Raw genomic sequence first — 144,179 nt, forward strand, 5'->3', positions numbered from 1 at the left:
TCACAAATGTCCATGTCTTCACGTGTAAAATCTCTCTGCACAAACTTAAACTTCCAACTCCGCAATATTTCGCGTATACGTAGGTTCCTGGACTATGACACCTGCCATCTCGTCACACGTGCTATTATTCTCTCCAGACTGGATTATTGTAATGGACTCCTTCTTGGATCAACCATAAAAGACATCCAGAAATTACAGAGGATCCAGAACTGGGCCGCGAAAGTCATTTGCCAAGCACTGAAACGAGTTCATGCCATCCCTTATTTAAACCAACTACATTGGCTGACCGTTGAAGATAGAATTACCTTCAAGATCTTGGTGCTAGTGTTCAAATGCCTCAATGGGATGGCACCGGACTACTTATCGCAATGTCTTTCTCTTCACATTCCAACCCGTCAAGGTCTCCATTCAGCAACAGACACAACTCGCCTCTCTGAGCATAACTCAACCAGGACATTAATATCATTTTGAAAAAAGGACATTCTCTTACACAGCTCCTGGCATCTGGAACAGTCTACCTATCATCATCAGAGAGTCTACCACATTACCTGCTTTTAAGAAATCATTGAAAACACATTTGTTTCCTGCTTAAGTGACTTTGTTTGTCTTATATATGCCTATTGTTTCTCATATTTGTAGTTTTTATTAAGGTTCATTTAAGCGCTGCGTTCTTTATGTAGCAACGCTATATAAGCATTTTGTATGTATGTATGTATGTATGTATGTATGTATGCCGCGGACTCTCACTTATGGTGCAAGAGCTTTTGCCGCGTACGCTTCTGCACTGTGGAATGAACTTCCTACGAGTACGAAGCATCAAAACACCATTGGACAATTTATATCAGTTCTAAAAACACAATTTTGTTTAAGCAATATTTTATGTAATTGTTTCTTACTCTGCATGAAGATCACGTGTTTTGTACCTTTCGGGTTGTTTCTCAATATTATTATTATTGTGACCGATCATTAACTGATTTGCTCATGGATATAATAAAACAAAATATCAACGGCTCAAATCAAAGTATTAATACTAGAATGTTTTTGCTTTATATGTCATATTTCTCATTCAAATCATATTGATTAAAGTGAGGTATCAAAATGTGCAGAATAAAATCTTCAGTTGTAAGGTAGCAGAAGTGAGTAGTATTTATAAGATTAACAATACTCTTTGTATTTAAGCTCATTTAATTTTCACATTTAGTCTTGGGGAATATAATAACCGGTATAGAAAATCATCTGAATTGACACTTTGTTTTATGATACTAAATCTACTTATGATTTGTTTTGCAAAATAGTGAATAATCAAAGTTATCCAGTTGTTTAAAATGTCACAGTTTTGAATCTTTTACTGGAACTTACTTTTAAAACTTCCAACGTTGCGCCGGATACAATCAGACTTCATCAGCCACTGGGCTAGTCGTCTTCAAGTATCACATGACCAGTCCAGCGGGTCAGTTGCCAAATGAATTCTGATGTTATTGGCAAGTTGTAAAAGTAAAGTCCAGTAAAAGATTTAATTCAAAATTTTGCGATTTTTGCATTTCTTTCTTATTAAGTTTGACTATGATTGCTTATTTATTTATTATAGTTATTCAAGTTCCTTCATTGATTTATTCATTTTTTAATTAATTAGTTTTAATGTATTAATCATCGGAATATAAACTCTTGTAAATTCGCAGACGATGGTGGACTACATTATTCATTGTGGCAACAGCCAATATCGTAAACAAAACAGACAATATGACGGCAACACTGCCTGGACATTGGACGCCCCGTGCTGAGTTGTGTTTTTAGCTCTATTGGCCCCGTTACAGAAAAAAAAATGCACAAAATATATTTCTCAGTGAATGTATAAATTTTCACATAAAAATAAATATTTTTGCATTCAAAATAAATGTGAAAAAAAAAAAAATTATAGCCGGGAGTGAGCGGGACTCGATCTCGGGACCCTATGCACCGCAGGCGAGACCCGTTACCATTAGACCAAGCGAACCGTGATACACAATACAAAACATTCAAAAAACAGTACTTACAATGAGGTTCACTGGCGAACCTCAACGGATTTAGACTGATAAAATAGTGCTTAATAACATACGTACAGTTTTGGAATAATTTGAGACATTTTTGTGTTTACGTGTAAAACCAATGACAACGTCAAAATTCAGCCAATCTTGGCCGGCCCCCCCTGTAAATTCGAACAAAATACAATAAATAGCGCCCTCAATTTCTCATTTAATTAATAATGTTACACATTAATAATGTTACACATTAATAATGTTACATATTATTTATGGACCACACAGCGATATTAGCTTTAAAGAAATGGTTTTCAAGTTGAATTTTCTTTTCTGTTCTTTTTTAGAAAGCATGATTCATGTTAGAGCAAATTACACATGTGAAGTTGGTCAGGAGAGAAATGAGAATAATGATTTTCGATGGGTTCTGCCGTACAAGGATCCATGTCGATGCACAAAGGTCAGATATGGAGGGTTAAATGCATTCACGCCTAAACGACCGTTTAAACCAGTCTACGTTGAGAAACCATTGGTTGGTGACAACGTTGGGGAGATCAGGGATCATTATGATCTGAATTGCATCGGTAAGGCATTTGCAACTGTAGTATAGAAAGATGCTCGATATTTTTTATTTTTTATCCTTAATCTACAATGCCAATATTACTCTCTTTAAGTAAGGATATTTTTTCTACAGTTAATGTCTTCAGGTTTGGTAACATTGCTTAGTATGGTAATGATTTGATATGAATTTATATTGTAAAAATTAATGCAATTTGGCTTATTATCGAAATGGGCGTCAACATATTGACATGTGCAAGTGAAAGATTAACGGGTCACTTGTAATTTTAAAAAAAATATAAAAGCATTTTTGTCACATTTTGTCGCAATTACTCACAAAAAATTTGTTTTCATCCAATTAAGTAGATCAGTCAGTGAAATAACCCAGGGTATACTGCAGAGTCAGCACCCGGTATTTAATCTTAAAACTAACCTTTTATGATAATCCTATAATAGATTACACAAGCAACAACCCAATTTAGAACAAAGACACACTTACATCTTTATAATCTTGTTGTAATTTCATGATACGAAGATATGACTTGTCCAATTAACGGATCAGTGGAAGGAGAAACAGACCCAGGAAAAGCTACAGGTATGATAACGTGGAAGACTAAAGCAATCGGTAACAACGGAGAACCCCTGAGCGTGGTTTGTGATCCACCGTTAGGTTTCAGTTTTCCGATTGGACACACAGATATCACTTGTTTAGCTGAAGATCAAAGAGGAAATAACAAAGGCTGTACCTTCGACGTTTCTGTTATTGGTAAGTTATGGTTAACTTATACTATTTTTTTTCTGAAAACTGAAGTTATTAAATAAGACAACGAAATCATCATCATCATCATCATCATCATTATCATCATCATCATCATCATCATCATCATCATCATCATCATCATCCAACCCATTCTCATTCTTATTTTGTACATATGATACAAATGGTCAAAGCAGTTAAAATGTATATATGATACAAATTAGACCATGCGCAAGAATGGATGCGCAGTAGTCAAGGATCATCATCATCATCATCATCAAATTATACGGCAGTAAATAGCGCCCTCTGTTGATCAAAATTCACTTTAGTAAGTACTTTTTAAGAGAGTTAATTAATATTTGAGTTAATAAGTAACACTATAAAATGTAAAAAGCAGAATTTTGTTAATTTAAAAACTGAAATGAGGTATGGGGCTGGCTGGGGTGTGGCTACAGGGCGTTAGCTCAAGGACAATATTGTTCAAGGTTGCGCCGCAGGCCTATAAAGAAACAATGTTGCTCCCAATACAAGAGCAAACAAGCTTAAACTGTAAATTAGCCACCGATAGAGGGCAGGGCCTGAAGAATGAGGGAAATTACGGGGTAAAAATGTAAAATAAGTAGAAAGTGTGAAATGGGTGACGGGCTGTCTCTAAGTATGGATACGGGCTGTCGATAACAGCATCTCATTTTCGCTATCGACAGCCCGTCACCTAGTAGAGACAGCCCGTCACCCTTAAGGTTACCCTAACCCTAATCCTAATCCCCTAACCCTAACCCTAACCCTAACCCTAACCCTAACCTCCTAACCCTAACCCTAACCTAACCCTAACCCTAACCCTAACCCTAACCCTAACCCCTAACCCTAACCCTAACCCTAACCCTAACCCTAACCCTAACACTAACACTAACCCTAACCCTAACCCTAACCCTAACCCTAACCCTAACCCTCTAACCCTAACCCTAACCCACTAATCCTAACCCTAATCCACTATCCCTAACCCTAACCTTAATGTAACATTGACCAACAGTAACCTTAATGTATAAAATTGGCCAACAGCACCATTAATGTAACACAGAGGGCGCTAATTACTGCGGTGCTAAATATACAAAATAAGCATCATCATCACTTCAGTGAAATGCGCAGAAGTCGGATTTTTCTTAAAATGTAATATATTTACATTTTAATCTTTCTATTGCGCATGCCTTAAAATGTATCATATAAACAAAATTAGGTGTTCACGATTTGTAACATATATACAATTTAGCTAGAGAATGTCTTGCATCATCATCATCATCATCATCATCATCATCATCATCATTATCATCATCATCATCATCATGCATCGTCGACCCAATGTAGGGTAAAGGCCTTTCCAAGGTGACATCACACTGACCTATCTTGTGCTTTCCACGTCCAGATTACATCTAGAAACTGGTTGATTTTATCTCGCCATCTTACTTTCTACCTTGTCTAGAACCATATCTCGTTATCCATTTGGTAAACAACTTTGTCCAATGACCATCTGTTTGTCTAGCAAGTTGACCAGCCCATGACCACTTCGTCTGTTTCAAATTTTTCTATGATGTTTACAAGCTTGTCATGCTCCTACTCCAAATATTTTGTTTTTGTATCTCGCTTGATAATACTTACAATACATCTTTCCATGTAGTGTTGTGTTACTTTCAGTTGTGCTCCAAATTCTATGTCATGGACCAGGTCTATGCACCATATTGTCATAGATGGCATGACACATGGGTTAAAAATTTTCATTTTGTGACATAATTACATATTGCTTTACATCACCAGATTCAGTTACCCAAGAACACAACATCCTGCTCTCGCTCTCCTTTCGAGGTTAATAGGTGCTAAACGCACACGATTTTTATGTATAGTCACATTTGTTTTCAAAATTCTCATACATTTTTCATAATTCTTCTGCCCTTTTTTTCGTTAATAGTTCTTTTGGCCGCCCCTCTTCTTCCGCCGCCCTTTCTTTTTATAGGCGCGCCCTGCTCACGCCCCCAAAGCCCCCACAAAATACGCGCATGTAACCATTTGACCAAACAAGGGAAGAGGCCTATGCATCATACACTGGAACATAGAAATGTTTAAACTTTACAACCTAGCGCACGAAATCAAATTAATTGTTTTTCTGTGTGTTTTCGGTCCGTAAGGACATACGCTTACCTTGGGTCCAGGGGAAATTCAAAACATTATGCCAAACGCATAAACTAGGCCGAGAACAGAAAGCTTATCGACAGGCAATAGAGGAAAGAAAAGGCCAGTCCCAAAAACTAAGTAACACTTTTGCTCTTAGCTCCTGGGACGAGAGATAAGAAATTGAAAGTACTTTTCCCATGCCTTGCCTTGCCTTGCTGGCTACGTCAGCCCATGTCGTCTGTAGCCCTCCTCATGAAGCTTCCATTGTTCTCTGTCTTGTGCTATCCTAGCCCAGGTTGTGCCAATGTAGGATGTGATGTCGTCCCGCCATCTGCGTTTTTGTCTTCCCCTTCTCCTTCTTGCTAGATGTCCTGCCCATCTCCATTTTGCCTCCAGAATGTCCTTAACTTTGGTTTTATTTCTTATATGCGAGTTCCTAATTTTGTCCCGTATTGTGTCTATTAAATGATAATAGAATGCGATGATTACTTTAAATGTTCTCTATTGACAGACAACGAAGCACTCGAATGTGACTTCAATCTTCAAAACCCAATGGGAATAAGTACAGATACTGGAAGACCCAACGCTACCATTGACTGGCTCATGAACTCCATTGTCCATGATAATTCGGGAATAGTCCCAAACATCACGTGTAATTATATATCAGGAACACAGTTTACTATCGGAGAGACAAACGTCAATTGTACAGCAGTTGATGACAGGGGTAACAGAAGGGAGTGTCAGTTCAAAGTTAACGTGTCTGGTAAGTAATTGTTTAATATGAACCATGGAAAGCACACACCGATAAATGGTAACAAGCTCTGGACAGTCATAGTTATGCTATTGACAACTCTGGTGATGAGCATGTAGTGTGCTCTCCGGCATCGCAATCTGAGTATCCTATAGGACACGGTCATGAGATGGCAGTGAGAACAATAAGACATGCGACTCTAAAATCGAAATCAAAGGCAAGTAAACAATTAATTTTAAATTGGTTAATACGTCGTGCAAACTACACATAATAAAACCCATTAACATAAACTCGCTAAAAATACATGCTCATAGTTAAGAACATACACACAATCATAACTTCATGATCATCTATACACAAAAGCATAAAGATAACAACACTTATTCTATTTGTCAACCGTACTCCCCTTTAAATATGCACATGCATTTCTAACAGAACAAAAAAAATTAAAAAAAAAATTAATAATCGTCGATATAATTCTCATTTATTTTGTACCAGTTTTTGTTTTTCTTTTGTGTTGTCGGTCCGTTTTAAATGACATACGGTTGGCCTTGGGTCCAAGGAAATTCAAAACATTATGGCAAATACATAAGCAAGGCATAGAAAAGAACAGAATTTCGACAAGTAATAGAGGAAAGAAAAGGCCAATCCCAAAAACTAAGTAACAGTTTTGATCTTAGCTCATGGGACGAGAGATTAGAAATTAGAAGTATTTTCCCATGCCCAGACACAAAGGTTGTAAATGTTTGTTTCTATTAATGATAGGCATAATCTTCAGTATAATACGATGATTTCTTAATGTTTTCTCTTTACAGACAATGAAGCACCTGAATGTGACTTCAATCTTCAAAAACCAATGGAAATAAGTGCAGATGCTGGAAAACCCAACGTCACTATTGACTGGCTTATGTACCCCATTGCCCATGATAATTCGGGAATAATTCCCAACATCACGTGTAATTACACGTCAGGAACACAGTTTACTATCGGAGAGACAACGGTTAATTGTACCGCAGCTGATGACAGCGGGAACAAGAAGAAGTGTCAATTCAAAGTGAATGTCTTTGGTGAGTTAGATGAAGTCAAGGTATTTTTTTTAGGATAAGTGATATTGAAAAAAATTGCATAATGATTGTGATTTATAAAGTAATGCAATATTATAAAATTGTAAATTCATACGTAGTGGTATAATTTAAATTAGAAGAATTTTTTGACTTCAACACTACTTAAAATTTGATCGCTTACCGGGAGCGCTTTCACAGTACCAACTGCGTCCTCAGCCGGATGTTATGGCTCTGATGGTTTATGGCTTGTTGACAACCTTCTATGACGTCACACTAGAAGAAGATGACGTCAAAGGTGTTGTCCTCGTCCCCTGGTGGTCTTGGGTATGAGTAGGTTGTCCCAAACTGGATCTAAATCCAGTCCAGTGTCTCTGTTCAAGTTGGGTCCTTTTTTCCTGATGTGAATGGCTTCTAGGACCCTTCTGGAAAATTCTTTGGGTTCTTTTTCCAGCACATTTACGTTTTCCCAGTCTATTTGATGGGTGTTTTTGCTCCTGGAAATATGCTCATGTACAGCAGATTTGGAACCGGCAGCCTTTGATTTATGTTCAGATAGCCGTTTTTCCAACTTTCTACCTGTTTCACCAATGTACATAGCATCACAGTCTGAACAGGAGATTTCGTAGACGGTCCCTGACTGTTTTAATTTGTCTACTTTATCTTTCGGTGACACAAGTGTTTGCCGGAGTGTGCGGTATGGTTTAAAGGCTGTGGGAACACCTGCTGTTTTGAATGCTCGGCGAAGCTGCTCCGAAGTTCCTTCCAAATAAGGTAAAGTTATTGTGAACCCCCTGGAAGTTTCACTATCCGGTTCGTCCTGTGAAGCTGATTTTTCACGCTTCTCCTGGGCTCTGAAAAAGGTCCAGTCGCGATAACCGCAGTTTCGGAGCGCTCCTTTTACGTGTTCAATTTCCTCAGCTCTATCCTCCGGATCCGTAACAATTTCACTCCTATAAAGCAATGTCTTGATCACACTTAGTTTGTGCTCTAGTGGGTGGTGGGAAGCGAAACTTAAATACTGGTCAGTGTGAGTTGGTTTTCTAAAGATCTTGACCTTCACACTACCATCGCTAGCCCGCACAATCAGAGTGTCTAGGAAAGGAAGTTGCCCGTCTTCCTCTTCCTCTCTGGTGAACTTAATGTTATTATCTTGCGAATTTATGTGATCTGTAAATTCATCCACGTGCGAAGTTTTTATAACGCAGAATGTGTCGTCGACATAGCGAACCCACATGCGTGGTGGATGAGGAGCGGATGACAAAGCTCGCTTTTCAAAATACTCCATATACGCGTTGGCCACCAGCGGACTGCAAGGACTGCCCATTGCACATCCATCCTTCTGTTGGTAGTATTTATCTCTAAACACAAAATATGTCGTGCTCAAGCAAAAGTTCAAGAGATTGATGATGTCGTCCACCTCTAGATCTTCCGCTGTCCCTACTTTCCAGGTTTCGTCATTTTCCAACAAACTGCGAACGACGACGAGAGCTTCTTTCACCGGGATAGAAGTGAACAATGCCGACACGTCAAAGGACACTATGGACTCATCAGGCTCTACTTTTAAGTCTTTGATCTGGTTGACAAAGGCCTGAGAATTAACGATGTGATGTTCCGTTTTTCCTATCAAGGGTGATATAATGTCCGCAACAAATCTCGCAAGATTATAGGTCACAGCACCGATGCTTGACACGATGGGTCTTAACGGTGCCTCGGCTTTATGTATCTTTATGAGACCATAAAATCTGGGAACATCAGCTACGGTAGGATATAAGTCCCAATATGTCTTGCTAGTTATCGCACCTGTTTCTTTGAGTTCTTTCAACAACTTGATAAGTCTGCTTTGAAATTTCTGAGTGGGGTCTTTTTTCAGAGTCTCATAGACACTTTCATCTTGCAGTAGAGCTAAAGCTTTCTCTTCATACAGTGAATTGTCTATCACAACAGTTGCTCTTCCCTTATCAGCTGGCAAGATTTGGATGCTTGTGTCTTTCTTTAAAGATTCAACCGCCGATCGCTCTGCCTTATTGATATTGCTTACCGGGGGTTTAGCATTTTTGCAATGTTCACAACACGAGCACGTAATTCAGCCGCTTTATCGTTTGCAATTTGTTTACATGCACTTTCAGTGGCAACTACAATGTCATTGATGGGCAAACTTTCTGGACTTACCGCGAAGTTAAGACCGCGTTCTAACACATTAACTTCCGGCTGCGTAAGCTTCCTAGATGACAAATTCACCACCCACTTGTCTTTACTCCTCTTATCTGCTGTAAAACCGTCTTTACCCAAATTATCGGCGTTCTCTTTCTCTGTTTTTAAACGTCCAAACTTCCGAATTTGGCGATCCTTTACCAAGTCATGTTCTCGCTTCTGCGCATGGGCGATGAACTCCGAGACTCTCAACCATGCTGTTTCCGGTAATAAACCGCGTAATTTGGTTTCTAATTCTTGATGTTTTTGCTTTAAAATATCCAAAGTAAAATTATTTTGCCGTATCCGCTCGTTGAGTAAAGATCTTTGTGCTTTTTGGATGATATTTCTCGCACGAAATCCTTTTACTTCCGGGGTCGGCAGACGAAGATATTTTGGTGTCACACGATTATTAAAGCACGTCAGGTTAAATCGTAAATGATTCTTGAACCGAGCGAGTTTGAGTGATGTTTTTTTTTTCTGTTTAACAAGCCGAAGGCAATCACTGCCGAATTCAGTCTTGATATAAAATTGTAAATTCATACGTAGTGGTATAATTTAAATTAGAAGAATTTTTGACTTCAACACTACTTAAAATTTGATCGCTTACCGGGAGCGCTTTCACAGTACCAACTGCGTCCTCAGCCGGATGTTATGGCTCTGATGGTTTATGGCTTGTTGACAACCTTCTATGACGTCACACTAGAAGAAGATGACGTCAAAGGCGTCAAAATCAAAGGCTGCCGGTTCCAAATCTGCTGTACATGAGCATATTTCCAGGAGCAAAAACACCCATCAAATAGACTGGGAAAACGTAAATGTGCTGGAAAAAGAACCCAAAGAATTTTCCAGAAGGGTCCTAGAAGCCATTCACATCAGGAAAAAAGGACCCAACTTGAACAGAGACACTGGACTGGATTTAGATCCAGTTTGGGACAACCTACTCATACCCAAGACCACCAGGGGGACGAGGACAACACCTTTGACGTCATCTTCTTCTAGTGTGACGTCATAGAAGGTTGTCAACAAGCCATAAACCATCAGAGCCATAACATCCGGCTGAGGACGCAGTTGGTACTGTGAAAGCGCTCCCGGTAAGCGATCAAATTTTAAGTAGTGTTGAAGTCAAAAAATTCTTCTAATTTAATGCAATATTGTCTTTATATTTTCTCACTCGCCAGACAATGAAGCACCTCAATGTAAGTTCAGTCTTCAAAAACCGCTGGAAAGATATACTGATGCTGGTCAACCTACCGCCACAGTTGACTGGCCTATTGCTCATGATAATTCTGGAAGAAATCCCAATATAACGTGTAGTTATACATCAGAAACACAGTTTACTATCGGAGAGACAACGGTAAATTGTACAGCAGTTGATGACAGTGGGAACAGGAAGGCGTGTCAATTCAAAGTTAACGTCATTGGTAAGTTTGTTTCAAGTTTGAAAGATTTAACATTAAAGCGACCAGTAGATATCATGACATCTTTTTTACCAGTAAGGGTTTATTTTTCACTGTTAAAACACTGAATAATAATGTTTACTCAACGTTGGGCCACCATTGGGACAACGTACTATGAACGACCAAACTGGTTGAATCAAATCTTTTTTATTATTTCAATAGGATGTTTTACCTGACATGAATTAGTTGTTCCTAGCTTGCCCAACTTTGTGTACAATTCACTCAGGGTTTTAACATTGTAATTCCCTGTCAGTAATTGTTATATTACTTATACATACTTTATCTCTGCAAAAAATCGCAACTTTTACATAATTTGCACGATGGTTAAGGCCATCTATTGGACTATTTCTCCCTTCGCATACGCACATACACATATAATAGCCACATACAAACACCGCACAATGATAATTACCGATACTTCTTATTTATTTTGTACTAGAAGGTTTTTATTTTATTTTTGTTTGTTTGTCCAGTTGGTCAGTAAGGACATACACTTGGCCTTGGGTCCATGGAAATTACAAACATCAGTCCATTTCATAAGCAAGGCCTAGAAAAGGAATAAAATCTACCAGCAATAGAGGAATGAAAAGGAGGCCAATCCCAAACACCAAGTAAAAATTTTGCTCTTAGCCCCTGGGACGAGAGATAAGAAATTAGAAGTACTTATCCCATGCCCAGATACAGGCTATAAACATTTGTTTATGCAAAATGATTGGCCTAATCTTCAGTATAATACGATGATTTCTTAATGTTTTCTCTTTACAGACAATGAAGCACCTGAATGTGACTTCAATCTTCAAAACCCAATGGGAATAAATACAGATGCTGGAAAACCCAACGTCACTATTGACTGGCTTATGAACCCAATCGCCCATGATAATTCGGGAATAATTCCCAACATCACGTGTAATTACACGTCAGGAACACAGTTTACTATCGGAGAGACAACGATTAATTGTACAACAGTTGATGACAGCGGTAACAAGAAGAAGTGTCGATTCAAAGTGCATGTCGTTGGTGAGTTAGTTGAAGTCAAGGTTTTTATAAGGATAAGTGATAGTGAAAAAATTGCATAGGCCTAAGGATTGTGATTTATAAACTGCAATATTGTCTTTATATTTTCTCACTCGCCAGACAATGAAGCACCTCAATGTAAGTTCAGCCTTCAAATCCCGCTGGAAAGATATACTGATGCTGGTCAACCTACCGCCACAGTTGACTGGCCTATTGCTCATGATAATTCTGGAAGAAATCCCAATATAAGGTGTAGTTACACGTCAGAAACACAGTTTGCTATCGGAGAGACAACGGTTAATTGTACAGCAGTTGATGACAGTGGGAACAAGAAAGCGTGTCAATTCAAAGTTAACGTCATTGGTAAGTTGTTTGAAGTTTGAAAGATTTAACATTAAAGCGACCAGTAGATATCATGACATCTTTTTTACCAGTAAGGGTTTATTTTCCACTGTTAAAACACTGGTTAATAATGTTTACTCAACGTTGGGCCACCATTGGACAACGTACTATGAACGACCAAACTGGTTGAATCAAATCTTTTTTTATTATTTCAATAGGATGTTTTACCTGACATGAATTGGTTGTTCCTAGTTTGCCCAACTTTGTGTAAAATTCACTCAGAGTTTTAACATTGTAATTCCCTGTCAATAGATGGCCTTAACCATCGTGCAAATTATGTAAAAGTTGCGATATTTTGCAGAGATAAAGTATGTATGAGTAATTTACTCATACATACTTTATCTCTGCAAAATATCGCAACTTTTACATAATTTGCACGATGGTTGGTTAAGGCCATCTATTGGACTATTTCTCCCTTCGCTTACGCACATACACATATAATAGCCACATACAAACACCGCACAATGATAATTGCCGATACTTCTTGTTTATTTTGTACTAGAAGATTTTTATTTTATGTTTGTTAGTTTGTCCAGTTGGTCAGTAAGGACATACGCTTGGCCTTGGGTCCATGGAAATTACAAACATCAGTCCAATTCATAAGCAAGGCCTAGAAAAGGAATAAAATCTACCAGCAATAGAGGAATGAAAAGGAGGCCAATCCTAAACACCAAGTAACAATTTTGCTCTTAGCCCCTGGGACGAGAGATAAGAAATTAGAAGTATTTATCCCATGCCCAGATACGAAGGCTATAAACGTTTGTTTATGCAAAATGATTGGCCTAATCTTCAGTATAATACGATGATTTCTTAATGTTTTCTCTTTACAGACAATGAAGCACCTGAATGTGACTTCAATCTTCAAAACCCAATGGGAATAAATACAGATGCTGGAAAACCCAACGTCACTATTGACTGGCTTATGAACCCAATCGCCCATGATAATTCGGGAATAATTCCCAACATCACGTGTAATTACACGTCAGGAACACAGTTTACTATCGGAGAGACAACGATTAATTGTACAACAGTTGATGACAGCGGTAACAAGAAGAAGTGTCGATTCAAAGTGCATGTCGTTGGTGAGTTAGTTGAAGTCAAGGTTTTTATAAGGATAAGTGATAGTGAAAAAATTGCATAGGCCTAAGGATTGTGATTTATAAACTGCAATATTGTCTTTATATTTTCTCACTCGCCAGACAATGAAGCACCTCAATGTAAGTTCAGCCTTCAAAACCCGCTGGAAAGATATACTGATGCTGGTCAACCTACCGCCACAGTTGACTGGCCTATTGCTCATGATAATTCTGGAAGAAATCCCAATATAAGGTGTAGTTACACGTCAGAAACACGGTTTACTATCGGAGAGACAGCGGTAAATTGTACAGCAGTTGATGACAGTGGGAACAAGAAGGCGTGTGAATTCAACGTTAACGTCATTGGTAAGTTTGTTTGAAGTTTGAAAGATTTAACATTAAAGCGACCAGTAGATATCATGACATCTTTTTTACCAGTAAGGGTTTATTTTCCACTGTTAAAACACTGGTTAATAATGTTTACTCAACGTTGGGCCACCATTGGGACAACGTACTATGAACGACCAAACTGGTTGAATCAAATCTTTTTTATTATTTCAATAGGATGTTTTACCTGACATGAATTGGTTGTTCCTAGTTTGCCCAACTTTGTGTAAAATTCACTCAGAGTTTTAACATTGTAATTCCCTGTCAATAGATGGCCTTAACCATCGTGCAAATTATGTAAAAGTTGCGATATTTTGCAGAGATAAAGTATGTATGAGTAATTTACTCATACATACCTTATCTCTGCAAAATATCGCAACTTTTATAATTGCACGATGGTTAAACCATCTATTGACTATTCTCCTTCGCTTACGCACATACACATATAATAGCCACATACAAACACCGCACAATGATAATTGCCGATACTTCTTGTTTATTTTGTACTAGAAGATTTTTTATTTTATGTTTGTTAGTTTGTCCAGTTGGTCAGTAAGGACATACGCTTGGCCTTGGGTCCATGGAAATTACAAACATCAGTCCAATTCATAAGCAAGGCCTAGAAAAGGAATAAAATCTACCAGCAATAGAGGAATGAAAAGGAGGCCAATCCTAAACACCAAGTAACAATTTTGCTCTTAGCCCCTGGGACGAGAGATAAGAAATTAGAAGTATTTATCCCATGCCCAGATACGAAGGCTATAAACGTTTGTTTATGCAAAATGATTGGCCTAATCTTCAGTATAATACGATGATTTCTTAATGTTTTCTCTTTACAGACAATGAAGCACCTGAATGTGACTTCAATCTTCAAAACCCAATGGGAATAAATACAGATGCTGGAAAACCCAACGTCACTATTGACTGGCTTATGAACCCAATCGCCCATGATAATTCGAGAATAATTCCCAACATCACGTGTAATTACACGTCAGGAACACAGTTTACTATCGGAGAGACAACGATTAATTGTACAACAGTTGATGACAGCGGTAACAAGAAGAAGTGTCGATTCAAAGTGCATGTCGTTGGTGAGTTAGTTGAAGTCAAGGTTTTTATAAGGATAAGTGATAGTGAAAAAATTGCATAGGCCTAAGGATTGTGATTTATAAACTGCAATATTGTCTTTATATTTTCTCACTCGCCAGACAATGAAGCACCTCAATGTAAGTTCAGCCTTCAAAACCCGCTGGAAAGATATACTGATGCTGGTCAACCTACCGCCACAGTTGACTGGCCTATTGCTCATGATAATTCTGGAAGAAATCCCAATATAAGGTGTAGTTACACGTCAGAAACACGGTTTACTATCGGAGAGACAGCGGTAAATTGTACAGCAGTTGATGACAGTGGGAATAAGAAGGCGTGTGAATTCAACGTTAACGTCATTGGTAAGTTTGTTTGAAGTTTGAAAGATTTAACATTAAAGCGACCAGTAGATATCATGACATCTTTTTTACCAGTAAGGGTTTATTTTCCACTGTTAAAACACTGGTTAATAATGTTTACTCAACGTTGGGCCACCATTGGGACAACGTACTATGAACGACCAAACTGGTTGAATCAAATCTTTTTTATTATTTCAATAGGATGTTTTACCTGACATGAATTGGTTGTTCCTAGTTTGCCCAACTTTGTGTAAAATTCACTCAGACTTTTAACATTGTAATTCCCTGTCAATAGATGGCCTTAACCATCGTGCAAATTATGTAAAAGTTGCGATATTTTGCAGAGATAAAGTATGTATGAGTAATTTACTCATACATACCTTATCTCTGCAAAATATCGCAACTTTTACATAATTTGCACGATGGTTAAGGCCATCTATTGGACTATTTCTCCCTTCGCTTACGCACATACACATATAATAGCCACATACAAACACCGCACAATGATAATTGCCGATACTTCTTGTTTATTTTGTACTAGAAGATTTTTATTTTATGTTTGTTAGTTTGTCCAGTTGGTCAGTAAGGACATACGCTTGGCCTTGGGTCCATGGAAATTACAAACATCAGTCCAATTCATAAGCAAGGCCTAGAAAAGAAATAAAATCTACCAGCAATAGAGGAATGAAAAGGAGGCCAATCCTAAACACCAAGTAACAATTTTGCTCTTAGCCCCTGGGACGAGAGATAAGAAATTAGAAGTATTTATCCCATGCCCAGATACGAAGGCTATAAACGTTTGTTTATGCAAAATGATTGGCCTAATCTTCAGTATAATACGATGATTTCTTAATGTTTTCTCTTTACAGACAATGAAGCACCTGAATGTGACTTCAATCTTCAAAACCCAATGGGAATAAATACAGATGCTGGAAAACCCAACGTCACTATTGACTGGCTTATGAACCCAATCGCCCATGATAATTCGAGAATAATTCCCAACATCACGTGTAATTACACGTCAGGAACACAGTTTACTATCGGAGAGACAACGGTTAATTGTACAACAGTTGATGACAGCGGTAACAAGAAGAAGTGTCGATTCAAAGTGCATGTCGTTGGTGAGTTAGTTGAAGGCAAGGTTTTTATAAGGATACATGATAGTGAAAAAATTGCATAGGCCTAAGGATTGTGATTTATAAACTGCAATATTGTCTTTATATTTTCTCACTCGCCAGACAATGAAGCACCTCAATGTAAGTTCAGCCTTCAAAACCCGGTGGAAAGATATACTGATGCTGGTCAACCTACCGCCACAGTTGACTGGCCTATTGCTCATGATAATTCTGGAAGAAATCCCAATATAAAGTGTAGTTACACGTCAGAAACACGGTTTGCTATCGGAGAGACAACGGTAAATTGTACAGCAGTTGATGACAGTGGGAATAAGAAGGCGTGTGAATTCAACGTTAACGTCATTGGTAAGTTTGTTTGAAGTTTGAAAGATTTAACATTAAAGCGACCAGTAGATATCATAACATCTTTTTTTACCAGTAAGGGTTTATTTTCCACTGTTAAAACACTGGTTAATAATGTTTACTCAACGTTGGGCCACCATTGGGACAACGTACTATGAACGACCAAACTGGTTGAATCAAATATTTTTTATTATTTCAATAGGATGTTTTACCTGACATGAATTGGTTGTTCCTAGTTTGCCCAACTTTGTGTAAAATTCACTCAGAGTTTTAACATTGTAATTCCCTGTCAATAGATGGCCTTAACCATCGTGCAAATTATGTAAAAGTTGCGATATTTTGCAGAGATAAAGTATGTATGAGTAATTTACTCATACATACTTTATCTCTGCAAAATATCGCAACTTTTACATAATTTGCACGATGGTTAAGGCCATCTATTGGACTATTTCTCCTTCGCTTACGCACATACACATATAATAGCCACATACAAACACCGCACAATGATAATTGCCGATACTTCTTGTTTATTTTGTACTAGAAGATTTTTTATTTTATGTTTGTTAGTTTGTCCAGTTGGTCAGTAAGGACATACGCTTGGCCTTGGGTCCATGGAAATTACAAACATCAGTCCAATTCATAAGCAAGGCCTAGAAAAGGAATAAAATCTACCAGCAATAGAGGAATGAAAAGGAGGCCAATCCTAAACACCAAGTAACAATTTTGCTCTTAGCCCCTGGGACGAGAGATAAGAAATTAGAAGTATTTATCCCATGCCCAGATACGAAGGCTATAAACGTTTGTTTATGCAAAATGATTGGCCTAATCTTCAGTATAATACGATGATTTCTTAATGTTTTCTCTTTACAGACAATGAAGCACCTGGATGTGACTTCAATCTTCAAAACCCAATGGGAATAAATACAGATGCTGGAAAACCCAACGTCACTATTGACTGGCTTATGAACCCAATCGCCCATGATAATTCGAGAATAATTCCCAACATCACGTGTAGTTACACGTCAGGAACACAGTTTACTATCGGAGAGACAACGGTTAATTGTACCGCAGCTGATGACAGCGGGAACAAGAAGAAGTGTCGATTCAAAGTGCATGTCGTTGGTGAGTTAGTTGAAGTCAAGGTTTTTATAAGGATAAGTGATAGTGAAAAAATTGCATAGGCCTAAGGATTGTGATTTATAAAGTAATGCAATATTGTCTTTATATTTTCTCACTCGCCAGACAATGAAGCACCTCAATGTAAGTTCAGCCTTCAAAACCCGGTGGAAAGATATACTGATGCTGGTCAACCTACCGCCACAGTTGACTGGCCTATTGCTCATGATAATTCTGGAAGAAATCCCAATATAAGGTGTAGTTACACGTCAGAAACACGGTTTGCTATCGGAGAGACAACGGTAAATTGTACAGCAGTTGATGACAGTGGGAATAAGAAGGCGTGTGAATTCAACGTTAACGTCATTGGTAAGTTTGTTTGAAGTTTGAAAGATTTAACATTAAAGCGACCAGTAGATATCATGACATCTTTTTTACCAGTAAGGGTTTATTTTCCACTGTTAAAACACTGGTTAATAATGTTTACTCAACGTTGGGCTACCATTGGGCTAACGTACTATGAACGACCAAACTGGTTGAAACAAATATTTTGTATTATTTCAATAGGATGTTTTACCTGACATGAATAAGTTGTTCAGCTTGCCCAACTTTGTGTAAAATTCACTCAGAGTTTTAACATTGTAACGTTCTGTCATTAATTATTATATTACTCATACATATGTTTTAGACAGATCATTGGTTGATCACCACTTATATTTTTACACTCAACCACCAAGAATGAAAATTCAAAAGAAAACTATATGTACCAATGTATAATTGCTCTTGATGAGTCGTCATAAAGATTGATGGTTTTGACCTGTCTGTGATGTAGAGTTCCTGAGTTATAAGCAAAAGATCGAAGGTTAAATTGTGGGCACCATATAGGTCAACAATTATAAAAAGCACCGAATTTAACAAGAACAAAATTGGCTTAAATTGTTTCTTTGGCTAAATTGATCAAAATAAGAATAGTTTGAATTGTTTTTAGGTGTTTTGTTACACAGGTAACATCACAGGGTCCAAATGGTTTAATTGGCTCTGACTGGTTTTTGCCCTCATTATACCAGGTAACAAATCACCTGTTATTTTGAGATATCGCAATCCTATTATAGATTTTCTATTGAATATTTATACAGATGAAGAAGCACCCGTGATTACGTATTGCCCTGAAGACCAAGAAATTACGTTAGAGGCAGGAAAGGTTACAGCAAACGTTAGCTATCAGATTCCTAATGCTACGGACAACTCTGTCTTGTCTGGTGGGGTGAACGTTATGTGCCACCCGACACCTTACTCCGAGTTTGCTATTGGACGAACACACGTCACCTGTGATGCACATGACAACAGTGAAAACAAAGAGACATGCCACTTTCAAGTCAACATCAAAGGAAAGTATACAAAATTGACTGTTGGTTTACATCAGGAGAACACACGAACGCCTATAACCACATGGGTCTGGGTGGAGGAGTAATAGGAAATCGCTTTGAAGTCCACGAAAGCAATGTAAAAATAAAAAAATTGTCCATCCCCTCGCCTTCATTGAACAGTTTTATACTTTTTAAATTGCAGATTATTGTTCAACAGGATGGGATATATCTAATGGATATCCATATAGTAGTGGCGGCATATTTATATCAATATCTCCCGAAACATCTATTTCTTGCCATGGGGTAATTTCTGAGTGGACTTTCTACCCACACGCGACTGGAACTCTTAAAGGTATTTCCTCGTTTTATTGATTCATTTGTAAAGCTCTTTTTATCTGTAGTGAAATGGATATTATACTTGATCGATTTTACAATAAACGTACGTGTATGATATTATATGAGATAACGATATGGGCTATGTGGCAGAAATAAATAAATAAATAAATAAATAAATAAATAAATAAATAAATAAATAAATAAATAAATAAATAAATAAATAAATAAATAAATAAATAAATAAATAATTAAATAATTAAATAATTAAATAATTAATTAAATAAATAAATAAATAAATAAATAAATAAATAAATAAATAAATAAATAAATAAATAAATAAATAACAAGTTTACTTTACAAGTGACTAACTTTGGAATTTAGAGTGCTCAAACCCATTACAGGTGAGCTATAGAAACAAATTTAAAGTAACGGTTGCCTTGCCAGAGGTCTATACTTTGAAATTGTTTCTATAGCTCACCTGTAGTGGGTTTGAGCACTCTAAATTCCAAAGTTAGTCACTTGTAAAGTAAACTTGTTATAATACGCCCCCACTATTTTTTTTAGTGGTTGAGCACTCTCGACTACTTTTGGAGTAGAGACTGTTCTGGTTGGCTTGGTTTGTCATGTTTTCGACACCACAGAATGTATATACTTGTATAAACATTTCTGTAAATTTGAAATCATGACAAATTATCACTCACTCGACTCATCAATCACCGACTCGTCGTGAGTGGCGGTCGGGAAGTGACGGTACGAGCACGCGAAGGTACAATAGAGGCAAGACCTATTGCGCTAAGAAGGTTAAGGATAGTGACGAGGGCGGCGACAGCTAGACGTTTGAATGTGCACACCGCCGTGTCACTGCACATGAGCCTACCTGTTGTGTCGAAGCACCCAAGCTATCCCGAGCTTTCCAGCAGCATAAGGTCGAACCAAAGTTATACCACATAGTAACATTATCCCATTATGGTTCGTTGTACTGGCTTGACCGGTTAACGGACTGGGGGAATAATTCGTCGGCTGTATTCCATAGTGGCGTATAGTGATTTTTGGTCATTTTTTTGAAAATTGGCACATATGTTTTTAATGATGTTCTCTTTCATTTTTTATAAGTCTCATCAGTCATAATTAGCTAATTAATTAGTAATTGATTAATTAAATGTGGCGTATAGTTCCAAAGTGACATTTTTTCGTATTCCATAGTGGCGTATCGACCATACGCCACTTTTTATACACATTTTATAATTATGAAATATCGGCAAAAATGAAAAACATCGTATGTCATAGTGGCGTACGCGTATCGGACCTATACGCCACTATGGAATACGATGTTTTTCATTTTTGCCGATATTTCATAATTATAAAATATGTATAAAAAGTGGCGTATGGTCGATACGCCCTATGGAATACTAAAAAAAGGTTAGGTATTGCGTTTTGTTCGTTTTCCATAGTGACGTATAGTTTTATTGTCAGTTTGCCAGCAAAAGTATGTATTTATTTCTTTTGAAAATATATAACAATAAAATCTATTTAGTTTACTACAGAAATTTCACATCATTTACAAAATATAATGAATGTCTGATTTACACAACTCGATTTTAAATTGGCATTTCTTCAAACCCGATTTTCTCGAAAAGTTGTTTATTCGCGGCGCCCCACTATACGCCACTATGGAATACGGACGACGAATTTACTATATACAAGGCTTGGCAGTTTGCTATAAGGGTCCCGACGACTCGGACTAGTGCAAGCTAGTATAAAACCGATACGCGCCTTACATGGCTGCCACAGGCGACTACGTTGAAACACAAGTCTTCAGAGAAGTCACTTCAGATTGACCAACCAAAGTGGGTCGGCTTACACAGCGACCAAAAGTTACCCAGTTCCTGTTCTTTTGAACAGACTTTTTGCAACCAGAGGGACAAGCTTTTAGCAATGACCCTGCTCCTACGAGAGCGAACCAAACACACACACACACACATGACAAAGTATCCGTCTGATGATCGCTTTACCCAATGATCGTAAGTGAGGGTATTCCGTGAAACTTTAAGTAACGGTTGCCTTGCCAGAGGTCTATACTTTGAATTTGTAAATAAATAAATAAATAAATAAATAAATAATTAAATAAATAAATAAATAAATAAATAAATAAATAAATAAATAAATAAACATTCATTTTAAGAGCAGCAAGGATGCTAACCTTTTTTACCGGATTCACTGTATACTGCGGAAACAAAATAGCTAGTGTTGCATACAACACGAACAAGCCGGCCGGCCAAAATACCACATGTACACTGGGTAACAGCAATTCATGGGTGAACATACCGGCTCTCTGCTATGTTTTCCTGGCTAATAAAAAATGATAACGACATTTGGTTTTAGACAGGAAGTGACCCCTTAATGACCTCTGACCCCAAATAAAACTAGATCTAGCTATAGATCTAAACCTAGCCGGTTTACATATAACTTATTAGCTAATTTGCATATAACTTTAAACAGAAAGGTCCAATTACAAAAGTAACACCACCTTTACTTTACCTTTTCTTGTGATATTTGCCACATTTTGGTACCAAGGTCGATATACTTTGGACAATGTTTGACATTTTTAATGATTTTGACCGGAAAGAAAGAAAGAAAGAAAGAAAGAAAGAAACAAATCAGGCGAAAACAATACAAGCCGGCCTTCAAAAGGCCGGCTTATAAAAACACCATTTGTATATTTTGTGACCTATTATAGATTGTGGGAGTGTATTAAGGTTATACGAGGTATTGTTGGTCAAAGCAGCCACAAAAATTTTCATTATCTGAATCAATAAATTATTGAAAAATAACACTTTGGTGTTTTGCAAAGGATCATTCTACAAATCATATACTTTGAAAACCTGCTTTGTATATCTCATTTCCCTATAGATGATACCAATTAGATTAAGAGGTAATTGAACACGTTTTCATACAGCTCATTTATCCTGTTTCCTTTCCTATACAGCCATAATATGGAGACATGTTGATTACAACACGGAGGATTTTCGAATCGTTGGTATTAATACTATCAGCATTTCTGCAAATCAGAAAAACCAGCTCACAACCTACAGTGTCCCTGAAAATTCACGTATTGAAGTACAACCTGGAGATGTAATTGGATGGGCCGCTCAATATGGTGTTGTGACATTTGATAGATATGAAAGTGGACTAAGAGATACATATAAGCGATTCAATGATGTGGCAATCTCTTCTTTAGAGGTTAACGGAACGTACAGTACTTATAATTATACTTATTGGAGTCGCAGATACGCTCTTCTGGCTAAAGTGCAAACAGTTGAAGGTAAGAAGTATGATGGTTCCGCGTTGCAAATCAAATTGTCAAAAAAGCTATTTGTAATCGGAACCACGATCAATATCATAACAACACAAAGTCTATTAGTTTAGTTGGAAGGAGGACCTGGCCTGATTTTAATGTAAATGGTATGAAATTGCTAGTCCTGCAAAATAAACTAAATTAACTAATATAGGTGTTCCCAGAGTATTTGGTTATTGATTATTGTACAAAATACATTTCAATCTAGTCCCGAAAAATCTTCGAGCCAGAAACTCCAGTTCAATTTCACTATTGTGCCATTAAACATTATTGTAGCATTCAATTTCGTGTTTGCGTCATTGATTTTCGCCAAATTGCAGTTCAAATTCGTCTGAAAATACCTAACGATCCCTTTTGCAAAAGCAAATTCGTCATTTGTCATTGAAATTCATTATCGTTTCATTTAATTTCGTCTCATAGGCCTATATACAATATACAGTAAGCCAAAAAATTAAGGTACCAGTTATGTTCACCAGTGTATATCCTAATCAAAGACATATATGTCATAATAGGAACCAGCAGCCAATAGCCCAAAACCCAAGAAGATTTTAAAAGTTGCAGTTTGCGCCATTGCATGCCCTATTGATTTGTACAAAAAGCGTTCGCGAACAAAAGAACTAGCGTCGTGCTTCCATTGATTAGCACGTTAAAACGTGCGTCATGCTTTTTGATTAGAACATAAAAGTGGAACTTTTGATTTCGTTTCTTCATTAGGTTTTAGATCACCGTTTCTTTAATTCGAATTTCAACAAATAAAGTCTTAAATCAGAGCTAAAGAGTACAGGTATTAGCTGTTAGTTTTAATTTGGACATATTTGTCTCATTTTAGGATATACATGGGTGAACACAACTGGTACCTTAATTCTTTGGCTTATATTAATCGTGCGTTCATTCTTGCGGGTTCTTTTTGGTCTGTTTTTGTTTTAAACATTTTTATATTTATTGTATCTTTTACTTATGCTGATGAGCTCATATAATTTACTTTTTTAATCCAATAAATTGTTACAAAGATTAGACATAATATGTCTAATCTTGTTAAAGATTATACTTGAAATTGGTATAAGTCTAAGTCTTTTTGTTGGGGAATTATTCTGGATTGCTTTTCTGGCAATTCTGTGTTGTCGTTCTTCTTTTTTTGATATCATACAAGGGATGGGCAATTCCATGAAAACTCGTGTTACACTTTTGTGCATCCTTTTACATACTTTACATACTTTATGCTCCAGCTTCAAAACTCATTTTTTTGTACCTATGGGACAGCTGTGAAAAACGGTATCTCGTGCAACGAGCAGAAATAATCACTCATTTTTATTAATAATAATAATAATAATAAAGACAGATTTAATATAGCGCCTAATGCAAATGCCTCTAGGCGCTTTACACAACCAGAAACATATTAAAATATCTTAAGCTACAAACAAAGAAAATTTAAGGGCCTAACAAATACAATTTTTTTTTCATTTTAAATAATAAACAAAATTTTAAACACAACAATATAAACAAAAAGTCATAATCCACGCCGCTTCCCATGAGCCAAAAAAAAAAAGCAAGGAGGCACGACAAAAGGCACATATGAAGCGACGAGGAGAATGACTTTAGAACATATTTCATAATATCAATAAGCACATAATAAGCAAATAAAATGTAAATATACACAGAGTTTAAAATAGAATTGCACTACAACCCAAAAACAGCATTTCGAGCACACCACCGCATAAAAACAATCAAAAAGCTGTGACTGGCACAGACGAAAAAAAAAAAAAAAAAAATGGTAAAAGCCCTGGAGAGGAGAGGTTGCCAGCACATCACTCTCAGCAATATTTCAAATGTCTTGCTCCCTAAATAGAAATGACAAATGGGCAGGGTTTGACTAAATATACACAGAGCAATTATTATCACCAAATACAACATAGCAATATAAATTAAATATACAGATAATTATAACAATCAGAATAATACAATCAATCAAACAGCGTATCGAGCATATCACACCTTTCCGCGAAAACCCGCTCAGGAGAGAAAATGCGACAAAATTGAGAAAGCCCAGGAGAGGAGAGGTTGCCAGCACATCACTCTCGACGAGATAAATATCACGCCCCATAAACATAAAAATTGGCTGGCTAAAAATTGGTATTGCACGGAACATAGTACAATAGAACTAACATGATAATATACGAAGCAACATATTTAAAACAGTGGATGGAACATCAAACCGTGGCATGGCAGGCACAGCAATGGCATAAATAAACCCTGGAGAGGAGAGGTTACCAGCACATCACTCTCAGCAAGAATAATATCTTGCTCCCTAGATGTCATTTTTAATAGGCATATTATACATACATTTGTCACCTGAAAATATAACTGACATGTCTTTAAATAAATGACAAAAGACGAAATTGCTTTTACGATTCAGTAACCATCGCCACGTGTACACGTGACGAAATTTAACATAGATTTGACAAACATCAATGATACAAATCTGAACTATACTGATACAAATATGAAATCCAATGGCCGAATAATGAAATTGGTTTTGAGTTTGTGCGACTTCGATTTTTAGGACGAATTTAAACTGTACTTTTTATGAATATGAATGATATAAGTCGAAATACTCTGGGAAAACTTTTTATAGTTAGTACAAAGGGGGGCAAAAAAGTGTCAGTAATCAAGATTCGAACCAGTGCCCTTTGTCATTCAAGGCTCTGCCGATTGAGCTGACTGGTCAGACAGAAGATTAATGTAGTTTTTGAACAGAAGAATATGCACAAAAAATGATACTTATATAATAATATATAATATAATATTGCTTTATACTTGGCCGAGAAAATTTATTTCATAGCAAAAAGGTGTATCTCAGAATTGTGCTGATTTTAACATGTATCGATCGACTTTTAGCGCGACTAAGCATTTCTAAAGAATCGGTTGTGCAGGTGGCTGACTGTATATAGGTTCTATTTATTTGCCAGGAGATGATTTTAATAGTGCACTTCTCTGTAAACATATCGCCCAGACAACAACATCATTGAAATGATGGCAGCTGGTAGATTACTGAATTTATACAGACAAATTTATAATTGCAGATAAATATTGTTTAGCTGGCTGGGATATTACTCACTATTCAAATATTGTTGTACATGTGTCACCCGACAAATACATTCGCTGTAACGGGATCATCGCACAATGGAATCTCTACCCAAAAGCGGCTCATATGTTGAGAGGTATTCATTTTGACCATGTCATTTAGCACCCTGATGTGGCCGTGACGTCAACGCGTTGAGGCAGCTGTTTCCCGCACGCATCTATGCGGAGTCTCTAACTGCGTACGTGTGTACACGTAGCGATTTGAAGTTGTGCCCAATGAAATACGCACTGACGTCACTGCCACATCATGGTAAAAATAGTTGGCCTATTAGATGAATAATATTTAACCAATTGCTATCAATGTAAGATACATTCAAAATTTAAAACTTTTTCATTTTTTAATGGTTTAATTGACTTTTTTTCTAATATAAAAACGAACACACGTTTTTAAACATTCATATCTGCATATCTATACTGAACAAAGCAAGTAAGGGGCGTCCTACTAGTGATGAAAATATGCCGCAATTGTTTTTTCCCTAAATCGTGCGATAGCTTTTTCTGTATTGGTCTCAACTTAGCTACGTGCACCGTACAATACTAAACATATTATCAAACTTGATAACATTTACGATCATGGACAACAGTTAATACTATCTCCCTATGTGTTTCATATTATAGCCATAATATGGAGGCATGTTTCCGAAGATTGGTTTCAAGTTGTCGGTATCAATACTCTTGACATCTCAGAAGATCAGATTGACAAGCCTCTAAACTATAGTGTCCCTGAAAGTCATCATATTGAAGTTCAAGCTGGAGATATGATTGGATGGGCTTCACAGTACGGTGTTTTGGCATGTAATTACGCTTGGAACAGTCCAGTGCAATGGAGTTCTCTGGAAGGAAATTCTTTCATGGCAGTTAACGGCAGCTACCGAATAAATGATGGTATTAGTGAAAATCGCAAATGCTCTATCCATGCTACAGTGAAACCGTTTGAAGGTACAAAAGAGCTTAAATATAATATTTTTAATACATTACTATAATTAATATATAGCCAAAAAAAGGTTAAGAAAGAACTGTCTAATATTTTGAGGTCATGCATCATATCTCCATTCAAAATTTTGTACAACGCATGTTTTCTACATATTCTCGGGTTTCCTCCTGCTTCTAAAACAGGACTTTCTTCCCTTATTATAATAATGATATCCCCTGTCTCCCGTATTTAATACGATATAAAGGTATTGGAACGTGGCGCAAATTGTCTGAGTAACCCAGTAGCTTAGCGTGAGTTATCCGATTTGGGGACACCGACCATGATATTGGGGAGGGGGCGCACCGGGCCTGAAGGAGGGGGGGGGGGTGGACTTGTGACACAAGTCATTTTTCGGAAATTTTTCTATGGGATTTTCTAAATTTTCAAACCATGCCCCTATGAGGCAACATAACTATAGTAACCGATAAGTGCCAATCTTACAATTGTAGGTATTTCGAATCACGTTTACGGTTGCCATGGTTGTGAGTTCGAACCCGGCGATGGTGTTATCATGTTGTGATGTGCCACTAGAGTAACAAGGCCCTTAAACCTCGATTATCTCTCTCCGCCCACGTGTATAAATAGGTACCGGCAAAACAATAATATAGTGCAGAGAAAAACACAGAATCGTTATTCGAGACGAGTGCCGAACCATACATAAGCAATTCACTCAGGGGAGTCTAGTCCAAACATGGTCCAAACGCCAAGTAAAGCGAGATGTGCACTTACCTTCACGTTACTATGTGTTTTCGCCACCTTAAAGTACCTAGAATGAAATTATTTTTGTTTGTTAATGTTTTCAATGACAAGCGACCTGTGACGGTGGTTGGAAACTATTTGGTAATCATTGTTACCGAGCTATCGAAAACCCAATAAGCTTCGATGAGGCAGAAGGTACATGTGAAGGTCGTAATGGTCATTTGGCGAGCATCCACAGCGAAGGCGAGAGGAAATTTATCAATGGTAATATTAATGTGATGATGGTAATGATTATGACGGTGAAGATGATGATGACGATGATAATGGTGATGATGAAAGTTTTGGTCTTGGTAATGATGATTATGGCGATGACGATGATGACGAAAATTAATTTTGGACAATTGCATATAAAAATGATACGCAAAGCAACATGATGGAAAGCTCTATAATTATTTGTCGATAGCATAGTGTTAGTAGCGATTCGTCAAACCAAAACTGTACGTTGCCCATCTGACACTGCATAATTAAAGGTAAAGGTCATGAACATTGAAGCAGTTGTCCAACGATGTGTTCTTTATTAAAACCTGACGTTTCTTTTGTACCAGAAACAGTACTTGATCACAGTGTTAATTTAGTGTCAAATGGGTCGAATGATAATTTTTCTGGCACCACATTTTTTGGAGAGGGGGGGGGGGGCGGCATGTTGTATTATAATTTCGAAATATAAATTTTTGAAGACCGAGGCAAGGAGCCATCTTAGCATGTTAGGTATGATTTTAAAGGATATAAAATAAGAATTTTAAATCAACTTTATGCTCATTTTATGAGAGCAGGTCATTGTGGGTTAAGGCTTTCTGTTTCTCAACCATCGATTTATACATGGGTTCATTGTGTCATTGTTTTCAGATATTATGTCTGGAAATGGGTACTGGATAGGATTCACAGATAGTACAACGGAGGGTGCGTTTGAATGGACTGACAACAGCCAGGTAAGCATAAGCCTATACTTTTATTAACAAATACTATACTTTTATTGGACCACAATAATTAGATGCAGGTACAACGGAAACAAATCATTTCTGAAAAAAAAAAGACATTATTAGGAATTGCATTTTACAAAGGACGCGTTGTTATGACTAATGCTTGACCTGCATAATGACGTTTTATTATACCAAATTAATCCTAAACGTATCAGCTACTTAAGCACAGTTATCACATGAATTGCGATTCTTATTAAAATGTGAACAAGTTGGGTTATTTACGGTGGTCCAATGGTTCTGGCGCGAGCTTCATTATCGAAAGGTTGAGGGTTCGAGCCTCACCACGGCCAGTGTGTTGCGTCCTTGAGTTAATTCCCAATTGCTTCACTCCACCCAGGTGTAAAATAGGGAGCTGCTGGGGATATATCCTAATGGCAGGGGAATAATTGTTGAAGTGTGCTGATAATTAGGTCAGGCCTAGCTGAAGTGCACGTTAAACCAAACACCAAACAGCAATATATTCTACCGTGCAATGACAAAGTCGCGCAAATACGTCACTATGTGAAACGGCGAATTCTTCAAATTGCACATAGACATACCGGGTGATTGGCAAATACGTCGTTACGTGATATAGATATTTTAAGGTTGTACAAATACGACATAATTAAATTAATTAATATCTTACTAATTAAGCCACTTTGATGCATGGTTTTTAGTGAATATATAGTCAATGAAGAACATAACAAACTAATGTACCAATTTTCTCAAAAATGTTAAAAATGTCGTATGTGATACGAATACGACATAATTAAATTAATTAATATCTTATTAATTAAGCCACTTTGATGCATGGTTTTTAGTGAATATATAGTCAATGAAGAACATAACAAACTAATGTACCAATTTTCTCAAAAATGTTAAAAATGTCGTATGTGATACGGCCGACAATATCTCGTCGGCGATAGTGCTATGATGTTAGCTGACTATGGGACCTGGTTTAATTCCCGCCTCTTTCTAAACTCTTCCCGCCAATCTAATTTATAATAGAGCGACTTTACAGAACTTTATATATTTTACGATTTTTGGTGAATAACAGCGTAATTCAAAGGGGTCGAATGCTACGATTTGTAGGCCAGATTTGGACGTGAGGGTCTGGAATTGGATACTATTACATCGTCTATTGTTTTATTAATGGCATTCCTGGCCAGCGCCTATCCAGTCATCATTGATACATTTTTGATAACATTGCTAACACTATACCCTGTGGATGATTGATAATGGCCATGAAGACTGCGAATAGTCTGTCCATTTCTATGCTAAGCTTTCACTTCTGCGATGAGCTTTGCCATGTTTGTTGAGACATTGACGTCATTATATTTAGTATCGTTTCAAACTTGCTCAGATTTGGTTAAAAACCAAAAGTATTTCTCTTGTCTCAAGGATTACAAAAAAAAAGCATAGTTTGACCTACCATACCGTGTTTGAGTTATATGCAAAAAAAGTATGGTAAAATAATAATGGTGGTCTGGTCACTATTTTGGCCATACACATGACACAGGATCCGATTTCATCGAAAATTCCTCGTCATGTAAAAACAATAGTCAAATAAGGAATAGTCATTGTGTGATGATCCCGTTCCAGCGAATGTATCTGTCGTGTGACACATGCATATCAATATTGGAATAAGAAGTAATATCCCAACCAGCTGAATATTATGTATCTGTAATGATAAGCACTGTCTGGAATGCTTTGTTACTGAAAAAAGCTGCCAATAAAGGTCAACCCCATTGCAACCATTGACCATGACCTATTTTGTAATGCTGGTATGTGCAAAATGTATTTTTGATAAATTTTCTTGATTTGACTTGTTTTTACATAAAGAGCAATTTGAGATAAATTTCGAAAGGAGCCTTTTAGTGTTAGTTTCTGACCCATGTACATTTGGCCAAATATACTGACCTTTGGAGCAAGTTTGAAATGTTACGCTGTGTTGCCATTTGTTTGAACCTTACAAGCTTCGAGCCACTTTTAAATTTGGGGAGCATGTCTTGTACCTATGCTATTAATAAATAGTTGAAAACAGAATTAGTTTCTTTTAATTATTATTTGCTTTAAGTCTCAACATGTAATTTAATGGGATTTGGCAGCCATTATGAAAGGCGCCCTCTACATATACATTTCCATTACAGTCTTTATTCAGTCATAGTGCCGTTTTGTACCTATGTCATTAATAAACAGTTGAAAAGAGACTCAGTTCGCATTCAATAGTACATGTTTTTAAGGTTGAACACATAATTCAATGTAATTTAGCGGCCATTTTGAAAACGCCCTCTAGCGGAGTTTTTGCCTCAGACAATGAACTACAGGGCCACCGAGTGAGATGGAACAAAATCAAAATTGTCCCGCTGACCCACTACAGTACTAAAATGACACATAACAAAGGTTTGTTCCCCCAAACCCGCGCGCATGGGTATGCTATGCACGGCTCCTTTACAGGCTTTTCAGGCGAGTGGGATGGCAGGAGCAAGTAGGCTTTACGCAGCTATTTACAGTTTCGTATATTTAACTATAAAACTGCAGTGTACTTCTTTATATTAATACAAATAAAGTCAAATAACCCAATAAAATAATCGTTGTTATATTTCTAGATCATCCGGTTCTTCATTTCAGTTAAGGCCAATAATTATGAAAACGAAAGTTTTGTGCATTTTCACCCTCGTCCAAAATCATTCATAAGAGGCAGAAATTACACCCCTTATATTAAAGCCTTGGGATTAGCTTAATAGAATCCATACCAGTCCTCTCGTGTGTCATTTTTATTTGTCTCAATATTTGCAAACACACAAAAACACAAGTGGGAGCAATGAGTCTAGAAAAAAAAAAGAGCTTCGGTCGCCACCAGGCCGATGAAGAGCTGCGTATAGCTACTTGATACATTCAAGGTTTGTTATCAATACATGTACTCATTGATGTTGTTGGTTGTTGTTTTAAGGTAAACTTTAAGCCTACAAACTGGGGCGCAAACGAGCCAGAGCCCAATGGTGGTCAGCAGGAAAATTGTGTCGCAGTACAGCAGCATACCGGAAATTGGATTGACGCACCATGTTCTTGGCCCCTCAACTACATCTGCAAGAAAGAAGCCATAATACACTAAATTTCTGTTGGGATGTTAAAGTGCGCAAACAACGACTAATAGCGTTAAGGAAGTACACCATTATATTCTCAGGTGGTCATGGTAGTTTTTAAGGGAAACATGTAAAAGCACCAAGAGTCAACTCGAACAGGAAAAAAATGTTGGCAATAAACGGCATGAATTAATGTGCACTGTTCAATTAAACCCCTTTATGGGGCGAAAACTCGTAATCAAATAATCATATAATTATTATGTTATCTCATAATGTATCAATAAATTAAATGACTCATTGAAAGAGTCAAATCTAATGGTATGTCCGTAGACTAACTATATTAAGAATATAATATTGTTGGGAGATAAAAGTACTCTTCAATATGAAGATAAAAATACATGTTTGCAATTAGATTATTATAGTGTGACATTATGTTTATGTAAGTTCTAATTTTCAATGTATCCATATGCCATTTTCGGAGAGAGCCTAGATAAGCGTTACTGTTTGGAGTACACACGCCTATAATTCCATTGTCGTTAATGTATTAATGTTTCCCTCTCTGCTTTATACTCATCGCTGAAATAAGTGAGGCACAAGAAGAAGTATTACCTATCCTAGCACAAAAGACTTAAAATAAGGACCGAATTACATAGAAAAACGATTCCTTCATTCACAGGTTTTTAATTTTTTAAGAAATGTTTTGTACTTTTAGAGGGAGGGGTCATATTTGTAACCCTTTAGTAACGATTACCTAGGGTCTGACCTGTAAATGTAAATCACTGGTTTACAATGTGTTTTTTTTTTCAATGTCAAATCTTAATGTTTATAGCTGTAATAACTTGTAAATGCTGTAATATATTAAGCTCACTGAATGTGGAAAATTCATAGCATAAATCAAACCATAAAGAGGGGAGTTGTTAAAGCACCAACTAAGAACGAATTAAGAGTTATTCCGAACGACGCTACCCCGTAACAAGTGATGGAATCAAACGTTCTCACCGTACCAGTCATGCCACCAAGTGCTAGCAACACTTTCTCACTAAGCGAAAACGCAGAAATTTAATTTGTTAACAGTTAGGGGTAGCTAGCTCGGGGTCTAATCTTCGGGGTCTAATCTTTATGAAGATTTCTTTGACGAACCCTCGCCTTTAAAATATAGCCTACCCCCAAGGGTCTGGCTCAAAGTTTCATTAATTGAGATCTAATTGCATACCTGAATACAAAACCCACCCAAGTCCATCGAAACTGATTTCGAGAAAACTAATAAAGAAATGTGTATCCTACATGCTGGGTATCTATTCCACATGCTTAATAGACGTACGTAGAGGGCGGATTTGGTCTCAACTTTTATACACATGATATACCTATGTACATGTATAAGCAACAATTTCTGATGTCAAAGTATGTACTTGGGTGGATTTTGTATTCATATATTCAATTTATTCCTTTATTGTGATCATTTAAATTTAAACCAAAAAGTGCTGTATGTGTTTGTCGTTCACCTTAAGTGTGTCAGTTCAGTCCTCTCTATTGTATTAGAAAGTTTGATATTGGAGGTAGAAATTGTTGTTTTCTTTGTACGTAAGAAATGCGGTAGTATAGCACATTACTGATATTTGCTGTAACTGCTTTAGATTTACCAATTATATCATATTTTGTTTTCATAACTTTGGGTCTAATGTTTCATGGGATCAATGGGCAAAATATTGAGGTGTCCATTGATACCAAATCTTCAAATGTGCAGGGAGAAAAAGTGGGGACGGGTCATCCTCCATTACATAAATTAAAGTGAACAGAAAAAATAAAAGTGAGAAAAGTAATGCCCATGTATGTAATCATTAATATAAAATATTACGATGAGTAACAACGAAGCTACACACTAATAGAAATGATCTTATTCATACAGTTGGGTCAAAACCATATAAATCGGCAGTACTTGGAATTGAATCGGCAAAAAGAAAGTATCTCTAAACTAGCTACTCCTTTTTATTCATAAATCAAAGGCATTCTGGAAATTATGACGATCAAATCTTGTGAACTTTTTTTTTTACATCAATTTCAATAATCTCCGTGTGTTTTCTATGGGAAACTTACGTTACTAAAACAATGCAATGTCGCCTTTTAGTTCAAAAAGAAACCTTTGTTAAAGGGAAATTGATTACCTCAAAAAAGAGTTGAAAATTTTGATGAAACTTACAATTAGGATACTTTTCATTGAGCCTATTATATTTTCTGTAATTTTCTTTCCTAAGTACAAATCAAATCAAATTCAAATCAAATTTATTTATTTCTATATACATATATAAAGATTGTACATCCAAATAAACAGCAAGCAAAAAAGAACATATGGAGGAGTTGACCGGAAGACCAATGAGGCCTGATTAAACCAACCCCTAAACAAAATTCGTTGTAAAAAAAAGAACAAAATCACAAGAGACCTAACATGCAATTAAAGCCAATAAGACAAGACGGACTCTCCCCCATAAAAAAAAAAAAGAAAAAAAAAGGTTATTCATAAACTGAAATCATGTTTCGTTTAAGCTGATTACGAAAAAGTTTAATGGATTTGCAAGTCTTCGTTTTTTTAAATTTATACTGTTCCAAAAAGTGGATCCAGTAGCACAGATGGAATGACCAGAAAATACACGCTGACTATCCCTCGTAACAGTTAGGACGCTGGACAACCGATTGTTATTGTTCTGCAAGGCTCACTCAGTCATTTAATAAGGCAATACAAACGATCGAATTTGGTATTCAAATGAACAAAATTTTGAGTTTTTTCACCTTTTCAGTGTAAATTTTTTGTTCTCGGCCAAATGAAAAGCAATAATTTTCATTTTTTCAGTAAATGTCAGGAAAAACTGTAATGCTTGATACTGTATTTTTTTTCAAATCTTAGTGTTAAACTTAGTCGTGAAATTCAGTCATTTAGTGTAAGATTTTCGATTTTGATAGGCTTCAACTCTGCCCGCGAGCCTTTTTTTGGATCAACCTTTTAGCTTTTCAAAGTAATATAGTTCGCTAAAGAAGGATTTTCCCAACTTTCTAACGCACATCACCGTGAGCGATATATCATAGTTTTGTCAGAATTTCCGTTTTGATTCCATAATTTTTGACTACCAGCTGAAAAATTTTCAAATCCACGCGTGAAATACTAGCATTGTGGATCGATATCTCTGGGTGCCCGGCCTGGATACAGTGTTGCTAGAACTTCAATATAGCAAAGAAATTATCTAGTGTTTCAATTGTCATGAAGGTGACTGGGTATAGTGCCTTTTGTTTGTGATTGCTGGCCACCGAAAGTCACAATGAAGCAGCCAAAACAATACAAGGTTAAACATGGAAGTTTATAACAACTATTATAATGACCTAAAGGAAAAATCATTTATGGCAACAATGAGCCTTGCATTGTAAGTCATGGTTCAAATGTGTTGAGTACCCACCCAACCCCCATAGGCCTACATAATTTTACATACCGGTACCTTATAATATTTATATAGCACGGCTATAGCTATACATTTAGAAAGTAGGTCCTATAGCGCTAAATTATGACAAATAGGCCTACACAAACCCGAACGCAAGTCTGAAGGGTGTAATGAAAATGCCAACCCGCGATGGGGGGGTCATTCAAAATTCACCTGGAGATAGGAGGGACATAAAATTAAAATCCCCTCTAATAACACGCGAATTTTTCTAGGTTTGGATTTTCCCATGGACCTCATCCTAGGTAAATAAACAAACAAACAAGTAAACAAACAGACAAAATGGTTTTCATAATCATGGAATCCATAGCCCCTATAAATTGAAATTGCAGGCCTATCACGTGAGCAAATTTCCTAAATTCACCTCATTTACCAGAATTGGGGATTTGGGCTACCAAATCGCTGGTCAGGCAATCCTGGTTTTCAATGGAAAAGGAACCTGGTTGACAACAATTGAAATATCGATTATTTCTGCTGGTTGCTCTCGAAATAGAGTACTGAGTTTGACATTTTCGGAGCATGAACATGATGAAGGGAAAAGGGTAAAATAAAAACGGAAATTCTGACAAAACTATAATATATAGACCCACACGATGTGCTTTACAGAGGTGGGAAATATCTTTCTTTAGCAAACTATATTAGTTTGAGACGCTAAAAATGAATTCTGTAAAAAGCTCATGGGCGAACTAAAGGCCTATAAAAATCAAAAATATCACACTAAAAGACACAATTTGATGCTTAATTTTAACACCAGGATTTAAAAAAAAAAATGTTCATCCAAGCACTATGTTTTTATTTGACATTACTGAAGAAAAAAAAAATGTTGCTTTATATTTGACCGAGAAAATAAATTTCATAGCAAAAGGTGTATCTCGGAATTGTGCTGATTTTAACATGTATCGATCGACTTTTAGCGCGACTAAGCAGAACAAAAGAACGGTTGTCCTGCGTTTAGACTGGTAATTTTAACATAAATAATCATTCTTGGTGTTATTTAGTTTTAGAATACAGTAAGATGTACACTGCTCTATGCTACTCGTCTCGAAAAAGCTGCCTATAACGGAATAACAAATTACTTCGATTGAACTAAAGAATAGTGAAAGGCGAATTAACAAGTAATATGTGATGCGATCAAGTTAAATCAGTCGGAACTCGAAAATATTGATTTTGAGATATAGTCAAACAAAGGAACTATTTCCTTTTGTTTCCTTTTGTTTATTCTGTTTTCCTCTTTAACTGCTCATATCTTTGGAACTGGTTGCTCAATTTCAATGGGACTTTCTGCAAAATTCAGCTTTGTTAATGCTTCTTACTATCCTGTAAAAAACTGAAAATTTAATATTTCCGAGTTCCGACTGATTTTGCTTGATCGCATCACATATATTGATACAAGAAAGACAATGTAAACAATGGTAAGAAACCACTACCTAAGTAGAATCTATAATCAAATTATTCATTATTTATACAAAAATGGCTAATGCATGTACTATAGATATGTATATGTATATATACAGGGTGTCCCTGAAAAAAAAAACCTGTATCGTCGGGAACTGGATTGTTTGGGTATTTTAAGGCACATACCAAACATAACTAAATAACCGACGTTGTTGAGGAATATATCAGTTATCGCAAACTTTTTGAATTGTGACAATATTGACCGCTCCGTTTTTGAAATAAAAGAAGTTTACGAAACCATCTCATTATCAATCAAATATCTATCAATGACAATAGATGCCTCAATAGATGCCTCATGCGCAGTGATTAGCACTCCGAATACAGATCATCGAATGATTTTGAATCCGTGGAAATGTTTGAAATTGATGGAGTTTCGAAAATTTCTTATATTTCAGGAACGGCGTGGTCATTTGTCAAAATTCAAAAAGTATTATATGATATCTATTTTTTTCCTCAACTACGCCAGTTACTCAGTTTAATTTTGTTGTGGCGTTAAAATACCCAAACAATTAAGTTTCCGACGACACAGCTCTTTTAGGGACACCAGGTATAAACAAATGTAAATTAATAAGAGTACAAGTATAGTTAAATTCCAGTATACAATATAATTAATTAATTAATTAATTAATTAAATAATTAATTAATTATTGAACATGGATTTTTTGAAACCCTAAAAAATGTATAATATCGAAAGTAATAAACAATAGCAGCTTTTTCAATGCACTAAACATATACCTGATTTTCCTTTGTATTTATTTTGAGTAGACATTATTTATCTCCGTGTAATGTTTTAAACCGCGGTATTATGTTCTACTGGAAAACATACTGGTTATTTCAAATCTAAGTAAAGGGATTGTCCAATTTAAACCATTCTTGTGATTTTTTAGTAGTCTTTATAGTATTCTCAAAAGGAGTGCCTTTCTGAAACCATACCACGAAATATATAATTCGTGGTAGTGAACAGTACGTCCCGAATTCTATAAACAAGACATGTCTATCTTTAAAAAGACAACGCCATGGATGAAGTTCATGTTTCATATTTTTACATTGGCAAGTACTTTGAATGTTATTTTTTGATGCTGAATTGTGATTACCGTTTATGACACGACTTTCTGAAAATACAACAATATGTTAGTCTGAAACTCCTGCAAAGCTATGGATATGGCATCTTACTTACTCCATTCTATAGTCTACATTGTGTGTTTTCTCAGTCTTCAATCATTTTGTTTAAATTTGTTTAAATGTAATTTTATGAATCAAATAAAAAAGACAGAAAGTGACTTCACTTTAGTTATGTGTCATTAACAGTATTTATAATTAATAGTGTAAGACAATAATTTGTTTATTTTCTATAAGTGCATGTCAAAATATGGTGTACATTGTTCAATACAATAGGCCTACATAATTATATATTAAAGTATGCCCATATTATAGCTGGCCCCTAAAAACTTTATTTTCCATCGGATTTTTTTCCGTTGAAAAGACAAAACTGATGTTTAAGATAGCAATGATTTCATCAATAACATTTTGAGTCAGTTTTATCCATAAAATGATACAGGATAGGATAGATAATTACTTTGACTTCAATATGGTCCATAAAATGAAGATTTTGATTCTACAACATTATTAGATCTCCGGGTTAGATCTGTTATCAACATATCAATTATGCCCTCGCAGGCAACCAAACATCATGCTATCATGCTAAGCGGTCAACACAGCATGACCATGAAAATGCCACTGGTATGACCTCATTGGTGATATAATTTTTTTTTGTAAACCATGTTGATATGTTGTAGAATAAGTTATTGTTATATGCAGGCATAACCTATAACTTTTAAAGTCATATTTAATTCAAACATAACTTTGGCAATACTCACTCGTTTTCGTTCGTTGAAACGGCAAAACATACTTACTTTTCCTTACAAATCGAATAACAATAATTTAAAAAAATTACACCACAAAAAGTAGATTGAGATAATTCATACCAATACCAATAAAGTTAATCTCTTAACAAACAATTATTAGATTTATAAAGACATAGCAAACTTTCCATGCTACAGATTGGACCCAATACAAAATTCACCTGAATTAAGTGTAAATTCAGAATTAACCCACCATGGAGGAAAAATCTGTCAATTCGGTGAAATTACGAAATTGACCCTATATCAAAATGGCTAAACAATAAATACACCCCAGTTAAATGCTAGTTTTTGACCCTAGAACTACTGAGCCATATTTTGTAACACGGACTAATCTTCAATTAGAAAGGTCATACTTATACTGTTATATTTGGTACCCATAATTGGCCTCCTTACGGGGCCCCTAAAGTAACATGTAAAAATAAATACTTACATGTCACTTTAGGGGCTCCGTACCTCCTCTATCTATTGATACCAAAAAGGTACAACCATTGCCCCCACATAATGTCGCTATGACGTCATAATATGAGCGTGCTCATGCAAATTTGGGAAATTCTGGATATCAACAAAAGTATAAGCAAAATTGATATTCGGCTAAAATTGTATTTTCACGGAATTATTTTCTCCGAAATACAAAAGGAAATCGATATTTCAAGTTAACTTACAAGTAAAAAATTAAAAAATCAGCAACGATTGGAATAATTTTACAAAAGCGAAAACGGAAATCATGGATTTTACTGTATAAACCAATGGTGGGCCTCACCCCCATGGTCATTTATAGTTCGATGAATAAACTTTCGTTCAAACGACTAGAATGCGTTGGTATGCGTTCCAAAATCATCCTCAATGTATGGATTCCAGCAACCTGTCGAGTATAATCGTTTTAATAGTGCTTCGCTTTTTTAATATTACATTTCTTTTTGTCTTTATATTTCACCACCATCATCATCTATATACACCACCCTCAAAATGTAATTATCATCATCTCTCACCAACGGCATCGTGTTTATAAATGCGCTGTATAAAACCCTAATGGTTTTTATTTTAAATATTTATTATTTTGCTATTGTGACGACCCAGTGATCTCCTTTTACCATTTTACAATTATTGCCAATTTAGGTCATGCAAAATGTTTTACGCATGCGTGTGTTGGTAGCAACGGAATAGTCGCATTGAAATTTCATTTTAGTTCTGCTTCGCGCAGAACATCAACATTAATTTTGTCTCTATCTCCATAACCAACCAAATTACATGGAATAATTGGGAGGAAAGAGTAAGTATCCTAAAGAAATTGATTACTTTCTCTGTATGGAACGGAATTTGCTGTGTTTTGGTAAGATTGTTAGTAGTGATTATCAGTTTCTTTGTTTCTTTCAAAGGAATCTAAATATAATTATTATACCCTATTCGTGTTAGATGAATATGTTCGTTTTGGTTTTTTTTTGCATTTAAAATGACCTTTGCCAAGATATACTCATTAAATTTTGGTCCTTGCTTTTTAGGGATTGATTTAGTTTTGGTTAATTTTGTTTTGGTTGATTTTGTTTTGGTTGATTCTGTTGCAGACTCCGTCTGTTGTTGTTGTTGTTGTTGTTGTTGTTGTTGTTGTAACTGTTGTCGATCATGACATGGCACGAAGTACAATGCCACTCTTTATTCCCCATCGAGTGTTACGAGTAATACGATTATCACTATGTCAACTGGGTCGCGCTTTTGAGTCCTGAACCACAATTTGAATGATCGCCGCTTAAGGGGGTACTACACCCATATGGTAAATTTGTGACTATTTTTGCATTTTTTTTTTTTTTAATTATACACTGGTAACAAAAGTTATGTATATTATTGGGGCAAGATATCCAATTACTACACTGAAATTTCAGTGACTCAAGACAAGCGGTTCAGTATATATGATAGGAAACGAGGTACATCCTAGCGGTACCTTATTTCTGATCATAAATAACAAACCGCTTGTCTTGGGTCACTGAAATTCCAGTGTAGTAATTGGATTCCTTGCCCCTATAATATACATAACTTGTGTTACCACTGTGTTATTAGTTTTTGAGAAAAATGCAAAAATAAACACACATTTATCGATGGGTGTAGTACCCCCTTAAGGTCTACTCCAATACATACTGCCAATACATCGCTGGTAGATAGCATTGATTGTTAATCACTAAAAAAATCATGCGTATTATTTTCAGCTCTTAAATCATGTGGTTGTCGCACGTGGTGAACCGGTACAACGTAGTGCTGATGCTGCAACTGCTCAGTGTTCTACCAGGTAAGACCTCTACACTCCCACCCCACGCACCCACCCCACCCCACCCCTCCTATACAACTACACACTTTACAACCCAAACAAAACAACACCCATACATTTCCATACGACGGGTAAACATAAATATACTTATAATGATGAAATACGAATAACTTGCTTTATATACATAGCGCTCTTAATGTTACAATTTTTTTTTTTTACATTTTCTTAAACATGCATGTTAAACTTTGAAATCGTCAGAGATCGGGTGTAAAAAAGTATCAGTAATCGACAAAAATGCCAAATTTAAAATCAGAGTAGGAGAGTCCAAAAATGTCCAAATTAGAAGAACAATTAAGAAAGGGGCCACTTTTTCACGTTAAACTGTTAAAATTGCCTCACAAGTCCAAAGGAGGTGAAGTCCACCTTTTGCAATTTTTCAGGGAGTGTGGTCCACTGTTTGGAAATTCCGCAACTCCTACAAATATCCTGGCTCACCACCACCTTGAAAAACCCCAGAATTTAGTTATAGCGCAAACGTTCATATGGTCGCTTGGTTCCAACGAATATCTAATACACCTTCCATCCAATACTGTTACCAATGTAAGTTTTTGCTATATCAAAGGTTTTTGGTACGGATAGTTTCAAGTTTTTAGGATGCATTCAATCATTTGGTATTATGCTCCCTCATATTATACAGTCAGACAATAAATAGCATTTCATGGATCATTTATTCTGCTGTCTGTATGGAACACGTTTTAACAAAGTTCAGGAATTGGCACCAAATGTTCATTTATTCTGTATATTAATGTATTCATTGTTTAGATTTTCACCCTCAACGCTTTTAATCGTGTAAGTACAGAATCGTCCACTCAAGGTCACTGTGTTATAAACCCCCATCTGGTAATTATTTAAATTATATACTTATTTGGTCTTCAATTTATGTTTTTTAATGTGGTGGATATGCGTACGAAGTTTAGTCAGGGTCAGACCAGGGTCAAATGTCCCTTAAGTTTGAGGCGAGCGATAGCTCTTACTCGCCATTGAACGCCTACAGGATCGCTCCATGTGATTCTCACAAAATCGATCCAGTACTATTTCAGATGACCGCCTTAATCCATCAAGTCTCATTTTAATTGATCATATGATCAGCAATAGCCACTGGCTGATAGTTTTATATATTGAGATGTATACAACTTTTTTCTTCCACGTTTACCATAATTTTGATAATTAGTTAATTTGGGTTAATTATTAGACTTCTCCGTAGTCCACTTGCCCACTGTGCATACTCTGCCTATTGTATTTAAGCTTAAAACTCTGATTTAATTAATTTGTGCACAATTGATAGATTTTCACATGTGATCGTTTTAGTCACCATACTCCCTCTGTTTATTGGCGTCCAAAGTGGACTACTTACTTTGGATTGCGGATAACATGTTTAACACGGTTGTCTATGAATGAGATTGTCGGATTTCAGGCCTACTAAAATTGGCCATGATGTAACGGATCTTTAAATTGATCTGGCTTGTGATTGGTCGCCCATATCTCGTTATGGTTTAAATCCTCCGAGCACAAATTAAGTATTCTCGGGCCTTCAAATACGTTTTACCATGCTATTTTTTCTTATCAAAAGCGATTAATATTATGTGTCACTTCCGATGTGATTTTTGGATCGATTTTTGAATTACTTGTATTTATGAAATACTAATTAAATTGCTGGTGTTAATTGTTCAAAATTGTAATCTTTGTGTGTAATGTATTAAAGATGGGTAACCTGATTGACAACCTCATCCCCTCACTTTACCTTATCAAAATGCTGATTTTGGTATCAGGCGTTACAAATTAGTATATTTCCGGAGAAATCATCAAAAAACTGTCGAATTTGTCTCAAATGTGGTATACCATATTTTAGACTAATTCAACAGTTTTTTGCTCATATCTTCGGAAATACACCGATTTGGAACTCCTAAATTTAATATGTTAACAAAAAAAAAGGATCTCTCATTTGATATTAATTTATTACATGATCATGATGATTATCATTAATAAAAAACTGTAGACTACCAAAATCACGCTGTATAAAATGTCAGCAATTCCATAAGGAATTAGTCACAATTGCAAGGAAAATTTACATGTTCTTTATGCAAGAATGCTTGAAAGGGACGACATTTTATGTTATAGGTAAGGTTTTAAGAATTCGATTTTCCAAATATATCAGGTCACCTTCCTTTAACTATAATGCAATGTTTCCACTAAATTAGGATCAGCTCGTAATCGACGAGCTTATAGTATCGCGGATTAATATCTATATATTTTTATTTCGAGAACAGTTTTGTGACATTTTGCTAGAAGCATCACAAAATAATTATTCGTTCAACTCCGATACGTATTCTTTTTTCTTTAACCCGGTATCACTTTTAATGGGGGGGTTCTACGAGCTGATCAAACTATAAGTAGTCGATATTTGACCATTTTTGAAATCAGTCTACTGGAACTAAAATTCTGCAACTCACACTGCTACGTTATGTACGATGCCATCGGACTTCATCAGGCATCTAATTGATGATGGTGTGACGTCAACGTAGGAAATTGATGGTATTGGATTAATTTAGTATTAGATTAATCTCAAAAATAATGTTTTAAAGTACGGGATGAATAATCGACATCAAGATATTTGTTACTACATAAATCCATTAATCGATGCAGCATCCAATTTGGTCGCATTGTCTTAGTGGATTAAAATTAATTTAAACCAATGTGATCGCTTTTCACAAAATTGAAAAGTAATATTGGTATTAAATTTGAACATGAAATTGAATATTTGGCTTCACTTGCGGGCTTAATTTACAAGCCAACGCGTATCGGCATGCAATAAACATCAATCATTTTGAAATGACTGTAGAACAATGGATCATACTTCAATCGTTAGAGTGTGGCGTTTGAGATATTACCAGATAGATTGATCGGGCCTTTTATGATTTTTGGAAAAAAAAAGTAAAAAAAGTCCGATATAATTTATTTTAAAAAAATAGGCTAATCGGTCGCAAGTAGGATGGTAAATTCCGTTAAATTTAAGTAAGCATAGTTATTAGTGTTTCATAATTTATAAGCTCGCTCGTCGCTATGGCTTTTAACAAAAGAATGCCGTTGGTAATGACAACCGAAATGTCAGTAGAAACAAATAATTTAATCCTTAAATTCAAGCGATAATAACACCGACGCTTGAAACATTAAAGGAGGATGATCATATAAATAACATATTTTGGGTGCAAGTGGAAATATCTTTTTTTTTTCATTTGACGCTGTGAAATAATAGGACTGACAAAATGATTTGTTTTGATTTTCTGAGACTAGATGTGTATAGCCCGCTTATTGTCCGGCCTTCAAATACATGTTGTATTTTTTTAATATTATTTTAGAAATAATTCAATTACTGGTTTGAGTGGTGATGGATTAATGTCATGCAAGCAATACGCAAATGCCAATTGGTAAAATTGGACCATCCTCCTTTAAATGAACATTTTATCATACAAGTACATTGTATTTCTTTGTCGTCATGCATGATTCATTCATGGCAAGACACATAATAATTCACTGCACTACTTGAAGCAGTTAAAAGCAATTAATATATAAGATGAGACTTTATCAAGACTTGAAATTTAGTATGGAATATTTTTTCCTAAAATTCCACGACTCGTCTGGACGGAGTCTGCATAAACCGTGCGGGCTAAATATTATTAGGGTGTGTCTGTAGATGGTGTAAAATAATTGCTTGATAGAAAATGTGCTTTCCATAATGTAGCGAATTTGCCTAAAATGATGGGTTTAAGGAGGCCTAATTTGGGCTTTGTGGGGAACACAATTTCAGACTTTATGCAACATTGTTATTATCAATTTTATAGTGGTTTTTAGGTGATATTTCTTAAACTTTGTCAGCAATTGCCATGCATCACAGCTGAAATACACTTGCAATGCACCAATTATTTTAACATGGGAGGAGCTTATTATATGGCTCTACAGAGTAGTACGTACTCCGTGGCGTACCGTGGCCGCCCCTACCCCGGGGGCTGAAGAAAATTCAATTTTTGCCGCCCCTTCGTCAACAGCCCCAAAAAGGTTGACCCAATTTTTTTTTCGGTCGTTTGAAAAAAAAATTATTTTTTTTAATTACTAATTCTTTTTGCCACCCCTTCGTTTTGCCGCCCCTTCTGACTCCGCCGCCCCTTCATTCTGGCCACCCTCTCCTTTGACCCCGGGGGGCTGGCGCCCCCAAAGGCCCCCCCCCCAAAATGGTACTCAGAAATTTTGAATGGCCCCCACTGGGGTCAAATGTTATAACTGCGCGAATTCCTTGTTGTCCAATGAACTTATGCTTTTTCATTCTGGAAAGGTTTCTATACAAAAACGATTATCATATAAACCATCATGCGAACATTTTCAACTTCGATACATCCGAGCACAAGTTTTCCTCCAAGAGCTTCCAAGCAGAGAACAACAAGCAGTGAATGTCTCCACCACAGTCTTTTATTACACTACACGGTTGAGTGCATAGTAATGTGATAGGTGTGGAGCTTATAGTCGAAAAACGTGCCTCTTTGATTGTTATTTGTCGAAACTTCAAGTGTTCCTTCTTCCAATCAGATTTTTTTTTATATCAAACGAAACTTCCCCCTAAACACTTTTAGTCACTAGGTCAACAGATAACGCAATTCATTGTTATATATAGCAAGGCGAATGTGGTAAATCTGTTGAAAACTACCTATCCAAGCACATTTTTGACCAAAATATAGGTTTTGAAAGTCAAAACATCAAGTGTTCCTTACAATATTTGTCAAATGTTATGTCAATAATTGAAAAAGCACACTTATATTGTCCATACACTAGAGTCACTAGATTGAGCAATGGCCAATTCTCTTTAAATTGCTAATCTTAAATTAATTAATTAATTAACCGTATTAATTAATTAACCGTATTAATTAATTAATTAATTTATCTATTTATTTATTTATTTATTTATTTATTTATTTATTGATTTATTTATTTATTTATTTATGTATTAATTAATTAATTTATTTATTTATTTATTTATTTATTTATTTATTTATTTATTTATTTATTTATTTATTTATTTATTTATTTATGTATTGATGTATTTATGTATTTATTTATTTATTTATTTATTTATTTATTTATTTATTTATTTATTTATTTATTTATTTATTTATTTATTAAAAATTCAAAGAACAGACCTGGCATGAAACTTAGAGTAACGACTACATATTCTGGAAGGTCTGTTCTTTGAATTTTTATACGCTATCCCTTATGGGATTGAGCACTTTATTCAAAAGATAGTCTAACTTGAGTAAAATGTTGTTAATTAATTAATTAATTAATTAATTAATTAATTAATTAATTATTTATTTAAATAATTTATTTATTAATTATTAATTAATTAACTTCTACATTCTATCAACCACAGGCTGTGTGGAGTTTGATTGACAGGATAATCAGACTTCTATTATAGTACTCCTCTGCCCCATAATTTATGACGTCACAAGGTTTAGTTTGCTCCATCTGAAATTCGCTCTTAGTTGTCAAATAAATATTTCCAAGCACAAAGCAGCGTGTTAATCGTCTCTTTTTTTTTCTTCACATTGGTTACCACGGAAATAACATAATGTCTTACATTAATAATTTATCATTTTATTTTATATGAGACTATTTTGTATGAATACGATGTACGCATGTTGCAGGCTCAAGCCTGCAAGGCCTAAAATACCATATCACTATGCTCATACTTTATTTAGATATTCTATTCGGAATAGCTTTTAATTGTGTTTTTCTAGCTTTAGTGTATAAATGGGTATCTGACATAAAATGAGATACATATCCCCTTGACAACGATCAGCATTAGATGTGCTTAGTATACAAATAATGAATGCGTAAGCGCGCAGTGATAAAAAATATTAAAATGTATACATTTAGACTTACCGAGTGAAATGGAATTGTCTAAAGTTGACAGAGTGGTTCATTAAATTAAAATAGTACATGCAATCTAAAAGATCAAATTAAATTAATTTTATTATGAAAGAAGATATAAATATTACTCGATATATACGAACACTCTAACATTTTGCCTTGTCATTTGTTTAATGTGAGGTATCAAAATGTTAAAAACAAATTCTTCAATTGCAACCCAGCAAACACAAAACGTTTTTAAAACGTTTTAAACAGGTTATATTTTGTGTTCTTGGTTTTGGTAAAACTGTTTTAATAACATTAAAATATCGGGTTATATAACGGTCATGAAAACATTTTAAAACGTTATGTATGAAACACATTGCAAAACAATTTTTAAAATGCTTTTAAAATGTTATTTGGAATTATATTTTTGCAAACATTGTTTGCCAAATATTTTGACAACAGTTAAATAATATTATGTTAGAATATTTGCAGGAGGTTAGCAAAAGATGTTTCTTAATGTTATGAAAACGTTTTATACCCTTTATATAACCCGACATTTAAAAGTTTTCTGACAACCTTTTCTAACCTTTGGAGAATGATGTCAAAAGCGTTTTGTATTTGATGGGAAGGTAGCAGTAGTGGGTAGTAAAAGGTTTAAATTAAATCTTTTATTGGAAACAACTTTTACAATTTGCTACGTTGCGTCCATCAAACTTCATCTTTCGTATTGAAGATGTGTATAAAGTTTCATAAAACACCCAAACATCACATATATATATTCAATACGAAAGATTAACATTTTAATACGACGGTCGGCCTTTCCTCCCAGCTACATACACTTTAGGTTACATATCATTATAAAGTTTATTTCGACGACTGTTAAATGTCCAAATTTTCAATTTTTCATAATTTGCCATAAAATTTGTATTATATCGCGAGTTAAAAAAAAATCAACATTATTTTATATCAGAAGGGCGTTCCGCGTATTCAGAATGCCATTCGTCTGATGTGCTCTCAGGTCCCACAAACAATACTGTACAAAGGTCCGAGCCCTTAATAAAGAGTAAGTGGTCCGAACCCTTAATGAAGAGTCAAAAATACAGTGGTGTCCATTCTTATAGCTTTAAATAAAAGGTGTTCAAATTATATTTTCCTTTCTGTACACTTTTAGAAACCATGATTCATGTTCGAGCACATCAAACGTGTGAAGTTGGTCGAGAGAAAAACGAGGATGATGATTTCCGATGGGTTCTGCCGTACAAGGATCCATGTCAATGTAAAAAGGTCAGGTATGGAGGATTGAATACATTCACACCTAAACGACCGTTTAAACCAGTCTACGTTGAGAAACCATTGGTTGGTGACAACGTTGGAGAGATCAGGGATCATTATGATCTGAATTGCATTGGTAAGGCGATTGTAACTTTAATTTTAAAAGATGCTCCATAGTTTTTACTTTTTATCTCTTATTTGTTCAAAACATCAGAAATCTACAATGCCAATAATTACTCTCTCCAGGTATAGGCTGTTTTTTTCCTATCAGTTTGTGGCATCGCTTAGTATGATAATGATTTATTATATGTATTTATATTGAAAACGCAATTTGGCCTTTAGGCAAAGATGTTATTTTGTAATTAATTGAAATTAAAATAAACGTCAACATCTTGACATCTACAAGTGATTTAAAAATAATATAAACATTTTTGTCATATTTTGTCCTACTTTTTCATATTGTTTTTGTTTTGTTTTCATTCAATTAGGTGAATTGATTTACACAGAACATACCCTCTGCAGAGTCAGCATCCGGTATTTCATCTTAAAACTAACATTTTCTAAGATGTAGGTTTTAACCCTTACGGGTCCAATCTGGAACAAAGAAACTGACTAACATCGCTATAATCTTCTTTTACTTTCATGATACAAAGATATGACTTGTCCAATTAACGCATCAGTGGAAGGAGAAACCGACCCAGGACAACCTACAGGCATGATAACGTGGAAGACTAAAGCAATCGGCAACGACGGCGAACCGTTGAGCGTGGTTTGTGATCCACCGTTAGGTTTCAGTTTTCCGATTGGACACACAAATATCACTTGTTTAGCTGAAGATCAAAGAGGGAACAACAAAAGCTGTGCCTTTGACGTTTCTGTTATCGGTAAGTTATGGTTACTAGTAATTGGTAGTATTGTTTTGCTTCTTGCTGTTTGAAAACTTATCGAGGAAGTGAAGAAGTTATTTAGTAAGACAACGACATTGATTAATGGAAAGGAGCGAAGGTTTGTGGCACTCAATGCATGTATAAAACAGTCAAAATGTCAACAATCAATAAGAACTTGTACTACTGTAATGAATTAAACATTTAATACAACATTTGGAATTGTATACACAGATAATGAAATTTGAGAATTTTAGTTTAGAAGCACTTATTTAGTAAGTTTTTTTTGTTAATTAAATTATAATCACCGATGTCAAATACCGGTAATTTACCAATTTAGACGAATATGTTGGGAAATCTTTAGCACTTGGATATGGAAATACTGCAAGTGTTTTATTATTGTCGTTATATCCAGATAAGGAATCCCCAGAGATAACGCAATGTCCATTAGACCAAGAAACGATAACAAGCCCAGGAGCAACCACCGCCATGGTTACATATCTGACACCAAATGCTACGGATAACTCTGATGACGTAATAAGTCTAATCTGTTCTCCACCATCAGAATCTGAGTTCCATTTGGGACGAACAAATGTCAGCTGTCTAGCAGAAGACAGCAGTGGTAATAACGGGACTTGTAACTTTGAAATCCATGTCATAGGCAAGTAAAATGTATATATTATAATATTTTATGTACATAATAGTTAGTGCACACAAACGCGCACAAACACAATCCCCACCCATTTTGCACATGCCAAATATTTAGAATACTAATATATATTGCGACCGCAGCGAGCTGAAAAATTTGCAGATTAAAGCCTTTCTGTACTGTTTTCCTAAGACTTTTTAGATCGTTTTATATAAAAGGCACACCATGAATGTGTGCCAAAAATTGCTTATTTGACTGGTGTAAACAGTGCGCCCCTCCATACTGCAGTTACTGTCCGTTTTCCTATACACAATACACAGTGCTCTCACCATTGACGCGTGACCCCTACAAATGATGTACGTTGCAAGAATGGGCACTTGCCTAGTTAACATCACTGTGTGAAAAATAACCAGCCAATATGTTAGCTATTCTCCAAACTTCTAGCAAATATATTTCTCTAACATGACCTAAAATTACAGCTAGGTTAGATGTTCAGAAATAGTCGCACTTTTGTAAAATATGAGTGAGGGCAAGGCATAGCTAGCCAATTCCCCGTGTTAATTGAATGGAGATTTGACCGAAAATATTGGTATCGGACCGCTCACTTCTGAAGGATGCCACAAAAACGGTACAAGCTACATCTTAACTATTCTCTGGCAATCATCATGATGAGTTTCTTATATAGTATGCCGAAATTGGGTACTGTAGGTGATTGACAAATGGTCGCACTTTTCTGATAAATAAGTGACAGTGAACTTGAAATATCAGCGCCCATAAACCCAAGTTAGTAGCTAGTTAGTGGAGGCCGTCACGGGACTGATTATTGATTATTGAAGTGCCTTATTAATAGATACGCACGAAATAGGGCAAGAAAAAACAAACCGGGACACTTTTGGAGACATCATCATCATCATCATCATCATCATCATCATCATCATCATCATCATCATCATCATCGACATCATCATCATCATTACTTTCTACATTTTTTCTACACAACATAGGGCCTACCGTTTTAATAAGATTTTTTTCTTGAAATGCATGTAACTATAATTATTGTTTAGAGCGTGATGAAATAAAACATCACGATTTTCATCACAAAACAAATATAATGCATAAGAAATCGTTTGTTTTAGAGCGTGATGATGAAATAAAACATCACGATTTTCATCCCGAAACAAAGTAATACATAAGAAATCAATTTTTCGTGAGTGATGAAATAAAACATCAAAATTGTCATCACGAAACAAAGTAATACATGAGAAATCGTTTGTTTTAAAGCGTGATGAAATAAAACATCACGATTTTCATCACAAAACAAAGTAATAGGCCTACAAAAGAAATACATTTTCGAGAGTGATTAAATAAAACATCACGATTTTCATCACGGAACAAAGTAATACATAAGACATCGTTTGTTTGATTGCAATCAACCGCGACAGTTCGTCTCACACACATAACAATGCACTGCGATCAAATAGGTTGATGACAACATTTGATTGAATGAACTGCACTGCGCCATGATTACGTGCACCGGTTCAAATCCTTTGTTTGGAGCCAATCAATAATTTCACGTACAGCCTCTATGCAAATTAGAGTTTACACACGCTGCAGCTGGGGTAATCGAGCGAAGCTGGTTGCCGTTAGTGATCGAATGCATGAGCTTATTTGCTTTACTGAATCGATTTACTGGATTAATTTCCTGTTAACTGGGTTTAATGCCACAAAGGTCGAATCGCCTTTGCCATGGACCATGACTGCATCATGCACCACATTTACAATGCGTTTAAATAATTACAAACAATACTTCGCGTAAGGGAATGATATTGGAAATACTTTTAGAATCATCATCACTTTCAAAATACTTTTTAACATGCATTTTACCGTATTTATAACCAGACAAGGAACCGCCTGTGTTTAGTACGCAGTGTCCTGCAGACAGACAGATGGTCACAAGCCCTAGAAACGCCACAGCCATGGTTACATATCAGACACCAAATTCTACTGATAACTCTGGTGAGGAGGTGGATGTAGTGTGCTATCCGGTATCTCAATCTGAGTTTCCTATAGGATTAACAACAGTTACGTGTGTAGCACGTGATGGCAGTGAGAATAATAGGACATGCGACTTCAAAATCGAAATCGAAGGCAAGCAAACACTTTAGTTTATTGTTCTTTTTATATTTTTATAAGCAGTAACATTAACACATTTATTGCCAATTTGGTATAGCTTCCATTAGGAAAAAAAATCACTATTTTAAGCAATTTATTATATGGGTTGAAAGAATGGTATAAAAATATAATATACAATGTGCACTGTGTGTAGACATGTATTTATGTTTTCAATGAGAATACGTGACTATTCTTTCATTTATTATAACTCGTGAACTTTCATTGAATATTCTGAGAGGTAATCATTGCTGTAAAGTGCTACCTTTTGAAGTAAACACCAATGGATAACTCTTAACGTGGATGCATCGTATGTCAAGTGCGTTAACCCGTGGTAATAATGACAGTTCCATTGAACCCTGGGAGGGTTAATTAGTTTAGACATTTTAGTTCAACACCACTGGGCTATTTTTAAAGTGAAGCAACGTATACTTTTACCGCGCAACTTTTTGTTTAAGGGAAGACTCTTATCAAAATCACTTTTTCTTTAATAAAAGTGCTATGCTTACCAAATTTGGTTTGTAGGACCTTTGGGTCATTAAAAAGGCGGCCATATTGGATTTGAAGGTGTCAACTTTCAAAATAGTACATGCACCCAGGGAGATCAGCTAGGAACTTGGTTTTTATTTAAGACGAAAGAGAAAAATCATATTGAAAAAAAAAAGTTGGATTCGGTTTTTGTTTGTTTTTAAATTATTTTGGTCAAAAACAGAAAAAAAACCCACTGGGCTCATAATTATTGCAAACCCCCTTATTTGACTGGTGTAGACAGTGTTCCCCTCCCCACATTTACAATGTGTTTAAATATTACAAAACAATACTTCGCGTAAGGGAATGATATTGGAAATACTTCTAGAATCATCATCACTTTCAAAATACTTTTTAACATGCATTTTACCGTATTTATATCCAGACAAGGAACCGCCTGTGTTTAGTACGCAGTGTCCTGCAGACAGACAAATGGTCACAAGCCCTAGAAACGCCACAGCCATGGTTACATATCAGACACCAAATGCTACTGATAACTCTGGTGAGGAGGTGGATGTAGTGTGCTATCCGGTATCTCAATCTGAGTTTCCTATAGGATTAACAACAGTTACGTGTGTAGCACGTGATGGCAGTGAGAATAATAGGACATGCGATTTCAAAATCGAAGTCAATGGCAAGTAAACAATTTACTTTACGTCGTACAAACTAAACGCATATAACAAAACAGTGAAGCAAATAGCACGTAGATCAGTAAATAATGGAAAGCAAAATACTAATATGCGCATACATAAATTACATGCATTTGTAAAGCGCAATTGTTTTACAAATAAATCGAATCCAAGTCGGTGTAAAACATATGACAGGATACAATGTGACAAAAATATAACACAATAACATGATTATCAACTATACATGGTAACCAATATTGATTTCATGATAATCCATAGACTAACGCATAAAATATACAACACTAGTCCACATAATGCATCATTACAAACATTCGCATACGTATATACATACACCTCTAACAGCCACACACAAAAACCGCATATCGCTGATAAACATCATCGCCGATACTTCTTATTTATTTTTTCCTAGGTTTTTTGTCTGTTTGTCGGGTCAGTCCGTAAGGACATACGTTTTTCCTTGGGTCCATGGAAATTCCAAACACCGGACCAAGGCCAAATGCATAAGCAAGACTTTAGAAACAATCACATCTGTAGTCACTATTATGTTGTGTGTTCGCACCCATGGCATATCTATCTGAGTCCAATCTTTAATATTGACATTTATAACTAAAAGTAAATTAATTTTCAAAGGGTATGGCGGACGGAATCAGAACAAAACCTACATATTAATGTACTTAAGGCGATTTAATACCCTGATTTTCATCAGTACCCATCTTCTTTTTTTTGTTGCAAATTTATAAAGTATATATATATGTTCATCATCTCATGTCCTGAACTTATAAAATATCTCTACATACAAAGTGGTTTTAAACCATTTTAGAAAATCATTTTAGCCCTATTTATTTTTTTGTTTACTGTATCCTGGTAACTGAGATGTGTGTTTCATAACAAACCATAATTTATTCTATTGAACATGTCCAAGTAGAATACATGAATAGAATACATTAAATCCTTTGTTATACTATCTATAGAAATACACTCACTGATTATAACACTGAATAAATTAAATAGGCCTTAATAATCTCTTCCACATAGACAATTTAATATTACACCATGTATGTATCATCTATAATATGTTGTTGGGAAAAGAGATTAAAAAAGGCTATACGGTCATCAAAGGTCAGGTTATAGGTCAATTGGTTCAGGTCAAATTCAGGCATCAATTTTGAATACATGTGATAGTCTGTGATATCATACATGTCATAATGAGGCATCAATTTTGATATTTTGTCTGTTACTGGATATATAATGGAAATGTGTGAGGTGGATATACTAAAATACCTTGGGATGTAAATGGTGAGTACAATTTAGATTGCCTAGTTGAGTTGGATTGGGCAAACAAATATAAAATAGTTACCAAAATCACAAAAATGAAGCTTACGGAAAACTACCTAATATGGTGATATAGGTGACAAAAAATACAATCTTTTTCAACATTGCTGTAGTGTGGTTGTGGTAAACTGTTACCTATGGCTTAATTAAGTTTCAGTGACATAGTGTTGCAAGTTCAAAATACAAAATATAGCTCGACATTGAAAATAGAAGCATTTTAACCGGTTCGTTTTTTGATAGTTGTGGAGCACCAAGTTCATGAAGTCATAAAAGAAATCAGGGACCACTTATTCACATTTTACATATCAACATTATTTCCCTAATGTGTTAGCAACACATATCCAAAATTTTAACGAAATCCGTTGATAGTAAGCTTTCCAAAATGAAGTGAATTTAAATCATCAGTGATGTACCTCCTTTTGGCTTCTATCTTCAAAAGCATGTAAGCTACATTGATACCGATGCCACCAATAAAACGAGAAGATTTGCCCCTTCATTTTGCATACCACTTTGTCCAATTTTTTTTGTAATTTCTTCACAAAATGAAAAAAAAAAAAAAAAAAAATCAATGGGTGTAGTACCCCCTTAAGCATGTATAGATAAATAAATTTAAATGAATACTGTTTTAGCATAATACATGTACTGTTGTAAATAAAGATAAGCACACTCCTAAATTTAGTTCATTCGTCCCGTTGCCCGATCATCTACTTATATACTAGATTTAGAGGATGTATGTGAATTCCTTTAATTGAGCAATATTTACATCAAATGAGAATGCACTAGGAAATTTAATGCGTTTAAATACATAATTTGTTCAACTTCGTCTATCTTTACATAGTGGGTAATTAAGGGTTTGATTTACAACGAACTGGCAACAAGCAATTTTAAGCAGACGACTCATCTTTTCGGGGAGCAGGGCGCTCTATCCTTTTCTACTTCGGTGTTTCAAGGTCACCTGTGATTGGCCCGGGGATTAGCCAAAGGTCAAATGGGGTAAAATCCCCAGTTTGTCCAATTTCAATGAAAATTAATATTCGTGATATTGATATAATTCAAAATATGATGCAGATTATTTCAAAGCAACCAAAGATGAAAGTATTCTATTAAATAAATTGTTGTATTAAACTTAGTGCCGAATTTGACAATTGTGTCCACAGTCATTTCAAGGTCATCACAGGTCATTTGAAGGTAACGGCCGGACTTACTGGTCTTATAAGACTGCAGCATATCTAGTTTTGTTTTATTATTGTCTTAATATCCAGACAAGGAACCACCTTTGTTTACGCAATGTCCTGCAGACCAACGAATTGTGCCAAGCCCTGGAAAAGCCACGGCCATTACTACTTATCAAATTCCAAATGCTACTGATAACTCTGGCGAGGTGACGAATGTAGACTGCTCTCCGCCGTCAGGATCTGAATTTCATTTCGGAAGAACAAATGTCAGGTGTATCGCACAGGACATCAGTGGGAATAATGGTTCATGTGACTTTGCAGTCAATACAAGAGGTAAATATTCTTCTTTGAAAACAGTATAAGATATGCGTAATCCACAACCTTCGTTTGTAACAAACAGTGTCAGCACTACAGGTGGAGGAGCGGGGGGGGATGATGGTGGTGGTGGTGGTGGTTAGGGTGCATACACATTGTTAGACCCTCCCTCGGGTCCGTGGAGAACGACTGGTAATGTAGATTACATAGCATTAAAAATCAACCCAATACACGGACCCTCCCAGTCTGTAGGCAATTTGACTTCCAGCTCCCACAAACTGCTGGAAGTTCACTTTACGGATTTGGAGTCACGCAATCTTTCTATATACCACGTCCATGTTTTCACTACATTAACGTTTGTGTAAGCGACTAAACAACGATATTGTATCCGACCAATCAACGCAGCTTGGCAGCGCGGGGATATTTGAAAAGGCTTCCCTAGCTAAATAATGTGCAAACATTTGCAAACCGCACGCGATAATGTACGCAATATAGACAATAGGCCTAAGTCCGAGTCGAGTGGTTGCGCGTACCATGGGTCTATCAGACGCGTGCCACTTGAGCTCAATACCTCTCAGTTGTTGACAAGTGTCCCATCCGATCTTGCGTCACATCCCGCGGCATAGCTTTGTGCTACCATATTTGAATTGAAACTGGGGCGGGGCTTTCGTAATTGACATCGGAATCACCGTGCTTCGTTGAACGAATATTTGGAAGTGAGATCTCTAACAGATTGAACCAGTCTCGGAATCAGCGCTCAATGGACTTTCGCGTTCACTTATAATACGAGTATATTTCTATATTGCTGCATGGTTGACTGTGGTGGGTGTAATTAGTGGCGTCGATTTGTGGATGAAGAGGAATGGGTTTTTGGCATTGAAGAAAATAAGGGGGGAGTTGGCATTTTTTTTCATAGGGCATTACGTAATTATTTATTGTTACATTATCCAGAGATGGAACCGAACCGAGACTGGGGGCCAGTCTAACACATTGTCAGCCTTAAAACCTACAATTACGTAAAACACACTTTTTGCCTCAATTTTACGCAAAGATATCTGATCCCCACCACCCCTTTTATTCACTTTACCCCCATGTCCCCCGTGTCAACGAATTTCTCAAAGGAGAGGGTGACTGTAACCTTTCCCGGGATTTTTGGAAATAAGTGTTCTATTATATATTTGCTATATTATAATGTCAAGTTACAATGCATAAATTTATATAATTTAATAGACAATCCCTTATCGATTATAGATATAGCCAGCGGTATCCCAGTTGAGCATAGTTGACGGAATACGTGATTAAAAATGATGTTATCATATGTGTTATACTTAGCCGTGATCTTTGCATATTGACGAATAGTTATTCGTCTGTTTGTTAAAATCATGTTACCAATGAATTCTATTGAACTCGAGAACAAAGTCGGCACAATTACTAACACTGTATGTCGTTAATAAAATAATATAATGAAAAAAATAATCGTTTTGAGTCGAATTCAGTATCAGTATAATTATTTAATTAATAGAGGAATATTGTTCGACTGGATGGGATATCATCGACTATCCTTATATTCGTGATGACATCCGAGTATTTGTATCACACGACAAAAACATATACTCTGATTGAGCTTATCATACTTGTCATGTTTTTCACAGGCATAATATGGAGGCGTTTTGATGATTCATTTAAAATCGTCGGTATCAATGTTATCAACATCACAACAAATCAGATCAACCAACCAATGGTTTACTCCATCCCCGAAAATTTACGAATTGAAGTGCAAGTTGGAGATAAATTTGGATGGGCCTCTACTGATGGTGTTTTAGCACGTGGTTATTTGCCAGGCGGTGGCCATGTTCGACGGAAACATGTGAGAGATGTTTCTTCTTTAGCGGTGAATAATTCATATGTACTCAATGGATATGATAAAGATTACACATATGCTATAAACACCACTGTGGAATGCTTTGGAGGTAAGATTAAATTTCCCAACCTTAAACTAAAGGAAGTGTCCGGGAATCACAACATTATGTCTTATATGTTAGAAAAATAATTATCAAGCGCCACATGGTTTTATTTAAAACAAAGTCATATTAACCATAAAAACGAATAAAAACAACCATCTCTCAACACGCGATATTCAAAATTACCGCGCCGAAATTGTCTAGAGCAATTTGAATATACAAAAAAACCTTTAATTGTTAGCTTTAATAAACCAAAACAATTATTTCAATCGGCTCACAACTTTTGAAGATATGCCCTTTTAAAGACAACTACCCGTTTTTCACTCTGTCCACGGATAGCAAACAGAGTGGTTGGGATGGGTCATGCTGTGGAGTGGCCTGCAAGATCACCAGACCTCACACCACTTGATTTCTTCATTTGCGGTAAAATCCAAGTTCTTTGCAGACGTATTACTGCTATATTTACAAGTATCCGGCGCACAAGGTTGGTACGCAACGCAATTGATTCAATGAGGACTAGGGCTGAAACCTGAGATCAATCAATTTCATATGTCCCCCAGTGGCTCAATCGGTTAGCGCGCTGGACTCACGTTTGACTATATAATAGGCCTACAATAATAACTACAACAACAATAACAAAACCAACAACAAATATTTTGTTAATCTAATTTGTAAAAATATATTCATATTTTGAGCTGGAAAACTTTGGTACGTGTTCGAGTCCCTATGTGGTCCATTCCATTTTTTTTTCTCTCACTTTTTTTTTTTTTTCTTGTTCGTTTTTTCGACTGCAGCGATTGATAGTTTTTGCCCGTTTTTTTTTCATTATGTAATTCAGGAATTTTTAGGCTAAACTATAGTCTAAATAGGCGCGGCCTATGAATATATTTTTACAAATTAGATTAACAAAATATTTGTTGTTAGTTTTGTTATTGTTTTTGTAGTTATTATGGTAGGCCTATATATTGCATAATCAGGGTATAAATAGGCATACTAGGCCTATTATAGCCTATAGAAGCATTGATTTATTTCACGACAGATATCATCCAGGATAATTTTAAAAATTGAAAATTTAGAAAATCCAAAGGAAAATTGCCGAAAACGGCTGCCCACAATCAACCCCCCCCCCCATCAGCCCATATGGTCCTATCATGGTCGTCCCTCCCTATCCCTGCTACATATGGGATGACTTACGAGCCGCGGCTTGTCCGTGGCCCTAGTTCAGATTGATACACTATTGTACGCGTGAGTTTATTCTTTTCTGCATGGCTGTTTCCATTATTAACTTACGCCCCTCTGGAATCAAGCCTTGAAAATCAATTGCATTTAACCTTAAAAACATTGTTGTGTTTGCTGCGTGCTCACTAAGCTAGAAATGCAGAAAATGTGATTTTGTCATTACAGAAGGCTCTTGTTCGTTAGGGTGGGATGCTGCTGGATATGTTCATACTGATATTCATGTGTTACCCGAAAAATACATCTCTTGTAATGGGAGAATTACTGAGTGGAATTTCTACCCAAGAGCAGCTGCAAATCTTATAGGTATAGTTATATCAATTTCGTTTCTGATCAATACGTAAAGATCTGTAGTCCGCATCATTTAATAGTGTAGGCGAGGGGTGAAAAATTGTTCTGATTGTTATAAAAGCATGGAGCTTTGTACATAATGTTCAACACAATATTCTAAACATTGTCAATGTAAACTATATATAGCATAGCAACGGTTGCTAAGCAACGTATTTTCCTTAACAAGCAGCACAGAAGATGCCTGCAGACCTATTTCACATATTTTCTTCTGGTTCCGAAGAAATTAACGATTACATATGCGCGCAATAATGGAGTTCTTTCAAAGTTTGATCAACAGTCGCTTTTTCATACTCGCTCACCGCTTCCTAAAGATTGTGTGTCTCAATAAATTGAGTTCACATTATATATTTTATAATCCGACGGTGTTATATTATTCATGCTTTAACTGAAGATGAATAACAGTTTGTCCGAGAAAACTTTGATTTCTGCAATTGGAAGCTTTCCAGCTTTAATTCTTCAGACAACTATGTTATATTTTAACTTTCCAAAGAGCAAAAATGACAATGATCAAGTGCTCACAGTTTTACGTGTGGTTTTTGATACCATGCAACATTAAGGGAGTGTTCAGAAATACTTTGGTGGTGGGGGGCTGGTCTTCCTCAAATTTTTCGCTCGAAAACTTTTTGACCCCCCTCGATGGACCGCTAAACTTTTTGACCCCCTCTTTTGACAGAAACTTTATTGACCCTCCCCCCCCCCATTATCGTATAACAAACATACTTAATAGTCTTGTTTCCAGTGGTATGGTATCTGGGTCACATGTCATTGAGGGAGGCAAATGTTTGAAACATTCCCGGTGCATGGGACAATTGCACATGAAATACAAGCACAAGGAAATTTTCATTTTATACTTTTAGATTTGTCCCAAATCAGGGTGTTTATCAGATTTTACAGGGATAAATGAAATAGATGATTTATTTGGAGGTTCATAGGCACATCAGCATAATTTTGATCCGTGGCTATTATGATAGTACAAATGCGCGCGAACTGCGCCAAAAATTTGGCCATATTGAAGCTTGAATGGTCAAATATTGTTAAAATTTGAACTAATTTATGTAAAAAGCTAAAATGGTCAAATATGAGATTAATTTGGTCACGCAAATGTACACAGGTATCAGTTTTAGCCCCCAAAGACCGTTGTACCTGGGCCTGTACCCACTCTGCCCTATGGTAAATCTATCCATGGGCCTATGTGTACAAAATAATTTTGCAATGAGAAATAGTAAACTGAAGTGTGCAGTTTACGTGCAAAGAAATCCAATTTATTTGCAATATTTTCGTGATTTAGTTGTATTTTGATCAGATTGGTACGGTAGCCTACTTTGAAGAGATACAACATTCTATGATAAAAAGTGCCAGATGTTGCTGATCATCTTTAATGTTATATTAATTAATAGATATGTGTACACTAAGTACCATCATTTTTTCAAACAAAAGCACTGAAAACCCCAACTTGCCCGTATTAAAAGTGATATAGAGGGTGTTAATGCGCGCGAAGCGCGCGAAAATTTTGGGTTTTGAAGAGGAAAACTTTTTTGGCCCCCCTTTCCTACCACCTAAAACTTTTTTGTCCCCCCTCTTTTAAGGTCCAAAACTTTTTTGGCCCCCCTCCCTTTTTACCAGCCCCCCCACCAAAGTATTTCTGAACACTCCCTAATATTGAAGTTTTAAAAGATTTAAACTTTGTATTACAATTTTTACAATTTACAATTACACCTGGAATACTTTATAGATTAGATTAGATTAGATTAGATTAGATTAGATTAGATTTGTTCGGGTTTTGACAACCCTGGTTAACCCAAGAAAGCCTCTATTGAAGCTTATTTCCATCGGGGTCCATTTGAACACCGGGACGGGTTGGGAACAGTCAGGGGTAACACCCTACTCTTTTCGAAACTGGCTGTGAGATACATGTACAGGTATGGCTCTCTGTACACAGGACTGACTGACGGAAGTCTGAATTTAATCTACAGAAGTTGCCAATTAATTTCAGACTTTTTTTTCCAAGTCAATATCCCAGCAAATCGCCACCGCCGGGAATCGAACCCGGGACCTCATGCATTAAAGGCAAGTACCAAAACCATTGCGCCACCCTCTCCACGAAATTTATGCAATAGGCCTAATTCTTTATGCAACATTGATATCAATATTAACGAGATATTTACAAGTACCGAGCATCATCTTACATGCAAATGGTTTTCAAATTTGAGAGAAACCTAATGAAATGTTTTGCAAGAAAAATAATGAAAAAGAACGAAAAGGATTTCACAGAACAAATTATGAAGCCCGCCCATTGACAGTGCACCACTAGTACGCATTGTGTTGAATGATCTTTCTTTCAAACTTGGAATGAAGTGAATTGACGCATGCGTTATGTAATCGCTCATTGCTTCGCAATCAATCAACAGATTCCAGTAAAATTAACTGATTTTTAGATGATTGGATTCTGATGTTTATTTCTCGACTTACGTCCAAATTGATTCACCCCGTATTGTTTTCTGGGACACCCTGTATTGTATCATAACATGCCTACTGATAGTTCTCATGTTCTTTGACATAGCACCTTTCTAAATGTAGTTAGACTATGCCATAGTCTATTTTTGATAAATAAAAGCATGTTAATCGTGATGAAAGCATTCAGTTGAACTCGAAATTATACTGATATTTATTACATCAAAATATATACTAGTATAAAATTGTTATGAAAAAGTTTATATAATTATATTAGTGACAGTAAAAGTAAAGTGTACGTAGGCTTATATTATTGAATGCAACATAAATTATCATAATGTCATAATTGTATTGGCACTTCACTGAACAATTCTGATTTTAAAATCTGCAAGTTTATTAATCGCGAAATTCCAGTACACTTGGGGATCTAACAAACAGAGGGTGTAGGTTGACTAAAAAGATCAGATGTGAAAATCTATCAATTGTGCACACATTAATTAAATCAGAGTTTTAAGCTCAAATAAAATACCCAGAGTATAATGCAGAATGGGCAAGTGGACTACGGGGTAGTCTAAAATGTAGTATATAGACTTAAAAAGCCCGTTGCAAGTGTAAATTTGTTACCTAGTAACCGTTTCTAATACACCCCCCTTTTTAGATTCTTCCTTCGGCAAAACATGTTGTACACCCCCAAATCCGATTTGTCTAGCGACCCTCCTGGATTGACAACCTTATCCCCACCATTTCTCCTTCAAATGAAGGTTACGTTTCCAATCCATGTGAAATATAGACCATCATTTTTCTAATTTTGTTCGCCACATATCAGAACGTTTACAAAACAGTTTGTATTTGCTCCTTACGATTGATAACATGAATAACAACAAGTAATTTTGACATACATTTAAAAAAGCTCAAAAGATTGAGTCAATATTATTACTCAACTTTATAAGGTGTACTCAATTGTATCAAAAATTAACTCAATATTGAGTAGGCCTAAATGTTTTCTCAATTTTTTGTGACGTTCTTTTTTTACTTACAAGTTATTTTTTAAGTGTTACTATTAAAAAAGTGATGCATCTTGATTAAATATTATCCTACTATATTTTATATAGCCATAATATGGAGGCATGTTTCCGAAGATTCTTTTAAAGTCGTCGGTATCAATACTATTGACATCCCAGAAGATCAGATTCACGAGCCATTCAGCTACGATGTTCCTGAAATTTCTCGTATTGAAGTTCAAGCTGGAGATATGATTGGATGGGCCGCAGATTATGGCTTTTTGCGATGTAACTACGATGGTACTAGTGGTACCCGTGTTCGATGGAGTTCTTTGGTGCATAATCTTTCTTTAGAGGTTAATGCCACCTACACAATGAATCAAGCTATTAGAAAGCACAGATGTGTTATTCACGCTACGGTGGAACCATATGAAGGTAACACGAACAAAATAATATAGTTATACCAGTAGGTTATTACAACATTTGTTTAAAAATTTCTACAAAGGGACATTTATTGTTTTCGTAAAACTTTAGATTCAGAACGACAGCATTCTTGGTGTTTCTAATAATGCGCTGATGAATGTTATTCTTGAACCAAGCAAATGAAAGATGTATGTTGAATTATCAACTGGGTGTTGTCCTTCCATGCAAAGGCGCCCTTGATTGATTCATCTGTTAACCGTAACGTCTCCCTTTGACAAAATGTAGAGGGAGGGCGTATCAACCGCACCCTGCTTCGGCCGCCTTTTTATTGGATACACAAATATATAGGCAATTCCCTTGTTGCGAGATTATTATAATCATTACATTACACATTATAATGCGTTATTGTTTTAATTTGATCTAAATATAAGCTACTTGTGACGATAGTTGGAATCTTTTTGGCTATTATTGCTACAAACCCAGCAATTCAAATAAATCATTCAGTGATGCAGAAATTATGTGTCAGGATGAAGGTGCTCATTTGGCAAGTATCCACAACCATGGAGAACAGAAATTTATCATGGGTAAGATATGACAATGAAGACGATGATGACGATGATGATGATAATGATAATAATAATGATGATGATGATGATGATGATGATGATGATGATGATGATGATGATGATGATGATGATGATGATAATGATAATGATAATGCAACCCATTCTCATTCTTATTTTGTACATATGATACAAATGGTCAAAGCAGTTAAAATGTATATATGATACAAATTAGACCATGCGCAAGAATGGATGCGCAGTAGTCAAGGTTCATCATCATCATCATCATCATCATCAAATTATACGGCAGTAAATAGCGCCCTCTGTTGACCAAAATTCACTTTAGTAAGTACTTTTTAAAAGAGTTAATATTTGAGTTAATAAGTGACACTATAAAATGTAAAAAGCAGAATTTAAAAACTGAAATGAGGTATGGGCCGGCTGGGGGTGGCTACGGGGCGTTAGCTCAAAGACAATATTGTTCAAGGTTGCGCCGCAGGCCTATAAAGAAACAATGATGCTCCCAATACAATAGCAAACAAGCTTAAACTGTAAATTAGCCACCGATAGAGGGCAGGGCCTGAAGAATGAGGGAAATTATGGGGTAAAAATTTAAAAAAATAGAAAGTGTGAAATGGGTGACGGGCTGTCTCTAAGTATGGATATACATAGCAGAATCTCATTTTGTTATCGAAAGTAGAGACAGCCCGTCACCCTTAAGGTTACACTAGTCCTAACCCTAACCTTCGGGCATACCGGCCCTGCTGTATTGATGTTTTTGTTGATACTGGGACCCTAACCCTAACCCTAAACCTAAACCTAAACCTAACCCTAACCCTAACCCCAACCCCTAACCCTAACCCTAACCCTAACCCTAACCCTAACCCTAATCCTAAGCCTAATCCTAACCCTGACCCACTAACCCTAACCCCCTAACCCTAACCCTAACCTCCTAACCCTAACCCTAACCCTAATCCCTAACCCTAACCCTAACCCTAACCCTAACCCTAACCCTAACCCTAATCCTAACCCTAACCCTAACCCTAACCCCCCAACACTAACCATAACCCTAACCCTAACCCTAACCCACTAACCCTAACCCACTAATCCTAACCCTAATCCACTATCCCTAACCCTAACCTTAATGTAACATTGACCAACAGTAACCTTAATGTAGAAAATTGGGCAACAGCAACATTAATGTAACACAGAGGGCGCTAATTACTGCCGTGCTAAATATACAAAATAAGCATCATCATCACTTCAGTGAAATGCGCAGAAGTCGGATTTTTCTTAAAATGTAATATATTTACAGTTTAATCTTTCTATTGCGCATGCCTTAAAATGTATCATATAAACAAACTTAAGTGTTCACGATTTGTAACATATGTACAATTTAGCTAGAGAATGACTTGGATAATGATGATGATGATGATGATGATGATGATGACAATAATGATCTTGTTGATGTTGTTGGTGATGATGATTCTAATGATGATATAGGGTAAGTATTTAAATAATACTGTCTATCAATTCGTTATTGCAGATATCATGGAAAATTCATGGCATTTCTGGATAGGATTAACAGATCGATTAATCGAGGGCACGTTTGTATGGAAGGACAACAGCAGTCAGGTATAAACATAATACCGTAAAACCCCGTCTACAAGCATATAGAGTACTTCTGATGAAAGCTACATTTATCCAGGCGCCATTATGGAGTTTGAGCAAATAAATTACGGATCCAAGCATATACAAACAAGTATTATTTTAAGACCAATCTATTGTATTTGGTATATTTACGCTTGCTTCGAATTAATTTAGCTTTCATAAAAAACACTATATATGCTTGTAGACGGGGTTTTACGGTATGATATGATGGGAATTTTAATAATCATTTGATTTAATTGATGACTACTCACAACGCAAACACCAAGAAATTGCCAAATAACATAATACATCAATATTTTCTTCTTTTATCTACCTATCTCTTAAGATTCTGCCGTGTTGTTTCGCGTTGCTCATGGAGTGCAAACTAGTGTACCTCTGTTTTATTTTGCCATACACTCGTTAAATTTCGAGTTTTGAAGTGCGTGTCTGTCACGTTCTACGTCTAACTCTAATGCGTCTTTGTCAACAACGCGAGCAAAGTGCTTCTCCATCAAACCTTTGTAATTAGTTTTTGACGCCCAAGCTTAAAGACACACAGAGTATCTTTCGATTTCGGGCTTTGCAGCTAAATGCCGGAAGGTACAATACTTTGGTATCCATGCATGACAAACCAAGATGGTGAATTTACAACAGCGTTGCGAACGGGGTCATTATGAGTCTTCTCCTTTATTTCTACGTCATCTTGTTCTGTCTCTACCTCTCTTTTCTCGATTATCTTTCCCCTTCATCACTTGCGAATTGTCTATGAGTATAGGACCAAAACTGCCTTGAGTACAAGGTTTGTCTCACACATTCACTTTATACTTTTGAGGCGGATGCGTGAGTACGTTTTAAATGCAGGGTGATGATGACGATGATGATGATAGCAATATTTGAAAGACGTTATCATAAAAAAAAAAGAGAAATTGATAAACATGTACCGAGAAATAGCACTAATCACGACTAAATTTTTAGTGCATAGGTGGATTAAGGTACTTGATTGACATCCTCGATGGAGAAGTACTACAAATTGACGAGGAACGATTAAAACGCATACGCGCATAACTTGTAAGTTATAGCAGATAACTCTTACTATTTTTTAAGGTAAACTTTACCAAATGGCATCCATCCCAGCCCAATGATCATAAGAACACACGTGAGGAGGCGGATTGTGTCGATGTATGGGATACCGGCAATTGGTTTGATGAAACTTGTGATAAGCTACGCAAATACATCTGCAAAAAAAATGCTTTACGGAACCTAACCATCATCTGATTCCTGTTGGGACGAGAAAGTGCAAAATAAGGACAAGTGTAGTTAAAGCACAATTACAACAAACACCAGGTATAGCCAAAACAATTGTGTTCCAGGATCAGTATGACAAAACATTTCTATTCACTATTTAAACAGGGGAATTCATTTCCGGGTTATGTAAATTCCGCCAGTTGCTATTCTAACTTCATGGCAAATGTCAAACTTTTCCTTGCCGGTCAGGCTACACTGAGGGAAGAGTTTCACCTTTGGTGTGGCTCGATCTTTTCTGTTTTTTCCTTCTTTTTTTTCTGAAATAGAAATAAACGACTGTTTTGATAAAGGATATCCTTGGTGTTCTTGTCTTGTGCTTTTAAATATTGGTCACCTAATAATTACACTGTGTAATGGTATTATTTAAGCTTGTGTTTTGTACTATTTGTGCCCATCCACCACGAATCGGCTGTAGGGCCTAATGTCGGTAGAGCTTGTTTTGAGATATGCCATTAACCCTATTCTATTACCCCACAAAAGTGGTAGGCCTATATTTGAGCGGCGTGGAGGTGTCATATTAACTACTGCGTTTCAGTGTTATCGGTTGTGTAAAAACCTGAGTGGTATATACCATTAGCAAGCTTGGACTTTAAGCTTTTAGAACAAGTTTAATAATTAATTATGTAAATTGTATGCAAATTAGTTCATGAACAATTGATGAGCTCATAGCCAAAATGATGAAAAAAATATCTTGATTTACATTTTTGAATTGTATGAGTACATTCACTGTAAATTGGCCAGAACACATGGAACGCGTTCATTAATGTAACGGTTTTTTAACACATGACACGTGTTCAACTTATTTAGAGAACACTAGTGTTAATATAGAGAACACAGGTGTTATTACCTCAGAACACTAGTGTAACATGTTCTAATCCTTTAAACTCTGGTGTTCAAAATTACTATCTATGAACACCTCGGACACATGAAAGAAATGTAACGGTTTTTTAACACATGACACGTGTTCAAACCTTGATTTTCAGAATGCTGGTGTTCAACCTTTATTTATACATTTTCAAAATCTCATTACTCGACAATAAACAAATGCATGGTAGTATAAACAAGATAATGGCGGTGTTCCGAAGAATTCCGATGAAATCAGAGAGTTTTCACCTAAGGCAAGCCCAAGACTCGAACCCTCGCCGATCGTATCTCCCGGCGCGACCGACAGCGCAACGCATTAATCGCTCGGCCATCTCACCCTCTTGTGTCTCTCCGATGCTTGTTCATCACTGTCAACAGATATACAGGCTCCGAGTCGCTCCCAAAGTTGCCCTGAATTTAATTCTTCCCTAAATCCTTCGAATTTGTCTTGAAAAAGACAGTTTGGAATAGCGTTTCCCGGGAGCGTTTCCACGTTGCATCGCCATTGTTGTTGCTATTGTTACTTATATCGCTCCATCAAAGGAGCACCGTGTATTTCTCGCTGACACGTCGAAGCTCTCTAACGCCTCTATCTGCTCATGCGTTCCATTTTTGAAGACCAGTATTCAATATAATCATTCAGAACACTTGTGACACGTCTGATCAATACTGTGTGTTCTACATTATACTAAAAGAACACTAGTGTGCAAGGCTTATCATATTTTCAAATACACTTAGTGTTCTAAAGAGACAATCATGAACACCTCGGACGCGTCTGAGAAGCGTCATGTGTTCGGGAACATTTGCAGTGTTGATGTGGCATTTTCATGCAGTTTTAAATACACTGCCGTGTTTCTACATAATTTATAATAAAATGAAATCCGGGTTAATTTGGACTATATTTAAAAAGTTTATTGACATTTTTGGGCTATTTTTTGGGCATAATTTGGTCTAAAATGGTTAAAAGATGCAAGTTATCAACATTTTAAACCATTTTATGTTTTATGATGTGTAAATGGTAGTTATATTAGGAAAAATGTTTTTTGTTGATAGAGAAAAGATAAATTATCAAAACTGCTCAAAAGATAAGGCCTTATTTGTATAAATATTTTCAAAATGTTTGCTGACTCTTACTACCTTACAAACAAGCATGCTACAATATATCATTGTAAAGCTTACTTTTAAATTGAAGAGCATTCGCCTGTTAATATCTCAACAAGTGACATTACATCCAATTTATGGCGGACGGTCACATTATGCTTTATTTTGTTACAAATGCTTGTTATTTTGGTTTATATACCAGAATGCCTGTAGATTTTATAGCACCTCGCCTAATGCATGTATTACCATGTATATACGGCAAATAATCCAGTTTATTATCACTAAGTGTTACCCTGTTTTTAAGTTTAAAGAATTGACATCTAGATAACTTTTATCCTTAGTTTGAGTATGCATGATAAAGATAAATGATAAACATGATATAGGAGTATTTTTACCAAGTGTAAGTCCAATTGGACAAACTTTAACATGTAAACCCTAGTCGACCTTTGACCTCGGATGAACTGAGCTTTAATTATTGCAAGTTTCCCTTACATCGAGGATTATTTTCACAAAGTTTAAGACAGTCCTGAACATCCTAAACAGTGCAAATATTGTTTAAATGAATTATATTTGCAAGACGAACAATTTTAGACCAGTTTGGTTAAAATCAGACAATTTTTTGGTTTCTGACCTCTGCGTAGCCCAACACTTGACCTTTGATCTTTTGGCTTATTACCCAAGAACAGTACATAGCAGATATAGCAAACTATACTTTTTCTAGATGAATAATTTGGTATAGATTACAGCGATTGGAGCAATTTTGAAATTTGATCTCTGTATGACCTTTTCCCGCCAAAAACTACCTTTCACCCAAGTATGTAAATGTCGGGATATTGAGGTGTTTTAGTTCAATGAACTATGGTTTTGCTAAAGAGCGCTTACAAATTGATATGAACCCTGAAAATGTATACGAATTACAAAATGTCATTAAAAAAGGGACAAAATATTACAAAATGGTAATGCACATGTTACAAACGGTAGCACTCTTCATACTTTAATTTCCGAGAAAATCTGAATATATAACAATAACTCATTTCAGTATGTTTAGATCCCCGGTTCATTCCCCACATTTTCCTGAAGTGTATGTGGCCTACTGATATAATTCTAACGCAGTTACGTCATGAAGTACGATATCAGTTACAGGGTGTCCCAAAAAAAAGAGGCCCCTCATTGCGCCCTCTATTTCTCCTATTTCTGAAAAGTTGATTAAATATATTTTGGTATGTAAAGAAACCTTTAATCATTAGCTTTAATAAACCAAAACAATTATTTCAATCAACTCACAACTTTTGAAGATATGTCCTTTTGAATAAAATTACCCGTTTTTCACTCTGTCCACGGATAGTAAACAGAGTGGTTGGGATGGCTCATGTTGTGGAGTGGCCTGCACGATCACCAGACCTTAACACTTGATTTTTTTCCTTTGTGGAAATCCAAGATCTTCGCAAACGTATTACTGAATGCATTCGCAAGTATCCGGCGCACACGTACGCAACGCAATAGATGCAATGAGGACCAGGGCAAACCTGTATTCGCCAAGGAGGCAACCAGGTAGAGGGCAGAGCAGCATAGTAAACTCACTTCAGAAGAACCAAATACAAACCAAACAGCCTTTTAGGGCTACCTTTTATCCTAAAAAGAGAAATGACTTATGTTGTAAATATTAAAAAAAAGAAAGCAAGAAACAACAACGTAAGAAAGTAAGAAACATAATAAAACAAAAAGGCATAAATAACCAAGAAAAAATAAGCAATTGCAAGTAAAACAAAAGAAGTCCCATTCGGCATCCATTTTACCCACAGATTAATGACACTATTAACAAAATCCATTGCCCAACCCACCGGTAAAGCCCATTCCATAAACAAAGTTATTTTATAAAGTTATCATTGAAAAATGTTTGATATTCATGCATGGTATGTGTACTCTTTTTCAATCTTTGAAGTAGCCAAACCCTCTCCGTGGACAGAGTGAAAAACGGGTACATTTCTTTAAAAGAGCATATCTTCAAAAGTTTTGAGCCGATTGATATAATTGTTTTGGTTTATTATAGCTAAAGACTCAAGGTTTCTTTACATACCAAAATATATTTGATCAACTTTTCAGAAATAGGAGAAAAAGGTGGCGCAATGAGGGGCCTCTTTTTTTTGGGACACCCTGTAGTACAGTCTTTCCATGATCATAAACAAATCTCATCAAAATAATCCATACAAGGGGTAAACACATGCTGACCACACTCGTATTTTTTAACATAAATGATAGTTATTGGTGTGACTTAGTTATAGAATACTGTAAGATATGCACTGCTCTTTGCTACTCTTCTTGATAAAGTTGCCTTTAACAGAATAAATTATATCTTCAAGTAACACAGTAACTGTTGAGTAAAGCTTAGTAAAACGCGAATTAACTAGCCTTAAATTAAATAATATACAGTAAAGGTTCGCCTAATTTTCACATGGGCTCCTTTGCCTTATAGGGTAAATCACGTAAAAATAAAGAGTACCCTCCTCTGAAACTCCATACTTGAGTCTAGGATTCGTGCTCGTCATTTGCGTTTGGAACTTTTTACGGAAGGGCACTTTGAGCTGGTGAGTAATTTCCAGTTATATTAAGGGAGCTCATATGCGACATTAGGCGAATTTTTACGATATTGGTATAAAAAATACATTATAACACTACTTGGAAACCATTACCTAAGCATATTATTATCAATAATACAAAATGTTGTGATGACTATATAATCAAGTAATTCATAAATAATACAACGAGTGGCTAATACATGTACAATATATACAAACAAATGGAAATTATTAAGAGTATAGTTAAATACCAGTATATACGGTATAAATAATATTGACACACATAATTTTGTTAAAACATGTTTATTAACGGATTTTCTAAAACCCTAAAATTATTATAATATCTAATTTCTCTGTGCGTATAATCAAGTAAACCATTATCAATAAATGGAATGGCTAATACATGTACAAGACATATAAAACCAACTGGAAATTACCAGTATAATTTGAACAGTATCATTGGATACAAAACTATCACGTTTTAAGATATGAATAAATAAATAAACATGCTTCTTAACGGATTTTCTGAAAGCCTCAAATAAATATAATAACTGATGTAAAGCTTCTTCAAGCTTGTTGAAATAAACAATAGCAACTTCCTGAATGCGCCATACTTTACTTTGTATTTATTTTGAGTCGCTTATTTTGTCTCCGTTAAAAAACCGGTCAATGATATCCAAGGATATTGCTATTATGGAATTACTACCATGGGCGATCGACAAAGTTAAACAGCAAATGACAGACAAGACCAAAACGAAAAAGAAACAAAAGGATAAGAACGCGGAAAAGAGCAACGGCATGGTAGTAATTCCATGCGTGCAAGGTGTGTCGGAAAGGTTACAGCGAGTTTTCAAAAAACACAACATTCAAACAGCCATGAAGCCGCATAACACACAAAATGACAAAATGTGACCGTCCACGGCGAATGAGCCGTAAATTCCTCCCCCGGTCAATTTTGTTTTATTTCGTGTTTAAAAAATAAATATCATAAACTTAAACATGTTAAAAATGGTATATCATTTGACTTCAAACGATATCCAGAAGCGGGGTTATGGTTTGTTAAACTTTGCCCCTTCAACAAAATTATACCTTTTTACGTTTTTACATGTGTCTCTTTTTTCCACATTGTTGGCAATAAATATCAAACAGTCATAATTGGCGGTCATTTCAAATCATCCCCAAGTCAACGAGGTTTAAGAAAGTTCTCTCATTGTTAATTGTTGGTTATGCATACCTGTACAAAATACAATGCCTGGTAACCCACCACTTGAACAGGATTTAGCAATACATGTATAAGCAAACAAAGACCAGAGCTATTATTAAAAGTTCTATAGCCATCTAAGGTAGAAGCTTATTATCCACTTCAACAATAGGATTATTGATTAGTTTTTGACTATCGAAATGAGACGGGTGTCGGGCCAGCTTAAGTTACCGATGAATATGACCTTCGTAAACATTTTACACCGTAACTCAGAATACAATTTAGGGAATTTACGGCTCATTTGTGCTGCCGGGTCACAAATAGAGAATGCAAAAACGTGTGACTGCGTATACGAAATACCGTGTAAGAATTGTAACAAGTCAAACGTTGGTGAAACAGGCAGACCGTTCGGCGTACGATTGAAAGAACATCATTCAGGAATCTGAAAAGCTAGCAACAAGAATATTCACCAGCGCAGTAAGAAAGGACTCAGTTGAAGAAATGAACAAATCAGCTATCACAGATCATGTTTCGCAACAAAACCACGTAATCGATTGGGAAGGGGCCAAAGTCGTCGACAAAGACTCGTGTAAGCAACGGCGGTGGATCAGAGAAGCAAAATGAATTAGAAGGGGGGACCACGTTATCAATCGCGATGAAGGAACATATTCTTTGAGTCATGCATACGATTAGCTACTGCAAAAACAACACACCCTGGGGATGAGAGTGGGAGGACATGAGGTGATGCAGCGGCTGTATCGGAGCATTACTGATGAAATATTCCGCACGGAAGATGAAATGTCTAAAACGTGAGTACAATTCTGGATATTAAATTTAACTTTATCAGTCCTGATGAACTCATTCTAAACGCTTTTTGACCGTCACTGGTATGTGCATATCTCTAAAAAGTAACTACCCCCTTAAATAATGACTATTATTCAAAAACGGGTGATTGTATTACAAATCTGTAAAATGCGTTGGAAGCAGAATTAATTTCTGCATATTTTGACACCTCATTTGCAGCAATTGATTAAATATTGACGTCACAGCGTACATTTAAATCAATGTATCCCAAGATTTGGAAGTTGCAGTAAATTGTATTGATTTTGTATTCAGTGTAATGGAAGGAAATCTGTGTGATGATATCTGGGTGTTTTTGTATTGTAAAAATTTTATGTAAGTGCAACTTTCAAATCTGGACCTCATTAAATTGACCGGTGTTTTATTGTTTTCTGGGCTATCGTATCAAATGAGGTGTCAAAATGCGCAGAAATTAATTCTGCTTCCAACGCATTTTACAGATGTGTTATACAATAGCCCCTTTTTAATAATGTCCATTATTTAAGGGGGGTTAGTTACTGTTTTTGAGATGTTTATAAAGTCTGCACAAAAAGTAACTCAGCTGTTATATATACGCCTATAGATTCAGAACTAATAATTGTTTTCACAATATTTCAACATAAAAAGAAGGATGATTTATTTACGCGCATTTTGATACCCCATTTGTCCAATTTTGTTTAATATTAACAATACAGCAATATTTTGAAAGAAAAATACCCCAATTTAAAAGTTGCAGTTTTTTGTATTGATTTGAAGTTAGCGCGAAGATAATGGCGGCCTTTACGTGTTACAGTGCTGGTATTATAACCATTGATCGCTGTAAACTGCAACTTCTCAATTCGTGTATGTTTATGTAAAACACTACTGTGTTGTTAATATTGAACGACATTTGACGAATGGGGTATCAAAATGCGTGTAAATAAATCATCCTTCTCGCTATGTTGAAATATTGTGAAAACAATTATTAGTATCTATAGGCGTGTTTATAACAGCTGAGTTACTTTTTGTGCAGACTTTAGTTCAAGTGTTAAAGAAAATACCATACTGTGCGTCAAAAGAGTATACTTTGATGCGCATGTTCGGGAATCGGGATACGTGAATCCCTTCTCAACTCCTCACAGACTGTTCATAATCGTCCAAGCACGTGCTGACTTAGTGTCCGTATTACTCTTTCGTTGTCTAGGGATATTTTGGAATTTCATTGAAGTGCACTAATCTGATGTTACAAGGTGAAGTGCTTGAGAGTTGAACATACACCTTAATAAATTGATATACGAATGCCGTTAATTAGACCTTCAGTGGCCTTGTGATTTTTAGTCTTTCAAATTTGGTAAAAAAGAGGACTGATTCAGTTTTAGTTGCACAATATCGTTTCAATTAAAATACATGGGGACATTATACGACCGATGATTTTGGCTTTGCCACAGGTTTTTCTGCTCGATTTGATAAGGCGTGTACTATCCACGTAATGAGTAGTTCTTTGTTTATACTTTATCAAAACGAAGTAGTGGGTGTCATTGATCTCGGACACATTACAAACACTTAAAATTGATTCTTTATACAGTTAGGACGCTGGACAACCAATTCTTTAGAAATGCATAGTCGCGCTAAAAGTCGATCGATACATGTTAAAATCAGCACAATTCAGAGATACACCTTTTTGCTATGAAATTTATTTTCTCGGTCAAATATAAAGCAATATTTTTTTTTTTTCAGTAATGTCAGTTAAAGACATAGTGCTTGGATATACATTTTTTTTAAATCCTGGTGTCAAAATTCAAGCATCATATTTTGTCTTTTAGTGTGATATTTTTGATTTTTATAGGCCTTTAGTTCGCCCGCGCGCGCCGCGAGCTCTTTACGGAATTCATTTTTTTGGCGTCTCAAACTAATATAGTTTGCTAAAGAAAGATATTTCCCACCTCTGTAAAGCACATCGTGTGGGTCTATATATTATAGTTTTGTCAGAATTTCCGTTTTTATTTTACCCTTTTCCCTTCATGCTCCGAAAATGTCAAACTCAGTACTTTATCTCGAGAGCAACCAGCAGAAATAATCGATATTTCAATTGTTGTCAACCAGGTCCCTTTTCCATTGAAAACCAGGATTGCCTGACCAGCGATTTGGTAGCCCAAATCCCCAATTCTGGTAAATGAGGTGAATTTTGGAAATTTGCTCCCGTGATAGCCTGCAATTTCAATTTATAGGGGCTATGGATTCCATGATTATGAAAACCATTTTGTCTGTTTGTTTGTTTGTTTATTTACCTAGGATGAGGTCCATGGGAAAATCCACTGTCCAAACCTAGAAAAATTCGCGTGTTATTAGAGGGGATTTTAATTTTCTGTCCCTCCTATCTACAGGTGAATTTTGAATGACCCCCCCACAGTGTCGACTTCCTATTCGATAAATATAAATTTAATACTCCGTTGGTGAGCGACGGGCGACTGGTATTTCACCGAACGCAAGAAAAGGAGTTCTATCTGATTGGCTAGCAATCGATCGCTTAGGTCGCTTAGTAGTCAACTACAAACTCAAAACTGAGCATCGTATTCAATTCGATTGAAATCGATATTCTATTATTGCCGTAGATAAAGAGAGTGATAGTGTGTCAATAATGTACATTGTATTGCAGCTGGATTTTACATGCATTCTTTTATATAATTTTTTCTCAAAGAGTTGAATATGATCAAAATTTTTACTCAGGATTTCAAATTTTTTACCCGCAAATTGCAGTTAAACATATCCACAGCAAAATACGGGTCCTCACTAATTAGTGTATTTAATTTCCAGTTAGTGTATTTAAGATAAAACCTGACAACAAATAAAATTTTCTTGCAATAGAAATATCATATGGGATACTGATATGGTAGGCCGCAACCGCCACAACGTGGAGCTGCTACGCGTAGCTGACTTTTTTGCTCCGTGGAGCCAAATTGACCAATCATGATCATGTTAGAATTTTTCATTACTCGGAGGTAAAACTGACTAATTAAGTACGACTTACTCATTACGTGAAGCGAATTTATTCATTAAGAATTTGCCAGACGAGCGTCACGTAGTTGCAAGATATCCTCGGTCACGAAAGTTATGATTCAAAAAGTAGTTTATGAAAAGTACGAACTGACTTATTATTAAGATGGACATGCACTCATAAGAAACTCATACAGTATTGTACATAACTATAAAGCTAGGCAGAGTGGTGGTAAACTATGCACACAGTTCTGCGATCTGCAGTGTATCGCCGGGAGCTAATTTGTATAACTTGGGCGGTGTCCCTGCGGAATTCGACCTTCAGCAAACTGCAAACCAGTTCGGATTTACTTTATATACTAGTAGTAGGCCATACATACTGTAGTTACTGTCCGTTTTCCTATACACAATACTCAGTGCGCTCACCATTGACGCGTGACCTCTACACTAGTGTATGTTAGAAGTATAGGCCATTGCCTAGTTGACGTCACTACTGTGTAAAAAATAACAGGCCAATATTTAAAGTATTCTCTGAAATTCTAGAAAATATAGTTTTGTAACATGTCCTAAATTTTTAGCTAATTTAGGTGTTTGGAAATATTGGTACAAAAATAAAAAAAAATATGAAGAAATTATTTCTAAACCGTGTTAAGTCATTAAGCTTCTCATTTTCAAGAACGCTGGTTAACAATAAGCAGACTATTGTCTCATTTCGTAAACAAAAGCCCACAGTATTGTTACCTTGCGTTCGCTTCATAATCGTTCACCCAACTGAAACTATAATACCAGCTCATTGCTCATTGCACAGGTAAAACAGACACAAGTGCAGTGTGTATTTAACCAGAGAAGATCTGATGTAACATAGTTGAGCCGTTTTCATTGAGTGTTATCTTGGTTTAATAGCTTTTAATAGGGTTTAAGTCCTTCAAAGGTCGTGGTGAGTTCTACTGTAGACATGACTGCATCATGATTATTTTAAGTCAACAACATTCAACAATATGATCACCGTGATAGTATATGAGTATCCGTACCGTGGGTGTCAGTGATCCTGGCTTGACAGTAGACAAACAAACAAACAAACACGCCACACACATGACACATGCATGCAAGGTAACATTGACTATACACTAATCAAACAATGGTATTGATCCTGTACAACTGGTCGTGGTTTATTTACAATCGATTCATTTAAAATCCCCATAGTAAACATTAATTTTGGCAAGAGTTTTTCTCTCTGGAACGAGGATGCATCCACTGGCTCCGCGTAATGAAAAGATCTAACATGATTGGTCAATTTAGCTCCGCGAAGCGAAAAGTAAGCTACGCGTAGCAGCTCCACGTTGTGGCGGTTACGGCCAGCCATATATTGATCATGCGAAAATCGTAAAACATAGAATAGAAACAGTGTGGCAGGCGCTCAAAATCTCAAATTGTATGCTTAGCCTGAGTTGCACGGCCTATCTCGAATAAAATCACCATGCGTAGTTGTTGAAAAACGTGAGGATTCATCGTACTATCACGGCAATTTTTAACACGAAGATATAGGGATGATGACGGTGTGCCCCCCCCATCGCGGGTTGGCATTTCCATTACACCCTTCAGACTTGCGTTCGGGTTTGTGTAGGCCTATTTGTCATAATTTAGCGCTATAGGACCTACTTTCTAAATGTATAGCTATAGCCGTGCTATATAAATATTATAAGGTACCGGTATGTAATATTATGTAGGCCTATGGGGGTGGGTGGGTACTCAACACATTTTAACCATGACTTACAATGCAAGGCTCATTGTTGCCATAAATGATTTTTCCTTTAGGTCATTATAATAGGTTGTTATAAACTTCCATGTTTAACCTTGTATTGTTTTGGCTGCTTCATTATGACTTTCGGTGGGTTTAAGCAATTTCAAACCATTGTATTGCCTTATTAAATGACTGAGTGAGCCTTGCAGAACAATAACAATCGGTTGTCCAGCGTCCTAACTGTATAGCCCTTTACCACAACCCCTCCCCAAAAAAACACTATGTCGATGTCACTTATCAAACATTTAAGTATACCGTAGAGTTCAAAGCACACGTGCCTCTAAATGCGTGGGTTTTGTTTGACAAAACTAAGAGACAATAATTGGGATGGATGATGTTGGTCAAAGAGGTAGGGTGCACTTTATTTATTAGTTTGAATAGCAAAATGATCGTAATCGCGGGCCAAGTTCACACCTGTCAAAATCGAAAAAACACTTACACTAAAATATTCAATTTCACGCCTAATTTTGACACCAGAATAAAAAACAGTGTATGAAAGCATTGTAGTTTTCTATGACATTACTGAAAAAATTAAACTTTACTCTTTTTCATTTGGCGGAGAAAATTCATTTCAGAGTAAAAATGTGTAACTCGCATTTTTTTTGGATTTCAACACCGGTTCCAGCGTCTAATTAAATGACTGAGTGCACCTTGTAAAACAATAGCTAGCGAATGATTAGAGTTCTATTAAGTGTTCATTGTCATGAATAAATATAAGTAATTGTTGTTCGCAGAACAAACACTTGTTATTTTCATACTGACTTGCTGCTTAGCTACACAACAATACCTAATACCATCAAAGGCTAACACAACATAATTGATTAGTTCATTGTAAAGAATGAACAGCACTATTAAGCAAACCTCTTCAGTTTTGTCTCTATCTAAATAAACGTATTACCTGCAGAGTACATTGGCACTGTAGCCTATATGATTGTGCGTTTTATAATAATATTATTGCAAAAGTTTATGCATCGTTTTAAAGCATTTTTCTTAAACGCTTAATTTAGAATGTTTGATGTAGAGATTTTTACTATTTGACATGTGCAGTGGGGTAGCAGGTTTTTGTTTATTGTAATAACAAACGTTTGCTCCACACAGCCATTAATTCCTTTTAGGTATGCTTTAGGAACGCAATAAACAGTTAACAATAGTACCGTCACAATAGTAACGTAAACAGGGCTTTCACATTCACACAGCTCTCGTAAACAAGACCTTTATTAGCTGAACAAAGAAGATGTTCACATTCTCCATTACCAGAGTTATCAGGTCAGCAGCATTCTTATTTTTGTGGACAATGGACATATTCGATAAGTTTTTAGAAATGATCTAGGCCTATATCCAACATAAGGTTCATCTTGACAAAACCAAGCTGTTATTTTACTGACCTGAGAAGTCTGGAAATGGAAAATATGAACATCTTCTTTGTTCAGCTAATAAAGTTCTTGTTAACGAGAGCTGTGTGAATGTGAAAGCCCTGTTTTTGTATGAACCTTATGTTGGATATAGGCCTAGATAATTTCTAAAAACCTATCGAATATGTCCATTATCCACGAAAATAAGAATGCTGCTATACAGAGAGCAACAGAATTTAGGTACAAGTTATGCTCACCTTTGTATATCCTAAACACAGACAAATATGTTAAAATTAAAACCACCAACCAATATCTGTACCCTTCAGTTCTGATTTGAATTGGTTTGTAATTAAAGAAATGGTGATCAAAAAGCTGCCCCAAAAAATCACTATGTCACTAGTCTTCTCAAACCTTTAACTACAGCCTGTCTAAATAAATTGTGCAAGTGAAAAGCGCCCTCTTTGGCAATTAGAAAATACCGTTGTGACATAATGCTTACATCAACGTCAAGGGCACAGTCTTAGCTCTCAAATACCGTTTGTTCTGTTCAATTTGCTCTTTTTAATCCTGAGATAATTATGTTTAGTTAACAACGAAAGGGTAAAATCACAATTGTGCCACTTTTACTAGGGAATTGGGCTGGTACATGTAAATCAATGATAGCTGATGTTGATGCGTCTAATGCACTCCCCCTTCGCATTAGACGCATCAACACCAGTGCGCGTGCATTATTTTGTCTAATTTCATTAATTTGTCTAATTTGATGAACTTGTGAAAGTTCATTAACCTATAAGTGTGCAATATTTGTTTGTCTTTTAACATGTCTTGAATGACAAATGATAACAGTATACCATGGTGAAATCATTGACATGCAGATGTATTTAATTTTACAGCAGAATGTGAAATATTTATTTATCGTTTAATTTGTCGTAAGTGAAAAAAAGAGAACCATTATACCTTTATCATGATAATACATTAAAAACAATTATGTATTGTTGTGTAATGGATGCATTCTTTTGATTTCACGAAGGAACTCTTGATAAACTTGATTCTATCATTGATTTACATATACAACCCTCTTCTCTAGTAAAAGTGGCACAATTGTGATTTTACCCTTTCGTTGTTAAGTAAGCATATCTCGAGATTAAAACAAGCAAATGGAACAGACTAAACGGCATTTAAGAGCTAAGTCTATGCCCTTGACGTTGATGTAACCATTATGTCACAACGGTATTTTCTAATTGTCACAGAGGGCGCTTTTCACTTGCACAATTTTTTTTGAGACAGGCTGTATACCGTAAATTTAATTTAAAGCACATACGCATCTAAATGTGTGTTTTGTTTGTTTGTTTGTTTGTTTGGTATTTTTGACGAAAGAGACGCAAGGCAGATACCATCCACAAAATGTTTGGAGTTTGAGCAACTTTATTACAATCCGCACTCGCCTTTCGTCTCTTCTGTCAAAAACAACAACAACAACAACATTCTGCAGTATCTATTTTTGTCAATAAACCTATTAGTATATCTATTTTTTCGATAATGATATTTTACACAATTTGACCAAATATCGAGTAATATTAATTAAATTCTCCCAACATTGTAATACATGGTGCATATTCGAAATCAGCACACCCAAATAGACCCATAATACCTCAAAGATCTGTTAGTGTATCTTGTGTATAGTTCAAGCTTTTTAGAGCCTTTTGGTAGTATGGGTCTACGGGTAATGGGGAATTATCCATTGGTATTGTATTGATAACGAAATCAAATTGCACAAAATTAAAATATTTTACCTCATCAAAAGTCAACTTCAAAAAAAAAAAAGATAATGTCTTTATATTTCTTACTCCATCGAATTAGTTCCTCTGTGATGGTTATACAGGTATAATGTGGGGGAAACACTGAACTCTGTCGTACTTATTATATCAGGAGCTTGTGTATGTTTGTGTGACACTGCCGGGAATCAAAGTAAGTGACATTTACAACAAAAACAACAACAACAACAACAACAACAATCCACACCCAACTGCTGGACACACATAATGGTAATTATATGCACAAAACTTAGAACGAGTACATATATTACTTACTGTTTTTTTGATATCTCAAATGAGTAGAAGATAAACAACCCAAAGTGTTACAAATAAACAAGGCAACAAATAAACACGAATTCCACCCGGCATTCAACCCAACTTGAAAAAGGCAAGGGAATGTGCCGACATGGGATTCGAACTCACGACCTTCCAATCACTAGTCAGACGCTCTATCCATTAGGCTACCAGCTCCCACTAATAAACGGGGGTTAAAACTGGTTCTAATGTGAGCAGTCGAGGTATACAGTACACACAACAAATTGTACACAAGTACATAAGTACACAAGATCATTACTGATGCTTAATCGTTTCCCCAGCTTAATATAAATTAAATCCTGCGTAGAACAAATAAACAAATAAATATATATGAGGTTATTTTGTAGTATTTTCGTGACTGCTTACATGAAGATAGAACCGAATATTGTACGGCAAAATTTAAAACTTCTTTTGTATACTTTGATCAAGGTAACTTAAAACCTGATAATCTGCGGTTACACGTTTATGTAACAAACTGAAATGAAATCCAAACATGCTTCCTATAAGTTTCAAGCTTCTAACAAAGGGTACAGACAAAGTTATTGGTAATGAGGTCAGTCAAGAGCTTAGGTAGGATAAGAGGAAACCATGTGATCAAAACAAAAACTTATTATTTGAAACGTTCGACTATCTGAGTAAACTAGACTTTTCCACAGGAAAGAAATTATACACTCTTTGCATTTCAAAATCTTGTAAATCATTTAATATATCTGCCAATTGATTAATCAATGTCACTCTGTGGCTCGATAAGTGTGAGTGTGACGATCAGAAGGTAGTTTCTCATCGATTAATAACTTGCCCAAGCGGTAGAGGCAATAAAGTTCACACTTATAACTGGTATATAAACATGAAGTCTGAGACAGAGTTTATCAAGATTCCATCACACAGTCAAGTTGTGTTAAATATATATAAACATAGTTTTATTTCTTAGAAGACTTGAATATCACAAGTATAGATTCAACTTCTTCAACTTGTTCTAACACTGGACTGGTCTTGTACCGGACTCCCTTGGTTTAGGAAAATGTCCATAACGATATACAGTTAACATTAATAAAAGATCACCGTAAAATCTTGTAAAATAAGTTTTTAACCAATAGGCAATCCCAAAAGTGAGGTTATCTATTTCCTTAACCAATCATAGTTGTAATTAATATTCATCAAATTGAATTTCCAAGATGGTCAAGTGGGCGATGAAGAACAATTGTGGTCCACTACCATCTATTGTCTTTCTTCATCTTTTGGCATCTTTCCATTACTAGGAAATTTGGGAAGGACATGACGTTTGCGTCTCTTTTGTTATCACAAAGCCTTGAGGAGGTTAATAACTCCATGAAGAGATTAGTAACTTCATGCATAACATTTTGTACTGTTAAAATGTCATGTATCCCTCTTGTGTTCATTAATTAAGACAATTAATCTCTAATTAAATCAACTGGGAATATACAATCATATTTCTAATTATTGATCATAATTCTTCATTTCAATAGAGACATATATATCCAAAAATCTCCAAAGTCATATTTTGGAAAATATGTGTAGAGGTAGAAAATCTTCATAACAATTTTGTTTAATAAGCAATCTGCTTCTAACTCGGAATAATATAAGAATAATATAAATGTATCATATCCACCAAATATAAAATTAGTAAGTTAATTAAAACACATGAAATTAAACATGCAAAAAATATCATATAATGTATCAAAACATTTAGGAATGTGTGCTAGAACTTTGTTACCTTTCTAACACAATAGAGGAACATCTTTTAGTGAATAGGTATTGTTACTATTCATTGTGATGGATGCATCCACCCAGAAGCTCTTTGGATCAACATCCTCTCATCTATAGAAATGTGATTGATGACAAACTCTCACGGTTTTAAAGAACTTCTGGATCTTGTCCGATATAACAAGTAATAATGTTTCAATGTTTGTCTTTTAGTTATTTTATCCAATACTTTATAGGAATATTGCAAATTATCAATAATTTGGGCCTTTATATGTCAGTGAGGTAAAAATCAACGCTTTCTAGTTTTATCTGGTTTTGTGTGTCTTTTGTGAGTAAAACCGATATATCTAGTCAAGAGTGACCACCAATTCAATTGATTTCTAAATATACCGATTAATTATTGATTTTAGTTGTTAATTCTAGTTGCTTCGATTTATTTCTCTTAAAAAAAGTTTCATAGCAAGCCTGTGTTTTAATAATCGTTGAGGCCCTGTTAATTTAATGCACTCTACACTTGGTTGCACTGAATTTATACATCGGTGATTTTATCTTCTTCTTCGGAAAAAGAAAATATGATAGCCCTTACCATACTGCAGTTACTCTTCATTTTCCTATACACAATACACAGTGCTCTCACCATTGAGGTGTGACCTCAGTGTATGTTAGAGGTATAGGGCATTTCCCAGTTAACGTCTCTGTGTAAAAAATAAGAAAAAAAGAAAAAGATTAGATTGATATTATTTTTATTGCCAATTCGTGGCCCGTGGGCCAAATTACATACAATAAATTACAATATAAAAATACACATATAAAACAATCAGAATTAAATATTTAGGCAAAAAATTGCACATGATAAGACACACACAAAAATATACAATTTGAATTACATTATTTAAGAAAATTGCATATATAAAAGTCTCAGTAAAAACATTTATCATAATATTGCACTTTTAACATTATAAAATGACATGAAAAGAATATCATATAAAGGTACAGCATGCAGAACAACTCTGGGTGGCAAAAAAAAAAGAAGCAAAACTTATTTATTAAGAATATCAACAAAAAAGGGAAGAGGACTATTTCTGAAACGATTAGTCCTAGTCCTAAACTGAGAAAAATTATTACTGTTACGCAAAGAACGGCCATGACACTCCTTTCTGGTAGGAGGGATGAGAGAACTTGTTCGATCAGATTTGGCAAGCCCTTCGGCGAACCTAAGACAGTGCTCCTCCCTCCTATCAGAAAGGGTGTCAAGCTTGCAAACTTTAAGCGCATCACTATAGGATAAATAGTGCCGACCCAGGATTGTTCTGCATGCACGTTTTTGAATGGCTTCTATTTCATTGCACTGTTTAGCTGAGATACCAGAATGCCACACCACATCAGCGTACTCAAGAATTGGCCTGACATATCCACTATATACGACACCAAGCTCTTGAGTGGAGAAACCAAAGCGTTTCAAGGTTCGTAGCATGAACAACCGGGAATTAGCCTTTTTAACATCGCGTCCATCTGGACATTCCATTTAAGGTTGTTCTGTAGCCACAAACCAAGAACTTTGGCTTCGGTGACGTATGATAGTGGTTCAGTACCAATTCTTAAGTCGCGATGCGGTGGCAATGGATTAGAAAAAGCAATTTGCATGGCTTGACACTTGCTGGGATTCAATTTCAGGTGGCTGTCACTAGCCCACTCTGAGAACTGATCAAGATCATCCTGAAGTGAACTAGCACAACCACCGGAAAAATTCTCAGCAAATGTCAAGTCATCAACATATTTCCAACAGCGACTACCGGCTTCTTGGGCAGCTTCATTTATAAGAATTTGAAACCCAATTGGGCCAAATTTTGTACCCTGGGGTACACCACCATGAAGAGTTGAATAATCTGAAAGTACACTGTTGTATCTGACACACTGTTGACGGTTGCGGAGGAAATCGCAAATCCAAGGAACAATGGACCTACGGACTCCCATATCGACGATCTTACCAATAAGAAGCGTGTGGTCGACAAGGTCGAACGCTTTCGAGAAATCCGTAAGTACCACTGTCCCTATATTGCGACTCCTCTCCGCTCCCTGGAAAAGATAATGAACAAGAGAAACTAAATAATGAGAAGTTGACACTCCTTTTACATTACCATATTGGCGGATGTCAATATCATTTTGAATATCATTTAGAACCCAATCAGTAATGAAACCTTCAGCTATTTTGGCAAAAAGTGATGTGAGCGAAACAGGTCTCAACTTGTCAATACTTGGTGGGTACTGTTTAGGAATAGGGATGACAATTGCCTTCTTCCACTGCTCGGGAACATAACCCTCACGATATGAAGTATTCAAAATATCGATAAGAGGCACACTTAACTCATACGCAAACTCTTTGGCCAGTTTGGGCGGAACTTGATCAGGGCCACAAGATTTGGCAGATTTAAGTTTGCTTAACTCAGCATAAACTTCCCATGGGTATAACTGAGGAACTGGCTCTTCAGCAGGAAGATAAGATGGTAACCTGCTACAGTCAAGAGGATCTAAACAATCAGACACATGAGCGAACTTGGAATTAATAGCATTGGCAATGCCTTTCAAATCTTTGTCCTCAATACCCTGGATGTTTATCTTGAGATCAGGTTTACTAGAGTTTGTAACAGTTCTAATTTGTTGATGCCATTTCCTAGGCTCTGTTGTTTGTAAGTTCCTAATTCTGGTGGCATGGTAGTGAAGTTTAGCTTTTTCAATTTCACGTTTCACTAAATTTCTAAGTTTGCGCCACTGCTGCTGGTCTTTATTTGCAAATGCAACTTGACGCTCATGAATAAGCTTTTTAATATGTGTTGTAAGCCACGGTTTATCATTATTGTGCATTTTGTTTTCTTAACAGGAAAACAGGAATCAATAGCGATATCTAGCATTGAATAGAACACATCTGCTTTATTTTGTGTGTCACAACACTCAAGAACCTCATGCCAATCTTGATCCTGAACCCACTGACCAAAAGCACTTATGCCAGATTTCTTCAAAGGGCGTGACTTGTTGATCTTAAAAGTGTTTTTTGTTTTGGCCTGAACCTTGGATTTCCACAAAACACAAACATGATCACTAAACCCTAAGGGTGACATTGGAACGGGTTTATTATACCGAGATTTAAGTGCATGGTTAGTGAGAATTAAATCAAGTGTGGCATCACCACGAGTAGGAAAATCAATAAGTTGGCTCAAGTCATTACCCCTAGTAACAGGATATATGTTCATTCGATTAAAATCGCCAAGAATTACTATCCCAATTTCAGGATATTTGGTTCTGCAGTAGATCGATGCTTTGAATCAAATGTTCCTCCAGCAGATTTTGATATGGTGAATCAGTGGTGATGTATACTGCGCATACAGCGATTGCAGAGATACCTCTTGGGAGTCTTTTTGGTCGAATTTTCACCCAGATACATTCTAAATCTTTAGGGACCTCGATGCAATCCATGGCGGTCGCAGGCAAAGAGTCTCGTACGTACACCGCAACCCCACCTCCACGCATGTTGTCTCTACTTTTGGTAAACAGTTCATAACCAGAGATGTTTAACTGGTGTTCTTGAAAGCTGGATTTGAACCATGATTCTGTTATCACGCCCACATCAACACTTTGCTGTTCAAAGATGATTTTTGCTTCATCAAATTTGTTCATCAAAGATTGTGTATTACTGAGAAAAATGTTTGGTAACTCAACCTGAGATGATTGCGTAGACTGAGATACATTGTCAGGATTGTGTTGTGGTTGATTGCATACTGTTGGCACAATCAAGCAGTCAATATTGTTTGTACTCTTGGAAATTCTAGAAGATATAGTTTTGTAACAGCAGATGTATGATAAATAGTGATGTTTTCAGTGAGAAACGTCATTTTGTATCTGGTCCCAGTCAGGACTTTGAAATTTGTTTGAAATTCGATATGATATTTTGACATTTAAAAATACTCAAATTACATTTTATAAATCTAATGATATGTATGTAGCCGGGAGGAAAAACCGTCTACAAGTTTCAAATGATGGACGGCTTTTCCTCATTGGATTTATGAAGTTTACTTCGAGGACTGTTAAATATCAAAAATATAAAAAATATAAATTTTTAATAATTTGCTATAAAATTTGTTTTATATCGAAAATTAAAAAAAATAAATTTTATTTGATATCAGAAGGATATTCCTCGTATTCAGAATGCAATTTGTGTTCGATGTACTCAGATTTCCCTTAAAGACTATGCAAACGTTGCTATCCGATTCTTTAAGGACGATTTGCAGTTACTGAATCTAAAGGCCTAACAGATTGTCACTGCTATCAATGAAACGAAAATTCAATGGAACTTTTGTTTTCAAAGCATTTTCAGCCTTGGAAATTTGCATTTGATTGTTGCTTTAAAGATTCTCTATAAGTATTTCAAACACGCGGATATTTGTCTACTCTAGTTAATTGAATGAATTTAAAATTGATTTGTAATTTGATATATATCATAATATGCGTAGCTCTGAAATATAGCCAATTCTAGTTTCTAGTGATATTCACGTACAAATGTATATAGCATGTTGTTGATTATTTTTGTCACTCTGATCTACATTTCTTTTTCTTTTTTTTCTTATTGGTTCCATGTTCATCCTTGTCTGTATCCCCCTTATGCTGTTAATTCCTCATCTCTATTATATATTTCTACTCTTAAGGGGGGGGGGCGCACCATCCACAAATACCCAATATATTTATACAACATCGATAAGCGACTGGTTTTTACACAATGAGGAATAGCGCTTTTTGTTGTATTGGGAAAAGCGCCGCTACATCGTTGATGGCCAAACACTAATCGCTTCCTGCTCAGTGATAGAGTAATAAATTCTACTTAACTGTAGAAAGGACATACGCTTAGTTTAGTACATAGTACCATATGCATATAATTGCCTATTGTCATGATTGTGCTGAGCATATCATCGGATGCATATCTACCGTTGTGTTCATATTGAAAAGTTATGATGATGGAGATGATTATGAATTAGTTTCTTGTCTTCGGAAAGCACAACACATTCCTGTTACCTAGGCTCTCTCCCCTCTCACCTATATTACCATCTTTTCCCATATTCCTCTCCATCTCTTTACCATTGTATCCCCTACACTCTCATCTGCCCTACAAACTATTCCACACCACTCTCGGCCTCTTCTCCCCCTTCCTCCTCTTCCCTCTTCCAAAACCCCCTGTTTCTCTTTCTCTTTTTGAGCAATCAATAATAAAGTCAACTAACCTATACATCACTTGAGTGTCTATTTTTTTGTAATCTCGGTTAAAATATTATGATGGTCTATATTTTGTTTACAGGGAAATAATCATAGGATTATTTGACCATCGAAACCACGTTTTCAAATGTATATTGAATTGCTCGACTCCTCGGCTGCGGAATTTAAAAACTCCTTTTGCATATTTTGAACAAGGTAACTTCAAACAAAGAGATTCTGCGGTCACCTGATTATGTGACAAACTTAACCGAAAACGTTTAACCGAAACTGCTTTCTACTAATTTAATTTCGTAACAAAGGGTACCGGTAATGTCGTCAGTCAAGTCCTTATGCAGGATAATAGCAAACGACGTGACTAAAAACCAAAACCAATCCTAAAACTTGAAACGAGGCAGTACCAACACACTCTACAAATTAGGTCAAGGTCAACATGGCTCAATGGGTTTTGATCTTTTTTGGCATGTTACTAATGTAACAAACCACCTGAGATATGGCAAACTATTTTTCTTTTTAAAATGTTTTTGCAAGCGGAGCAATCTGAGACCATTTTTTTTATCAAAGTCAGAGAATTTTATCATTTTGCCTGGGGAAATCAAAATTTTGACATTATTGTAATGTTTTCCTTATAATAACTCAAGAACTGTACATCGATAATAGGTCGAACTATACTCTTTTGAACCCTTAGGACATGAGGAAAAGATTGGTATGTTTTTAACAATAGTGTGAGAGATTTTGTCTGGGCTTTTATACGACTTGGTTCATCCATTCGTGAAATATTATATAGGCGTAAGAAATTTGAACAGACGACAACGTAGCTGTGTAACATTAACTTTTAATCCGAGCTTTTGCCCTCAAGGCTTCATCAAGGATGGCATAGGCAAACTGTTAAATGAATAAACAGAGAGAGCGTACATAAATGCCAGGCAATAAATCCATACATTACAAGAATATATTATAAAATCAAAAAACCTTGGGTAGGCCAGAAACAATGTCTATGCACAAAGATTATACAGAAAAGGAATAGTATTACAAACTGTTCATTGCAAAAAATAGCAAAATTATGATGCTATGATGACTGTAAAGAGCAAACAATTAACAAACAGATTGAGTATGGGAATGTATAAAACCCCAATTAAAACATTAACTTACCGAGAGGAAAGATGCAAAGTATGTGTGCTGGTAACGGAAATGCGTATGATAAGACAATGATCAATATGGAACAAAAACAGCGCGAAAACGGAATGAGGGCGTAAAAGGCCTAAATCAAAAGTGAGGGCGGAATTACGAAAAATGCCCGAGGCTGAAAAAAACGGGAGGCACTGGAGTACCGACGCGAAATTACGAACAAAATTAATAGGCCTATATTTAAGATTCGGCGTTGATACCGTGCGGTTTTAAGCTGTGTAATTTAGCTATCCAGTAAGACTCGCGTTTGCGGATTATGTTTTCACGGTGGTTGTGGATAGACTCGATGCCCATGATGGTAACATTGGAGATTGAATGATCGGGTGAGTTAAAATGATGCACATATGGGAGTTTCTTTTTGTTAAGTCTAATATCAGATTTAGTACCGGTAAAGCGTGTGTACAACTTGTTGGTGGTCTTGCCGACATATTGAAGTTTACAGTTGTTACAAGTAATGAGGTATATGACCCATTCAGACTTGCAGTGAGTCTTTGTTGTTATGGGGAAAGATTCACCGGTCACAGAACTTGTGAATTTGGTGGCCTCTGTCCTGAATGGGCATACTGAGCATCTTTTGGCGGCGCATTTTGTACTGCCGGCGGTTTCCTTGTCGTGGGTGGGTCGTAATTTGGATGAAACAGTAAGGTCCCGTAAGTTCCGTGGGCGGCGGAATGCCAAGATGGGGGGAGATGGAAAGATCTGTTTTAATCTTTCATCGGCGTCTAATATGTGGAGGTGGAGAGAGATGGTGGAGCGGATGTTGTTGAAAGCAGGGTTATAAGTGGTGACAAGTGGAACGCGGTCCATTTTCTTTTTGGGTTTGTACGTGAGAAGCGATTTGCGATCCCTTTGTTTGGCCTTCCCGATTTGTCTGTCGATTGTATTAGGGTCACAGGCGCGTTGTTCAAATGTCTGTTCAAATTTCTTACGCCTATATAATATTCATATATATAATCTATAATCTCCCCAGTTGGAAAACACATACACCTCCACACTTGGCAGCATCTACAAGAGGGGGAGGGGGTGTGTGTGAGTGTGGTGTGATGGGGTGAGTGTGGAGATAAGCTTTTATAATTTTGTGCAATATAATTCTAAATATTATATGTTTTTCTTATGCTTATTTCTCATAATATGTATTTTAATAACTTTTATGTGTAATAATAGTAAATAATTTTTTGATGTTTTAATATTGTAAAAAGTAACGCAATCTGGTTATTTGCCACGATGTTATTTTCAATAAATATGAAACGAAATGAAATGAAATGAAAAAATTCACGAATGGATGAACCAAGTCGTATATAAGCCCAGACCAAATCTCTCACACTATATATATATATATTCGCTGCGCAAACTCGCTCCCCATTTCATCGAGGTTCTATCACCACCTTTACCTGTGTGGTCATAGTGGTAGGTTACTACATTTTCGAGAGGTTACGATTTCTTACTCATTGCTGTATACGCCAAAATATTCAAACGGACATCATAGGAGTGTGAATTTGCACTATGGCGTAAGAAATCGGAACTTATATCAAAACGTCAAGAAGCTTATGAAACCTCAAAATGGCGCCAGTTGCGTAATGAGGTGAAAAGAGAAATTGAGAAAGCTAAAGTGAATCATAATGCGGATAGAGTGAGGCCATGGCTAATTCCAAGTTTTTGAGCGTATTCTTCCATGTTGATCCTTTGGATCTTTCAGAACTTTCATCCTTTTTGCCTGCTGTGAAACCAGCCCCCGTTCTTTATCCATGGGATATGTATAGAGAGCTTAAAAGAGTTAAAACCTCAAAATCAAGTGGCCCAGATAGAATTCTTCCTAGAATCATAAATGAATTCTCTTATGAACCGAGTGGCCCTTTAACAGATGTGTTGAACTGTTATATTGAGAAGGAAATTGTGCCAAACCATTGAAAATTTGAAATTGTTGTCCCCATTCCCAAGCAACACCTGTTATAAACATATAAACGGTCAAAAAAATCAACTGTGTGGATTCTTGGTTGTCCAATGAACTCACGCTGTTTCTTTTCTTACAGTAAGCTTATAACATTTGGCCCCAGGGGACCATTCAAACTTTCTGAGTGTGTACCACTTTTAAGGGTCATATTTTTAAAAGCTCCCCACACTTTCAAAACTGGTAGATTACAAGTGCATTTCAGTTCTGACGAACACTTATTGGTATTTAGGTTCAGCAAATATCACCTCAAACCTCAATGAATTTGATAATATCAGAAAAAAATTGCTCAAATACAGAATTTTACCCCCACAAAAATCAAATTCAGTCTCCCTAAATCCGCCATTTTCGGCCAATTCACTACATTGTGAGCGCCATAATGTAAACTAATGGAAAGCACAGTTTCTGTTAAACAATTATTTTACACCATCTCCCGACACACCCCAATTAATATTTAGCCCGTGCGGTTTATGCAGACCCCTTCCAGACCGGTCTTGGAATTTTTCAAAAAACAAATTCCAATTAAATGTCAAGTCTGTAGTTTGGTTGGCATTCCAAAATCACCCTCGCTGTATGTATTTCAAATGATGAGCCTGTTAAGTATAATTACATAGTTATAATAGCCCTAGCTTATTTAATACTTATATTTTTGGTCAGTTTTGTCTTAATATTACACGAAAACCAATGCCATCATCATCTACTATATACACTACCCTCAAAATATAATCATTATAACTCACAAACGGCATTATAATCATCATCGCTCACCAAACAGCATCATGTTATAAATGCGCTGTTTAAGGGAGGTGTAATGAGCGTGAACCTGGTTTGGATGCAGAGGGAGTGTGCCTGTAACAGACACAGCCACCAGAAAAGGACCAGCTCAGATCGCGCGCCAAATAAGTTTGCAGTCCAGAAATTTCATTTTTTTCTCAGCCTTGCAAAAAATAGGCAGAGGTGGGAATCGAACCCGGGACCTCGGTATTGTAAAACCTACTGCGTTACCACTGAGCCAACTGACAATCAGCTATGAGAAATTTGATAGTAATCCTTGATATTGCTGAATAGAATAAATCAATACTGATAGGTCTATTTATCTAATGTACGATGCTATTCAAATTGGCCTATAAACTAGGAATATAATGTGAAATGACTATCAATCGATCAATCAACCAAGTTGTCAAGTTATCAACAATCAATAATAAACCGACGTAGGCCTATCATGGAATATTACTAACTAGGCCTACTAACTAATATTCCAAATAAATAAAATAAATAAATAAGTCAGTAAATAAATAAATAGGCATAGGCCTAAATAAATAAATAAATACATAATGCAGAATGCAGTTAGTATTTTAGTTGCAAAATTCCAAACATTCTATTCACACATTCTATTATAATTTTCTGCTATACAGGCAAAGGCCTAATCGATAATGAGTCTTTCACCATGCTCACACACCATGTTAAACTATTGTATCCCTGCAAGTATTATACTGACCAAGTCCTAACACCTCAATGAAATGGATGCTATAACGTACCCAATCAAGCGAACATATCAAGGTCATATCAGGGCGTTATACAAAGAATGGTCAAAGGTCAACGTTTCCAAAGAAGTATAATAATAGATGTAGACACAAGCTTTCGTGCGGGAAACATAAACACATAGTCGTCAGTCGTGTGGTTTTTATGAGATTTGATACGGCGCTGAAGTCTATTGGCTGTCCCAAAATCAGTACCAGACCCGGTTTCCAGACGGCAATGTGTGTTGTTACAAGGAATGCAAACTCATTTTATCAATGAGTGAACCACATAGAGGAATACGACATCTATCGTGAGCCAATCTGCATTCTGTTGCCTGCAAAAGCCGACGATCAGGTAAAAATTCTAAAAGCAGCGTGACTAGATATTTGCGTTAATTTCATGATACGTGTAAAACGCATTGAAAACGCCAAATTGCAGTCATAAAATATATAATATTAGTAAATCACGAAATCGAATGTTAACGTAGGTATGTGGAAAAGAACTGCAATAACAATAACAAACTATGTGCCCAAAGAGTTGTCTTTGGCATGTCGCTTTTTTGAAATATGAACAAAAATATCAAATTTTGGAAAAACGCCCCAAAATTTAAAACAAACACGAACCTTCCAAAATAAATATATATTAGCACTCGGCGGCCCAGTCACTACCTGCCGCTGTGATTTGGGGTAACTCATTGCTTCCCCTCTCCAGATACCGGAACTTCAAGGTCGCTCATACCCCAGCCCTTAAAACCCTAATGTTGTTTTTTTTAAATATAACTATTAAGATAACTATTAAAAAATAACTATTAAAATAGTTATTATTTTGCTATTGTGACGACCCAGTGATATCTTTTTACCACTTAACATGGGTAAAAATGTTTTACGCATGCGTGTGTTGGTAGCAACGGATTGTCGCGTTGAAATTTCATTTTAGTTCTGCTTCGCGTAGAACATCAACATTAATTTCTTCTCTATCTTCATAAACAACCAGTTCACCGTTACATGGATTAATTGGGAGGAAATTAGCAGCTATGGCACGATTTAGGGTCAAAAATTACAGGTAAGGATTTGGTTCCTTACCTGGTTTCCTTACCTTCATTTAGGGTCAAAAATTACAGGTAAGGATTTGGTTCCTTACCTGGTTTCCTTACCTTCATTGCGCCCCCTATTGCTCATGATTGTTGAAGCCGGTACAAAGTGCAGTGTTGTGTGCAATGTAGTGTACAATATCTTAAGTGTGTAATACCGAATTTGCGGGACAGGTACATGTAAGTTTGGTGTTAATTATTTACTATTGTGCATCCTTCCCTATATTTCTGTGCATCCTTACCTTTCTCTGTGCACCCTTATCTTCTACGACTACGAGTTCACGGTACACCATGTCAATGTCATTTATATTAGCCATGCCTATAGTTGTGTATGGTCATTTTCACGGTAAAGGGTGTAACTTTGGATTTTTAACATTTTGATCCGTAGTTTTCTAATAAAGCCACAGAATTCCATGATTTTTGGCCACATAAGTCATCTAGTTAGCAGCTACCTTGGGTAGCATAATCATCTTCGGGAGTTACTGCGTTCAGTTTTAGCAGGCTTAAATGTACCTAATATTGCCATTTTGAAAAACTGTAAAAAACAGTAACATTTTTGTAAAACCCTGTGTTTTCTTCAGTTAGTTCATGGATAATTTTTCTTATCCTGAAAGTACGGTCATATGTTCAGTAAACACTGCCACATTAGATTTAATTGTGAACAGCCCTGTATTTTTGAGAACCGGACTTCGATATTTGTCGTTTCGGTGGCTTCATTTTCCGTTAACAATTGTTAACAAACTTTGTGGGTATAGCTTTGGTTCATAATTCTTGGTTATTTCTTCAGTTCTTCTTGATTCATAACAGTTGATATCTTAACTTGAAATGGGTAAGAAAATTTAGTTGATTTGCAAGCTTTTAAAAATTTTATAAAATCTTGACTTCAAAGAGCCGATTTTCCGTTAACTTTTTTGAAGCCTCCGAAACAAACTGTTCAGCAAGCTTGGGCAAATATAAATAAAAGAGCTCATCCAATCTATTTATCAAAATGTAGCAAAGTAGATCCTCAAGTCACTTGTTTTTAAATCATGGAGATATATATCACCGTTTGAAAATGGGACCCAATACAAACTTTCCGTTAACAATTGAAGCCTCCGAAACAAATGAAGCCTCCGAAACAACAGTAAACTTAATTATCATCTATGCATATCTAAATTGGTATGTTCCATATTGATATCTGCATTGTAATTGTTGCATGATATGTGCAGAATGTCATAAATTAAAAAAAAATTGATATTATGGTTAATGCTTGAAAAATATACTGATATCCAAGAAAGCCCGTTTCGGAGGCTTCACATGCAAATAACACCATACTTAACAAATGGGTGAAAAAATTATCATGTTATAAATCTGCAATATCTGCCGCATAGAATCATTGATTCAATACACACAAGAAAATAACAGCTTAGATGATCCCAACAGTGTTGTTTTCAAAAAAACTGCTTCTGCCATGTTTAACCATTGTAAACATGAAGCCTCCGAAACAAAAAAAATGACTTGCTGTGATAATTTAATTTTTGTCACAACTGAAATTCAATACTTAGAAGCAAAGCATGAAAATTGGTAATTGTGATATTTTTTACCTATTTTTTCATGTCAACTTGTAGTAGTTAGCCAAATATTTTACTTTTATGATCACCTGTGTTGTTAACTGAAGCCTCCGAAACACAAATCGCTTGAATTGCCAATTCTAAAAAATAACTCCAATTTCTGTGAAACTTGGCTGGGAGGTTCCTTTCATCAAGTAGTATTTGTACATGAAGTTAGACATTTAAATTATTTTAGGAACCCAATTAAAACTTAAAAAATATGTTTAAGGTTGGGAAATTTCCATTGCAAATGACCCTTGATGTTAAAAATTTTCAAAATTGCAATTACAAACATAGCAAAACATGGTATAAGATTTAACTTATATCTGTTGACTTACTTTGGAATGGGATTTCACATGTATTCCAGCTTTCATGTCATAATTTTCTGAGCTTATGTAAAATACATTTTTCTTAGATTTTAACCAAAATGTTATGGAAATGTCAATTTTTTTATCAGAAATCAAAAGGTTTAAGCCTTGAAACACTATTTTACTGGAATTTAAGTTGCTTCTATGCATGATTACAGTAAACAGAAACATATTTAAGTGGTTTGAAATTTTGACCCTAAAAATCAAAAGTTACACCCTTTACCGTGAAAATGACCGTATATGAATTTAAGCTTTTTGTCGATGTCATTTATATTAGCCATGCCATGTGTATGTGATGAATTTAAGCTTCTCTGTGCATCCTTATCTTCTACGAGTTTACGGTACACCATGTCAATGTCAATGTCACATGTCAATGTCATTTATATTAGCCATGCCTATAGTTGTGTTGTGTATGTGATGAATTTAAGCTTTTTGTCTTCAGTTCAGTGTCCTTGGTCATGATAAAAGTACGTGTCTTCAGTTCAGTGTCATGGTTCATGGTCGTCCGTAGGTAATTTAGCACTGGATCGGGGTATTTATTTAAGGAGGTGAGTAGGGTTAGGATTATGATTAGGAATTTAAGGTTTTTGTCTTCAGTTCAGTGTCTTGGTCATGATACAGTGTACGTGTCTTCAGTTCAGTGTCATATGGTTCATGGTCATACACAATCCGTAGGTAATTATTAACGCTGGATCGGGGTATTTAGAAGGAGGTTAGGGTTAGTTAGGACTAGGGTTATGATTAGGAATTTAAGCTTTTTGTCTTCAGTTCAGTGTCTTTGTCATGATACAGTGTACGTGTAGACCTTCAGTTCAGTGTCATGGTTCATGGTCATGTTTGGCATGGAGGCACTTTTTTCAGTCAAACTGTCTATGGCAATTTTTGGAAATTATAAAAACAGGTTCTATGACTATTGGTTATTTACTGGACTAGCATAGTCATAAACTAAAAGGTAAACAAATGTTTGAATTGTGTGTTGTTGTCATGTAAACAAAGAGTAAACAACTTAATGAGCATTTTACCTTAATTAGCATTTACTGATAATATAATATTACTATTTATTTCTAATTGGGTTGAAATTATGTACATGCAAAATAGAACCTCATTCTTGATATTCAAATGGCTATTACATAATTAAATGTGAATCCAATTTGTTTTTTTCTTGTCAACATGTTAATGCTAGATCCAGCAAATATATTAAGTGCCAGAAAATTGCTAAAATTGGCTTTAGTATTGTTTATTTGGCTTGCAAAGTTTAGATAAACAAAATTAAACAGGGAGTAAACAACATAAAGTTTGCTATATCACTATGGCACTTTACAATATCCGTTATAGCAATTTTTAGCTAACTGATTTTCAAAATTCAAAAACATTTTTTGGGTAATTTGACCATGCTCTTTCCAAATTGTTTGTATGCGTTGAGAGGGATGAACAGCAAAACCCCTAAATTAGAAAAACAATTATTTTAATTAATTAATTTTAATTATTTAATTACAGGAATTGCTGATGTATTTTTACGCAATATTTTGACATTTGGTGGTGACCAGTAACCATTTAAAACCAGTAATTTGCCTTAAATCAGCTCATGATTTTAGTAAAATGCTAAAAATGTCAGTCATTATTTTACACCATTTTGGGAAATTGACTATGCTCAGTAAAATTCTTTTCTCTGATCCAACGCTTTCAAAATCCGTATCTGCATACTACATCTGCGTATAAAATGAATTTTTAACAGTAAATATTTTCATTATAAATGTACTCTAGGCCTATTCATGATATTTGTTCACCTGTGTTTTCATATCATATTTTCTGGTGAAAAATTTATGCAAATGTGTAGGCGTATGGAGCGATAAATTATTCGTAAGTATGATAATGTGAATGCACATTAAGGGATGGGGTATGAACCTTTGGACAGTATCTATTGTGGGACATTAGAGCACATCTGACATATCCAATTGCATTCTGAATACGAAGAATGTCCTTCTGATGTCAAATAATTTTGATTTTTTGAAATTCGCAATGTAATACACATTTTATGGCAAATGATTAAAAATGATATATTTTTGATACTTAACAGTACTCGAAGTAAACTTTATAAATCTGATGATTTATACTTTTAGTGTATGTAGGTGGGATGAAAAGCCGACGATCACTTGGAAATTTTGACCTTTCGTATTGAAGATATGGAATTTTGTTCCCAAAACACCAAAAGAAATTAGGTCTTTTTGGGAAAAAAATCAATTGATCGTCGGCTTTTCCTCCCAGCTACATACACTTTAAGCATATATCATTAGATTTATAAAATTTACTTCGAGGACTGTTATATATCAAAAATGTGAAAAATATCAAATTGTTATAATTTGTCATAAAAATTGTATTATATCGTGAATTTCAAAAATGGAAAATTATTTGATATTAGATAGACATTCTTCGTATTCAGAATGCAATTCGATATGTCTGATGTGCTCTCATGTCTCACAAAAAATACTGTCGAAACGCTCAAAGCGCTCATTCCAGATCCCTTAAACACATAAAAGACATACGAGGGGGTATCAAAAGTTTTAGAAATCGCCCAGAAGTGAAAGAGCTATATCAATGAAATTTTGTCAGTGCAATCACTGGTCCTTATGTACATTATGGTCCAAAATGGTCACATAGGTATGTTTACTTTTTTTACAGCGGATGCTAGATGCCAATAACCTGCTGCCCCAGTTACTGCGCATAAACTGCAAGATTGAGAAAATTGAGGCAAGCAGCATTATTAAGATCCTGCTTTTGAAGGGTTGCAGTGCCTAGAAAATTGACGATGAAATGAAAGTTATCTTCGGTGGTGATTGTGATATGTCACTGTCGCTTTTTTTTTTAGGTATTTTTATTTCATCACAGATTTTCTGGGCACTGTAACCCTTAAAATGGAACTTAATCATGCTGCATGTCTCAATTTTCTCCATTTTGCTGGTTATGCGGTTACATAGGCAGGTAGTGACATCTAGCTCCCGTAAAAAAAAAGTAAACATACTTATGAGACCATTTTTGCACCATCGTGTACATAAGGACCAGTGATTGCACTGACAAAATTTCATTGGTATAGCTCTTTCACTTCTGGGCGATTTCTAAAACTTTATGATACCCCCTCGTACACAGCACTTCTTGGGACTCCATACACAGCATCTTTTGGTCGGAGCTGGGAGTTTCAATTACCTGGTTACGGATCTGCATCTAGCTAAACGATGTACCGGTATTGTAATAAAACTTAGTAAATTCAGGTTTCTTTTTCCCAATGGTTCATTGGTTGCTGGTTTTGCTTGAGAAGTCTATCTATTCTTACTCAGTGTTCTGCATAGTGTACACGGGTAGTGTACAAACATGGATTTTAGAATGTGTTACTTGGTGACCAAAATGTCTTGGGTAATTTATACATTCTTATTTAGGCCGTATAAAATTAATGTTTTGGTTCTCGTCCAGAGGATTTTCATGAATTGATGAGGGAGGGAGGTTTTTGTTTTTTTTTGTTTTTTTCAATGTAAAATTAGCATTGTCAGTAGTTTTCGGTCCTCTCCAACAGTGCTCGAGGAAACGATGAGGCCCTTTTTTTTTTTTTTTTTCAAATGTGAGATTCTGAGGGACAAACCCCCTAGAGTACCACAAAAAGACTTGGAAGTGATGCTTGTTCTCTAATAAACTTATTTATATGTATGAAGATTTCATAAATCATTCCAAAGTCTAAAAAAATTGAAAAATCTAAAAAAAAAAATCTGACAAATCCCAGAAATTGAGGAGGGAGGGACGAGAACCAAAATATTAATTTTACACGGCCTTAAAGTAGCTTTCCGGGGCCATGGCATGGACCCTCACAGGTGAGCAGAGAGAGGCTTAAGAAAGATACCCAGTTTTCCAAAAGAATACAATAATATTTGTAACCTGCATGGAAATTAGCCTACATGGATAGCTGCCCTCTATCTGTGCTAATTTGCATAACAATCAATTTATGACTGGTGGTGTGCTCCTTGTGCAGTACCTCTATAGTCAGCACCAAGGACACACTTAACCACCATCTTCTCTCCCTCTGCAGGTATGTCAAAACATTTTATTTTGTTTATTTTACTGCTTTTGTTTGATTTCTTCAGAAAGTCAAGCTCATATTTGGATATTACCATATATCTAAGGTTTCATGTTCTTGAATTTGGTGAAGATCGTAATTAGTTTCGGACTGATTTTTATTGTCTACAAGTTCTTCAAAAGTTTTCCTATTCACAAAAATTCCTAAATTTGTGTGATGAGCTTTTATTATGGAAACTATTCCTAAACATAATGATATCTGATTTTAAAGATATTGAGTAAAGAGTATTAGTTTGATGTTCATAATATTATTGTACTAACACCATTTAAGATTTGCATGTAATATTTTGAGAATTAATCGTTGATTTGATTCAACATGTTTAAGCTTCTGAATTATGAAACTTTCCTGTGCATTAAGAGATGTCCAGAGATTTTCTCAAAATTATTCACATTCATGTTTGATATCCTTATTTTCTCAAAATTTTGGTATCTTTGATTTCACTCATAATTGAGTTACTATTTTGTGAACTTTGTGCTTGAGCACATGATACATGCAGATCACCTATGTCCATGATACTTTTATAGATAGAATTGGTGTATGCTCGGTGTCACTCAGGGCAAATTAGGACATTTAACAAAGTGTTCTAAAAGGCGTGTGACATAAATATTTTGTTATTCTATCTAGGAATGAGAGTATCATACCTTGTACTTTTAAGTTTACTAACAGTATTTTAAGTTTTTGTAAAATTGACAAAGTGACTGAGTCATGTTAGTTTTATTTTTGCCATTCATTTTGTGTTACGCAGCTCAAGCGAAACTAGTCACTAATAGTAGAAAGTTAAGATAAGTCCTTTCAAACTATCTGGCCAATGTTTGGATAAGGACCATGTGCACTGATAAGAGACATGTTTGCTTGGTTTCTATGCCTATCCATAGCCATGTGTGTATGTTTAGAGGTTTGTGTGAACAAAGGCACACCTCTTCACCTCAATGATTTTTATTGATTGAGTGCTATAAATGCACATCATTGATTTTTTGTTTTGGCGATGCACATTGTTTATCTTAATAATTTGTTTTGGCTATTTCCAAAATGATTATTGTTGATCATAACTAATTTGTTTTGGCTATTTCCGAAATGATTTTCTTCTTGTTTTTGATCATGAAGTTCCTTTTGATTTGTATTTTTAAGAAGTATGATGAAACTAGGGGTGTGATTTTCGAGTAATTTTGTGCCCGGGTCCCACCGCATTTTTCGGGCGGGTAACCGGGTACCCGAAATTGCAAAAAAAAAAAAAAAAAAAAAATTGCAAAACAAAAAAAATATATATTTTTTTTTTTTTTTTTTTAAGTTTTTTCGGTTTTGTAGTGTCTCTGGACCCTAGACCTAAATGCTAGGATCATGGTTGACCTAAAAAAAAAAAAAATTGAATTTTGCACATTGTTTTGTAATTTTAATATGAAAATTGATACATAGTTTTCATGTCATACTCTATTAATGATATCAAAATGCTTTTACTGTCATATATATCCCCTTTTATTTTAGAGCCGAACAACTATGGCAAAGCAAAGAAAATTGGAATTTACTACAAGCGCACATGTCGCCAATACGTACCACTCCTTCGGTCATGTTGTGGTACGACCCTTTGTTGTGTATATCTCTGTCCTGCACGCTGTGTACGTACTGTGTGTTATAACATCGTGTATGCGTTCGACTAATAATTCCATCGTAATAATAAAGCGCCGGTTCCGGCGTTTTATTCAAAATCTCGGATTTTGACAAAACCACAGCACCTAGAGTCTTAATTTTTGCAGGGTATATTGGTTTAATAAAGTACAATTTAATCATGTAAAAAAGGAATGTTAAAAAATCAGTGAGGGCGTCTTCCTCAGCAAATGTTATAATATGGCTTTAATGTCAGCAAACCATTCGATGACTACCAACAGGAAAGTTATGAATCTTTTTTACATCAATCTCGAAGGACAATTTCCAATGGTAGTAGGCCTACTCTTAAATAGGTATGTTCATAAAATTTTTAAGTTCAATATTTTTAGCTGAAAGATCTTTCATTTGAAAGAGAATCAAATTACCTAAACAATAAGGGGTCAATCATGTTTCTAGTGCATAGGCCTATACTTTTGAAGTTACAGACAAAAATGGTGTCACCATACTTGATCACCAAATTGTTCAAAATTTTGTGTGTGAAATTGTGACAGCAGGCACATGTACAATGTACACTACTGTATGTGACCCCAGATGACCTCCTATTCTTTATTGTAAGAAAGCTGTTTTGGATGGCCTTGATTTACACACAAATTGCTTTTGCGCTTTAACGAGTGTCCACTTGGTGGAACATAGATTGCACTATGTGATAGCTTATGAATCCATTATTATGCCAGTACCAACATAAGTCAACATCACTTAGGTTTTGGTTGTCAAAATTAATTTTAGTAATTTTTCCATTGAGCCCCATAGTAAAGCCATTTTTGGACCGTACAGGCACATTCCACTTCCCTATGGACGATGTGATGTGAGCCTGACTATCTTAAATGGTCAAACACAAAATTGCGAGCCCTATGATTCTCCAATGGCTAAGGGGCTTAATAGCGGAATGAAAAGCAACCATGAATAAGATGCACTCTCAAAAATTTAGGGATGAGTTTTTTGTCGGGACGATTGTATTAAAAGTAATTTCATTTGACACAATGGATTTCAGTACAATTATTCAACTTTTGTGAATAAAACTTAAATTTAAATGCTCTTGATTTTAATGTTTAGCAGGCAGCAAAATGTACTCATGGACTCTGTACATGCGAGTATCAAGTTGGAAATAAACAATTTTTTTTTTTTTTTTTTTTTTAGCAGAATGGCAAGCATCTGTATTTCACGCAATGCGCACAGCAGCTGTCACAGTCACGCAAAATGCTATTTCTTACTATTTTTTATGTATTTTAATAACGAGCTTTTTTTTAACCAAACTTCTACATGCAGGTAGGCCTACTATTATAAAACAGGTCGTGATTTGTTTTAAAAACCGGCTCGCCACCTGATGAGACCAGTGTATTTTTGTGTCTTTATTTTGTACACAGCAAGACATCCGTTGGTAAAAACATGCAAAGGCCTATGGAAATATTCCATCAACCACCCAAGCAGGATTTTCCTCTTTAGGCCTAGATACCAACCGCGATAGGCGGGTAAATCGACGGAAAAAAACATAGGCCTACTCCCATATTTTACATCTTTTTCCCTACAAAATACTGAAAATCCGTATACTACTTGGCATGTCTGGATCATACAGTGTATTTAAAATCGAGATCAGATGGTACCGACAGCTGCAGTAGGCCTACTAGAAAATACTTGTGGTATACTGATGTTTTTTAAATGGTGTGACTTCTTCATGAAAGTCCCCGCTATGTCCCGGCAGTGCGAGGGAAAAAAATTGTACACCCCGGCAAAAGCCCCGCTAACATGAATGATTGGCCCGGCATAGCGGGGACGATCTACTGTACATCCCCGGCCAAGTCCCGGCTAACTTCCCAGCCTGCGGGGCAATGTTATATTGTGTACATCCCCGGCTCCGTCCCAGCACGTTCCCCACTATGTCCCGGGTCCCCCAGGGCCGGGGAAAGACTTGATAAGTGCATTAGCCTTAGGTATTAAGCTCTTAAAATTTGGACTAGCGGTGGTTCGGACTGAACGGGGTGTACCTCAATTCATAATCTTATTAATATCGGCAGCAAGTGTGATCCAATCATTTTATTTATTTGCCAAAACGCCTTGATTTAAATCACTCCGATTGAAATCATTGATTTAAATCACAATTTAAATCACTTGATTTTTTTTTAAATCACTGTTTTAAATCAACTTTTTCCATTTTTTACCATTTTTCATACTTTCTTAAATTGATTGTTTGAACATTCTTAATATTTCTTCATCTTTTGGATACAATTAAAATACCTCTATGATGTCAATTTATCTATTGCCAAAAATTCATCTGCAAGGTGCAAAATTAAACAGGTTTTTCCCCCTATATATTCCCTCAGTATCATTGGGGCAGCTATTCATTATTTATGTTATAATTATCTATTATTATATCATTTTTTAAATTTATTTATTTTATAAATTTAAATTTCAGGATAAGAGAGCTTCAGAGTCAGACAAACAGGGCCATGGCAAAAGAATCAAACGGAAGGATTATAGAAGCGAGAATGAAGTTCAGGCGCTGTTGAAATTTGTGGAAGCAAATAAGCCTTTGCTTTTTGGCAATGGTGGGAAAGGTAGCAGCAAAGAGGAGAAGGTAAAAGCAAGGTATGTGCATATTTATAAATGTACACTTGGGTTCATCATCATGAGACCTGTTAATTCGAAAGTGTAATTTAAATTTTCTACCAACCATAGTAAATGTGTTCCACTATCCAAATAAATGACTAATGCCAATATTTGGTGAAATCCAATTTATTTCTATGGATTTATTTAAATATCATAATGCCGATGCCATTCCCACCTCCCTGCATCTAAGATATTCTAGCGGGGGATAGGGGTATAGGCGCCAATTTTAAGGGGTGGGTAATTGGGTTCAAACAATATGAAAAAGGGGTCAATGGGTGTAATATGTTTAAAAGGGTGTCATTGGGTATAAAAAAAATTTGAACATATTTTGGGACACCCTGTATTCCGAGATTACCAAACAGCTGTGATTTTTTTCTTCCAGAGTCAGTTGGCTCCCCCTAACCTCTAACCAAATCAATGTTGTTTACTTTCAGTTTATAACTGCAAGTTAGTAATAAGCAATGCATTAAATGACCCATTTTTTATTTGAATTTTTTTTATTCCACCCTGTATAACTTCAAGGTCACCCTGTACAGTGAGTTGAAATGTGTATATTTTAATTGCTTTTGCCTTCAGCTTTCCAAAAATGTATACTTTTGCTAGTTTAGGGTTGATAGTTGTGGAGATATTCTAATTTGAAACTTGATTGGTGTAAAAATTCATAATATTTGTGATGTAACGCTAAGGGTGGCGAGTTCAAAACACGTGGCCATATGTGAAGTTCCCACTTTCCAAACACTGAAAATTTTGTTAAAATTACAAAAAGGACCATTTTCAGCCTAATATTGGAAAAATTGACAAAAACATGCTATTTTACCCGGGTCTATTTTATTCCATGTGAATTTTAAAGGGACATAGATCAAAAACTCAGGCTCACAGACATTCACCATCATTAACTTTTTTGTTCAGAATAATTAGGTTGACATAATGACATATTTTTTAAATCAATAAGATATATATTTATTTTTTTCGCCATGCAAAAATTACATTTTTAGCTCAAAAATAGCCAAAATAGCACAAAAATATGTTTTTTGCCATTTTTTTATATTTTATAGTTGTGCTGTGACATTTTTATTCACCAGTGTTAGACAACCATGTGATATGTAACATCTACAATAGAAATGAAATTTCTACTCAATTTATTTTGAAAGTTACAGCTAATTTAATATTGGACATTTTTGGGCAAAAATGGAAAAAAATCACGATAAACACATTTTAAACCCCAAATAACTCCTAAATTAGTAAAGTAAAACGTGGGAACTTTTTGGATATTAATTCAGACATATATTTACTCTTGATTTGTTATGTTTTCATGTTCTGCCCAAGAGTGGACTACAGAAGTGAAAGATAAATGCCCATGTCTCATAGTCTAATACATGTATGTAAAGAAACTATGTGTTGTGTTGTTCTTTCCAGAACATGGAAAAAAGCTGCGATAGCTTTGAGAGCAGTTGGGGGCCCAGAAAGAGACTGGCAGAAGATTCGCAAAAAGTGGCGTGATTTGGCCTCTTAAGGAAGAAATTACAAATCCCCAGTGACAGGTAAGTTCAATATAATGTGTGAACAAATTCTATGGTTATATATGGAATGTTATGAAATTCAATGTTGTGTAGTCAGGTCATGCTGAGGTCAAGTGTTGAAGGTTGCCGAAATGAGCTTAAACTTTGTGAAGATAATCTTTTGATATGAGTGGACCATAAAAAATGAAACTGTGGTTATCTGAGGTCATAGAGGGGCTTAATGTATAAATGATAGCAAGTAAAAAAGTGGGATCATGTGGGCGCACTAATTCAACCGAGGTCAAATTTCATACTTTGTGCAGCACAACAGTTGAACAGTGGAACTTTTATCCGCAATAAAATGTGCGCCAACAAGATCCAATCTTGTATTTTCGATGATAGGTTATCCCTAGATAATTATCCCGAGATAATCAGGTTGTTTTTAATGGTTGGGGTCAAATCTCATGCAGAAGTCATCAAAACCAGAAGCCGCCACTTACATTCATGGCTCTTGATCCACAGCAGCTCTAGTTCTCTTTGACATTTGGGGAATGGAGATTGATATTGGTACAGTGCACAGTGTAATTTACCCATTACCAACTTCAAAGTAATGCACCATATTGCCTTAGCTCCAAAGCTGCAGCACCCATATTTATCCAACAGTCAAATATGTTGAAAAATCACTCATGGACTATCATGTTCATTCTTTTTCAGGTTCAAGACATAAAGAGGGAGATTAAAGTGGAACTGAAAACAAGTAAAACAGGCTTTTTTTGTAATAGTTTAATCAGTATAAGTTACAGGTCCTTTAGAATAGTCTCAGTTTGTGGCAGTGTGACTGGAAGCTAACCGAAGATTGACACAGGGTCATCATCATCATAAACATTTTAAAAAAAGGTGTTTTTTTTTTGTATATTTCAGGAGGTGGACCACCATTGGCTTATAACAAGGTTCTAGAAGAAGTCTCAATTATACTCGCTGTGGAAGCTGTACACGGTATTCTTCCTGAAGATGAATCCATGACTGATTCACAGGTACTTTAACTTTGATCTTAAAGGGCAGGTCTATAGCAAAAACAACATCATATCATTGGCAAGCTAATATTATGAGGACAATGAAAATGACTCCTTTTTTAGAAAATAAGACGTTTAAAATTGATATTCCGCAAAAAACAACTTAAGCGGTGAGTTCCTTCGAACGAGACAGATTTGGCCTAGAAAAACAGTGACGTCATGAAATGAGATGTGCCGCTGTGAGAAAAGGGACTATAAACGCTCTCGATGGACAGAACGTATACTGTTGCTGTTCACAGAAAAAAATCCAAATTAAGTATTACAACTTTCATGGTTTTTAAACATACGGCTAAAATCAGCCGCTTCTTTTTTATTAGACAATTGTGATATTACAATTCATATGTATATCAATATCATGAGAAATATTAGGCCTAAAAAATAAATACATAATTTGAGCTTAGAATTTCATCTGAGACTAGCATATAAACCGTGTCAGTCCACAAACTCATGTATCTGATTCCCTGTATATTGCAATGATATAGTTTCAGTTGGATGAAATATTACAAAGCAAACGCATAGTAACAATTACTGTGTGAGCTTTGTTCCCAAAAGAGAACAATAGCGTGCATATTGTTATGCAGCATTGTTATGGTAAGTGATAGTACAACTCATTTTTGCTAATGTCAAACTTGTCAAAGTGATTGTGATTTTATGATGAGAGCACGATAAAGTGTCCACTTCATTTACCTACGTCATAGCGCTAAAACTACAATTATCCAGAGATAAAAATGTTATCCTGGGATAACATGATTATCCCGGGTTAACCTGATTATCTCGGGATAATTATCCTGAGATAACCTGATTATCCTGGGATAACATGATTATCTCGGGATAATTATCCCGAGATAACATGACTATTTTCCAAAAAATATTTGTTACATGTCACCCATGAGGCTCCGTACATATCAAACATATTGATATTTACCAGTCCTCGAGGTAAACTTCATAAATCTTATGATATGGATTTTCTCCCCAAAACACCCAAACAAATAAGGCCTTTTAGGGAAAAAATCAATATGAAAGGTCAAAATGTTCAATTCAACAACTCTTCCCATATCTTTGCACAGTAGCCAAACGTTGATGAATCCACACTTTTCCAGTCACTTGTGACACAAACTCAAGTTAACGGAAACGCCCATATGTGTTACGTGTGATCACATAAAATTTGTCACGCCAGGAACTTGGTTTACATTTTATTTGTAGTTTCATTGTTCAGTGATATCAACAGAGAAATCACTGATTTTCTTGTAGGCCTAAGGTTGAGTGGCATGAAATAATCATTCTAGACGATCTTTAGCTTCTTTTCGTTGTGGGCAGGGATTCAATCATGTATTATAATATCGCAAATTTATTGTGTGACCCTTAAGGGTATCCGTAGGGAGAACACTTTGTTTTACGGCCAGGTCTGGCCAGGTGCATGTTTGTTCGCAGTCTACAGGTGTAACTAGGTTGTTGTATATTCTATAATTTTCCTGGTGTGTTAACTGTGATTACATCTAGACACCAGTTTATTTTTTATTTGAACGGGACCCTAATTTAATGAGAAAAACGCCGAAAAGAGAGGCCCGGCAAAAGCCGATTTGCAGACAATTTTGTAGCTACAGACAGCTCGTATTCCATATAACAACTACGGAAACCAATCAGTGCCAGAAGTGTTGATTTATATTTCATCCACTTTAATAGGTTTGGCTTAACCCACTAAATGGTAAAACTTTAAGGCTGATCATTTTAATTATAAATGTAGTAAGGCTGATCATTTTAATTATAAATGTAGTGTGTGTGTAAAAGTATATTTCTCAAAATGGAGGAGAGCGCCTATGACTATTGTCCGTTCTGTCTACATGGTCTATGATAATTATTTTCTTACCGAAATATATTCACTTAACACAGACCACGGTTGCCAAACAAATGAGGGCAAACCGCGGGTCAAATCATTGAAAAGTCGCCCAATGTTTTTTTTATCAACCGTTGGTTTCTATGAGATAATAAACTACCAGAAGTCGCGTAAGCCAATGTTGAGAAGTCATGCAATATTTTTCTTAACCATCAATTGGTGTCTATAGGACAGGAAATTGTCGCGAGGAAAATCTTCAAAACTCATCCTATTGACCTAGGCCTATTACATCGCGGGTTTGGCAACCCTGCAATATATACAGTTATATAACATCGCACCGCATTGTGAGGTGAACGAACTGAATGTTGACATTGTATTCAGGATTTAAAACAAGAACTGTCTTTAACCAGACAATGCGGTTGGTATAAAACATAGCGTGTGATATCATGATATCAACTTCAAAATCTAAAACAAAAGTAAAGAAATAATTTAGGGCGAAATAAATAAACAGCGTACAGCAGGTGCTATCTTGTCAATAATGATAAGAGGAACATGAAAAAAACCAGCAGAGAGCATGCACCCCAGTAAAGAGTTAAATAAAGCAAGGAAAAATCATAATGTGCAGAAGGCCTACTTTTCGGATGATATTCACAGAAACAAAAATAAAGAACTAAAGATCTAAAAACAAAAGTAAAGAAAATGAGGGCGAAATAAATAAACAGCGTACAGCATGTGATGATAATTATACACTTCGACCAAAAATTAAAAAAATACTTTTAAGTATTTTTTAAAACACGCGACATAAATAAACAGCCATCTATCAAGAATGACAAGAGGAACATGAAAAAAAAAAAAAACCACCTAATATATGAGAGCATGCACCCCAATAAAGAATTCCTTTAAAATAAAACAATGAAAAATCATGACATGTGAAATGTATGTTGATACTTATAAATAATACTCAAGGGTGAAATAAAAAACACCTTATCTACCGATATTTCCACAGTTAAACATACTCAGTGATCACTTGTACTAAAACAAAAATAAAGAAATACTTCACAAATGATAAGAGGAACACATAAAAAATAAATAAGCGAGCATGTCCCAAAAAAAAATTAGTAAAAGATAAAATAATGATAAAACGTACAAGAAGGGCCAAAATATTTGTCGCAAAAACTTATTAAATGCTCATTTGCTCTAAGATATTTAATGTTTGCAATTTACTCCTAGTTTATCATTTATTTATTATTTATCTAGGCTTATATATCTTTTATTTATTTATCTATTAATTTATCTATTTATCAATTTATTTCAATATCATTATTATTAAGTGCCTATTTATAATGATATTTAAATCTATCAACATTATGCTTACGTCATCCAGGAGTTATTATCCCACTTGAAATCGCCATATAAACACAAATTAATAAAGAAATACCCAATGGGTGAAATAAAAAGCATGATCTATCTTTTCAAGAATGAAAAGAGGATATAAAAATATAACAGAGCATGTCCTATAAACATGATAAAGAATTATTTAAAATCGTACAAATGTGAAACATGTAATATGACATATACTTAAGGGATCTGGAATGAGCGTTTTGAGCGTTTCGACAGTATTTTTTGTTTGAAATGAGAGCACATCAGACATATCGAATTGCATTCTGAATACGAAGAATGTCTTTCTCATATCAAATAATTTTCATTTTTTGAAATTCACGATATAATGCAAATTTTATGACAAATTATTAAAATTTGATATTTTTCACATTTTGATATATAACAGTCCTCGAAGTAAATTTTATAAATCTAATGACATATTCTTAAAGTGTATGTAGCTGGGAGGAAAAGCCGACGATCAATTGAAAATTTTGACCTTTCATATTGAAGATATTGATTTTATTTCCCAAAAAGACCTATTTTTTTTGGGGAAATCCATATCTTCAATACGAAAGGTCAACATTTTCAATTGATCGTCGGCCTTTCCTCCCAGCTACATATACTTAAAGAATGTATCATTAAATTTATACAATTTACTTCGAGGACTGTTATATATCAAAAATATCAATTTTTAATGATTTGTCATAAAATGTGTATTACATTGCGAATTTCAAAAAATCAAAATTATTTGATATCAGGACATTCTTAGTATTCAGAATGCAATTCGATATGACTGCTCTAATGTCCCACAATAAATACTGTCCAAACGTTCATACCCCAGCCCTTAACATAAAACAAAATAAAACGGTCATGATAATATGACATTACGGGCGAACACCACTAATGAAGCGTCTTGGTTGAAATGCACGTGAAAATTAATGTCTTTCTTGCTCAATTTGAGGCCTTTTTGGCTCTCATAGTTGCCTGATGTACCCGTTACATTTTATTAAGAAACAAGGTAGTATAGTTTCTCTCCATTGATTTTGCAATAGCGTCTCCAGGAGGGGGGCTCAGAGGGCTTTCAGATTTATGCGGTGGGGGGCTTAATGGCTAAAATCGCCAAAAACCGCCTGATTTTACATATCCTCTAGCGTTGGTTGTCAGTAGATTGCAGTCACTCCTCATCAAGTGTTGACAAAGACAACAGTGGTTGTTGAAACGTACACAGTAAGTGCATTTTCTTGGATCAGATACTACGAACTCTGGTTTACTAGTTTACTCTACCGATCCTGATGAATTTGTTCAATCAATAACGATATCTGGGGACCAATCACAAGCCAGATTCATTTAAAGATGCATTACATCATGACCAATTTTAGTTAGGCCAGAAATTGGCCTAACTCTCCATAGAATCCCGTGTTAAAAAGTTATCCGCAATCCAAAGTCAGTAGTCCACTTGGGAAGCTAACAAACAGAGGGCGTACGGTGACTGAAAAGATTAGATGTGAAAATCTATCAATTGTGCACAAATAATAATCAGAGTTTTAAGCTTAAATGCAATAGCCAGAAGCACAATTGGCAAGTGGAGTACGGAGAAGTCTAGCTACACCCTGGAAGGGAAAAAACAGTATTTGAAACGAGGAAATGTGCAATATGACTTAATGTAATACATTAGAAAAGGCTTAAAAGGCAACTATTAGGCCCTGATTCATATTTAATCATCATTTAGGCCTGTAAATTATATAGATTGTCTGTGTAAATTTAGCAGGATCCGACTTTTTATGACGACTTTCAAAATGTGTTACATTTCAGAAACACCAAGCTGTTTGTGAGGTGGCGTTAGCTGTATGGGTTATAGGTTGAACTTTTTACAATATTTCTGGAAAAAAAATCCTGAAATCCATATATTAATTTTTACAATGGATGTCGTCATCTGACCTTCTGCTTGCAGAAAGGGGAAGTTTTGAAGAACTGAGTTGTTTTCCCGGCCCCTGTCTGTACAGAAAGTCTGTGGGGGTTATTTACTGGTGTGCACCCTAAAAGGCCCTTGTCATAACCAATGGTGGCGGCATGATTTTTCCCGTGCATGAGGGTTTAGGGAAAATTAAATTATATGTCTAAACTTGAGGTTGCATGTGTAAAACATGGTCTTTTTTTAACGCATGTTTGGGGTACTGAAATGATATTTTTTTGGCTTGCACAATCATGGTAAAGATCCATGTCATACATAAGAGATTATAGGACATACAATACTTGGTAGGCCTAATGATAATGCGTAAACTTTGTACCTGTTAGGGAACTGAAATCAGACTGAAAACACAAACGTCATTCGAGGCTCTGTCTCACCAGTTGCATTTACAAGGCCCTTGTTATAACCAGTGGTGGCGGATGATTTTTTTCTGGGGGAAGGGTCACACAAGGTTCTGAACAGAAACGTCACATACGGACCAACCCACACTACCGAGAACCGCGAATGCCGAGAACCGCGAAAGCCGAGAACCGCTCTAGTTATTATTTGATATCAGAAGGACATTCTTCGTATTCGGGAATACAATTCGATATGACTAATGTGCTCTCATGGCCAACAAAAAATACTGTCCAATTGCTCATACCAGAGCTTTAAGCAAAAATTGCTTTACGGTCATTACGTGAAATTGTTGGGCCTCTGCCCTCGGAAAAACTACCTTGGCCCAAACAAACCGCTTCAAATGTCCTGCAATGACCTCAAAATAGATAGCGCATAGTTATTATTATCACAATAATTGTTTATCTTTTATTTTTCTTGCATATTAAAGGAATCTCAAAGCTCCATAGAATCGGTTCATATACCGGTAGTGCCAACTCAATCTACAGTTAACATACCACTAAAGAAGAGGCAGAATGAAGATAAAGAAGAAAGTAGCAGTAGCACACCAACCAAAACAGCATCAATAAGACAGTGTGACATCCATGAAGAGTTATTGAAAATTGAGAGAGCAAAACTTGCTGTCAGTCAGCAATCTGCTAGGAGTTTAAGTACCATTGCTGAAGTGCTGAAGCAGATCCATAATGATCTTAATAATCTACAACCTTCAGCCATGGACTTGTTTAAAGGTCCGTAACCCGATCGACAGCATCATCCCCGATTTTTTTCATTGTTGATGAGGTTTTGGTATCACATAATAGATACTATTTTTCTCATTACTATCCTAAAATTTTACGCTCCAAGTCGATGTATTTCCGGAGAAATCATGAATCACAGCGGTTTTTACAGGTATACCAGTTTGTAAACAATGGTAAATACTTTGGAATTCTGGGAGGAATTATGAACGAAATATCAGTCACCGCAAGACGGTGCGCCGTATAAAGTTATGAAAACGGCGCCGGTAAGCGTGGTGTGCTAAATAGCTCAATTGACTAGCGCGTTTGTTTTTACCCGAGAGGTACCGGTTCAAAACCCGGTCTCGGAAGGGTTTTTTTCCTGTCCATTTTACCCAAACTTGGTTTATATTCATTTGAAATGTACATATTGCAAGGGGAAATATATTTTGTTTCCTTTTTTCTGAAACGGTACGAAAAAAACCATTTTCCGTTCAATACGGGCCGGGCATTGTACAGCATGTCAGCATTCGTCATTGCCTGCCCAGAATGCAATTCACGTATACCAAGGTATTGGATTGCAAATTTGGCTATTTATTCACATTTACGCTGAAAATGCTCTCGTTTTTTCACAAAGCAGCATAAAGGAGGCGATATTTGATATTATTATGTAATTTTAAAGACAATCCATATCCAAAACCAATAGGGTTACCCCCCTTTAATTCAATGCAGTAAATAAATATATAGTATGATTGTTATAAGCTGGTACAGGGTGTCCCTGAATGAACTGTATCGTTGGAAACCTAATTGTCTGGGTATTTTAACGCCACAACTTAACATAACTAAATACTTGGTGTGGTTGAAGAATAAATCGGCTATCACATACCTTTTGAATTTTAACAATTGACCATATCGTTCTTGAAATATAATAATTTTACGACACTCTCTCATTTTCAAGCCTTTCCACGGATTAAAATAACACTCGATGATCTATTTTCAGAGGCCATCTTGATTTAATAATTCATCTCAAAGCCCCCACACACATTAGTAAAATTGCCTGTTCTTTCATGTAATTCCGGCTTGGTTGAGTAAACTTCATTTTTTTTCCACTGTTTCATTTTTTTTTTTTCAATCCGCCACACACAAATCTGTCAGACATCAAAATAACCTAAAGCGTAAATCTCAATAAAAAAAATTGTCATCTTGACCACAGTGCAACCTACTTGAGAGATGAAAAGGTCTATTCTTGTCATAGATACAAAAAGTTAAAGTAAAACAACAAATTAAAAAAAAAAAAATTAAAACTACATTCTGTATTAGATTTTTAAATTGGGATGGGCTTTGAGACGAACTATTAAATTGAGATGGCCTAATCACTGTGCATCATCAGTGCATGATGTGCCTCTTGTAATTGATAGATAATAACTCCATGGAACGGTTGAAAACTAGTAGGTAGTTTCGTAAAATTCTTTTATTTCAAAAACGGAGCGGTCAATTGTCAAAATTCAAAAATATGTGATGGCTGATATGTTCTTCAACATCATCAGTTATTTAGTTACATTTAGATTATTCGTTAAGGGAACTGGAATGAGCGTTTTGAGCGTTTCGACAACATTTTTTGTGGGACATGAGAGCACATGAGACCTATCGAATTGCATTCTGAATGCGAAGAATGTCTTTCTGATATCAAATAATTTTCATTTTATGAAATTCACGATATAATACAAATTTTATGACAAATTATTAAAATTTGATATTTTTCACATTTGTAGATATAACAGTCCTCGAAGTAAATTTTATAAATTTAATGATAGTCTAAAAGTGTATGTAGCTGGGAGGAAAAGCCGACGATCAATTGAAAATTTTGACATTTCATATTGAAAATATGGATTTTTTCCCAAAAAGACCTAATTTTTTTGGTGTTTTGGGAAAAATCCATATCTTCAATACGAAAGGTCAAAATTTTCAATTGATCGTCGGCTTTTTCATCCCACCTACATACACTTTAGGTAGAAATCATCAGATTTATAAAGTTTACTTCGAGTACTGTTAAATATCAAAAATATCAATTTTTAATGATTTGCCATAAAATGTGTATTACATTGCGAATTTCAAAAATCACAATTATTTGATATCAGAAGGACATTCTTCGTATTCAGATTGCAATTCGATATGTCTGATGTGCTCTAATGTCCCACAATAAATACTGTCCAAACGTTCATACCCCTTCCCTTAAAGTAACCAAAATAATCAGTTCCTGACCATACAGTTCTTTCAGGGACACCCTGTATAATAATCTTTTAATGGTGCATTTCGTGATCACCAGCTTCATCCACCACATTTTTTATACCATGGGTAAACTCTGGCTACATATAGTTTGGGCACAAAAATTTTCTTTCAGATTCATGCGTGTGGCAAAAATATGGTCAAGTTTATTTTATTTATTTTATGTTAACAGAAGGAAATTACAACACCCTAGCAACACAAATGTTTTACTGAAACATTTAAATGTAGGGTTATTGGGTGTAAAATGTTTTAAAAACATGCTATAATATTTGTGAAAACTTGAAGCAAAATATTTCAATAATGTTATTTACATGTTGACAAAATAGTTTGGAAAAATGTTTGCCATGAATGTTTTACAAAAACATTTTCACAACATTTTTTACATGTATTGTTTTTTTCATGATATAAAACTTACAAAAAACTCTATATAACCAGAGTTTTAAAGCCTCATTGTGCATTCTCATTCAAATTAAAATTTTGTTCTACTTTGCCAAATATTGTAAATTAATATTATCACTAACAACTGTCATGACATTTTTCTGGTCATTGTAAGCCAAACTATTGAGGTAAAATGAAAGAATAACTCACTGGTGAGTTTTGAGCCACTTAAAGACCCATTCAGTGATCCCAGCACAAGTGTAAAAAATTAAAAATTTTTACAAATTGCTTTAAAGTGAAGGATAAATCATTTAAATTGTCATTTGGTATTTTTGAAATGACAAATTTGGCAAAAAAACGAAGAAAGCAGCAGTACTGACGAAGTTGAAGCCCAATTCAATACATGTAGCTAATTTAGATACTGTCAGTATCTAAATTACAGATTCGTGTAAAATGTCTTGTTTTATCTTAAATACACGGCTTTTGGCTGAACCATTCTGCATTTTGATGATTTTACGATCGTCCGGATGAGCAAATCACTGAATGGGCCTTTAACAATGGGTTTCTATGTGGGATTTAAAATCATAATACACATAATCATGCATAACTTGCAGATGCAAAATCACAATCAACTGAAACTTTTGGATTCAGTTTTTTCCCATAGATATCTACCAAAACATACTATCAAAAGGGATATAAGAATCACTAGATACTCCTTTAACTCTAATGTTGATAATATCAATACCATTGTAATTCTAGTTAATTAATAAAATATAAACAACAGTTTCTAGAATAACTTGTTTCTTTTCAAATTTATTTTGTACAAAATTTATTACTAGTAGTCTTCAAATTTCTGAAGCTCACAATTCCATTTTAGTTTCCTCTCCTACAAGGATTTCTAGAGGAATTGGAAGGTATTTTTCCTTAAAATAAATCTCAAACTATGAATGAAATCAGTAATGTAAGAAATAAAGGGTAATGCATTATATGCCCAAACAATGTGTCCAAGGCAGTAAAAACGTAAATAATGGGTGAGGCACCCTTTAATTATATTCCGTTACCACAAAATATTGTGATTTAAAGATAAAATATCTCTTTTTGCACAAATATTTGAAGTTGTTTACCTCAAAGTGGAGTACATATTAGGTATTAATGGTAATTGTTAAAAAAAAAAAAAAAAAAATTGGCATGGAAAATTTGGTGCTTTTCTCAAAAAATGTTACTTTATATCTGCCGTGCTAGTTGGATTTCTTTCATGCATCATTTCCTTTCTGAAAATGTGTACTTTTTTGTATTTATCTTCATTACTTTTAAAGATACAAAACAAAACAATATCTAAAATTTCCCACTTTGAGGGATCCTGCCTGCAGTAAAAAAAAACAAAAACAAAAAAACACCTCAACTTCAAACACCCTCTAATCGAATGGGGTTCCTTTGGTTTAGAAAGTCAACACGTCCCTGTTTTACAATAGTCATAGTCAGAGATGATAATACTTCATGTAGGAACCAATAACATCTTGCTGCAAGTTTACTGTTTCAGAAGAAGTTTACTTTTTCAGAAGTTTACTGTTTCAGAAGAAATCTCTAACAATTTGATCACGAACTATTACACCATCTGCAGGAGGTTGACCCTGGAAATCTTCAACTGGTGGATCTGGAGGAGATTGTCGTCTATGATGAATGGTTCCCGCAATTCTTTGGCTATGTTGAACAGAACTGTGCAGGCAACTATTGTACGGCAAGCTTCCTTCGGACTTGAGCGTATACCTATCTTCAGACACATGAATTTAGCCCGGGGAATTTAGACTTGATTTGACCATTTACTTGCTCGATGAACACTCTCGTTCTGGGGTGATCCCTGTTGGAAATAAAAACAAACAAAAGAAATAACACTGAGGAATTATAATAACATTATTTATAACAATTTTTTTTTTCAATATTTATTTGAAAGTAATAAAATTAATACACATCTTCAGTAAAAAGAAAAATAATAATATATGATAGCAGTATTGATTCAATCAGATATATAAAGCAATATTGATGCTATCAGATATGAGCTATCTTCAGTAGAAAGCAATATTGATGCAATCAGATATTAGCTATCTTCGGTAGAAAGCAATATTGATGCTATCAGATATAAGCTATCTTCAGTAGATAACAATATTGATGCTATCAGATATGAGCTATCTTCAGTAGATAACAATATTGATGCTATCAGATATAAGCTATCTTCAGTAGATAACAATATTGATGCTATCAGATATAAGCTATCTTCAGTAGAAAGCAATATTGATGCAATCAGATATTAGCTATCTTCGGTAGAAAGCAATATTGATGCAATCAGATATTAGCTATCTTCGGTAGAAAGCAATATTGATGCAATCAGATATTAGCTATCTTCAGTAGAAAGCAATATTGATGCTATCAGATATAAGCTATCTTCGGTAGATAACAATATTGATGCTATCAGATATGAGCTATCTTCAGTAGAAAGCAATATTGATGCAATCAGATATTAGCTATCTTCAGTAGATAACAATATTGATGCTATCAGATATAAGCTATCTTCAGTAGATAACAATATTGATGCTATCAGATATAAGCTATCTTCAGTAGATAACAATATTGATGCTATCAGATATAAGCTATCTTCAGTAGAAAGCAATATTGATGCAATCAGATATTAGCTATCTTCGGTAGAAAGCAATATTGATGCTATCAGATATAAGCTATCTTCGGTAGAAAGCAATATTGATGCTATCAGATATAAGCTATCTTCAGTAGAAAGCAATATTGATACTATCAGATATGAGCTATCTTCAGTAGAAAGCAATATTGATGCTATCAGATATAAGCTATCTTCAGTAGAAGCAATATTGATGCTATCAGATATATAAAGCTATCTTCAGCAGAAGTACAAAAAATGGCTGATTTTATGTTATACATTTTTCTGTTATGTACCTAGAGAAGGTGCATTTTTACGTGGTATTTTACCATGTTTATAAAAAATCATGAAAACAAAATTATTGTTCATATTCTTTTGTTTAGTCACAAAATATGTGTTAAATAGAATATCTTTTCAATGTTAATATAGCGATGAATGTAGTCTCCTTGCAAGTGCTAATGCCCCTTGTTCCAATTACCCACCCACTGTTTATTTTACCCCAATTTGTTGAGCTAACTGGAACCCCATGACCATGTATGTATTTAAACTGAGTACAAAAAACAAAGCATAAAATGGGAGTTAATATGTTAAAACTAGTTGTAAAAACATAATTATTATCTACTTATTGAAACAAAAAAGTCATATATGGATACCCTCCCGACCGTAAGTGATTTATTGCTTAAGCGTTCCATTTACACCAAAAGATTAGTCAGTACTATGTAAGCCCAAGTAAATAAGCAAGTGAGTTAGGGACCATTCACAAACACTTGTAAGGGGGTCCTGATACAAAATGGGGGAGGGGCCTTAACAGTTTTGACCCTCCTAAGGGGGGGGCCTGAAAAAATTGACCACAAATTTCCCCTGGAAAATTGAGTATATGCTTTTCTATGGGTTTGACCCATAGTTTTCATGTCAAAAAAAGGGGGGGGGGGACTGAAAATTTTGAGATCTGAAAGGGGGGGCGAAAAATTTTCGTGATGAAATTTTTTTGCTACGTGTTCACGGTAGAGCAAATAACATAATGTAGGCCTACAAAATGCATAGAGGCCTACTGTCAAATAAGAGCTTACCTGTTGTACGCATATTCAGCAGGTGTACGCGGTTGTGAAAGTGGTGTTAAGAGCCATGGTTTCAACCCGTACCCACCGTCGCCAATGAGTATCCCATCTCTTCGTCCTGCATCAAATTCCTGCCCAATTGTGCTGTGGCGCAAAATCCGAGAATCATGGGCTGAGCCGGGCCATCTGGCAACGACATTATTTAGTGATACGAAAAGCTGAATTACACATAAGCTGAACATTGATGGACTTGTTTCTATTCCGATCTACGTAGGCGTAGGCGTTATCTCCGTAGTTGGCACCTTTCATGCAGTCTACGGCGCTGACAACTTGCGGAAACCCAGCAACATCAAAAAACTCTTGTTGAGTGGTCGCTACTTCCTCTGGCGTTGATGGGAACTTGACATATTCTCGTTTCATTCCAGTGAGTACTTTTGTAACTCGACGCACAATTCTACAAGCGCTTGCTTTGCTCACTCCATGGTGATCACCGTGATTGTTGTGCACCGTCCCTTGAGCGTAAAACTTCAGCGCCACGAAAACTTGCATTCGGGGGTCAATGGCATGACTCCTTCTAGTCTGGTGTCGTAAATGAGGTGTTAAAATATCGAGTAGGCCTACATGCAAGACGCCTCTGCGGGTAAATCTATATCTCTCGTATATCTCATCATCATTAAATCGATCTAATGGGTTAAGCCGATCTCGAAATACTCGTTCGCGGCGGAGCCCTCGGGCTACACGATCCCCCGAGGAGGCTTAAAGGCATTCCTACAATGCACTATGATTGGGAAATTTGATCAATATAACCTAATTTTAAAGGCAAAGTCCCCATTGCCACACACACAAAATGGTCATTTTAAAACTGCAGCCAACGAGCTAATAGTTGAGACTTAGGACTGATATTTGATTTTCTGACAGGAAACATTTATATTGTCCCACTGCTTCAATTTTATTCCTTATTCCTAAGTCTCGATGTTTTGAATGTTAAATAACAGAATGAAAACACCAGATATTTGCACAGAAAACCAATGCACGGTATGATCAACTATACCACATGTGTACAAAAGCCAGACATACAAGGTCAGAAACCCCATTGGGTTGTGGGAATGTCTTTAAACATCCTCTGACGATCCCCCATCATGAGTTGGAGGGCCATTTCTGCTTGTTTTGAATATTTGGCGCGAAATTTGTCACATGATAATCACATTAAGATCAGTCCCTACGTCCTGTTCAGACTAGACGTAGGGTACGACCTGTATGGTACGTAATGAGAACGGGCTACGACCCATTACACGTCTTACAAGTCTTTGTGAAACCCAGAGTAAGATGCGCCTTACACTAAGTTCTAAGATGCGTCGTACGGTCCATTACGACGCATCTTACCCCTTAGTGAAACAGGCCCCAGAGGTCTCGAAACGTCGTAGCTCCATAAAAATGTGAGTACTGGATATGTTTCAAGAAATATTATATTGCTAACTTAATGTAACAGAATGAAAGCAAGGTAAACTTAATAGCTCTTAAGGGATATCTGGAATGAGCATTTTGAGCGTTTCGACAGTATTTTTTGTGGGACATTCTTCGTATTCAGAATGCAATTCGATGTCTGATGTGCTCTAATGTCCCACAAATTAATTAATACTGTTCAAACGTTCATACCCCATCCCTGAATGTAACAGTATTTAACAATAATTTAATAGCATTGAACTACATTCAATAGAGGGCACTAGGCCTTTACCAAATTGTGATTGCAGGCGGTGGATGACATGATAGACAGAGACGGCAAAACTGCTCAGTCCAATTAAAGTCATTTGTCGACAAGTTTTAAATTATTGCTTTAAACATAAAGGGGTTTCCAAAACAGAAGCAAACTTCTTTATGCACACGCAGAGGGTGTCTGAGAAGTGAGAAACTTTTGCAAAATGAAGACCTAATTGAAGCACTATTATTGTGTAGGCCTAAAGTTTTAATTTTAAAAGGCACAATTGACCCGTAAAGCATTATTCACCATTACTGTAGGCCTAATTATATTGCTTAAACATGTTAAAACACAAAGTGTAGGCCTACGGATGTCTAAAACAGAAATGAAAACGGTCACCTGTTTATCTCCCCTAAGAAGAAATTTTTATCATTGCTTAAAACTAAAAAGGCCCCGAACTCAATTTTCAAACTTTTAAATATTACACTTGTCCCGAATGACACTTTATTAGGCCTATATAGCATCACGGATTAGTGTAGAAGTCAGCATTGAGTCCGTCGTAATACAGATGTTGGTGATAAAATGTGACGGGCCGCCTTTAAGCAATAATAATCACAGATAAGTATAGGCTTGGGCCCACTCAATTACGTGCAAATATTTTGTCCCTTCTTCTCACCCGGTCTTCTCCATTTTCTTTTCTTTTCTCATTTTTGCCCTTTCTCTTCTCTCCTCATTTTCGTGAGCCATGAACGGGCGTGGCACGAGCCAGTGTGCCCTTCTATCTGATCCGCGCCTGGTTCAAAAAGAAGCCCGTATCGACTTCTTTATTCATACGCGGAGGGTAGTAAGGATTGTCAGCTGAAATTCGCGAGGGTGGTGCTCAGGTGCTCGTAGCTCAAAAGTTTGACTAGATTGGTTATAAAAATTAAATTTTATTAAATTCCGGACTTTATACTCTAAAAAACCATAAGAAACATTCTCAACTTTGTTACAAAGGGTAGAAAAACCAATTTACTTACTTGTGTTTTCACGTGTATTTCAATGGGGCGATTATTTTACTAGTGGTGTGCCCCTTCCAATGCGCTTTTTAACCGTGCTAAAATCACTGAGCTTTTTTGATCAATTCAACCAAAATTGAAGTTGACTTTTGCTTAAATTATGTTAATTTTGATTTAAATCGATACGTAGCTTAGATGTTAATGTGTAGTTTTAAATCGAATCGTGCCTTATATGTTTCAGTTTTCAGTTTCAGTTTATTTCATCTTTAAATAGGCCTAATTATTACAAAGTATAGGGGATACCGGGGATGGACGTTACAAAATTGCCATTTTGCCCCATATAATTCCAATGAAATAACTCGAACACTGCATCTTGGGTCTATGGTTAGCACATTATGTTAACTAAAACTTGGGGCATATAAAACATGAAAACATCAAACAACTAATTAACTACCGGTACTAATTAACTAATGAAGGTAATTTTTTGTAACACCACACCCTGCATACCGGGTAAGTTGTTACACCATGCGGGTAAGTTATTACAATGTTACACAATTTGATGGACCTTTACAGGCCTTCAAAAGCATTTAGATCATTTTTATTTTATAACTAGTGGGAGACCCGCGCTTCGCGCGGGTCCCAGCTAGTTGAGTAAACAGGAGCGGTTAGTAAACGGGAGTGTTTAGTAAACGGGAGTAAACGGTGATGATAATCATGCTGTCTTGGTGTAGATTATTCATCCAGTAATAGTCAGATGTTGATAATCATGTTAGCTCCTGTGTCATGTAAGAAGCTAAACTTTTATTTAAGTGAATATCCAGATCTGTGATAATGTTGTTATACTCACTCAATCCCTCAGATTTATTTTGCAAATCTGTCACCCAATGACTCCTTTTTTCACCAGCTTACACCCAATGACCCCCTTTTTTTATTAGACATTTAGGCCTACACCAAATCTGCATTTTTGTAGCAATTTCAGTTTCAAAAAGGCAATTTTTCACAAAACGTTGCCAAGAAAGTTATATTTTACGGTTACTGGCACTGAATTTTAGCGTTCTCACACATTTTCTTGGAGGCTCCCACTGAATGACCCCCTTTTTGACCATAATCGTCTTCGATAGACCCTAGACCCTTAACATTTTAGTAGAACAACGGAGAAAGCTCGCGATTGGCAGTATATCCAAGTGATGTGTAGGATATGGATGTTAGTTAGCCTGCCCTCTCTTATTCCAGCTTGGCACACTGAGAGGTGTAACAACTTCCCCGTGTAACTTTCATCCCCGGTCTCCCCTAAAGCAAAATCATATGGTAGGAAACCAAATAAGTGCATAGCTCGACCATTTTTGGCCACCCTATTTACAATATTAAGTTAAACATTCAGGACGAAACACAATCAAAAGACGTATCAGGACATTATTATGTGCAGACAATGACCGGACAGGACACGTGAGACAGACAATGATATATTATAAAATGTTAAAATATTATACTTCTGTCAGAGCAGGGTTTCGAAGTTGAAAAAGGTGTCGAGATTCGGGGGGGGGGGCACATCAAAATATTTTGGTGGGTATCTTCCCCCGGAATTTTGAGGTGGTGGGAGCTGACAGCGTACCGGTAAAAGGGGTTCATTTGGAGCTGGGAAGTAAAATGGGGACTTTTGGAAAATCGACTGAAAAAAACTTTTAGAGCAGAAATTATCAAAATCAAGGGTCTTTCGGAGCTCTATTTTGGTCAAATATAGATGTTCTTTCGGAGCTGCAAAAACAAAAAAGGGGGGTCTTTCCTGGGGAACATACCCGTATGGTCATTTGTGTTAAGTGCCCCCCGGGTTGAGATATGTGGAAAAAAAGAAAAGATTTCTACGATTCCAATATTATTATTGAAGGTTATAAATCTGCACAGGTCCTTTTATGATTATCTCAGGTAAGGAAAAGAGGTAAGGATTTATTTCCTTACCTCGAACAAAAATGATTATGTCAGGTAAGGAAAAGAGGTAAGGATCTATTTTCTTACCTCGAACAAAAATGATTTTGTCAGGTAAGGAAAAGCGGTAAGGATTTATTTTCTTACCTCGATATTTTTTGGCAGGTAAGGATTTTTCCTTACCTCGCACATAAAATGATTTTGTCCGGTAAGGAAAGAGGTAGGATTTATTTCCTTACCTCGAACAAAAATGATTATGTCAGGTAAGGAAAAGAGTTAAGGATTTATTTTCTTACCTCGAACAAAAATGATTTTGTCAGGTAAGGAAAAAGAGGTAAGGATTTATTTTCTTACCTCTATATTTTTTGGCAGGTAAGGATTTTTTTTTCCTTACCTCGCACATAAAATGATATTGTCAGGTAAGGAAAAGAGGTAAGGATTTATTTTCATACCTCGATATTTTTTGGCAGGTAAGGATTTATTTCCTTACCTCACACAAAAAATGATATTGTCAGGTAAGGAAAAGAGGTAAGGATTTTGTTGTGTAGGGCGAAAAAGTATGTTTCGGTGGGGGAAGGAAAAGAGGAAAGGATTTATTTTCTTACCTCGAACAAAAATGATTATGTCAGGTAAGGAAAGAGGTAAGGATTTATTTTCATACCTCGAACAAAAATGATTATGCCAGGTAAGGAAAAGAGGTAAGGATTTATTTTCTTACCTCGATATTTTTGGCAGGTAAGGATTTTTCCTTACCTCACACAAAAATGATATTGTCAGGTAAGGAAAAGAGGTAAGGATTTATTTTCTTACCTCGATATTTTTGGCAGGTAAGGATTTTTCCTTACCTCACACATAAAATGATATTGTCAGGTAAGGAAAAGAGGTAAGGATTTATTTTAATACCTCGATATTTTTTGGCAAGTAAGGATTTTTTTCCTTACCTCACACAAAAAATGATATTGTCGGGTAAGGAAAAGAGGTAAGGATTTATTTATCGGGTAAGGAAAAGAGGTAAGGATTTATTTTCATACCTCGAACAAAAATGACTATGTCAGGTAAGGAAAAGAGGTAAGGATTTTTTTCTTACCTCACATATAATGATTTTGTCAGGTAAGGAAAAGAGGTAAGGATTTATTTTCTTACCTCGATATTTTTGGCAGGTAAGGATTTTGTTTCCTTACCTCACACAAAAATGATATTGTCAGGTAAGGAAAAGAGGTAAGGATTTATTTTAATACCTCGATATTTTTTTGGCAAGTAAGGATTTTTTTCCCTACCTCACACAAAAAATGATATTGTCAGGTAAGGAAAAGAGGTAAGGATTGATTTTCTTACCGCGATATTTTTTGGCGGGTAAGGTTTTTTTCCTTAACTTACACATAAAATGATATTGTCAGGTAAGGAAAAGAGGTAAGGATTTATTTTCATACCTCGAACAAAAATGACTATGTCAGGTAAGGAAAAGAGGTAAGGATTTTTTTCTTACCTCGAACAAAAATGATTATGTCAGGTAAGGAAAAGAGGTAAGGATTTTTTCTTACCTCGACCAAAAATGATTATGTCAGGTAAGGAAAAGAGGTAAGGATTTTTTTCTTACCTCGAACAAAAATGATTATGTCAGGTAAGGAAAAGAGGTAAGGATTTTTTTCTTACTTCGAACAAAAATGATTATGTCAGGTAAGGAAAAGAGGTAAGGATTTTTTTCTTACCTCGAACAAAAATGATTATGTCAGGTAAGGAAAAGAGGTAAGGATTTATTTTCATACCTCGAACAAAAATGATTATGTCAGGTAAGGAAAAGAGGTAAGGATTTATTTTTATCCTCGAACAAAAATGATTATGTCAGGTAAGGAAAAGAGGTAAGGATTTATTTTCTTACCTCGATATTATTTGGCAGGTAAGGATTTTTTCCTTACCTCACACAAAAAATGATATTGTCAGGTAAGGAAAAGAGGTAAGGATTTATTTTCTTACCTCGATATTTTTTGGCAGGTAAGGATTTTTTCCTTACCTCACACATAAAATGATATTGTCAGGTAAGGAAAAGAGGTAAGGATTTATTTTCTTACCTCGAACAAAAATGATTATGTCAGGTAAGGAAAAGAGGTAAGGATTTTTTCTTACCTCGAACAAAAATGATTATGTCAGGTAAGGAAAAGAGGTAAGGATTTATTTTCATACCTCGAACAAAAATGATTATGTCAGGTAAGGAAAAGAGGTAAGGATTTATTTTCATCCTCGAACAAAAATGATTATGTCAGGTAAGGAAAAGAGGTAAGGATTTATTTTCTTACCTCGATATTTTTTGGCAGGTAAGGATTTCTTTCCTTACCTCGCACATAAAATGATTTTGTCAGGTAAGGAAAAGAGGTAAGGATTTATTTTCTTACCTCGATATTTTTTGGCAGGTAAGGATTTTTTCCTTACCTCACACAAAAAATGATATTGTCAGGTAAGGAAAAGAGGTAAGGATTTATTTTCTTACCTCGATATTTTTTGGCAGGTAAGGATTTTTTTTCCTTATCTCACACATAAAATGATATTGTCAGGTAAGGAAAAGAGGTAAGGATTTATTTTCTTACCTCGATATTTTTGGCAGGTAAGGATTTCTTTCCTTACCTCACACATAAAATGATATTGTCAGGTAAGGAAAAGAGGTAAGGATTTATTTTCATACCTCGAACAAAAATGATTATGTCAGGTAAGGAAAAGAGGTAAGGATTTATTTTCATCCTCGAACAAAAATGATCATGTCAGGTAAGGAAAAGAGGTAAGGATTTATTTTCTTACCTCGATATTTTTTGGCAGGTAAGGATTTTTTTCTTACCTCACACATAAAATGATATTGTCAGGTAAGGAAAAGAGGTAAGGATTTATTTTCATACAGCGTAAAAAATGATTATGTCAGGTAAGGAAAAGAGGTAAGGATTTATTTCCTTACCTCGAACAAAAATGATTATGTCAGGTAAGGAAAAGAGGTAAGGATTTATTTTCATACCTCGAACAAAAATGATTATGTCAGGTAAGGAAAAGAGGTAAGGATTTATTTCCTTACCTCGAACAAAAATGATTATGTCAGGTAAGGAAAAGAGGTAAGGATTTATTTTCATACCTCGAACAAAAATGATTATGTCAGGTAAGGAAAAGAGGTAAGGATTTATTTTCATCCTCGAACAAAAATGATTATGTCATCGTCAGGTAAGGAAAAGAGGTAAGGATTTATTTTCTTACCTCGATATTTTTTGGCAGGTAAGGATTTTTTTCCTTACCTCACACAAAAATGATATTGTCAGGTAAGGAAAAGAGGTAAGGATTTATTTTCTTACCTCGATATTTTTTGGCAGGTAAGGATTTTTTTCCTTATCTCACACATAAAATGATATTGTCAGGTAAGGAAAAGAGGTAAGGATTTATTTTCTTACCTCGAACAAAAATGATTATGTCAGGTAAGGAAAAGAGGTAAGGATTTATTTTCTTACCTCGAACAAAAAATGACTATGTCAGGTAAGGATTTATTTTCTTACCTCGAACAAAAATGACTATGTCAGGTAAGGAAAAGAGGTAAGGATTTATTTTCTTACCTCGAACAAAAATGATTATGTCAGGTAAGGAAAAAAGAGGTAAGGATTTTTTTCTTACCTCGAACAAAAATGATTATGTCAGGTAAGGAAAAGAGGTAAGGATTTATTTTCTTACCTCGAACAAAAATGATTATGTCAGATAAGGAAAAAATGTAAGGATTTATTTTCTTACCTCGATATTTTTTGGCAGGTTAGGATTTCTTTCCTTACCTCACACATAAAATGATATTGTCAGGTAAGGAAAAGAGGTAAGGATTTATTTTCATACCTCGATATTTTTTGGCAGGTAAGGATTTTTTTCCTTACCTCACACATAAAATGATATTGTCAGGTAAGGAAAAGAGGTAAGGATTTATTTTCATACCTCGAACAAAAATGATTATGTCAGGTAAGGAAAAGAGGTAAGGATTTATTTTCATCCTCGAACAAAAATGATTATGTCAGGTAAGGAAAAGAGGTAAGGATTTATTTTCTTACCTCGATATTTTTTGGCAGGTAAGGATTTTTTTTCTTACCTCACACATAAAATGATATTGTCAGGTAAGGAAAAGAGGTAAGGATTTATTTTCATACCGCGTAAAAAATGATTATGTCAGGTAAGGAAAAGAGGTAAGGATTTATTTCCTTACCTCGAACAAAAATGATTATGTCAGGTAAGGAAAAGAGGTAAGGGTTTATTTTCTTACCTCGAACAAAAATGATTTTGTCAGGTAAGGAAAACAGGTAAGGATTTATTTTCTTTCCTCGATATTTTTTGGCAGGTAAGGATTTCTTTCCTTACCTCACACATAAAATGATATTGTCAGGTAAGGAAAAGAGGTAAGGATTTATTTTCATACCTCGAACAAAAATGATTATGTCAGGTAAGGAAAAGAGGTAAGGATTTATTTTCATCCTCGAACAAAAATGATTATGTCATCGTCAGGTAAGGAAAAGAGGTAAGGATTTATTTTCTTACCTCGATATTTTTTGGCAGGTAAGGATTTTTTTTCTTACCTCACACATAAAATGATATTGTCAGGTAAGGAAAAGAGGTAAGGATTTATTTTCATACCGCGTAAAAAATGATTATGTCAGGTAAGGAAAAGAGGTAGGATTTATTTCCTTACCTCGAACAAAAATGATTATGTCAGGTAAGGAAAAGAGGTAAGGATTTATTTTCATACCTCGAACAAAAATGATTATGTCAGGTAAGGAAAAGAGGTCAAGATTTATTTCCTTACCTCGAACAAAAATGATTATGTCAGGTAAGGAAAAGAGGTAAGGATTTATTTTCATACCTAGAACAAAAATGATTATGTCAGGTAAGGAAAAAAAAAATTGTCAGGTAAGGAAAAGAGGTAAGGATTTTTTTCCTTACCTCACACATAAAATGATTTTGTCAGGTAAGGAAAAGAGGTAAGGATTTATTTTCTTACCTCGAACAAAAATGATTATGTCTGGTAAGGAAAAGAGATAAGGATTTATTTTCTTACCTCGAACAACAATGATTTTGTCAGGTAAGGAAAATAGTTAAGGATTTATTTTCTTACCTCGAACAAAAATGATAAAAAAAATAACAGATGGAGCTATCATTGCAATGACATGATTAATATGATCATTTTATGACCAACTGTGGAATGATTCATACGATCATTTTAGTGAGGTGACTATGTTGACGAAATATTTTAACGAAATTTGACGCATCTAATGACGCAAGACTATAATGTATTTAATTACGCATTTTGATGTGTTGGTAAATTATTTGTTTTCTATTGGTCTTAAGATTTTGAAATGACCACAACAGACTCCCACAATAATGTTGCCTTTTGTGGTGGATAGTCACATGTCACTAGTGGAAAATTTAAAATGAGAATTCTTTGAAAACGATGAGAATTGGACAAAAGTATGAGAATTTAAAATTTTCTCATTCATGTAAATATTTCTCATTCATGTAAAAATTTCTCATTCAAATGAATGAGAAATACCAATTAACGTATCAACCACCTGTTACATTGTTTTAAATGTGAAAATTAACCACTTGTGACAAGTTGTTGACACGGTAATTAATATTTCTCATTTATTTTGATGAGAAAATTTTATATGAATGAGAAAATTTTAAATTCTCATACTTTTGTCCAATTCTCATCGTTTTCAAAGAATTCTCATTTTGAATTTTCCAGTAGTGTGTTTCAATTAAATTTGTCAATGGTAAGGAAATAATAATATTTTTTCAAAAAAGATGTCCGATTTTTTTTTAGACCCTAAATCGTGCCGTATCTAGAAATTAGAGTAAGTATTATTTCTACTGTTGTGCTCGAAAGCTTGATAAAATTCGTTACTTTATTGATTAAGCTGTAATTTTCATTTCTCTGCATGAAATTAAATTTGTCTGTGTGTTTTGTTAAGACTGTTAGCCGTTATTAAATTTTCCTTTGTTTCTTTTAAAGCAACTTAAATATAATAATTTTATCCTATTCGTTTTAAATACAAGTGTGTAAAATATCTCATATTGTTTTATTTGTATGCAAACTGACCTATTCCAAGATAAACCCAGTCAGTTTTGAAACTTTCATTATAACAGTAATATTCGTGATTTTACCAACATATATGTTTTGGTTATTAGGTGTTGCGTGTAGAACATTTATTTTTGTTGATTCTGCTGTAGACTTCGTCTGTTGTTGTTGTTGTTGTTGTTGTTGTTGTTTTAGACTGCAATACTATATTGCAAAAGGTGCATGAATCTAGTGACCATGGCTCGTATGTAACCACTTTGCTGCTAAATAGCTTCAATAGTAAATACTTAAAATCATGTGTATTATTTTCAGCTCTTCAATCATGTGGTTGTCGCACGTGGTGAACCGTTACAACGTTGTGCTGATGCTGCATCTGCTCAGTATTCTGCCAGGTAAGAGCTCTACACTACAACAACACCTACCCACACCCTCATCTACCCACACCCAAAAAAAAACATCCCGGAGGCCATCCCAGTTCCCTTGTATACGGCTAATTTTCTCATATAATTTCAATCATTTTGGTATTTATATTCCCTCGTATACATTCAGCACAATCAAATAAATAAAGGTAACAGCTCATGATCCATGACCTTGTAGCCGAACTGAGGGTTGATCAAGTTTAAGAGACCATAATGCATAATGACCGTAAGGATGTTTTCATGAATTTAAGATATTAGTGTACAGATTCAAAAGTTGAATCCCTATTGGTTTGTGAACATGACAATAACCCTTACCAAACATGAATGCCTATTAGGCATTCTGTAGGCATTCGCCAAGCCCTCGAGTGCCAAGGATAGCGGTACTAGGTGGTCACTAGCACTCAGCAGCTAATGAATGCCTATAGAGCTGGTTCACAGGCATTCCGAATGCCTCACAAGAATGCTACCGAATGCCTATTTACTCATTAAGCCCTCGTTAAAGCTCAATACTATTAACTTAGGCATTCCTATAGGCACTCAGTGGCATTAGGATAAGTCATAGGCATTCGGTTAAAAAAATTCTTAAGTAATAGGCATTCCACTGAAAAATTTCTAAGTATTAGGCATTCGGTTAAAAAAATTCTTAAGTAATAGGCATTCCACTGAAAAATTTCTAAGTATTAGGCATTCGGTTTAAAAATGTATAAGTAATAGGCATTCCATTCAATTGAGGCATTCTGCTAATAGCCTTGACTAGCATTCCTTAGTGGTTGACCCAAGGGTCAAACAGGTGCATGATGGGAATATATTTCTAACTGCCATTTTTGAACTGGTGTGAATGCAGATATGATTGAATCTTAATCCTTTCATGTTTCCAGCTTTATTATAGGCCTTATTTTTCACTCTTTACATTTGGGATGTTACATGACAATGCATATTATGTGGACAACATCATACATGTATGGGATCCATGTATAGTTATCTTTGTGTGCAATAATATGCCACAATATGGATGGTGTAAGGTAAGCTTAAATATGACTAGATGTAACTTTGAATATAGGTTTTTTTGTAGGCAGTTTCTTGAAATATGGAATGGTCTAGTGTTAGGAAGGAGGAGCTAGTTAGCATATTGGGGCATTATTAAAACATTAATAATAATAGTGTACATTTATACCACACACAAATCCACTAAAAAAAGCACTCATATGGCGCAAAATTAGGGGAAATTGTCTTTTTTTGACTTCATTTATTATGAAGGGAATAGTTTGGACCTCCACAGTTGTTGATTGTTATTTAATTTTTTACCAGGAGTCAATTTGGAGAATTACATCAAAGAATAAAAAAGATAAACAATACTGAATTCTAAGCTGATTTGACAATTATATCGTTCAACCAGAAGAACTTGGAGTCACATCTCCGGTAGTGTCTACACTAAAAATATCATAGACTCGACAAAGACAGACGCTGAACTAAAATGCCTCTGCGTCTGTCACAATGGATAAAAAATGGAGTATATTCTGGGCTTACCATGTGCGATTTTCTGCAGTGCAGTATATTCCTATTCGTCACTCTCGTATAATTGCTTAGCCAGCATAGCTATTATAATAATACAGTGGTTCAAGTGCTTCAAAAGTGGTTGGAATACCTATAAGCGGTTGGAATGCCTATAGGCAGTTGGAATGCTTTTGAGGCGATTGGAAATTTCATTGGCGGTTGGAGTGCTTCATAGGCGGTTGGAATGCCACTAAGTGGTTCGAGGGCCTAGCTCATTTACATATTTCGCCTCTGAGGAGGGCTTATGAACCACTTACGAACCACTAGTAGCGGTTGAGGGCTAAATAAGTGGTTCGAGTGCTAACCTGTAGGCGGTTGGAATGCTTCCGAGGCGGTTGGTATGCTTCCTAGCGGTTGGAATGCTTCCTAGCGGTTGGAATGCTTCCTAGGCGGTTGGAATGCTTCCCAAGCGGTTCGAATGCTTCCTAGGTGGTTTAAATGCTAGGCGGTTTGAATGCCTCCTTGGTGGTTCGAATGCCTCCTTAGTGGTTTGAGTGCTTAGCTCATTTACATATTTCGTCTTATGAACCACTTACGAACCGCTATAAGCGGTTGAGGGCTAGCAAACAGGCGGTTGAGTGCTAACAACCGCCTATTAACTCAATGTTATAGTATTGGAGGCATTCACCATTTAGGTATTCATTACCGGTTCTTTACCATTCAATGGAATGCCTAGTGAGTGCTAGGGGAATGCTAGTTTTTTAGGTAAGGGAACCTTATCACGACAACTTGTTCAACAATTTTGATTGTGCGGACAGTGGGGCTTGCTACGTTAAACTTTGACCATGTTGACGAAAAGTAAAATCCTAATAGGCCTACGATGATGTATACAAACCAAACCAATAGTTTAATTGGGTCACATGTACTTTAAATTTGAAGCCAGCGGTCGCACGCACTCGCCATCTCGCGTATAGGATCACTCCCTGTAATTTTCAACAGAATGGATACAGTGCTAAATAACCCAATTCAGATGACCCCCATCCGATTTTAAGGATTATACCTTTCGCGCTGGCCCCTGTGCACTAGTTTGAGATGTTCCTCATTTACCATTATGATAACAATTAGTTAGTTTATGTTAATTATTAATTAAGTATTCGAGGGCCTCAAATACTCATATTTACCATGTTAACTTCTCTTATCCTCTTATCAAATGTAATTGACATGATGTAGCTTTATGTGCTACATCTAAATTTGTTCGATTTTTGGATCGACCGGCCATGCTTGGTAATTTTGTATGTTTATGAAATTCCAATCAATTTACTGTTGTTAATATTGTTCAAAACTTAAAATCTTTTTGTTCAATGTATTAACCAACACAAAGTTATCATTCAAATTTAACCACATTGTTTTTAATCAATTTAATACTTTAACTAAAATTATGTAACTCACATTACTAGGTTGCGTCTGACACTATCGGACTTCGTCAGGCATGTGATTGATGATGATGTGACGTCAACGTACGGAATTGATGGACGCAACATAGCATAGTTTTAGCAAAATTTTAGTTCCTGTATTAGATTAGTCTCAAAATAATGTTTTAAACTACTGGATGAAAAATCTATGCCAAGATGATTTATACCGTGTTTGAACAAAATATCAAAAATATATAGTTAACAGTGTATCTAGTGCAATACAATGACACATATGTCTCTTACTTATTTTGAGACTTTCATGGAAATAGCTTGATTCGTTTTGGCGTGACAGTGCTATTACTGAAAATGGACGAAAACTGCATGTGTGTAACTTACAGCGCAAAGGCATCATAACACATGGATCCTTTATCACCATCGTCCAGCCGCACTGTGCAATATATTGGTGGAATCCTACATTCATTTATAGGAAATACACCAAATTTGGCACAGATGTAGAGCTTGCAACGCTGAATAATTCTTGATATGGGATTAAGTGAAACATTTCAATATAGGCCCCTACTTCAGATATTTATGTTGAAAAACATGCTTTTTATGTGATTTTTACCACAATTTTTACCCAAAAATGTCATTATTACAAAGGATATAACTTCCTCAAAGATCTTCCGCAGTAAATTTTAATCTTCTCCGTTACATAGATGTGGGTTTGCCAATGTACTGTGGACAGAAATACATGCTGTGACATTAAGGACGAACCTTCTCTATACTTTTATGAAAAATCCATCTCTGCCGGCATTTCAAATGCTGAAACTCGCACACCGCAATAACTGTCTTCAAAACTGCCGCCAAAGAAAGAATAGTTTAAGTTCACTCGAGCGTAACAAATCCTTTATTTAATACAAGGATTGCTTGGTAACATCATAAATAATCGAAAGATATCGACTATTTTATAGTAGACGTAAGAACGGGACACAACAAAATACACTGCATAACATTTTCCAAATAACTTTGTGCTGAACGGTTAGTCTTTTAGACGTGAAATCCTTGATCTCACATTCTTTTTTAGATGTAAAATGGAACTTTATGACCTTAATCTTAACCATTTTGTTGTTTTTAACTCCACTCTCAAGGACCGTCCCACCACCAGATCATCTGCTGACCCCCTATTGTTGATTCCCAAACGATGCAAAACACAGGGCATCGTTTTTCAACCGTATTGTTCCCTTGTGGAATCAACTTCCTCTCACAATTAGATCCACTGTCAACATGTCCTCTTTTAAGAGCCAGCTCTCTGAGTGGTACAAGAACAAACTAGAGGAGAGTTTTGATCCTTACAACACATGCTCTTGGGTTACATGTTGCCAGTGTTCTGGTTGTAGGCTTGTGTATTTTTTTTTTTTGTCTTTTTTTTTTGGGGGGGGGGGAGGGTGTCCTCTTTGTTTTGATCTTTGGTGGGACTGTCCTAGAGGTGCTTTGCACCTGTTAGTCCTTGCCTTTCACTGGTGCAAAATTTTATCTATACTTCCTTTTTTTGTATGTCCTTCTGAATATTCATGTGCAATATATTTTGATGTTATATTATAATTATTGTATACCAGTGATAAAGTGTAATAAATAAATAAATTAATTAATTTTCAAAATTGGTAGTTTTGTCAAAACTTTGAATTCACTATTTTTGCGCAATATCCTGTAACTTCTATTAGAAACGTCAAATTTCTAAAATCTAAAATTCCTAAGAAAGCTAAATATATGTAAATTTTATAATTTAAAACAACATTACCAATAGTAATGCTCTTCATACCTAAAATAATACAACTTTCCCGGTATAAATCAGTCTGGGACACCTTATATCAATGCAGCATCCAATTAGGAAGAGGTGCCTTGGTGTTTTGAGATTATTTTAAGCCAGTGTGATCATTTTTTCGAAAGTTCAAAAGTATTATTGGTATGAAATTTGAACACGAAATTGAACGTTTGGCTTAATTTACATGTACAAACCATCATATATAGGTTTTTATTTTAACAGTCATTAATTTTGAAGTGACTGTAAAACTGCGGGTCATACTTCTGTCGTTAGAGTGTGGCGATTGAGATATGACCAGATAGATTGATCAGGCTTTTTATGATTTTGTAACAAAAACCCGATGTAATACCGATTAGGGTTTAGTCCAGTCCTCGTTTACGGAGTTTAGTGTTAGGGTAGAGTCCGAAGTTGACCGTTTTCTAAAATCCATTTTCCGTGTTGTAATCCGTGTTGTAAAATTTGTAAATCCGTGTCATGAATAAAGCTTAAAATGTATAAACAATGATATCAATGTCACAATAAAGTGTTCAATATCGCGATCAATATGCTCTGATTGGAATATTCTCACGATAATAGGCCGATTATTATGATGTTTAGAGGTATATAGGGGCCGGTTCATGCCTTGGTAATATACCTTTATTTCAGTATTATTAAACAGTATTTTTATCATAAAAATTGACATACACAACTCATGATTACATTTATTTCTCTTATCTTTTAACAATTTTTGTCACATCATACAAAAATGTAATTTCCGTGTTGTACCTCCGATTCCGTGATTTTCTTCCGTTTTCCAAAAACGGAAAACTTCGGACTCTAGGTTAGGGTTTAGTGTTGGGGTAGGGCAGTCTTGTAATAAGACTAGTAGAGTTGCACCCTATTCGGCAATCGCTCCGATAATTCGTTAAGAAATAATCGCTCGCATGCGGATGATAAATGCCATTTAATTAAAAAAGAGTTATTAGTAATACATAATTTATGAGCTCGCTCGTTGCTGTGGGCTTTTAACAAAGGAAGGCCGTTGGCAGTGACAACCAAAATGGCAAAAAACTTATCATGTAATAAATTAATTCAAGTGATAATGAAACAGAAACTTGGAACATTTAAGGCGAATGATCCGAGAAAAAACGCAATTCCTAATAAAAATAGATTTAAAGTGCAGGTGGAAAGTCAATATAACTGTTTTCCCTTTGACCCGTTGAAATATTAGAGTCGAACAAATGTTTTATTTGGATGTTGCGAGGCAAAGTTTACCTAGTCCGGTTATTTTTTCACATACATGTAGCATTCAACGTAACATTCAATACATATAGGTGGCTTTCATATATCAATAATTAATAATTATGTTGCTCAATTTGATGCAATTTGAAGCAAATGAAGCGGACGCATTAAATTACGATATTAAACTTAATTACGATATATAAAACCTTGTACATAATTCTTTGTCATAATTCATATTTTATATTCATACCTTTGATATAGCAACATTAATCATACATTATTATACCATTTATTCACCTACTATACCGGGTGCATATACTTTGTGATAACTTCAAAATAACATACTGGAATCATACACTTAAAAGATGAATCTATGCATTTTCAATTTCTTAACATGTGTCTAAATTGGTTTGTTGTGCCAATAAGTTAATCAACCGGTGTTTCCCATTTTTCAACTCTTTAGGGAATATTTAAGAACAGTGACGCGACGTCTGGCCACTTTCTTCCTCCAAATTCACTTGGTCGGGATATTGCCAATTTTACACTTAGTCTTATATATTCTGGCCCAGTGAATCTCCTTGATTAGCTCTTAAGTTTAATACAGAGTTTTGGACTTAAATCAAATACTGGAACTTACCTTTTGCAACTTTGCGACGTTGCGTCTGGAACCACCATCAGGCAACTGACCCGGTGGACTGGTCACTTAAGTTTAATCACTTTATCTATTCAATAATTATGTATGTTCCTGCTTTAATTTATTCATCAGAAGAGTACAAATCTTTTCTGTGGTAAACAATTATGCAAACAAAGATTGCAATCAATAGCGCCCTCAATTTATTTTATTCTCTATTCAATTTTAGAATCCATGATTCATGTTCGAGCACATTACACGTGTGAAGTTGGTCAAGAGAAAAACGAGGATAATAATTTTCGATGGGTTCTGCCGTACAAGGATCCATGTCGATGTACAAAGGTCAGATATGGAGGTTTGAATGCATTCATGCCTAAACGACCGTTTAAACCAGTGAACGTTGAGAAACCATTGGTTGGTGACAACGTTGGAGAGATCAGGGATCATTATGACGTGAATTGCATAGGTAAGGCAATTGTAACTTTGACCTTTTTTTTTCAAAACATCATCACTGATAGGTTTTAGCTCAGATCTAGATATCTAAAATACCAATAATTACTAGGTGTTTTTGTACAGTTAGTTTCTTCAGGTTTGGTGACATTGCTTAGTATGGTAATTTGATATGTATTTATATTATAAACATTAATGCAATTGGCCTATGGGCCACGATACCGTAGAATTCCGTCTGGAAGCATATATGCCTCTAAACGAGGGTTTTTTTAACGAAAGATATGAAAGGCCAATACCCTTCTCAAAAACATTGCAATAGATTGGTCTTACAAATATACATGTTTGTACAGCCGCCTTTATCAGTAATATAGTTGTTCAAACTCCAAATAACGTTTTTGTTTAGAGTGTCTGCCTCTTGTCTCTTGTGTCAAACAAACCTCGTTTAGAGGCATATATATGTTTGTAGACGGAATTTTACGGTATGTCATTTCATAATTAATTGACTTTGACATTGACATCTTGACATACACAAGTGGAAGATTAACAGTTCACTCATAATATCAAAATATTGTAGTAATAAAGTATTTTACTCACATTTTGTCCCAATTTCTCACAAATAAATGTGTTCATTCAATAATGTAGAACAATCAGTAGAATTACCCATAATATACCCTCTGCAGAGCCTGCAACCGTTATTAAATCTTAAAACTCACCCTTTCTATGGTCTATGGTTTTACCCATACCGGTCCTATAATAGATGACATACGCAAAAATATAATCTAGAACAAAGAAATACTAACATTGTTATAATCTTGTTGTAATTTCATGATACGAAGATATGACTTGTCCAATTAAGGGATCGGTGGAAGGAGAAGCCGACCCAGGAAACGCTACAGGTATGATAACATGGCAGACTAAAGCAATCGACAACAACGGCGAACCCTTGAGCGTGGTTTGTGATCCACGGCCAAATGTCAGCTTTCCAATAGGACACACAGATATCACTTGTTTAGCTGAAGATCAAAAAGGGAACAACAAAAGCTGTACCTTTGACGTTTCTGTTATCGGTAAGTTATGGTTACGTTGAATATATACTTTCTTGCTGTTTAAAAAAACTGATCGAAGAAAGGAAGACATTGTTGAGTAAGACAACGAATTATATACAGATGGCCATTCATAGGTTAAGAATAAGAAAACATTATCAATAATTATTAAATGCATGCGCGTTGAAATGTGTATTATTTATTAATATTATTACACAGTATTTATAGCGCACTCTACGGAGCACACAGCGCCTCTAATGCACAAGCACCGGATGGAGGGGGTGGGGTTGGGCGCATCATTATTGTATCCATCTCCCGAAAAACAAAGTCCGATTACACCCTACATAGCTTCACATACAAACATGCCCCTCTAACATCCACACACAAACAATGCGCATTTATATTACGCCGATGCTTCTCATTTATAGGTAAATAAAAGCGTATCACTTGTTAAGAGAGATATTGACCTCAACAATTATTAGTAACTACCCGATGTTGACTTTGACTTTGACGAAATACTCCGCAACGCCTCTTCTGAAGCCAAACGCAAAGGAATGTGAGAGCGCTGAGAGAGCTATTAATCTTTGAGTTGTTGCTGTTTTCTTAGGTGGTTTGTTACTTCTTGCTTGAATACTTCTGCTGTTTCGATGTTAATGATGTTGTTAGGCAGAGTGTTCCATTCATTAATTGTTTTGGGGAAAAATGAGTCTCTGGGACAGTTCTTGTTGGCTCGTGGTCTGTTAAATGCTTTGGCGTTATGACGGCGAGTGGGGCGGGTGACTGGTATGAGAAATTTTTGAGCCGGTATGGCGACCTGACCTGTGGTGGTTTTGTGTAGCAGAGTGAGGCGACTAGCTTGTCGACGCAGTTGTAGTGAGTCACATTCCAGTTGTGCCCAGCATTTTAGTGACACTACTATATTGGTCGTATTTTCTGCAGGCAAATCTTGCAGCTTTGCGTTGCACCGCCTCCAATTTAAGTATGTGTTCTTTAGTTGCCGGATCCCATACGGTTCCGCAATACTCTAAGTGCGGCCACACTAATGCCTTATAGGCAGTTGATTTGAGTTCAGTGGTACACGGATGCAAACTTCTACGCACTACCCCTAGAACTCGATTGGCTTTTGAGATTGCATGATTGATGTGGTTATCCCATTTAAGATTACTTGTTATTTGAATGCCCAGATATGAGTGTGAGTCCGTTTCTTGCAACACAGACTGCCCTAGTTTATACTGATGGGTAGTCTTACTTCTAGAATGAGACAATTTAAGTGTGAAACACTTACTGGCGTTAAATTGCATTTGCCAGTTGTTTTGCCACATATGCAAGGTATCAAGATCAGATTGAAGGCGAGAAACATCAGAGTTGTCATGGATGGGGCGATATATTACACAGTCATCAGCAAATAAACGAACCTCCGACGAGATGTTACCAGGGAGGTCGTTTATATATGCTAAGAACAATAAGGGGCCGAGGACGGTGCCTTGGGGAACGCCTGATCTAACTAGCACCCACTGTTGATGCGTCCAATGTACGAGCCTCTGCAATTTCTGCTACGTTTTTTAAACATACGAAATACTAGAAATGTCGGAGAATTATATATCCAATATTAGTCCGCAAACCTTGAAGAAAATATGTCAATCATGAAATACGCGAACGCACAGCGCGAAGTACACAAAACTGCGTGCGAGTGCAATTATACACACATTCCGTATATTTTTAACGCCTTTTCTAATTGGCTTTGTGGATCTAAGAGTGTGTGAATTTGTATTAGAGGTTTTTTGTTTTGTTTGTTTTTCCATTCGGTCCGCACGGACATACGCTTGAGGTAATTCAAAATCCCAAGACCAGACCAATGCCAAAAAAACAGGGCCTACAGGTAGATACCTATAAAGAAAAAATAACAGCAAGGTCAGTCCCCAAATTCCGATACAAAGGTTGTAAACATTAATTTCTGTAAAATAATCTTCAGTATAGTATTAAATGCGATGATTTCTTTAATTGTTCTCTTGGCAGACAATGAAGCACCGGAATGTGACTTCAATCTTCAAAACCCAATGGAAAGAAGTACAGATGCTGGAAAACCCAACGTCACTATTGACTGGCTTATGAACCCCATCGCCCATGATAATTCGGGAATAATTCCTAACATCACGTGTAATTACACGTCAGGAACACAGTTCACTATCGGAGAGACAGTGGTTAATTGTACAGCAGTTGATGACAGTGGTAACAGTAGGGATTGTCAATTCAAAGTGACTGTATTTGGTAAGTTTGTTAAGTTTGAAAAAGGGAGACACCTTATCCCAGTGTCTAGCAGCTTAAAACTACCCTTTTCCAGCATTTTGGCACTTGTGCCAACTCTTTCCATCTAAGCTGGATTTTCTCCAATTGGGTTTACTACCATCTCTATCTTAAATCTTCCTTTCGCAACACAGCTGGTTAGGAAAGGTGAGCCAATTTAGTTGGCTTGGTAGCTTTTGCCTGGTGTTGTTTTTGGATTGGAGCTTTCGTCCTAAGTTTCGTAGAGGATGGGAGTTCTTATTCCACATACTAGGGTAAAGGCGCTGAATTTCAGTACTGATGGGCACATAACCCATTTCGCACTGGCGGTACAGTATACAGATGCCCAGTGTGAAGGTGACGGCGCAACCCCACACGGACATCAGGAAAAGGGCGATGCTGTCAAATTAAATCCGGACTGTGGACTAAAATGTTGTCCACAGACGGACAACATCGTCCTTTTCCTTTTGTCGGGTAAAAGCTAATGTGGGTGCCAGCTTTTGTTGTGACTTTTACTTCTTCTCTTCATTTTTTCTTTCTTGCTATCCCAATCATAGTGTTTTGTGTAGGAATGTGGATTCTCAGGGGGCGCTGAGACCCCCTGTCAGTATAACAGAAAGAGCTGACTTCAAGAACTCATCTCTTCCAACACGGAGCTCATCCAGCCTCTACCATGTTACCTCGCCAGTGTGGTATGAGTAGGCAGATGGAAGGGACAGTTTTGTAGGGTGAACCTTTTTTAACCCAGCTATGGGTAAATAGCGAATACTAGCTATGGTCTAAATAGTCGTCAATGGTCAACAGCATTGATATATGTGTAGCGCCGGAGGAATCAACGGTATGGTCAACGACAAAACACAATTACACAAAGCTCACATCTGGCATCCAGGGAGATGGTTTATGTCAAGAGGAGGCTAGTACTGTATGAACTCATGAATGACCCTCTACTGTTGGTACGGAAGGACCTGGCCACCAACCGTACTATTTGGCCTCGCATGTAAACATGAGATTACGAAATCAAAAGAAAACGAGGGTATCGGAAGGTGCGACCCGCAGGCCGGAATACACGCCAATGGCTACTGGGAAAGAGAGAGATGCTGCTCAGAGTACACCTGTTGGTGATGACAGATCAGGATTAAAGCCTGCTACAGGAAGTCCTGTTCTTGACGGTCCTAGGAAGGAAAGGAACAGCATCCCTTTAAGGAAGCCAATAAATATTGCTACATGGAATGTACGCAGTATGTCAGGAGGAAAGACTGAAGTTGTGGAGAAGGAGATGGTTGCAAACACTATTAAGATCCTAGGAGTAACAGAGTTGTGGTGGCTTGGACAAGGGAGGTTCACTACCGATGACGGAAGTATGTTCATCTATTCTGGAAAAGATACTGGAAGGAAACGAGGAGGTGTGGGTTTCATAATAGAAAGAACCACAGCCAAGTGTGTTTTGGGATATAATCCAGTAAATGAGAGAGTGATGACTGTAAACTTGCAGGACACCCTTTAAATATTTCTATCATACAAGTTTATGCACCAACATCAGATGCATCAGAGAGCGAGATGACAGACTTCTATGAGATGGTACAAGGAGTTATGGATAGTATACCTAGAAGAGACTTACTCATCGTACTGGGGGATTGGAAAGCTAAGATTGGCAAAATGAAGGAGAAAACTGTGTGCATAGGCCAATATGGACTTGGGATCAGAAATAAACGTGGAGACAGACTAGAGGAATTTTGTGAAGCTAAATAACCTATTCATTGGGAACACCTGATTTCAGCATCATCCACGGAGACCGTGGACTTGGATGAGCCCAGGAGATAGAACTAGAAACCAGATCGATTACATCATGGTCAGGAAGAGGTGGAGATCATCACTCCAAAATGTCAGGTTACGACCAGGCACTGACTGTGGTAGTGACCATCAGCTATTTGTAGCCAAAGTGAAACTAAAACTGAAAGCTAAGAGAGACAATGCACCACCTACCAGGTATGATGTTGACAACATTCCCACTCAATATTCAGTAGATTGACAAGCTTGACGAGTTACTGAACGTTCATGAAGAGGAGCAGACCCCAAATGAATTGTAGGAAGACATATGAAAGAAGCAGTCCAGAGCACAGCAAAGAAGTACATCCCCAGAAAGAAGAAACGGAAACAGCCGTGGATCTCTCAGCAGACCTTAAACCTAGCTGATGACAGGAAGAGAACAAAGGCAGATGGAGGAAAGGAAGAATGGTCACGCTTAAACAAAGAGGTCTCCAAAAGTGTTAAGGAGGACAAAAGAAACTACATCGAAAGGAAGTGTGTGGAAATGGAAAGATGTAAGGGTGACTCAAAAATAGCTTTTGGTATTGACAAAGAACTTACTAAGAAGTGGACCCCTAGGAAGGATGTTATAAATGATGAGAAAGGTAACACTCTTACCAAAAGTGAAAACATCAAAAGGCGATGGGTTCAGTATAGTTCCCAGCTGTTTGAGGCACAAGACGACGACAAGGTGTATGCACAGTGTGAAGCGAGCGAGGAAGAACCTCCACCATTGAGATCCGATGTTGAGCTTGCCATGGAACAAATTAAAAATGCTAAGTCACATGGCATTGATAATGTAGCTTCTGAGTTGTGGAAGGCAACTGGGAAAGAAGGGATAGACCTAATGTGGCGTCTATGTGGTATCATCTGGAAAAAGAAGAAATGGCCGAGAGACT

The 144,179-nt window shown here is 35.8% G+C and overlaps 6 protein-coding genes across 6 annotated transcripts in view; 5 read left to right on the top strand and 1 right to left on the bottom strand.

Annotated features, from left to right (window-relative positions):
• Positions 1 to 6,576: 6,576 nt before the first annotated feature.
• On the bottom strand, positions 6,577 to 9,668 carry LOC140143023 (uncharacterized). Its single transcript, XM_072165058.1, has 3 exons — positions 9,661 to 9,668; positions 7,769 to 9,341; positions 6,577 to 6,594 (listed from the first exon to the last, which is right to left on the bottom strand). The coding sequence occupies exons 1-3, from the start codon at positions 9,666 to 9,668 to the stop codon at positions 6,577 to 6,579; spliced, it is 1,599 nt and encodes a 532-aa protein (XP_072021159.1).
• A 23-nt stretch (positions 9,669 to 9,691) lies between these two features.
• Positions 9,692 to 40,435, top strand: LOC140143033 (hyalin-like). Its single transcript, XM_072165073.1, has 18 exons — positions 9,692 to 9,725; positions 10,680 to 10,922; positions 11,724 to 11,975; positions 12,093 to 12,335; positions 13,205 to 13,456; positions 13,574 to 13,816; positions 14,677 to 14,928; positions 15,046 to 15,288; positions 16,155 to 16,406; positions 16,524 to 16,766; positions 17,634 to 17,885; positions 18,006 to 18,248; positions 18,947 to 19,138; positions 22,569 to 22,904; positions 26,697 to 27,017; positions 27,862 to 28,014; positions 28,657 to 28,739; positions 40,277 to 40,435. Exons 1-18 carry the CDS (start codon positions 9,692 to 9,694, stop codon positions 40,433 to 40,435), a joined length of 3,996 nt encoding a protein of 1,331 aa, XP_072021174.1.
• On the top strand, positions 39,911 to 53,076 carry LOC140143039 (hyalin-like). Its single transcript, XM_072165085.1, has 7 exons — positions 39,911 to 39,984; positions 40,913 to 40,992; positions 48,104 to 48,340; positions 48,858 to 49,088; positions 49,504 to 49,749; positions 51,637 to 51,843; positions 52,820 to 53,076. Exons 2-7 carry the CDS (start codon positions 40,923 to 40,925, stop codon positions 53,074 to 53,076), a joined length of 1,248 nt encoding a protein of 415 aa, XP_072021186.1. The 5' UTR covers positions 39,911 to 39,984; positions 40,913 to 40,922.
• Positions 53,077 to 57,575: 4,499 nt separating this feature from the next.
• On the top strand, positions 57,576 to 68,717 carry LOC140136978 (macrophage mannose receptor 1-like). The gene is made up of 6 exons (XM_072158643.1): positions 57,576 to 57,876; positions 59,272 to 59,409; positions 63,018 to 63,341; positions 63,761 to 63,913; positions 65,439 to 65,527; positions 66,647 to 68,717. Exons 1-6 carry the CDS (start codon positions 57,645 to 57,647, stop codon positions 66,815 to 66,817), a joined length of 1,107 nt encoding a protein of 368 aa, XP_072014744.1. The 5' UTR covers positions 57,576 to 57,644; the 3' UTR covers positions 66,818 to 68,717.
• Positions 68,718 to 101,805: 33,088 nt separating this feature from the next.
• Positions 101,806 to 113,642, top strand: LOC140143048 (uncharacterized). The gene is given in 5 exon segments (XM_072165096.1): positions 101,806 to 102,061; positions 104,562 to 104,734; positions 106,172 to 106,296; positions 107,176 to 107,288; positions 113,337 to 113,642. Coding segments are annotated over 5 exon segments (795 nt in total). The 5' UTR covers positions 101,806 to 101,983.
• A 24,290-nt stretch (positions 113,643 to 137,932) lies between these two features.
• LOC140143057 (hyalin-like) overlaps positions 137,933 to 144,179 on the top strand; it is a 10,236-nt gene continuing 3,989 nt past the window's right edge. Inside the window, exons 1-3 of the mRNA XM_072165108.1 lie at positions 137,933 to 138,164; positions 138,985 to 139,215; positions 141,208 to 141,459. Of these exons, the coding sequence (XP_072021209.1) occupies positions 137,933 to 138,164; positions 138,985 to 139,215; positions 141,208 to 141,459 (715 nt within the window). The remainder of the gene's footprint in view (positions 138,165 to 138,984; positions 139,216 to 141,207; positions 141,460 to 144,179) is intronic.

This window comes from Amphiura filiformis, chromosome 2 (genome assembly GCF_039555335.1).
Source record: "Amphiura filiformis chromosome 2, Afil_fr2py, whole genome shotgun sequence".
NCBI classification, from domain to species: Eukaryota; Metazoa; Echinodermata; class Ophiuroidea; order Amphilepidida; family Amphiuridae; genus Amphiura; species Amphiura filiformis.

What these genes read in the sequence shown, in the direction of transcription:
- LOC140143033 (XM_072165073.1), top strand. Translation starts at nt 9,692, where the DNA reads ATGAACTCCGAGACTCTCAACCATGCTGTTTCCG. An exon ending in ATTCAAAGTGCATGTCGTTG is followed by an intron (nt 14,929 to 15,045) that starts GTGAGTTAGTTG and finishes CTCACTCGCCAG; the next exon opens with ACAATGAAGCACCTCAATGT. An exon ending in TAAAGTGCAAACAGTTGAAG is followed by an intron (nt 22,905 to 26,696) that starts GTAAGAAGTATG and finishes TTCATATTATAG; the next exon opens with CCATAATATGGAGGCATGTT.
- LOC140143039 (XM_072165085.1), top strand. Translation starts at nt 40,923, where the DNA reads ATGTGGTTGTCGCACGTGGTGAACCGGTACAACGTAGTGCTGATGCTG. An exon ending in ACTGCTCAGTGTTCTACCAG is followed by an intron (nt 40,993 to 48,103) that starts GTAAGACCTCTA and finishes GTACACTTTTAG; the next exon opens with AAACCATGATTCATGTTCGA. An exon ending in TTATGATCTGAATTGCATTG is followed by an intron (nt 48,341 to 48,857) that starts GTAAGGCGATTG and finishes CATGATACAAAG; the next exon opens with ATATGACTTGTCCAATTAAC.
- LOC140136978 (XM_072158643.1), top strand. Translation starts at nt 57,645, where the DNA reads ATGGTTTACTCCATCCCCGAAAATTTACGAATTGAAGTGCAAGTTGGA. An exon ending in TACGGTGGAACCATATGAAG is followed by an intron (nt 63,342 to 63,760) that starts GTAACACGAACA and finishes TCTAAATATAAG; the next exon opens with CTACTTGTGACGATAGTTGG. An exon ending in GGAAGGACAACAGCAGTCAG is followed by an intron (nt 65,528 to 66,646) that starts GTATAAACATAA and finishes CTATTTTTTAAG; the next exon opens with GTAAACTTTACCAAATGGCA.